Source organism: Hyla sarda, unplaced genomic scaffold, assembly GCF_029499605.1.
Source record: "Hyla sarda isolate aHylSar1 unplaced genomic scaffold, aHylSar1.hap1 scaffold_752, whole genome shotgun sequence".
NCBI classification, from domain to species: Eukaryota; Metazoa; Chordata; class Amphibia; order Anura; family Hylidae; genus Hyla; species Hyla sarda.
The window spans coordinates 46,710-172,155 of NW_026610776.1; the positions used below are offsets into that span (position 1 = coordinate 46,710).

Sequence of the window (125,446 nt, forward strand, 5' to 3'; positions counted from 1 at the left end):
TTGTTTACACCTAGTGATGTCAGTGGTATTGAGTGACATCACAGCACAGTGCTAAGGCTCCTGGGCCTGGACACAGCAGCGGCTGCAATATCTCAACGGAGAATACGTTTATATATATGTGTGTGTGTGCGCGTATATATATATATATATATATATATATATATATATATATATATATTTCTCCGCCGAAATCACTTTTAAAACCATTTCCACCTTTTTTTCCCTTCTCTTCCTCTTACTTTTTTTTTCACGTTTTTTTTACGTTTTTCTCCTTTTCGCCTCTTTTCTGGGCGTATTATTCTTCTTTTTTCTTCTTTTTTTTCGTCTAATGCATACCCCATCAGTGCAGCAATGCTTATTCAATACCGCCAGCAGATGGAGACACTGGGGATAATTTTCTAAGGATTTATACTGATTTTTCCTGTCTGAATTTGTCGCACAGAAAGTTGCAGGCCAAATATGTGTGACATTTCTGCGACTTTAGCTTCTAGAGCATTTTTACAACATTATACATAGGTGCTGAATACATAAAAAGCGACTGTTCAGCGACAGACAAGTCGCATCGGCTGAAAGTAGGCCAGAATGTCAGTCCATGTTGGAGCAGGTTTAGATACAGTCTAAAGTATAGATCTCAAAGTCTGTGCACAGAATTTAGCAAGGGCCTCGCACCTTCTGATGCATCAGGTAGGTGCACAATAGCATAGCCTAACCCTCTGTACTTTGGTCTATATTGATGCGGGACATAGACAGCCAGCTGATGACCAATCCATTAGTGCAATGGATGGCTGGAAGCATTTGTCTTTGCCTTTGCAATACCACAGAAGCAATGCATGGTCAATGTACAGCAATGACACACCTGTGTGAACAGCCAGGAGACCCCCCCCCCCCCCCCCCCATGTTATGTTACATAGTTACATAGTTAGTACGGTCGAAAAAAGACATATGTCCATCAAGTTCAACCAGGGAATTAAGGGGTAGGGGTGTGGCGCGATATTGGGGAAGGGATGAGATTTTTATATTTCTTCATAAGCATTAATCTTATTTTGTCAATTAGGAACATTCAGCACCCACCCGCTATCAAGGCAGCTGCCTATCATGTCATGCCCTACCTGCACAGGTGTGCTGGCTACTCAAATGATCCAATTAAGGAGGCCATTTAGTCAGCAGCAGCAGAAGTCCTGTGCCTGGACGCTCCAACAGCGGCCAGACACAAGCAGAAGCAGCAGAAGCAGCAGCAGCAGCACCACCTTTTGTTTTTTGGCTGCAGCAGCAAGGCCCACAGGGCTGGGCTAGCTGGCTAGCCAGCAAGCAGGTAGCAATGAAAGTAGGAATCTTTCTTTTTAACCCTGTAAGGGGGTGGTGCACTGTACCCCGAAGATACTGCCATATCGGGTCAATGCATAGGGCGACGGAAGCAAGCTTCGAAATCGGCCCCCGTTCTCAAAAATCCATTTAATATATGGTCCCCAGATAGGGGACGTATCAGATATTAAACTGATAAGAACAGATACTACACTTGATCTTAGCCAAAAGGCCGAGAAGCGATAACCGTGAAAGGGGCGGGCCCAACAAGGTCCCCTTCATGGGCACTATCACTGCTTGCTGTCAGGGAGGCTGCCAGACAATTTTCCATGCACACTCTGGGCTGGGGGGCAGTCAACCACCAGTACACACAGCAGAACCTAAACCCATACCATTATTGCTAAGCAGCAAGACAGGGGCCCATTGCACTCCCACGGGGCCTTTTTAAATGCAATCCATAACCCGGATTTGCCAGGAACCCTTCTTACTCCTCCTACTTGCATGTGACACTGGGCTTAGGATCTGCATAGGAAACACACACACAAGCACACACCTACCTTTGTTGCCTGCAGATGCCTCCTTGGCTGTCCCCAAACGGTATCAAACCAACACCCACGGGAAGCTGTAAGCATAGAGGACATGCCTGCACCCCATTGGACTTACCTGTGTGGGTTAAATCCGGGTTATTTGACAACCTATGGCGGTGATGGTTCTGCTCAGGCAGAGCAGTGCTGATGCTCCTCATAAAGCTGTCGCTGCTGTGAAGGTTCTAGGTGACATCACAAATCCCTATGGTTACATACACAACAAAGCTGGGTTGTTGTTGTTTACACTCTGCAAGGCCTGTGGAAGTGAGTGACATCATAGCACTGTAGTTCTGAGGGTTCTAGATGGATGCAACAATCTCCTGTTGCTTCTATGAAGGCCATAATAGACGACATCACCAAACAGCTCCATAGTCACATACACAGCAAAGGAGAGATGTTGTTTACACCTAGTGATGTCAGTGGTATTGAGTGACATCACAGCACAGTGCTAAGGCTCCTGGGCCTGGACACAGCAGCGGCTGCAATATCTCAACGGAGAATACGTTTATATATATGTGTGTGTGTGCGCGTATATATATATATATATATATATATATATATATATATATATATATATTTCTCCGCCGAAATCACTTTTAAACCCATTTCCACCTTTTTTTCCCTTCTCTTCCTCTTACTTTTTTTTCACGTTTTTTTACGTTTTTCTCCTTTTCGCCTCTTTTCTGGGCGTATTATTCTTCTTTTTCTTCTTTTTTTTCGTCTAATGCATACCCCATCAGTGCAGCAATGCTTATTCAATACCGCCAGCAGATGGAGACACTGGGGGATAATTTTCTAAGGATTTATACTGATTTTTCCTGTCTGAATTTGTCGCACAGAAAGTTGCAGGCCAAATATGTGTGACATTTCTGCGACTTTAGCTTCTAGAGCATTTTTACAACATTATACATAGGTGCTGAATACATAAAAAGCGACTGTTCAGCGACAGACAAGTCGCATCGGCTGAAAGTAGGCCAGAATGTCAGTCCATGTTGGAGCAGGTTTAGATACAGTCTAAAGTATAGATCTCAAAGTCTGTGCACAGAATTTAGCAAGGGCCTCGCACCTTCTGATGCATCAGGTAGGTGCACAATAGCATAGCCTAACCCTCTGTACTTTGGTCTATATTGATGCGGGACATAGACAGCCAGCTGATGACCAATCCATTAGTGCAATGGATGGCTGGAAGCATTTGTCTTTGCCTTTGCAATACCACAGAAGCAATGCATGGTCAATGTACAGCAATGACACACCTGTGTGAACAGCCAGGAGACCCCCCCCCCCCCCCCCCCCCCATGTTATGTTACATAGTTACATAGTTAGTACGGTCGAAAAAAGACATATGTCCATCAAGTTCAACCAGGGAATTAAGGGGTAGGGGTGTGGCGCGATATTGGGGAAGGGATGAGATTTTATATTTCTTCATAAGCATTAATCTTATTTTGTCAATTAGGAACATTCAGCACCCACCCGCTATCAAGGCAGCTGCCTATCATGTCATGCCCTACCTGCACAGGTGTGCTGGCTACTCAAATGATCCAATTAAGGAGGCCATTTAGTCAGCAGCAGCAGAAGTCCTGTGCCTGGACGCTCCAACAGCGGCCAGACACAAGCAGAAGCAGCAGAAGCAGCAGCAGCAGCACCACCTTTTGTTTTTTGGCTGCAGCAGCAAGGCCCACAGGGCTGGCTAGCTGGCTAGCCAGCAAGCAGGTAGCAATGAAAGTAGGAATCTTTCTTTTTAACCCTGTAAGGGGGTGGTGCACTGTACCCGAAGATACTGCCATATCGGGTCAATGCATAGGGCGACGGAAGCAAGCTTCGAAATCGGCCCCCGTTCTCAAAAATCCATTTAATATATGGTCCCCAGATAGGGGACGTATCAGATATTAAACTGATAAGAACAGATACTACACTTGATCTTAGCCAAAAGGCCGAGAAGCGATAACCGTGAAAGGGGCGGGCCCAACAAGGTCCCCTTCATGGGCACTATCACTGCTTGCTGTCAGGGAGGCTGCCAGACAATTTTCCATGCACACTCTGGGCTGGGGGGCAGTCGACCACCAGTACACACAGCAGAACCTAAACCCATACCATTATTGCTAAGCAGCAAGACAGGGGCCCATTGCACTCCCACGGGGCCTTTTTAAATGCAATCCATAACCCGGATTTGCCAGGAACCCTTCTTACTCCTCCTACTTGCATGTGACACTGGGCTTAGGATCTGCATAGGAAACACACACACAAGCACACACCTACCTTTGTTGCCTGCAGATGCCTCCTTGGCTGTCCCCAAACGGTATCAAACCAACACCCACGGGAAGCTGTAAGCATAGAGGACATGCCTGCACCCCATTGGACTTACCTGTGTGGGTTAAATCCGGGTTATTTGACAACCTATGGCGGTGATGGTTCTGCTCAGGCAGAGCAGTGCTGATGCTCCTCATAAAGCTGTCGCTGCTGTGAAGGTTCTAGGTGACATCACAAATCCCTATGGTTACATACACAACAAAGCTGGGTTGTTGTTGTTTACACTCTGCAAGGCCTGTGGAAGTGAGTGACATCATAGCACTGTAGTTCTGAGGGTTCTAGATGGATGCAACAATCTCCTGTTGCTTCTATGAAGGCCATAATAGACGACATCACCAAACAGCTCCATAGTCACATACACAGCAAAGGAGAGATGTTGTTTACACCTAGTGATGTCAGTGGTATTGAGTGACATCACAGCACAGTGCTAAGGCTCCTGGGCCTGGACACAGCAGCGGCTGCAATATCTCAACGGAGAATACGTTTATATATATGTGTGTGTGTGCGCGTATATATATATATATATATATATATATATATATATATATATATATTTCTCCGCCGAAATCACTTTTAAACCCATTTCCACCTTTTTTTCCCTTCTCTTCCTCTTACTTTTTTTTCACGTTTTTTTACGTTTTTCTCCTTTTCGCCTCTTTTCTGGGCGTATTATTCTTCTTTTTCTTCTTTTTTTTCGTCTAATGCATACCCCATCAGTGCAGCAATGCTTATTCAATACCGCCAGCAGATGGAGACACTGGGGGATAATTTTCTAAGGATTTATACTGATTTTTCCTGTCTGAATTTGTCGCACAGAAAGTTGCAGGCCAAATATGTGTGACATTTCTGCGACTTTAGCTTCTAGAGCATTTTTACAACATTATACATAGGTGCTGAATACATAAAAAGCGACTGTTCAGCGACAGACAAGTCGCATCGGCTGAAAGTAGGCCAGAATGTCAGTCCATGTTGGAGCAGGTTTAGATACAGTCTAAAGTATAGATCTCAAAGTCTGTGCACAGAATTTAGCAAGGGCCTCGCACCTTCTGATGCATCAGGTAGGTGCACAATAGCATAGCCTAACCCTCTGTACTTTGGTCTATATTGATGCGGGACATAGACAGCCAGCTGATGACCAATCCATTAGTGCAATGGATGGCTGGAAGCATTTGTCTTTGCCTTTGCAATACCACAGAAGCAATGCATGGTCAATGTACAGCAATGACACACCTGTGTGAACAGCCAGGAGACCCCCCCCCCCCCCCCCCCCCATGTTATGTTACATAGTTACATAGTTAGTACGGTCGAAAAAAGACATATGTCCATCAAGTTCAACCAGGGAATTAAGGGGTAGGGGTGTGGCGCGATATTGGGGAAGGGATGAGATTTTATATTTCTTCATAAGCATTAATCTTATTTTGTCAATTAGGAACATTCAGCACCCACCCGCTATCAAGGCAGCTGCCTATCATGTCATGCCCTACCTGCACAGGTGTGCTGGCTACTCAAATGATCCAATTAAGGAGGCCATTTAGTCAGCAGCAGCAGAAGTCCTGTGCCTGGACGCTCCAACAGCGGCCAGACACAAGCAGAAGCAGCAGCAGCAGCACCACCTTTTGTTTTTTGGCTGCAGCAGCAAGGCCCACAGGGCTGGCTAGCTGGCTAGCCAGCAAGCAGGTAGCAATGAAAGTAGGAATCTTTCTTTTTAACCCTGTAAGGGGGTGGTGCACTGTACCCGAAGATACTGCCATATCGGGTCAATGCATAGGGCGACGGAAGCAAGCTTCGAAATCGGCCCCCGTTCTCAAAAATCCATTTAATATATGGTCCCCAGATAGGGGACGTATCAGATATTAAACTGATAAGAACAGATACTACACTTGATCTTAGCCAAAAGGCCGAGAAGCGATAACCGTGAAAGGGGCGGGCCCAACAAGGTCCCCTTCATGGGCACTATCACTGCTTGCTGTCAGGGAGGCTGCCAGACAATTTTCCATGCACACTCTGGGCTGGGGGGCAGTCAACCACCAGTACACACAGCAGAACCTAAACCCATACCATTATTGCTAAGCAGCAAGACAGGGGCCCATTGCACTCCCACGGGGCCTTTTTAAATGCAATCCATAACCCGGATTTGCCAGGAACCCTTCTTACTCCTCCTACTTGCATGTGACACTGGGCTTAGGATCTGCATAGGAAACACACACACAAGCACACACCTACCTTTGTTGCCTGCAGATGCCTCCTTGGCTGTCCCCAAACGGTATCAAACCAACACCCACGGGAAGCTGTAAGCATAGAGGACATGCCTGCACCCCATTGGACTTACCTGTGTGGGTTAAATCCGGGTTATTTGACAACCTATGGCGGTGATGGTTCTGCTCAGGCAGAGCAGTGCTGATGCTCCTCATAAAGCTGTCGCTGCTGTGAAGGTTCTAGCTGACATCACAAATCCCTATGGTTACATACACAACAAAGCTGGGTTGTTGTTGTTTACACTCTGCAAGGCCTGTGGAAGTGAGTGACATCATAGCACTGTAGTTCTGAGGGTTCTAGATGGATGCAACAATCTCCTGTTGCTTCTATGAAGGCCATAATAGACGACATCACCAAACAGCTCCATAGTCACATACACAGCAAAGGAGAGATGTTGTTTACACCTAGTGATGTCAGTGGTATTGAGTGACATCACAGCACAGTGCTAAGGCTCCTGGGCCTGGACACAGCAGCGGCTGCAATATCTCAACGGAGAATACGTTTATATATATGTGTGTGTGTGCGCGTATATATATATATATATATATATATATATATATATATATATATATATTCTCCGCCGAAATCACTTTTAAACCCATTTCCACCTTTTTTTCCCTTCTCTTCCTCTTACTTTTTTTTCACGTTTTTTTACGTTTTTCTCCTTTTCGCCTCTTTTCTGGGCGTATTATTCTTCTTTTTCTTCTTTTTTTTCGTCTAATGCATACCCCATCAGTGCAGCAATGCTTATTCAATACCGCCAGCAGATGGAGACACTGGGGGATAATTTTCTAAGGATTTATACTGATTTTTCCTGTCTGAATTTGTCGCACAGAAAGTTGCAGGCCAAATATGTGTGACATTTCTGCGACTTTAGCTTCTAGAGCATTTTTACAACATTATACATAGGTGCTGAATACATAAAAAGCGACTGTTCAGCGACAGACAAGTCGCATCGGCTGAAAGTAGGCCAGAATGTCAGTCCATGTTGGAGCAGGTTTAGATACAGTCTAAAGTATAGATCTCAAAGTCTGTGCACAGAATTTAGCAAGGGCCTCGCACCTTCTGATGCATCAGGTAGGTGCACAATAGCATAGCCTAACCCTCTGTACTTTGGTCTATATTGATGCGGGACATAGACAGCCAGCTGATGACCAATCCATTAGTGCAATGGATGGCTGGAAGCATTTGTCTTTGCCTTTGCAATACCACAGAAGCAATGCATGGTCAATGTACAGCAATGACACACCTGTGTGAACAGCCAGGAGACCCCCCCCCCCCCCATGTTATGTTACATAGTTACATAGTTAGTACGGTCCAAAAAGACATATGTCCATCAAGTTCAACCAGGGAATTAAGGGGTAGGGGTGTGGCGCGATATTGGGGAAGGGATGAGATTTTATATTTCTTCATAAGCATTAATCTTATTTTGTCAATTAGGAACATTCAGCACCCACCCGCTATCAAGGCAGCTGCCTATCATGTCATGCCCTACCTGCACAGGTGTGCTGGCTACTCAAATGATCCAATTAAGGAGGCCATTTAGTCAGCAGCAGCAGAAGTCCTGTGCCTGGACGCTCCAACAGCGGCCAGACACAAGCAGAAGCAGCAGAAGCAGCAGCAGCAGCACCACCTTTTGTTTTTTGGCTGCAGCAGCAAGGCCCACAGGGCTGGCTAGCTGGCTAGCCAGCAAGCAGGTAGCAATGAAAGTAGGAATCTTTCTTTTTAACCCTGTAAGGGGGTGGTGCACTGTACCCGAAGATACTGCCATATCGGGTCAATGCATAGGGCGACGGAAGCAAGCTTCGAAATCGGCCCCCGTTCTCAAAAATCCATTTAATATATGGTCCCCAGATAGGGGACGTATCAGATATTAAACTGATAAGAACAGATACTACACTTGATCTTAGCCAAAAGGCCGAGAAGCGATAACCGTGAAAGGGGCGGGCCCAACAAGGTCCCCTTCATGGGCACTATCACTGCTTGCTGTCAGGGAGGCTGCCAGACAATTTTCCATGCACACTCTGGGCTGGGGGGCAGTCAACCACCAGTACACACAGCAGAACCTAAACCCATACCATTATTGCTAAGCAGCAAGACAGGGGCCCATTGCACTCCCACGGGGCCTTTTTAAATGCAATCCATAACCCGGATTTGCCAGGAACCCTTCTTACTCCTCCTACTTGCATGTGACACTGGGCTTAGGATCTGCATAGGAAACACACACACAAGCACACACCTACCTTTGTTGCCTGCAGATGCCTCCTTGGCTGTCCCCAAACGGTATCAAACCAACACCCACGGGAAGCTGTAAGCATAGAGGACATGCCTGCACCCCATTGGACTTACCTGTGTGGGTTAAATCCGGGTTATTTGACAACCTATGGCGGTGATGGTTCTGCTCAGGCAGAGCAGTGCTGATGCTCCTCATAAAGCTGTCGCTGCTGTGAAGGTTCTAGGTGACATCACAAATCCCTATGGTTACATACACAACAAAGCTGGGTTGTTGTTGTTTACACTCTGCAAGGCCTGTGGAAGTGAGTGACATCATAGCACTGTAGTTCTGAGGGTTCTAGATGGATGCAACAATCTCCTGTTGCTTCTATGAAGGCCATAATAGACGACATCACCAAACAGCTCCATAGTCACATACACAGCAAAGGAGAGATGTTGTTTACACCTAGTGATGTCAGTGGTATTGAGTGACATCACAGCACAGTGCTAAGGCTCCTGGGCCTGGACACAGCAGCGGCTGCAATATCTCAACGGAGAATACGTTTATATATATGTGTGTGTGTGCGCGTATATATATATATATATATATATATATATATATATATATTTCTCTGCCGAAATCACTTTTAAACCCATTTCCACCTTTTTTTCCCTTCTCTTCCTCTTACTTTTTTTTCACGTTTTTTTACGTTTTTCTCCTTTTCGCCTCTTTTCTGGGCGTATTATTCTTCTTTTTCTTCTTTTTTTTCGTCTAATGCATACCCCATCAGTGCAGCAATGCTTATTCAATACCGCCAGCAGATGGAGACACTGGGGGATAATTTTCTAAGGATTTATACTGATTTTTCCTGTCTGAATTTGTCGCACAGAAAGTTGCAGGCCAAATATGTGTGACATTTCTGCGACTTTAGCTTCTAGAGCATTTTTACAACATTATACATAGGTGCTGAATACATAAAAAGCGACTGTTCAGCGACAGACAAGTCGCATCGGCTGAAAGTAGGCCAGAATGTCAGTCCATGTTGGAGCAGGTTTAGATACAGTCTAAAGTATAGATCTCAAAGTCTGTGCACAGAATTTAGCAAGGGCCTCGCACCTTCTGATGCATCAGGTAGGTGCACAATAGCATAGCCTAACCCTCTGTACTTTGGTCTATATTGATGCGGGACATAGACAGCCAGCTGATGACCAATCCATTAGTGCAATGGATGGCTGGAAGCATTTGTCTTTGCCTTTGCAATACCACAGAAGCAATGCATGGTCAATGTACAGCAATGACACACCTGTGTGAACAGCCAGGAGACCCCCCCCCCCCCCATGTTATGTTACATAGTTACATAGTTAGTACGGTCGAAAAAAGACATATGTCCATCAAGTTCAACCAGGGAATTAAGGGGTAGGGGTGTGGCGCGATATTGGGGAAGGGATGAGATTTTATATTTCTTCATAAGCATTAATCTTATTTTGTCAATTAGGAACATTCAGCACCCACCCGCTATCAAGGCAGCTGCCTATCATGTCATGCCCTACCTGCACAGGTGTGCTGGCTACTCAAATGATCCAATTAAGGAGGCCATTTAGTCAGCAGCAGCAGAAGTCCTGTGCCTGGACGCTCCAACAGCGGCCAGACACAAGCAGAAGCAGCAGAAGCAGCAGCAGCAGCACCACCTTTTGTTTTTTGGCTGCAGCAGCAAGGCCCACAGGGCTGGCTAGCTGGCTAGCCAGCAAGCAGGTAGCAATGAAAGTAGGAATCTTTCTTTTTAACCCTGTAAGGGGGTGGTGCACTGTACCCGAAGATACTGCCATATCGGGTCAATGCATAGGGCGACGGAAGCAAGCTTCGAAATCGGCCCCCGTTTTCAAAAATCCATTTAATATATGGTCCCCAGATAGGGGACGTATCAGATATTAAACTGATAAGAACAGATACTACACTTGATCTTAGCCAAAAGGCCGAGAAGCGATAACCGTGAAAGGGGCGGGCCCAACAAGGTCCCCTTCATGGGCACTATCACTGCTTGCTGTCAGGGAGGCTGCCAGACAATTTTCCATGCACACTCTGGGCTGGGGGGCAGTCAACCACCAGTACACACAGCAGAACCTAAACCCATACCATTATTGCTAAGCAGCAAGACAGGGGCCCATTGCACTCCCACGGGGCCTTTTTAAATGCAATCCATAACCCGGATTTGCCAGGAACCCTTCTTACTCCTCCTACTTGCATGTGACACTGGGCTTAGGATCTGCATAGGAAACACACACACAAGCACACACCTACCTTTGTTGCCTGCAGATGCCTCCTTGGCTGTCCCCAAACGGTATCAAACCAACACCCACGGGAAGCTGTAAGCATAGAGGACATGCCTGCACCCCATTGGACTTACCTGTGTGGGTTAAATCCGGGTTATTTGACAACCTATGGCGGTGATGGTTCTGCTCAGGCAGAGCAGTGCTGATGCTCCTCATAAAGCTGTCGCTGCTGTGAAGGTTCTAGGTGACATCACAAATCCCTATGGTTACATACACAACAAAGCTGGGTTGTTGTTGTTTACACTCTGCAAGGCCTGTGGAAGTGAGTGACATCATAGCACTGTAGTTCTGAGGGTTCTAGATGGATGCAACAATCTCCTGTTGCTTCTATGAAGGCCATAATAGACGACATCACCAAACAGCTCCATAGTCACATACACAGCAAAGGAGAGATGTTGTTTACACCTAGTGATGTCAGTGGTATTGAGTGACATCACAGCACAGTGCTAAGGCTCCTGGGCCTGGACACAGCAGCGGCTGCAATATCTCAACGGAGAATACGTTTATATATATGTGTGTGTGTGCGCGTATATATATATATATATATATATATATATATATATATATATATATATATTCTCCACCGAAATCACTTTTAAACCCATTTCCACCTTTTTTTCCCTTCTCTTCCTCTTACTTTTTTTTCACGTTTTTTTACGTTTTTCTCCTTTTCGCCTCTTTTCTGGGCGTATTATTCTTCTTCTTTTTCTTCTTTTTTTTCGTCTAATGCATACCCCATCAGTGCAGCAATGCTTATTCAATACCGCCAGCAGATGGAGACACTGGGGGATAATTTTCTAAGGATTTATACTGATTTTTCCTGTCTGAATTTGTCGCACAGAAAGTTGCAGGCCAAATATGTGTGACATTTCTGCGACTTTAGCTTCTAGAGCATTTTTACAACATTATACATAGGTGCTGAATACATAAAAAGCGACTGTTCAGCGACAGACAAGTCGCATCGGCTGAAAGTAGGCCAGAATGTCAGTCCATGTTGGAGCAGGTTTAGATACAGTCTAAAGTATAGATCTCAAAGTCTGTGCACAGAATTTAGCAAGGGCCTCGCACCTTCTGATGCATCAGGTAGGTGCACAATAGCATAGCCTAACCCTCTGTACTTTGGTCTATATTGATGCGGGACATAGACAGCCAGCTGATGACCAATCCATTAGTGCAATGGATGGCTGGAAGCATTTGTCTTTGCCTTTGCAATACCACAGAAGCAATGCATGGTCAATGTACAGCAATGACACACCTGTGTGAACAGCCAGGAGACCCCCCCCCCCCCCCCCCCCATGTTATGTTACATAGTTACATAGTTAGTACGGTCGAAAAAAGACATATGTCCATCAAGTTCAACCAGGGAATTAAGGGGTAGGGGTGTGGCGCGATATTGGGGAAGGGATGAGATTTTATATTTCTTCATAAGCATTAATCTTATTTTGTCAATTAGGAACATTCAGCACCCACCCGCTATCAAGGCAGCTGCCTATCATGTCATGCCCTACCTGCACAGGTGTGCTGGCTACTCAAATGATCCAATTAAGGAGGCCATTTAGTCAGCAGCAGCAGAAGTCCTGTGCCTGGACGCTCCAACAGCGGCCAGACACAAGCAGAAGCAGCAGAAGCAGCAGCAGCAGCACCACCTTTTGTTTTTTGGCTGCAGCAGCAAGGCCCACAGGGCTGGCTAGCTGGCTAGCCAGCAAGCAGGTAGCAATGAAAGTAGGAATCTTTCTTTTTAACCCTGTAAGGGGGTGGTGCACTGTACCCGAAGATACTGCCATATCGGGTCAATGCATAGGGTGACGGAAGCAAGCTTCGAAATCGGCCCCCGTTCTCAAAAATCCATTTAATATATGGTCCCCAGATAGGGGACGTATCAGATATTAAACTGATAAGAACAGATACTACACTTGATCTTAGCCAAAAGGCCGAGAAGCGATAACCGTGAAAGGGGCGGGCCCAACAAGGTCCCCTTCATGGGCACTATCACTGCTTGCTGTCAGGGAGGCTGCCAGACAATTTTCCATGCACACTCTGGGCTGGGGGGCAGTCAACCACCAGTACACACAGCAGAACCTAAACCCATACCATTATTGCTAAGCAGCAAGACAGGGGCCCATTGCACTCCCACGGGGCCTTTTTAAATGCAATCCATAACCCGGATTTGCCAGGAACCCTTCTTACTCCTCCTACTTGCATGTGACACTGGGCTTAGGATCTGCATAGGAAACACACACACAAGCACACACCTACCTTTGTTGCCTGCAGATGCCTCCTTGGCTGTCCCCAAACGGTATCAAACCAACACCCACGGGAAGCTGTAAGCATAGAGGACATGCCTGCACCCCATTGGACTTACCTGTGTGGGTTAAATCCGGGTTATTTGACAACCTATGGCGGTGATGGTTCTGCTCAGGCAGAGCAGTGCTGATGCTCCTCATAAAGCTGTCGCTGCTGTGAAGGTTCTAGGTGACATCACAAATCCCTATGGTTACATACACAACAAAGCTGGGTTGTTGTTGTTTACACTCTGCAAGGCCTGTGGAAGTGAGTGACATCATAGCACTGTAGTTCTGAGGGTTCTAGATGGATGCAACAATCTCCTGTTGCTTCTATGAAGGCCATAATAGACGACATCACCAAACAGCTCCATAGTCACATACACAGCAAAGGAGAGATGTTGTTTACACCTAGTGATGTCAGTGGTATTGAGTGACATCACAGCACAGTGCTAAGGCTCCTGGGCCTGGACACAGCAGCGGCTGCAATATCTCAACGGAGAATACGTTTATATATATGTGTGTGTGTGCGCGTATATATATATATATATATATATATATATATATATATATATATATATATTCTCCGCCGAAATCACTTTTAAACCCATTTCCACCTTTTTTTCCCTTCTCTTCCTCTTACTTTTTTTTCACGTTTTTTTACGTTTTTCTCCTTTTCGCCTCTTTTCTGGGCGTATTATTCTTCTTTTTCTTCTTTTTTTTCGTCTAATGCATACCCCATCAGTGCAGCAATGCTTATTCAATACCGCCAGCAGATGGAGACACTGGGGGATAATTTTCTAAGGATTTATACTGATTTTTCCTGTCTGAATTTGTCGCACAGAAAGTTGCAGGCCAAATATGTGTGACATTTCTGCGACTTTAGCTTCTAGAGCATTTTTACAACATTATACATAGGTGCTGAATACATAAAAAGCGACTGTTCAGCGACAGACAAGTCGCATCGGCTGAAAGTAGGCCAGAATGTCAGTCCATGTTGGAGCAGGTTTAGATACAGTCTAAAGTATAGATCTCAAAGTCTGTGCACAGAATTTAGCAAGGGCCTCGCACCTTCTGATGCATCAGGTAGGTGCACAATAGCATAGCCTAACCCTCTGTACTTTGGTCTATATTGATGCGGGACATAGACAGCCAGCTGATGACCAATCCATTAGTGCAATGGATGGCTGGAAGCATTTGTCTTTGCCTTTGCAATACCACAGAAGCAATGCATGGTCAATGTACAGCAATGACACACCTGTGTGAACAGCCAGGAGACCCCCCCCCCCCCCCCCCCATGTTATGTTACATAGTTACATAGTTAGTACGGTCGAAAAAAGACATATGTCCATCAAGTTCAACCAGGGAATTAAGGGGTAGGGGTGTGGCGCGATATTGGGGAAGGGATGAGATTTTATATTTCTTCATAAGCATTAATCTTATTTTGTCAATTAGGAACATTCAGCACCCACCCGCTATCAAGGCAGCTGCCTATCATGTCATGCCCTACCTGCACAGGTGTGCTGGCTACTCAAATGATCCAATTAAGGAGGCCATTTAGTCAGCAGCAGCAGAAGTCCTGTGCCTGGACGCTCCAACAGCGGCCAGACACAAGCAGAAGCAGCAGAAGCAGCAGCAGCAGCACCACCTTTTGTTTTTTGGCTGCAGCAGCAAGGCCCACAGGGCTGGCTAGCTGGCTAGCCAGCAAGCAGGTAGCAATGAAAGTAGGAATCTTTCTTTTTAACCCTGTAAGGGGGTGGTGCACTGTACCCGAAGATACTGCCATATCGGGTCAATGCATAGGGCGACGGAAGCAAGCTTCGAAATCGGCCCCCGTTCTCAAAAATCCATTTAATATATGGTCCCCAGATAGGGGACGTATCAGATATTAAACTGATAAGAACAGATTTTTTTTTTTTTTTTTTTATCTAAAGCCGAGGAACGTGCTTTCGATTCACCCAAAGTGCAAGAAAAAGTGCAAACGTGTTACACTAAAAAAACGTGCACAAAGGATGCGGTCTATCGCAAGCCCTTCTCCGATAGGAGAGAGGCCCCCCAACAAACCTTACCCTTCGCCTCCGGACCAAAAGGTACCTGCGAGGTTCCAGGTTCGATGTCCCTTTTCGCCGAAGCTACTAGGGGACCACAAATGCTCCCGGCATCCCCCTTGGCGTTAGCCAAGGTATCTGCCCGCAGAGCCGATTACGGTAGGTACCCTGCCAAAGCAGGAGTACCCGGGGTGTTTGCAGGGAGGTGCGGAACCTAATGGCCACACACACCTCCCCTAGACCGCCAGGAGGGACACCCAGAAGGGCTACCGCATCCTGACCAATCCTGTGAACACACAACACGCAAAAAGTGACACAGTGAGACAAAAAAGAAATAAATAAGTGAATGTGTGCAGATATACTGCCCGGACATCCGGCCGGATCTATAAAAATTTCTCTGATCCTAGCCAGAAGGCCGGGAATCAAGAGGTGAGTGCCACAAGGTGAAGAGATTATGGTGCCCGTGCTTCAACTCAGTGAGTCTATTCTCCCAGTGAGTTTCGGCACCTCGGGGTCACCACTCCCCGAGGCACAAAAGTACCTCGGCTCTAGACCCTCTCAGCCTCATGGCGAGACCCGGAGGGAACAGGTCACATCGGGGCAGCCGTCGAGCTGATTCCTCAGAACCAGCCCCGGAAAGCCCTGGTACACCTGCATCCTCCATGCAGCACCCATCCCCACCAGCATGAAAACTGATAAGAACAGATACTACACTTGATCTTAGCCAAAAGGCCGAGAAGCGATAACCGTGAAAGGGGCGGGCCCAACAAGGTCCCCTTCATGGGCACTATCACTGCTTGCTGTCAGGGAGGCTGCCAGACAATTTTCCATGCACACTCTGGGCTGGGGGGCAGTCAACCACCAGTACACACAGCAGAACCTAAACCCATACCATTATTGCTAAGCAGCAAGACAGGGGCCCATTGCACTCCCACGGGGCCTTTTTAAATGCAATCCATAACCCGGATTTGCCAGGAACCCTTCTTACTCCTCCTACTTGCATGTGACACTGGGCTTAGGATCTGCATAGGAAACACACACACAAGCACACACCTACCTTTGTTGCCTGCAGATGCCTCCTTGGCTGTCCCCAAACGGTATCAAACCAACACCCACGGGAAGCTGTAAGCATAGAGGACATGCCTGCACCCCATTGGACTTACCTGTGTGGGTTAAATCCGGGTTATTTGACAACCTATGGCGGTGATGGTTCTGCTCAGGCAGAGCAGTGCTGATGCTCCTCATAAAGCTGTCGCTGCTGTGAAGGTTCTAGGTGACATCACAAATCCCTATGGTTACATACACAACAAAGCTGGGTTGTTGTTGTTTACACTCTGCAAGGCCTGTGGAAGTGAGTGACATCATAGCACTGTAGTTCTGAGGGTTCTAGATGGATGCAACAATCTCCTGTTGCTTCTATGAAGGCCATAATAGACGACATCACCAAACAGCTCCATAGTCACATACACAGCAAAGGAGAGATGTTGTTTACACCTAGTGATGTCAGTGGTATTGAGTGACATCACAGCACAGTGCTAAGGCTCCTGGGCCTGGACACAGCAGCGGCTGCAATATCTCAACGGAGAATACGTTTATATATATGTGTGTGTGTGCGCGTATATATATATATATATATATATATATATATATATATATATATATATATATTTCTCCGCCGAAATCACTTTTAAACCCATTTCCACCTTTTTTTCCCTTCTCTTCCTCTTACTTTTTTTTCACGTTTTTTTACGTTTTTCTCCTTTTCGCCTCTTTTCTGGGCGTATTATTCTTCTTTTTCTTCTTTTTTTTCGTCTAATGCATACCCCATCAGTGCAGCAATGCTTATTCAATACCGCCAGCAGATGGAGACACTGGGGGATAATTTTCTAAGGATTTATACTGATTTTTCCTGTCTGAATTTGTCGCACAGAAAGTTGCAGGCCAAATATGTGTGACATTTCTGCGACTTTAGCTTCTAGAGCATTTTTACAACATTATACATAGGTGCTGAATACATAAAAAGCGACTGTTCAGCGACAGACAAGTCGCATCGGCTGAAAGTAGGCCAGAATGTCAGTCCATGTTGGAGCAGGTTTAGATACAGTCTAAAGCATAGATCTCAAAGTCTGTGCACAGAATTTAGCAAGGGCCTCGCACCTTCTGATGCATCAGGTAGGTGCACAATAACATAGCCTAACCCTCTGTACTTTGGTCTATATTGATGCGGGACATAGACAGCCAGCTGATGACCAATCCATTAGTAGACATGTGCAATTCGGTTCGGCACGAATGTCTAAATTAACGAATTTTACCGTTTTCGTGCATTCGGACCGATCCGAATGCACGAAAACATATTTTGAACATTCCCGAATAGCCACGATAATACGAATAGCAAAGTAACGAATACATTCGTTATTGCTGTAAATAACGAATGCATTCGTTATCTGTAAACGAACGTGAAGAATTCATTCTGATAACAAATATAATAAAAAGGATATAGATAGTTTGATTTTTCGGATACATTCGGTATTCGGATACATTCGGTAAATCTTTTTATTCTTTTTTTGGACTTTAGCGATCCTAAAAAATTATGGAGATACCTTTTTTATAAAAATTTCGTAGGGTATCATAAAAAAATCATAATAAAAAAGATACAGTGGTGATGGAAAAAATTGTATCTAATGAAATGTATCATTTTTATTATGAAATGTTTATTCATTTTTAAACAGGGATCAATTTATGTGAGCGGGTAAAGCACTAAAAATGTAGCCGACAATATAGAAATTGTAGATACAGAAAATGTAGTGTGTGCGTGTTTTTCACTTTTTTTTAAAACATTTTTTAGGTAGTACTACTACTCCCAGCATGGAACACACTCTTCCATGATGGGAGTAGTAGTTACCTGTACTAATTGACAGATTGCAAGGGTCCATTGCGATCCTCTTGTATAATGTATAGATGCGCCGGCTGCTCTTCTATGGTCCCCTGCACTCACGTATATATACACATATTCATATTTCCCGCAGAGCTGTGATTGGCCAGATGGTTCCAGCCAATCACAGCTCTCTTTGAGAAATAGGAATATGTGTATATATACGGCCGTGCAGGGGACCATAGGAGAGCGGCTGCCGCATTCATACATTATACTGGAGGATCGCAGCGGGTGTCAGGAGTGATACCCGCAGTGATCTTCCCTTTACTACAAGTACTAATACTCCCAACATGGAGCACACTCTGCTCCATGCTGGGAACTGTAGTACCTGTATTAATAGACAGATCGCAGCGGGTGTCAGAAGTTACACTCGCTGCCATATGTCTATTAATGCAGGTACTACAGCTCCCAGCATGGAGCAGAGTGTGCACCATGTTGGGAGTATTAGTACCTGCAGTAAGGGACAGATCCCAGGGATGTCACTCCTCCTGACACCCGCTGCGATCGTCCTTATGTGAATGTCGGGATCAGCTGTTCTCAGGGCTACAGAGCCAGGAGAACAGCTGACGCTGAGCCGTAGGTATACATCGTATATCTACTGCCCAGCAAGAACTTACAGTGAGCTTGCAATGTGTATACAGTATACACATTGCTGGCTCACTTAACCCCTTGCTGAGCTGTGCGCTATGCGCAAGCCCAGCAAGGGAAGAGTTAACTTACACTGCTGGACAGTGTAGGTTAACCCTTTGGGCGGTATACACTATATACAGCTATCTATAGATAGCTGTATACAGTGTATACAGAAGACGAAGTCCAGCTTACTTCCCTCGAGTCCCGGGCGGGGTTCGTGTAGCTCCGCCCCCCCAATGACGTCATTAGGGGGCGGAGCTACAGAAGGGAACAAGGCTAATTAATCTGAAGCTCTGTTCACATTGTACGTTATGTATAATGTGAGCAGACCCTTCTGGCAGTGTCTACCCAGACAGGGAGACTCCAGCTGTTGCTAAACTACATCTCCCAGCATGCCCAGACAGCCAAAGGCTGTCTGGGCATGCTGGGAGTTATAGTTTTGCACCAATTGGTGGCTCCCTGTTTGGGTACACATTGCATCATGGGTGCTCTCCCCAGCGGACAGCGCCAAAAATGTCATAACCAATTTTTTGTGTTTTTTTCTTCTCGTTTCAGATCCGTGTATGCAGAGGATTACTGCGGATTCGATGGATTACGGCGGATTATTTATTTTTTCCTTTAATAAAATGGTTAACGAGGGCTGTGGGGGAGTGTTTTTTTAAATAAAATAATTTTTCCAATGTGTTGTGTTTTTTTTATTTTATTGAATTTTCAAGGTTAGTAGTGGACGCTGTCTTATTGACGGAATCCATTACTAGGCCAGGGCTTAGTGCTAGCCCCAAAAACAGCTAGCGCTAACCCCCAATTATTACCCCGGTACCCACCGCCACAGGGGTGCCGGGAAGAGCCGGTACCAACAGGCCCGGAGCGTCAAAATGGCGCTCCTGGGCCTAGGCGGTAACAGGCTGGCGTTATTTAGGCTGGGGAGGGCCAGTAACAATGGTCCTCGCCCACCCTGGTAACGTCAGGCTGTTGCTGTTTGGTTGGTATCTGGCTGAGAATGAAAATACGGGGAACCCTATGCGTTTTTTTTTTTTAATTTTCTTATTTAAATTAAAAAAAAAAACGCATAGGGTTCCCCGTATTTTCATTCTCAGCACAATACCAACCAAACAGCAACAGCCTGACGTTACCAGGGTGGGCGAGGACCATTGTTACTGGCCCTCCCCAGCCTAAATAACGCCAGCCTGTTACCGCCTAGGTCCAGGAGCGCCATTTTTGACGCTCCGGGCCTGTTGGTACCGGCTCTTCCCGGCACCCCTGTGGCGGTGGGTACCGGGGTAATAATTGGGGGTTAGCGCTAGCTGTTTTTGGGGCTAGCACTAAGCCCTGGCCTAGTAATGGATTCCGTCAATAAGACAGCTTCCGCTACTAACCCTGAAAATTCAATAAAAATTAAAAAAAAACACAACACATTGGAAAAATTATTTTATTTAAAAAAACACTCCCCCACAGCCCTCGTTAACCATTTTATTAAAGGGAAAAAAAATAATCCGCCGTAATCCATCGAATCCGCAGTAATCCTCTGCATACACGGATCTGAAACGAGAAGAAAAAAAAACACAAAAAATTGGTTATGACATTTTTGGCGCTGTCCGCTGGGGAGAGCACCCATGATGCAATGTCTACCCAAACAGGGAGCCACCAATTGGTGCAAAACTACAACTCCCAGCATGCTGTCTGGGCATGCTGGGAGTTGTAGTTTAGCAACAGCTGGAGTCTCCCTGTCTGGGTAGACACTGCCAGAAGGGTCTGTTCACATTATACAAAACGTACAATGTGAACAGAGCTTCAAATAAACTAGCCTTGTTCCCTTCTGTAGCTCCGCCCCTAATGACGTCACCACTAGGGGGCGGAGCTACACGAACCCGGCCCGGGACTCGAGGGAAGTAAGCTGGACTTCGTCTTCTGTATACACTGTATACAGCTATCTATAGATAGCTGTATATAGTGTATACCGCCCAAAGGGTTAACCTACACTGTCCAGCAGTGTAAGTTAACTCTTCCCTTGCTGGGCTTGCGCATAGCGCACAGCTCAGCAAGGGGTTAAGTGAGCCAGCAATGTGTATACTGTATACACATTGCAAGCTCACTGTAAGTTCTTGCTGGGCAGTAGATATACGATGTATACCTACGGCTCAGGGTCAGCTGTTCTCCTGGCTCTGTAGCCCTGAGAACAGCTGATCCCGACATTCACACAGGAGGATCGCAGCGGGTGTCAGGAGGAGTGACATCCCTGGGATCTGTCCCTTACTGCAGGTACTAATACTCCCAACATGGAGCACACTCTGCTCCATGCTGGGAGCTGTAGTACCTGCATTAATAGACATATGGCAGCCAGTGTAACTTCTGACACCCGCTGCGATCTGTCTATTAATACAGGTACTACAGCTCCCAGCATGGAGCAGAGTGTACTCCATGTTGGGAGTGGTAGTACTTGTAGTAAAGGGAAGATCACTGCGGGTATCACTCCTGACACCCGCTGCGATCCTCCAGTATAATGTATGAATGCGGCGGCCGCTCTCCTATGGTCCCCTGCACGGCCGTATATATACACATATTCCTATTTCTCACAGAGAGCTGTGATTGGCTGGAACCATCTGGCCAATCACAGCTCTGCGGGAAATATGAATATGTGTATATATACGTGAGTGCAGGGGACCATAGGAGAACAGCCGGCGCATCTATACATTATACAAGAGGATCGCAATGGACCCCAGCAATCTGTCAATTAGTACAGGTAACTACTACTCCCATCATGGAAGAGTGTGTTCCATGCTGGGAGTAGTAGTACTACCTAAAAAATGTTTAAAAAAAAAAGTGAAAAACACGCACACACTACATTTTCATTATTGTCGGCTACATTTTTAGTGCTTTACCCGCTCACATAAATTGATCCCTGTTTAAAAATGAATAAACATTTCATAATAAAAAAGATACATTTCATTAGATACAATTTTTTCCATCACCACTGTATCTTTTTTATTATGATTTTTTTATGATACCCTGCGAAATTTTAATAAAAAAGGTATCTCCATTATCTATTAGGATCGCTAAAGTCCAAAAAAACTAAAAAGATTTACCGAATGTACCCGAATACCGAATGTATCCGAAAAAAACAACACGAATACCCGAATACCGAATGTATCCGAAAAATCTAAACCGAAAATATTGCCGAACCGAAATTTTTTTCCAAAACGAAAAAACGAAACGAAATTAAACGAAAATTTTTCTAGTGCACAAGTCTATCCATTAGTGCAATGGATGGCTGGAAGCATTTGTCTTTGCCTTTGCAATACCACAGAAGCAATGCATGGTCAATGTACAGCAATGACACACCTGTGTGAACAGCCAGGAGACCCCCCCCCCCCCCCCCATGTTATGTTACATAGTTACATAGTTAGTACGGTCGAAAAAAGACATATGTCCATCAAGTTCAACCAGGGAATTAAGGGGTAGGGGTGTGGCGCGATATTGGGGAAGGGATGAGATTTTATATTTCTTCATAAGCATTAATCTTATTTTGTCAATTAGGAACATTCAGCACCCACCCGCTATCAAGGCAGCTGCCTATCATGTCATGCCCTACCTGCACAGGTGTGCTGGCTACTCAAATGATCCAATTAAGGAGGCCATTTAGTCAGCAGCAGCAGAAGTCCTGTGCCTGGACGCTCCAACAGCGGCCAGACACAAGCAGAAGCAGCAGAAGCAGCAGCAGCAGCACCACCTTTTGTTTTTTGGCTGCAGCAGCAAGGCCCACAGGGCTGGCTAGCTGGCTAGCCAGCAAGCAGGTAGCAATGAAAGTAGGAATCTTTCTTTTTAACCCTGTAAGGGGGTGGTGCACTGTACCCGAAGATACTGCCATATCGGGTCAATGCATAGGGCGACGGAAGCAAGCTTCGAAATCGGCCCCCGTTCTCAAAAATCCATTTAATATATGGTCCCCAGATAGGGGACGTATCAGATATTAAACTGATAAGAACAGATACTACACTTGATCTTAGCCAAAAGGCCGAGAAGCGATAACCGTGAAAGGGGCGGGCCCAACAAGGTCCCCTTCATGGGCACTATCACTGCTTGCTGTCAGGGAGGCTGCCAGACAATTTTCCATGCACACTCTGGGCTGGGGGGCAGTCAACCACCAGTACACACAGCAGAACCTAAACCCATACCATTATTGCTAAGCAGCAAGACAGGGGCCCATTGCACTCCCACGGGGCCTTTTTAAATGCAATCCATAACCCGGATTTGCCAGGAACCCTTCTTACTCCTCCTACTTGCATGTGACACTGGGCTTAGGATCTGCATAGGAAACACACACACAAGCACACACCTACCTTTGTTGCCTGCAGATGCCTCCTTGGCTGTCCCCAAACGGTATCAAACCAACACCCACGGGAAGCTGTAAGCATAGAGGACATGCCTGCACCCCATTGGACTTACCTGTGTGGGTTAAATCCGGGTTATTTGACAACCTATGGCGGTGATGGTTCTGCTCAGGCAGAGCAGTGCTGATGCTCCTCATAAAGCTGTCGCTGCTGTGAAGGTTCTAGGTGACATCACAAATCCCTATGGTTACATACACAACAAAGCTGGGTTGTTGTTGTTTACACTCTGCAAGGCCTGTGGAAGTGAGTGACATCATAGCACTGTAGTTCTGAGGGTTCTAGATGGATGCAACAATCTCCTGTTGCTTCTATGAAGGCCATAATAGACGACATCACCAAACAGCTCCATAGTCACATACACAGCAAAGGAGAGATGTTGTTTACACCTAGTGATGTCAGTGGTATTGAGTGACATCACAGCACAGTGCTAAGGCTCCTGGGCCTGGACACAGCAGCGGCTGCAATATCTCAACGGAGAATACGTTTATATATATGTGTGTGTGTGCGCGTATATATATATATATATATATATATATATATATATATATATATTTCTCCGCCGAAATCACTTTTAAACCCATTTCCACCTTTTTTTCCCTTCTCTTCCTCTTACTTTTTTTTCACGTTTTTTTACGTTTTTCTCCTTTTCGCCTCTTTTCTGGGCGTATTATTCTTCTTTTTCTTCTTTTTTTTCGTCTAATGCATACCCCATCAGTGCAGCAATGCTTATTCAATACCGCCAGCAGATGGAGACACTGGGGGATAATTTTCTAAGGATTTATACTGATTTTTCCTGTCTGAATTTGTCGCACAGAAAGTTGCAGGCCAAATATGTGTGACATTTCTGCGACTTTAGCTTCTAGAGCATTTTTACAACATTATACATAGGTGCTGAATACATAAAAAGCGACTGTTCAGCGACAGACAAGTCGCATCGGCTGAAAGTAGGCCAGAATGTCAGTCCATGTTGGAGCAGGTTTAGATACAGTCTAAAGCATAGATCTCAAAGTCTGTGCACAGAATTTAGCAAGGGCCTCGCACCTTCTGATGCATCAGGTAGGTGCACAATAGCATAGCCTAACCCTCTGTACTTTGGTCTATATTGATGCGGGACATAGACAGCCAGCTGATGACCAATCCATTAGTGCAATGGATGGCTGGAAGCATTTGTCTTTGCCTTTGCAATACCACAGAAGCAATGCATGGTCAATGTACAGCAATGACACACCTGTGTGAACAGCCAGGAGACCCCCCCCCCCCCCCATGTTATGTTACATAGTTACATAGTTAGTACGGTCGAAAAAAGACATATGTCCATCAAGTTCAACCAGGGAATTAAGGGGTAGGGGTGTGGCGCGATATTGGGGAAGGGATGAGATTTTATATTTCTTCATAAGCATTAATCTTATTTTGTCAATTAGGAACATTCAGCACCCACCCGCTATCAAGGCAGCTGCCTATCATGTCATGCCCTACCTGCACAGGTGTGCTGGCTACTCAAATGATCCAATTAACCCCTTAAGGACACATGACGTACTGGAACGTCATGTGTCCACTCCCGATCTATAACGCGGGGCCACGGCGTGGCCCCGCGTCATAGCGGGTCGGGCCCGGCCTCTAACAACGGCCGGGACCCGTGGCTAATAGCGCGCGGCATTGATCGCTGTGCCGCGCGCTATTAACCCTTTAGACGCGGCGTTCAAAGTTGAACGCCGCGTCTAAAGTGAAACCGAAAGCATCCCGGCTAGCTCAGTGGGCTGTTCGGGATAGCCGCGGTGAAATCGCGGCATCCCGAACAGCTGACAGGACAGCGGGAGGGCCCCTTCCTGCCTCCTCGCTGTCCGATCGCCGAATGACTGCTCAGTGCCTGAGATCCAGGCATGAGCAGTCATCCGGCAGAATCGTTGATCACTGGTTTCTTATGAGAAACCAGTGATCAACATAGAAGATCAGTGTGTGCAGTGTTATAGGTCCCTATGGGACCTATAACACTGCAAAAAAAAAGTGAAAAAAAAAAGTGAATAAAGATCATTTAACTCCTCCCCTATTAAAAGTTTGAATCACCCCCCTTTTCCAATAAAAAAAAAAACACAGTGTAAATAAAAATAAAAATAAACATATGTGGTATCACCGCGTGCGGAAATGTCCGAATTATAAAAATATATCATTAATTAAACCGCTCGGTCAATGGCGTGCGCGCAAAAAAATTCCAAAGTCCAAAATAGTGCATTTTTGGTCACTTTTTATATCATTTAAAAATGAATAAAAAGTGATCAATAAGTCCTATCAATGCAAAAATGGTACCGTTAAAAACTTCAGATCACGGCGCAAAAAATGAGCCCTCATACCGCCCCATACACGGAAAAATAAAAAAGTTATAGGGGTCAGAAGATGACAATTTTAAACGTATTAATTTTCCTGCATGTAGTTATGATTTTTTCCAGAAGTCCGACAAAATCAAACCTATATAAGTAGGGTATCATTTTAATCGTATGGACCTACAGAATACATATCAGGTGTCATTTTTACCGAAAAATGTACTACGTAGAAACGGAAGCCCCCAAAAGTTACAAAACAGCGTGTTTTTTTTCAATTTTGTCGCACAATGATTTTTTTTCCCGCTTCACCATAGATTTTTAGGCAAAATGACTGACGTCATTACAAAGTAGAATTGGTGGCGCAAAAAATAAGCCATCATATGGATTTTTAGGTGTAAATTTGAAAGAGTTATGATTTTTTAAAGGCAAGGAGCAAAAAACGAAAATGCAAAAACGGAAAAACCTCCGGTCCTTAAGGGGTTAAGGAGGCCATTTAGTCAGCAGCAGCAGAAGTCCTGTGCCTGGACGCTCCAACAGCGGCCAGACACAAGCAGAAGCAGCAGAAGCAGCAGCACCACCTTTTGTTTTTTGGCTGCAGCAGCAAGGCCCACAGGGCTGGCTAGCTGGCTAGCCAGCAAGCAGGTAGCAATGAAAGTAGGAATCTTTCTTTTTAACCCTGTAAGGGGGTGGTGCACTGTACCCGAAGATACTGCCATATCGGGTCAATGCATAGGGCGACGGAAGCAAGCTTCGAAATCGGCCCCCGTTCTCAAAAATCCATTTAATATATGGTCCCCAGATAGGGGACGTATCAGATATTAAACTGATAAGAACAGATTTTTTTTTTTTTTTTTTTTTTTTTAAACCCTCAGATAAGGGATGAAAGTACTCAAAACAATACTTTCAAAACTGGCATTACAAACTTTCTGTAACACACAACCCTCTCATCATCGGGAACTTTATTTATAATCAAAAACAGACAAAATTACAAGTACATGAAAAACATCAAGATAAATCAACAGAATGAATCCATTTTTTCGTTTTCCAAATACCCTCCGCATCAATCCCACCCCTCCTAGCATCCCACAAATAACACAAATAAAGCTTTCCTAACACCATCCTCACACTATTATTTACACTTATTTCCTTTCTCAAAAACAAATAAACATTCCGAACATCCCATAAGACTTCTTTAATACACGACAACAATAACCACAACACTCTTTCATTCTGACCACCACTCACACATAATCCAAACATCATCATTTCATAATACAAAAATTCCACACCTGTTAATTCCTTGCACAAAGGCCCAAGTTTTCTCACAACCTCACGAGCATACTTACAATTCCAAAAAAGATGAATAACACTTTCAAAACCATTACAATTCTCCCTAGGACACACATCACATCTCACCAAACCCCTTGCTTTCTGAAACTCTCTCACTGGCAACACCCCATGCAAACTTTGCCATACAATCTCCTTTTGCTTATTAGACATACCATCCATCCTCACTTTCTTCCAAACTTTTTCCACATCCGCTCCTCTCACAGAATTAATATTACATACAACCTCTTTACTCTCAATCATTTTCATCAACAAACGTTTATTCTTCAAAACACTCACCTCTTCTTCTATCAACTCAAATTTCTCCAAAAACCTCACAACCCACTCATACCATTTAGGAACCTCAAAAGCAATAGGCCTATTCAAATCCCTCTCACACCACTTCAACCTGACAAAAAATCTACCAGCCAGAAATCTTGTCATACAGGACACCTTTCTATCACTCCCAATAATAGCTAAAATAAAAACTAAAATATTCACTCCAAAGTACACCTCCAAATTTGGAAAACTCATACCACCCTTCTTCCAATTTTTCACCACTATTTCTCTCCTCAACCTCTCAACTTTAGAACCCCAAAAAAAGACAAACAGAACCCTGTTCAAGCTCCTCAAACCCATATAATGGGGAGGAAAAATCATAGCAACATACAGAAAAATTGGTAACACAACACTTTTAATAACTACAATCTTCCCAATGAAGGAAAGACTTCTCAAACTCCAATAATTTAGACGCAACTCCACCTTCTTTTTCGCCTCCTCCCAACTCTCTTTCCCATCCAAATCGTCACTAAACTTAATCCCCAACACTTTAATAGACCCCTCCACAACATTCACCCCAACATCTCTACTTAATCTACTCTCACCAAAACACTTACATTCACTCTTTAACCAATTAACCTTAAAAGCAGATGCACCACAAAAAATAGACACTAAAAGTTTCACCCTCCTCACAGCGGACTCAGAATCACACAGGACACATACATCATCCATATAAGCATTAACTTTAAACTCCCTTCCATCACTACCAGGAATGCGTACACCTCTCACTATCTTATCCCTCCTAATCATACATACCAGAGGCTCAATAGCACATATAAATGCCACTGGTGATAAAGGACACCCCTGCCTAACCCCTGAGAACACATTCACTCTTCTCCCCACACATCCATTAACAAGCATCCTACTATATATTTTGTCATACAAACTCCTAACTCTCCACACAAAGTCACTCGGAAAACCCATACGCAACAACACCCTGAACAAGAAACTATGAGACAGCCTATCATACGCTTTTTCAAAATCTAATGACAACAAACACACATCTTGCTTCCTACTCTTACAATCCCACAAACAATCTCTCAACAAACACAAACTCTCCTGTATACGACGTCCAGGCACAGCACAAAACTGATCATCACCCACCACGCTTTCAACAACATCTCTCATCCGATTGGCAATAATTTTCGCATAGATCTTATAATCACAATTAAGTAATGTAATTGGACGCCAATTCTTTAAACTTTTTAAATCCCCTTTTTTCGGAATCAGCACAACCACACCCCCACGCATACTCTCCGCAACCTCCATATTCTCCCACATAAACTGACACACTTCAACTACATCCTTCCCCACCACATTCCATAACAACCGATAAAATTCCACAGGCAAACCATCCTCACCTGGAGTCTTATTTGCTGACATTTTCTGCACTACATCCCAAACTTCCTCACTTGATATACCACGCATAACAAAAGCCTGCTCAGCCTCTCCAAGTTTCCTTTCCAACACACTCAATACCTCATTCTCCAAATTCTCATCCCTCCACTTCTCTCCATACAATTCTTCATAAAAAACTGCAACTTCCTCACTCACACCATCACCAGACACAACACTACCATCCTCTTTCACAATCACATCAATAACCGGCTTTTTTGAAAAAACTTTTTTGAAAAAATAACGTGAACATTTTTCATCATGTTCCCTCTTATCTAATTTAGCTCTATACATAATACTCCTCCCTTTCTCCAACACAAACTCATTAATGTCCCTTTTAACACTCACAATTTCATTCTGAACATCCACACCACAGTCTCTCAATCTATACAAAAAGGATAGACGGGCATTTAACTTAACATATTGTTCCCTCTTAATAGCAGCAATTTTATAACCAAAAGACCTAAAAAAGGATTTTGTTTTCTTTTTAACCCATTCCCACCACAAAATAATGTTATCAAACTCACTTTTCCTTTCACGCCATTTTTTATATATGCATTCATACTGGTCTCTCACATCCACACTATCTAAATGTTTAATATTCATCTTCCACAAACCTCTCCCATACACAGCATTCTGACCCACATCAATCTCACACAGCAAAGACTCATGGTCCGAATAACAAACAGACCTCTGTCTGTAACTTAATGCATTAACATTCTCAGACAAAAAACAATAATCTAACTTAGAGTGAACATTCCCCCTATCTGCATGATAAGTGCATAAATTAGGACTAACTTTGCATAAATCCTGAATATCTTTAAACCTAAAATCTGAAACTAACTCAAATAATTTTCTTCCTGATATATCAAATGCTTTCTTACATAAGTCCACATTCATATCTCCAACTAAAATAATAGGTATTTTACCTTGAACATAAAATTTTAATTTCTCAAACAAATTTTTTCTTTCATTTTTGCATGCAGAAGCATACACATTTATAACACGAAACATAATACCTTTATAACATAAATTAACAGAAATACACCTACCAGGCTCAATAACTAAATAACTTTCAACAGAAATTTCAGGTGATTTAATTAAAACACCCACACCATCATTCTTATTCACTGAACTCCCAGACCACACACACCGACTATACACCCATTCATCCTGACTTACTGCGAACTCAATACCACATTCCTGCAAACAGAAAATTGAAGCATTCTCTTGTGCTAAAAAACTTAAAATAGCAGCTCTCCTAGCCTTATTTTTAAATACTCTCACATTTTGAGAACAAATAATAATGCTCATAACTATATACAAACACAAAGCAGGTATAACATAACCATTAGAAAATAGGTGATTCACTACCTGATATCATTTGCATATCAAGTCCCGGCAAACCTATTGAGAACACATAGTAAAACACAAAGCAGGTATAACAAAGTCATTAGAAAACAGGTGCTTCACCACCTGATAACATTTCATATCAAGTCCCGGCATATCTATTCACCACTTTCAGCAGTCTCCATAATGTCCGTTTCCAGCACTTCAAATGTGTTCCTGGTTTCTGGCGCCAAATTCGTACTCTCCTCACCACGTCTTTTTTTGGCGGACTTCCCACCATGCACCAGCTTGAAGCCATCATTATTTTCATCCTGGACATTATGTTTCCCACCACCCTCCCTGTTACACAAACTAGTCTCTCCAGAGGACTGAAACTCCTCTATGTTAGCAGGATCAGAGGGATGAACAGATTCAGCTGTGTGAACAGGGCTCTGCACTCCCTCAATCACCTCCTCCAGCTTCCTAAAGGCATCAGCCACCGCAACTTGTACATCCACAGGTTTCTGAGGAATAACTTTCAGTTTTTGAGGGGCCAACTTCCTCACAATTTCCTCCCCTCTTGCAGCACTTGCATAGCTTGGTCTTTTTGTACCAGGACAGTCTTTATAAACATGCCCTTCCTCACGGCACAGGTCACATTTTTTTGTGTTGGGGCAACTCCCCGCATGGTGACCAGTACCATTACAGTTCCGGCACACCTGTCCCTTAAGGCAGCTCTCTTTCACGTGGCCAAAAGAAAAACAATTGCGGCAATAATAAGGCTGTCCAGCATAGGATAAATATCCCCTATGTCCAGCAACTGAAAAACTAGCTGGGGGATGTTTAAAGCCACCAACACAACTGGGATCCACTTTCAGTTTCACAACAAATTTATATTTGCAATTAAAGATTCCCAGTACATTGGTCTGTTTTTCACCTCCACGCACAGAGTCACAATATTGGCGCAGAAAACTTTCAATTATAGCCACATCCGTGAAAGGGTTATAAACATGCACAAGGACAGTTTTTTCTTGAAACCCAAACAAAGGAGTAATCTTCACTCCCTCCATCATGGGGTCCTTGCTGAAATTTCTCAAACGTTCATAAACATCAAGGCACCTACCTTCCTGCTCAAAGGTGACCTCATAAGAACCCTTGCGAGGAGCCTCATTAACGCTGAATATTTCTGACTTGTCCACTCCAAGCTTCAGCATGATGATGTCCCGAACCAGGTAAACAACATTGTTCTTCACAGCACTTCCGGGATCCACCTCCAAACGAATGGTATTCTTCAGACCAGCCATCTCTCCAGGCAGAACTGTCGGCACGAAACCACAGAAAGAGAATCCCTTCCAGCAAACTGGGTAAACCCAGAGATCGCACCCTCAGGCGAGACCAAGGCAACTGCACTTGATCTTAGCCAAAAGGCCGAGAAGCGATAACCGTGAAAGGGGCGGGCCCAACAAGGTCCCCTTCATGGGCACTATCACTGCTTGCTGTCAGGGAGGCTGCCAGACAATTTTCCATGCACACTCTGGGCTGGGGGGCAGTCAACCACCAGTACACACAGCAGAACCTAAACCCATACCATTATTGCTAAGCAGCAAGACAGGGGCCCATTGCACTCCCACGGGGCCTTTTTAAATGCAATCCATAACCCGGATTTGCCAGGAACCCTTCTTACTCCTCCTACTTGCATGTGACACTGGGCTTAGGATCTGCATAGGAAACACACACACAAGCACACACCTACCTTTGTTGCCTGCAGATGCCTCCTTGGCTGTCCCCAAACGGTATCAAACCAACACCCACGGGAAGCTGTAAGCATAGAGGACATGCCTGCACCCCATTGGACTTACCTGTGTGGGTTAAATCCGGGTTATTTGACAACCTATGGCGGTGATGGTTCTGCTCAGGCAGAGCAGTGCTGATGCTCCTCATAAAGCTGTCGCTGCTGTGAAGGTTCTAGGTGACATCACAAATCCCTATGGTTACATACACAACAAAGCTGGGTTGTTGTTGTTTACACTCTGCAAGGCCTGTGGAAGTGAGTGACATCATAGCACTGTAGTTCTGAGGGTTCAAGATGGATGCAACAATCTCCTGTTGCTTCTATGAAGGCCGTAATAGACGACATCACCAAACAGCTCCATAGTCACATACACAGCAAAGGAGAGATGTTGTTTACACCTAGTGATGTCAGTGGTATTGAGTGACATCACAGCACAGTGCTAAGGCTCCTGGGCCTGGACACAGCAGCGGCTGCAATATCTCAACGGAGAATACGTTTATATCTATGTGTGTGTGTGCGCATATATATATATATATATATATATATATATATATATATATTTCTCCGCCGAAATCACTTTTAAACCCATTTCCACCTTTTTTTCCCTTCTCTTCCTCTTACTTTTTTTTCACGTTTTTTTACGTTTTTCTCCTTTTCGCCTCTTTTCTGGGCGTATTATTCTTCTTTTTCTTCTTTTTTTTCGTCTAATGCATACCCCATCAGTGCAGCAATGCTTATTCAATACCGCCAGCAGATGGAGACACTGGGGGATAATTTTCTAAGGATTTATACTGATTTTTCCTGTCTGAATTTGTCGCACAGAAAGTTGCAGGCCAAATATGTTGTCACGATGCCGGCTGGCAGGAGGTGGATCCTCTGTGCCAGAGAGGGATGGCGTGGACCGCGCTAGTGGACCGGTTCTAAGCCACTACAGGTTTTCACCAGAGCCCGCCGCAAAGCGGGATGGTCTTGCTGCGGCGGTAGTGACCAGGTCGTATCCACTAGCAACGGCTTACCTCTCTGGCTGCTGAAGATGCTGAAGATAGGCGCGGTACAATGGAGTAGGCAGAAGCAAGGTCGGACGTAGCAGAAGGTCGGGGGCAGGCGGCAAGGATCGTAGTCAGGGGCAACGGCAGGAGGTCAGGAACACGGACTAGGAACAGACTAGGGAATGCTTTCACTAGGCACTAAGGCAACAAGATCCGGCAAGGGAGTGCAGGGGAAGTGAGGTAATATAGGGAAGTGCACAGGTGATTACCAATTAAGCTAATAGGGAAGATTGGGCCAGGCACCATCATTGGTGCACTGGCCCTTTAAATCGCAGAGACCCGGCGCGCGCGCGCCCTAGGGAGCGGGGCCGCGCGCGCCGGGACAGGACCGAGGGAGAGCGAGTCAGGTACGGGGACCGGGGTGCGCATCGCGAGCGGGCGCTATCCGCATCGCGAATCGCACCCCGGCTGAAGGCGGGACCGCAGCGCACCCGGTCAGTGGATCTGACCGGGGCGCTGCAACAACGAAGATGAGGCGAGCGCTCCGGGGAGGAACGGGGACCCGGAGCGCTCGGCGTAACAGTACCCCCCCCCTTGGGTCTCCCCCTCTTCTTGGGGCCAAAGAACCTGAAGAAAAAAAACTCAATTACTCCGAGATTAGGTCCAATGCAAATTAGGAGGGGTTCTGTGTGGAAATGTACGAGACAGTCCAATCTTTTATTGAAAAAACAATAGATGTAGAGGGGTCTGGCGAGACTGGTCACAGGAACGTAAAACCTGTTGATGAGAGAGGCCAAAAAACATTTTCCTGCAGATCCGGAATCCAAGAAGAGCATAGTAGAGAAGGAGAAGGTAGAGGCAGATATCCGCACAGGCACAGTAAGGCGTGGAGAAGCAGAGTTGACATCAAGAACTGTGTCACCTTCGTGCGGAGTCAGCGTGCGTCTTTCCAGGCGGGGAGGACGGATAAGACAATCCTTCAGGAAGTGTTCGGTACCGGCATAGTACAGGCAAAGATTCTCCATGCGGCGTCGTGTCCTCTCTCGAGGTGTCAAGCAAGACCGGTCAACATGCATAGCCTCCGCGGCGGGAAGCACAGGAACAGATTGCAGAGGACCAGAGGAGAGAGGAGCCGGAGAGAAAAAACGCTTCGTGCGAACAAAGTCCATATCCAGGCGGAGCTCCAGACGCCATCCGGAAGAACGCATGTCAATGCGAGTGGCTAGATGAATGAGTTCATGTAGGTCAGCAGGAGTCTCTCGTGCGGCCAGAACATCTTTAATGTTGCTGGATAGGCCTTTTTTAAAGGTCGCGCAGAGAGTCTCACTATTCCAGGACAACTCGTAAGCAAGAGCACGGAACTGAATGGCGTACTCGCCAACGGAAGAAACACCCTGGGCCAGGTTCAGCAGGGCAATCTCGGCTGAAGAAGCTCGGGCAGGTTCCTCAAAGACACTTCGAATTTCCGAGAAGAAGGAGTGTACAGAGGCAGTGACGGGGTCATTGCGGTCCCAGAGCGGTGCGGCCCATGACAGGGCTTTTCCAGACAGAAGGCAGAACACGAAAGCCACCTTAGACCTTTCAGTAGGAAACTGGTCCGACATCATCTCCAAGTGCTGGGAACATTGCGAAAGAAAGCCATGGCAATACTTAGAGTCCCCATTAAATTTGTCCGGCAAGGACAGGCGGAGGCTAGGAGTGGCCACTTGCTGCGGAAGGGGTGCAGGAGCTGGCGGAGGAGATGATTGCTGAAGAAGTTGCGAATGTTGGCGCACTTCCGACAGCTGGTGGGTTAGAAGGGCGACCTGTCGGGCGATATCAGAGGCAACTGGCAGGGGATGTTGGTGCAAAATGGTGGACACTTCCGACAGCTGGTGGGTTAGATGGGCGATCTGTCGGGCGATATCAGAGACAACTGGCAGGGGAACCTCAGCGGGATCCATGGCCGGATCTACTGTCACGATGCCGGCTGGCAGGAGGTGGATCCTCTGTGCCAGAGAGGGATGGCGTGGACCGCGCTAGTGGACCGGTTCTAAGCCACTACAGGTTTTCACCAGAGCCCGCCGCAAAGCGGGATGGTCTTGCTGCGGCGGTAGTGACCAGGTCGTATCCACTAGCAACGGCTTACCTCTCTGGCTGCTGAAGATGCTGAAGATAGGCGCGGTACAATGGAGTAGGCAGAAGCAAGGTCGGACGTAGCAGAAGGTCGGGGGCAGGCGGCAAGGATCGTAGTCAGGGGCAACGGCAGGAGGTCAGGAACACGGACTAGGAACAGACTAGGGAATGCTTTCACTAGGCACTAAGGCAACAAGATCCGGCAAGGGAGTGCAGGGGAAGTGAGGTAATATAGGGAAGTGCACAGGTGATTACCAATTAAGCTAATAGGGAAGATTGGGCCAGGCACCATCATTGGTGCACTGGCCCTTTAAATCGCAGAGACCCGGCGCGCGCGCGCCCTAGGGAGCGGGGCCGCGCGCGCCGGGACAGGACCGAGGGAGAGCGAGTCAGGTACGGGGACCGGGGTGCGCATCGCGAGCGGGCGCTATCCGCATCGCGAATCGCACCCCGGCTGAAGGCGGGACCGCAGCGCACCCGGTCAGTGGATCTGACCGGGGCGCTGCAACAACGAAGATGAGGCGAGCGCTCCGGGGAGGAACGGGGACCCGGAGCGCTCGGCGTAACATATGTGTGACATTTCTGCGACTTTAGCTTCTAGAGCATTTTTACAACATTATACATAGGTGCTGAATACATAAAAAGCGACTGTTCAGCGACAGACAAGTCGCATCGGCTGAAAGTAGGCCAGAATGTCAGTCCATGTTGGAGCAGGTTTAGATACAGTCTAAAGCATAGATCTCAAAGTCTGTGCACAGAATTTAGCAAGGGCCTCGCACCTTCTGATGCATCAGGTAGGTGCACAATAGCATAGCCTAACCCTCTGTACTTTGGTCTATATTGATGCGGGACATAGACAGCCAGCTGATGACCAATCCATTAGTGCAATGGATGGCTGGAAGCATTTGTCTTTGCCTTTGCAATACCACAGAAGCAATGCATGGTCAATGTACAGCAATGACACACCTGTGTGAACAGCCAGGAGACCCCCCCCCCCCCCCCCCATGTTATGTTACATAGTTACATAGTTAGTACGGTCGAAAAAAGACATATGTCCATCACGTTCAACCAGGGAATTAAGGGGTAGGGGTGTGGCGCGATATTGGGGAAGGGATGAGATTTTATATTTCTTCATAAGCATTAATCTTATTTTGTCAATTAGGAACATTCAGCACCCACCCGCTATCAAGGCAGCTGCCTATCATGTCATGCCCTACCTGCACAGGTGTGCTGGCTACTCAAATGATCCAATTAAGGAGGCCATTTAGTCAGCAGCAGCAGAAGTCCTGTGCCTGGACGCTCCAACAGGGGCCAGACACAAGCAGAAGCAGAAGCAGCAGAAGCAGCAGCAGCACCACCTTTTGTTTTTTGGCTGCAGCAGCAGCAGCAAGGCCCACAGGGCTGGCTAGCTGGCTAGCCAGCAAGCAGGTAGCAATGAAAGTAGGAATCTTTCTTTTTAACCCTGTAAGGGGGTGGTGCACTGTACCCGAAGATACTGCCATATCGGGTCAATGCATAGGGCGACGGAAGCAAGCTTCGAAATCGGCCCCCGTTCTCAAAAATCCATTTAATATATGGTCCCCAGATAGGGGACGTATCAGATATTAAACTGATAAGAACAGATACTACACTTGATCTTAGCCAAAAGGCCGAGAAGCGATAACCGTGAAAGGGGCGGGCCCAACAAGGTCCCCTTCATGGGCACTATCACTGCTTGCTGTCAGGGAGGCTGCCAGACAATTTTCCATGCACACTCTGGGCTGGGGGGCAGTCAACCACCAGTACACACAGCAGAACCTAAACCCATACCATTATTGCTAAGCAGCAAGACAGGGGCCCATTGCACTCCCACGGGGCCTTTTTAAATGCAATCCATAACCCGGATTTGCCAGGAACCCTTCTTACTCCTCCTACTTGCATGTGACACTGGGCTTAGGATCTGCATAGGAAACACACACACAAGCACACACCTACCTTTGTTGCCTGCAGATGCCTCCTTGGCTGTCCCCAAACGGTATCAAACCAACACCCACGGGAAGCTGTAAGCATAGAGGACATGCCTGCACCCCATTGGACTTACCTGTGTGGGTTAAATCCGGGTTATTTGACAACCTATGGCGGTGATGGTTCTGCTCAGGCAGAGCAGTGCTGATGCTCCTCATAAAGCTGTCGCTGCTGTGAAGGTTCTAGGTGACATCACAAATCCCTATGGTTACATACACAACAAAGCTGGGTTGTTGTTGTTTACACTCTGCAAGGCCTGTGGAAGTGAGTGACATCATAGCACTGTAGTTCTGAGGGTTCAAGATGGATGCAACAATCTCCTGTTGCTTCTATGAAGGCCGTAATAGACGACATCACCAAACAGCTCCATAGTCACATACACAGCAAAGGAGAGATGTTGTTTACACCTAGTGATGTCAGTGGTATTGAGTGACATCACAGCACAGTGCTAAGGCTCCTGGGCCTGGACACAGCAGCGGCTGCAATATCTCAACGGAGAATACGTTTATATCTATGTGTGTGTGTGCGCATATATATATATATATATATATATATATATATATTTCTCCGCCGAAATCACTTTTAAACCCATTTCCACCTTTTTTTCCCTTCTCTTCCTCTTACTTTTTTTTCACGTTTTTTTACGTTTTTCTCCTTTTCGCCTCTTTTCTGGGCGTATTATTCTTCTTTTTCTTCTTTTTTTTCGTCTAATGCATACCCCATCAGTGCAGCAATGCTTATTCAATACCGCCAGCAGATGGAGACACTGGGGGATAATTTTCTAAGGATTTATACTGATTTTTCCTGTCTGAATTTGTCGCACAGAAAGTTGCAGGCCAAATATGTGTGACATTTCTGCGACTTTAGCTTCTAGAGCATTTTTACAACATTATACATAGGTGCTGAATACATAAAAAGCGACTGTTCAGCGACAGACAAGTCGCATCGGCTGAAAGTAGGCCAGAATGTCAGTCCATGTTGGAGCAGGTTTAGATACAGTCTAAAGCATAGATCTCAAAGTCTGTGCACAGAATTTAGCAAGGGCCTCGCACCTTCTGATGCATCAGGTAGGTGCACAATAGCATAGCCTAACCCTCTGTACTTTGGTCTATATTGATGCGGGACATAGACAGCCAGCTGATGACCAATCCATTAGTGCAATGGATGGCTGGAAGCATTTGTCTTTGCCTTTGCAATACCACAGAAGCAATGCATGGTCAATGTACAGCAATGACACACCTGTGTGAACAGCCAGGAGACCCCCCCCCCCCCCCCCCCATGTTATGTTACATAGTTACATAGTTAGTACGGTCGAAAAAAGACATATGTCCATCACGTTCAACCAGGGAATTAAGGGGTAGGGGTGTGGCGCGATATTGGGGAAGGGATGAGATTTTATATTTCTTCATAAGCATTAATCTTATTTTGTCAATTAGGAACATTCAGCACCCACCCGCTATCAAGGCAGCTGCCTATCATGTCATGCCCTACCTGCACAGGTGTGCTGGCTACTCAAATGATCCAATTAAGGAGGCCATTTAGTCAGCAGCAGCAGAAGTCCTGTGCCTGGACGCTCCAACAGGGGCCAGACACAAGCAGAAGCAGAAGCAGCAGAAGCAGCAGCAGCACCACCTTTTGTTTTTTGGCTGCAGCAGCAGCAAGGCCCACAGGGCTGGCTAGCTGGCTAGCCAGCAAGCAGGTAGCAATGAAAGTAGGAATCTTTCTTTTTAACCCTGTAAGGGGGTGGTGCACTGTACCCGAAGATACTGCAATATCGGGTCAATGCATAGGGCGACGGAAGCAAGCTTTGAAATCGGCCCCCGTTCTCAAAAATCCATTTAATATATGGTCCCCAGATAGGGGACGTATCAGATATTAAACTGATAAGAACAGATACTACACTTGATCTTAGCCAAAAGGCCGAGAAGCGATAACCGTGAAAGGGGCGGGCCCAACAAGGTCCCCTTCATGGGCACTATCACTGCTTGCTGTCAGGGAGGCTGCCAGACAATTTTCCATGCACACTCTGGGCTGGGGGGCAGTCAACCACCAGTACACACAGCAGAACCTAAACCCATACCATTATTGCTAAGCAGCAAGACAGGGGCCCATTGCACTCCCACGGGGCCTTTTTAAATGCAATCCATAACCCGGATTTGCCAGGAACCCTTCTTACTCCTCCTACTTGCATGTGACACTGGGCTTAGGATCTGCATAGGAAACACACACACAAGCACACACCTACCTTTGTTGCCTGCAGATGCCTCCTTGGCTGTCCCCAAACGGTATCAAACCAACACCCACGGGAAGCTGTAAGCATAGAGGACATGCCTGCACCCCATTGGACTTACCTGTGTGGGTTAAATCCGGGTTATTTGACAACCTATGGCGGTGATGGTTCTGCTCAGGCAGAGCAGTGCTGATGCTCCTCATAAAGCTGTCGCTGCTGTGAAGGTTCTAGGTGACATCACAAATCCCTATGGTTACATACACAACAAAGCTGGGTTGTTGTTGTTTACACTCTGCAAGGCCTGTGGAAGTGAGTGACATCATAGCACTGTAGTTCTGAGGGTTCAAGATGGATGCAACAATCTCCTGTTGCTTCTATGAAGGCCGTAATAGACGACATCACCAAACAGCTCCATAGTCACATACACAGCAAAGGAGAGATGTTGTTTACACCTAGTGATGTCAGTGGTATTGAGTGACATCACAGCACAGTGCTAAGGCTCCTGGGCCTGGACACAGCAGCGGCTGCAATATCTCAACGGAGAATACGTTTATATCTATGTGTGTGTGTGCGCATATATATATATATATATATATATATATATATATATATATATATATATATATTTCTCCGCCGAAATCACTTTTAAACCCATTTCCACCTTTTTTTCCCTTCTCTTCCTCTTACTTTTTTTTCACGTTTTTTTACGTTTTTCTCCTTTTCGCCTCTTTTCTGGGCGTATTATTCTTCTTTTTCTTCTTTTTTTTCGTCTAATGCATACCCCATCAGTGCAGCAATGCTTATTCAATACCGCCAGCAGATGGAGACACTGGGGGATAATTTTCTAAGGATTTATACTGATTTTTCCTGTCTGAATTTGTCGCACAGAAAGTTGCAGGCCAAATATGTGTGACATTTCTGCGACTTTAGCTTCTAGAGCATTTTTACAACATTATACATAGGTGCTGAATACATAAAAAGCGACTGTTCAGCGACAGACAAGTCGCATCGGCTGAAAGTAGGCCAGAATGTCAGTCCATGTTGGAGCAGGTTTAGATACAGTCTAAAGCATAGATCTCAAAGTCTGTGCACAGAATTTAGCAAGGGCCTCGCACCTTCTGATGCATCAGGTAGGTGCACAATAGCATAGCCTAACCCTCTGTACTTTGGTCTATATTGATGCGGGACATAGACAGCCAGCTGATGACCAATCCATTAGTGCAATGGATGGCTGGAAGCATTTGTCTTTGCCTTTGCAATACCACAGAAGCAATGCATGGTCAATGTACAGCAATGACACACCTGTGTGAACAGCCAGGAGACCCCCCCCCCCATGTTATGTTACATAGTTACATAGTTAGTACGGTCGAAAAAAGACATATGTCCATCACGTTCAACCAGGGAATTAAGGGGTAGGGGTGTGGCGCGATATTGGGGAAGGGATGAGATTTTATATTTCTTCATAAGCATTAATCTTATTTTGTCAATTAGGAACATTCAGCACCCACCCGCTATCAAGGCAGCTGCCTATCATGTCATGCCCTACCTGCACAGGTGTGCTGGCTACTCAAATGATCCAATTAAGGAGGCCATTTAGTCAGCAGCAGCAGAAGTCCTGTGCCTGGACGCTCCAACAGGGGCCAGACACAAGCAGAAGCAGAAGCAGCAGAAGCACCACCTTTTGTTTTTTGGCTGCAGCAGCAGCAAGGCTCACAGGGCTGGCTAGCTGGCTAGCCAGCAAGCAGGTAGCAATGAAAGTAGGAATCTTTCTTTTTAACCCTGTAAGGGGGTGGTGCACTGTACCCGAAGATACTGCCATATCGGGTCAATGCATAGGGCGACGGAAGCAAGCTTCGAAATCGGCCCCCGTTCTCAAAAATCCATTTAATATATGGTCCCCAGATAGGGGACGTATCAGATATTAAACTGATAAGAACAGATACTACACTTGATCTTAGCCAAAAGGCCGAGAAGCGATAACCGTGAAAGGGGCGGGCCCAACAAGGTCCCCTTCATGGGCACTATCACTGCTTGCTGTCAGGGAGGCTGCCAGACAATTTTCCATGCACACTCTGGGCTGGGGGGCAGTCAACCACCAGTACACACAGCAGAACCTAAACCCATACCATTATTGCTAAGCAGCAAGACAGGGGCCCATTGCACTCCCACGGGGCCTTTTTAAATGCAATCCATAACCCGGATTTGCCAGGAACCCTTCTTACTCCTCCTACTTGCATGTGACACTGGGCTTAGGATCTGCATAGGAAACACACACACAAGCACACACCTACCTTTGTTGCCTGCAGATGCCTCCTTGGCTGTCCCCAAACGGTATCAAACCAACACCCACGGGAAGCTGTAAGCATAGAGGACATGCCTGCACCCCATTGGACTTACCTGTGTGGGTTAAATCCGGGTTATTTGACAACCTATGGCGGTGATGGTTCTGCTCAGGCAGAGCAGTGCTGATGCTCCTCATAAAGCTGTCGCTGCTGTGAAGGTTCTAGGTGACATCACAAATCCCTATGGTTACATACACAACAAAGCTGGGTTGTTGTTGTTTACACTCTGCAAGGCCTGTGGAAGTGAGTGACATCATAGCACTGTAGTTCTGAGGGTTCAAGATGGATGCAACAATCTCCTGTTGCTTCTATGAAGGCCGTAATAGACGACATCACCAAACAGCTCCATAGTCACATACACAGCAAAGGAGAGATGTTGTTTACACCTAGTGATGTCAGTGGTATTGAGTGACATCACAGCACAGTGCTAAGGCTCCTGGGCCTGGACACAGCAGCGGCTGCAATATCTCAACGGAGAATACGTTTATATCTATGTGTGTGTGTGCGCATATATATATATATATATATATATATATATATATATATATATATATTCTCCGCCGAAATCACTTTTAAACCCATTTCCACCTTTTTTTCCCTTCTCTTCCTCTTACTTTTTTTTCACGTTTTTTTACGTTTTTCTCCTTTTCGCCTCTTTTCTGGGCGTATTATTCTTCTTTTTCTTCTTTTTTTTCGTCTAATGCATACCCCATCAGTGCAGCAATGCTTATTCAATACCGCCAGCAGATGGAGACACTGGGGGATAATTTTCTAAGGATTTATACTGATTTTTCCTGTCTGAATTTGTCGCACAGAAAGTTGCAGGCCAAATATGTGTGACATTTCTGCGACTTTAGCTTCTAGAGCATTTTTACAACATTATACATAGGTGCTGAATACATAAAAAGCGACTGTTCAGCGACAGACAAGTCGCATCGGCTGAAAGTAGGCCAGAATGTCAGTCCATGTTGGAGCAGGTTTAGATACAGTCTAAAGCATAGATCTCAAAGTCTGTGCACAGAATTTAGCAAGGGCCTCGCACCTTCTGATGCATCAGGTAGGTGCACAATAGCATAGCCTAACCCTCTGTACTTTGGTCTATATTGATGCGGGACATAGACAGCCAGCTGATGACCAATCCATTAGTGCAATGGATGGCTGGAAGCATTTGTCTTTGCCTTTGCAATACCACAGAAGCAATGCATAGTCAATGTACAGCAATGACACACCTGTGTGAACAGCCAGGAGACCCCCCCCCCCCCCCCCCCCATGTTATGTTACATAGTTACATAGTTAGTACGGTCGAAAAAAGACATATGTCCATCACGTTCAACCAGGGAATTAAGGGGTAGGGGTGTGGCGCGATATTGGGGAAGGGATGAGATTTTATATTTCTTCATAAGCATTAATCTTATTTTGTCAATTAGGAACATTCAGCACCCACCCGCTATCAAGGCAGCTGCCTATCATGTCATGCCCTACCTGCACAGGTGTGCTGGCTACTCAAATGATCCAATTAAGGAGGCCATTTAGTCAGCAGCAGCAGAAGTCCTGTGCCTGGACGCTCCAACAGGGGCCAGACACAAGCAGAAGCAGAAGCAGAAGCAGCAGAAGCAGCAGCAGCACCACCTTTTGTTTTTTGGCTGCAGCAGCAGCAAGGCCCACAGGGCTGGCTAGCTGGCTAGCCAGCAAGCAGGTAGCAATGAAAGTAGGAATCTTTCTTTTTAACCCTGTAAGGGGGTGGTGCACTGTACCCGAAGATACTGCCATATCGGGTCAATGCATAGGGCGACGGAAGCAAGCTTCGAAATCGGCCCCCGTTCTCAAAAATCCATTTAATATATGGTCCCCAGATAGGGGACGTATCAGATATTAAACTGATAAGAACAGATACTACACTTGATCTTAGCCAAAAGGCCGAGAAGCGATAACCGTGAAAGGGGCGGGCCCAACAAGGTCCCCTTCATGGGCACTATCACTGCTTGCTGTCAGGGAGGCTGCCAGACAATTTTCCATGCACACTCTGGGCTGGGGGGCAGTCAACCACCAGTACACACAGCAGAACCTAAACCCATACCATTATTGCTAAGCAGCAAGACAGGGGCCCATTGCACTCCCACGGGGCCTTTTTAAATGCAATCCATAACCCGGATTTGCCAGGAACCCTTCTTACTCCTCCTACTTGCATGTGACACTGGGCTTAGGATCTGCATAGGAAACACACACACAAGCACACACCTACCTTTGTTGCCTGCAGATGCCTCCTTGGCTGTCCCCAAACGGTATCAAACCAACACCCACGGGAAGCTGTAAGCATAGAGGACATGCCTGCACCCCATTGGACTTACCTGTGTGGGTTAAATCCGGGTTATTTGACAACCTATGGCGGTGATGGTTCTGCTCAGGCAGAGCAGTGCTGATGCTCCTCATAAAGCTGTCGCTGCTGTGAAGGTTCTAGGTGACATCACAAATCCCTATGGTTACATACACAACAAAGCTGGGTTGTTGTTGTTTACACTCTGCAAGGCCTGTGGAAGTGAGTGACATCATAGCACTGTAGTTCTGAGGGTTCAAGATGGATGCAACAATCTCCTGTTGCTTCTATGAAGGCCGTAATAGACGACATCACCAAACAGCTCCATAGTCACATACACAGCAAAGGAGAGATGTTGTTTACACCTAGTGATGTCAGTGGTATTGAGTGACATCACAGCACAGTGCTAAGGCTCCTGGGCCTGGACACAGCAGCGGCTGCAATATCTCAACGGAGAATACGTTTATATCTATGTGTGTGTGTGCGCATATATATATATATATATATATATATATATATATATATATATATATATATATATATATATTTCTCCGCCGAAATCACTTTTAAACCCATTTCCACCTTTTTTTCCCTTCTCTTCCTCTTACTTTTTTTTCACGTTTTTTTACGTTTTTCTCCTTTTCGCCTCTTTTCTGGGCGTATTATTCTTCTTTTTCTTCTTTTTTTTCGTCTAATGCATACCCCATCAGTGCAGCAATGCTTATTCAATACCGCCAGCAGATGGAGACACTGGGGGATAATTTTCTAAGGATTTATACTGATTTTTCCTGTCTGAATTTGTCGCACAGAAAGTTGCAGGCCAAATATGTGTGACATTTCTGCGACTTTAGCTTCTAGAGCATTTTTACAACATTATACATAGGTGCTGAATACATAAAAAGCGACTGTTCAGCGACAGACAAGTCGCATCGGCTGAAAGTAGGCCAGAATGTCAGTCCATGTTGGAGCAGGTTTAGATACAGTCTAAAGCATAGATCTCAAAGTCTGTGCACAGAATTTAGCAAGGACCTCGCACCTTCTGATGCATCAGGTAGGTGCACAATAGCATAGCCTAACCCTCTGTACTTTGGTCTATATTGATGCGGGACATAGACAGCCAGCTGATGACCAATCCATTAGTGCAATGGATGGCTGGAAGCATTTGTCTTTGCCTTTGCAATACCACAGAAGCAATGCATGGTCAATGTACAGCAATGACACACCTGTGTGAACAGCCAGGAGACCCCCCCCCCCCCCCCCCCCCATGTTATGTTACATAGTTACATAGTTAGTACGGTCGAAAAAAGACATATGTCCATCACGTTCAACCAGGGAATTAAGGGGTAGGGGTGTGGCGCGATATTGGGGAAGGGATGAGATTTTATATTTCTTCATAAGCATTAATCTTATTTTGTCAATTAGGAACATTCAGCACCCACCCGCTATCAAGGCAGCTGCCTATCATGTCATGCCCTACCTGCACAGGTGTGCTGGCTACTCAAATGATCCAATTAAGGAGGCCATTTAGTCAGCAGCAGCAGAAGTCCTGTGCCTGGACGCTCCAACAGGGGCCAGACACAAGCAGAAGCAGAAGCAGCAGAAGCAGCAGCAGCACCACCTTTTGTTTTTTGGCTGCAGCAGCAGCAAGGCCCACAGGGCTGGCTAGCTGGCTAGCCAGCAAGCAGGTAGCAATGAAAGTAGGAATCTTTCTTTTTAACCCTGTAAGGGGGTGGTGCACTGTACCCGAAGATACTGCCATATCGGGTCAATGCATAGGGCGACGGAAGCAAGCTTCGAAATCGGCCCCCGTTCTCAAAAATCCATTTAATATATGGTCCCCAGATAGGGGACGTATCAGATATTAAACTGATAAGAACAGATACTACACTTGATCTTAGCCAAAAGGCCGAGAAGCGATAACCGTGAAAGGGGCGGGCCCAACAAGGTCCCCTTCATGGGCACTATCACTGCTTGCTGTCAGGGAGGCTGCCAGACAATTTTCCATGCACACTCTGGGCTGGGGGGCAGTCAACCACCAGTACACACAGCAGAACCTAAACCCATACCATTATTGCTAAGCAGCAAGACAGGGGCCCATTGCACTCCCACGGGGCCTTTTTAAATGCAATCCATAACCCGGATTTGCCAGGAACCCTTCTTACTCCTCCTACTTGCATGTGACACTGGGCTTAGGATCTGCATAGGAAACACACACACAAGCACACACCTACCTTTGTTGCCTGCAGATGCCTCCTTGGCTGTCCCCAAACGGTATCAAACCAACACCCACGGGAAGCTGTAAGCATAGAGGACATGCCTGCACCCCATTGGACTTACCTGTGTGGGTTAAATCCGGGTTATTTGACAACCTATGGCGGTGATGGTTCTGCTCAGGCAGAGCAGTGCTGATGCTCCTCATAAAGCTGTCGCTGCTGTGAAGGTTCTAGGTGACATCACAAATCCCTATGGTTACATACACAACAAAGCTGGGTTGTTGTTGTTTACACTCTGCAAGGCCTGTGGAAGTGAGTGACATCATAGCACTGTAGTTCTGAGGGTTCAAGATGGATGCAACAATCTCCTGTTGCTTCTATGAAGGCCGTAATAGACGACATCACCAAACAGCTCCATAGTCACATACACAGCAAAGGAGAGATGTTGTTTACACCTAGTGATGTCAGTGGTATTGAGTGACATCACAGCACAGTGCTAAGGCTCCTGGGCCTGGACACAGCAGCGGCTGCAATATCTCAACGGAGAATACGTTTATATCTATGTGTGTGTGTGCGCATATATATATATATATATATATATATATATATATATATATATATATATTTCTCCGCCGAAATCACTTTTAAACCCATTTCCACCTTTTTTTCCCTTCTCTTCCTCTTACTTTTTTTTCACGTTTTTTTACGTTTTTCTCCTTTTCGCCTCTTTTCTGGGCGTATTATTCTTCTTTTTCTTCTTTTTTTTCGTCTAATGCATACCCCATCAGTGCAGCAATGCTTATTCAATACCGCCAGCAGATGGAGACACTGGGGGATAATTTTCTAAGGATTTATACTGATTTTTCCTGTCTGAATTTGTCGCACAGAAAGTTGCAGGCCAAATATGTGTGACATTTCTGCGACTTTAGCTTCTAGAGCATTTTTACAACATTATACATAGGTGCTGAATACATAAAAAGCGACTGTTCAGCGACAGACAAGTCGCATCGGCTGAAAGTAGGCCAGAATGTCAGTCCATGTTGGAGCAGGTTTAGATACAGTCTAAAGCATAGATCTCAAAGTCTGTGCACAGAATTTAGCAAGGGCCTCGCACCTTCTGATGCATCAGGTAGGTGCACAATAGCATAGCCTAACCCTCTGTACTTTGGTCTATATTGATGCGGGACATAGACAGCCAGCTGATGACCAATCCATTAGTGCAATGGATGGCTGGAAGCATTTGTCTTTGCCTTTGCAATACCACAGAAGCAATGCATGGTCAATGTACAGCAATGACACACCTGTGTGAACAGCCAGGAGACCCCCCCCCCCCCCCATGTTATGTTACATAGTTACATAGTTAGTACGGTCGAAAAAAGACATATGTCCATCACGTTCAACCAGGGAATTAAGGGGTAGGGGTGTGGCGCGATATTGGGGAAGGGATGAGATTTTATATTTCTTCATAAGCATTAATCTTATTTTGTCAATTAGGAACATTCAGCACCCACCCGCTATCAAGGCAGCTGCCTATCATGTCATGCCCTACCTGCACAGGTGTGCTGGCTACTCAAATGATCCAATTAAGGAGGCCATTTAGTCAGCAACAGCAGAAGTCCTGTGCCTGGACGCTCCAACAGGGGCCAGACACAAGCAGAAGCAGAAGCAGCAGAAGCAGCAGCACCACCTTTTGTTTTTTGGCTGCAGCAGCAGCAAGGCCCACAGGGCTGGCTAGCTGGCTAGCCAGCAAGCAGGTAGCAATGAAAGTAGGAATCTTTCTTTTTAACCCTGTAAGGGGGTGGTGCACTGTACCCGAAGATACTGCCATATCGGGTCAATGCATAGGGCGACGGAAGCAAGCTTCGAAATCGGCCCCCGTTCTCAAAAATCCATTTAATATATGGTCCCCAGATAGGGGACGTATCAGATATTAAACTGATAAGAACAGATACTACACTTGATCTTAGCCAAAAGGCCGAGAAGCGATAACCGTGAAAGGGGCGGGCCCAACAAGGTCCCCTTCATGGGCACTATCACTGCTTGCTGTCAGGGAGGCTGCCAGACAATTTTCCATGCACACTCTGGGCTGGGGGGCAGTCAACCACCAGTACACACAGCAGAACCTAAACCCATACCATTATTGCTAAGCAGCAAGACAGGGGCCCATTGCACTCCCACGGGGCCTTTTTAAATGCAATCCATAACCCGGATTTGCCAGGAACCCTTCTTACTCCTCCTACTTGCATGTGACACTGGGCTTAGGATCTGCATAGGAAACACACACACAAGCACACACCTACCTTTGTTGCCTGCAGATGCCTCCTTGGCTGTCCCCAAACGGTATCAAACCAACACCCACGGGAAGCTGTAAGCATAGAGGACATGCCTGCACCCCATTGGACTTACCTGTGTGGGTTAAATCCGGGTTATTTGACAACCTATGGCGGTGATGGTTCTGCTCAGGCAGAGCAGTGCTGATGCTCCTCATAAAGCTGTCGCTGCTGTGAAGGTTCTAGGTGACATCACAAATCCCTATGGTTACATACACAACAAAGCTGGGTTGTTGTTGTTTACACTCTGCAAGGCCTGTGGAAGTGAGTGACATCATAGCACTGTAGTTCTGAGGGTTCAAGATGGATGCAACAATCTCCTGTTGCTTCTATGAAGGCCGTAATAGACGACATCACCAAACAGCTCCATAGTCACATACACAGCAAAGGAGAGATGTTGTTTACACCTAGTGATGTCAGTGGTATTGAGTGACATCACAGCACAGTGCTAAGGCTCCTGGGCCTGGACACAGCAGCGGCTGCAATATCTCAACGGAGAATACGTTTATATCTATGTGTGTGTGTGCGCATATATATATATTTCTCCGCCGAAATCACTTTTAAACCCATTTCCACCTTTTTTTCCCTTCTCTTCCTCTTACTTTTTTTTCACGTTTTTTTACGTTTTTCTCCTTTTCGCCTCTTTTCTGGGCGTATTATTCTTCTTTTTCTTCTTTTTTTTCGTCTAATGCATACCCCATCAGTGCAGCAATGCTTATTCAATACCGCCAGCAGATGGAGACACTGGGGGATAATTTTCTAAGGATTTATACTGATTTTTCCTGTCTGAATTTGTCGCACAGAAAGTTGCAGGCCAAATATGTGTGACATTTCTGCGACTTTAGCTTCTAGAGCATTTTTACAACATTATACATAGGTGCTGAATACATAAAAAGCGACTGTTCAGCGACAGACAAGTCGCATCGGCTGAAAGTAGGCCAGAATGTCAGTCCATGTTGGAGCAGGTTTAGATACAGTCTAAAGCATAGATCTCAAAGTCTGTGCACAGAATTTAGCAAGGGCCTCGCACCTTCTGATGCATCAGGTAGGTGCACAATAGCATAGCCTAACCCTCTGTACTTTGGTCTATATTGATGCGGGACATAGACAGCCAGCTGATGACCAATCCATTAGTGCAATGGATGGCTGGAAGCATTTGTCTTTGCCTTTGCAATACCACAGAAGCAATGCATGGTCAATGTACAGCAATGACACACCTGTGTGAACAGCCAGGAGACCCCCCCCCCCATGTTATGTTACATAGTTACATAGTTAGTACGGTCGAAAAAAGACATATGTCCATCACGTTCAACCAGGGAATTAAGGGGTAGGGGTGTGGCGCGATATTGGGGAAGGGATGAGATTTTATATTTTTTCATAAGCATTAATCTTATTTTGTCAATTAGGAACATTCAGCACCCACCCGCTATCAAGGCAGCTGCCTATCATGTCATGCCCTACCTGCACAGGTGTGCTGGCTACTCAAATGATCCAATTAAGGAGGCCATTTAGTCAGCAGCAGCAGAAGTCCTGTGCCTGGACGCTCCAACAGGGGCCAGACACAAGCAGAAGCAGAAGCAGCAGAAGCAGCAGCAGCACCACCTTTTGTTTTTTGGCTGCAGCAGCAGCAAGGCCCACAGGGCTGGCTAGCTGGCTAGCCAGCAAGCAGGTAGCAATGAAAGTAGGAATCTTTCTTTTTAACCCTGTAAGGGGGTGGTGCACTGTACCCGAAGATACTGCCATATCGGGTCAATGCATAGGGCGACGGAAGCAAGCTTCGAAATCGGCCCCCGTTCTCAAAAATCCATTTAATATATGGTCCCCAGATAGGGGACGTATCAGATATTAAACTGATAAGAACAGATACTACACTTGATCTTAGCCAAAAGGCCGAGAAGCGATAACCGTGAAAGGGGCGGGCCCAACAAGGTCCCCTTCATGGGCACTATCACTGCTTGCTGTCAGGGAGGCTGCCAGACAATTTTCCATGCACACTCTGGGCTGGGGGGCAGTCAACCACCAGTACACACAGCAGAACCTAAACCCATACCATTATTGCTAAGCAGCAAGACAGGGGCCCATTGCACTCCCACGGGGCCTTTTTAAATGCAATCCATAACCCGGATTTGCCAGGAACCCTTCTTACTCCTCCTACTTGCATGTGACACTGGGCTTAGGATCTGCATAGGAAACACACACACAAGCACACACCTACCTTTGTTGCCTGCAGATGCCTCCTTGGCTGTCCCCAAACGGTATCAAACCAACACCCACGGGAAGCTGTAAGCATAGAGGACATGCCTGCACCCCATTGGACTTACCTGTGTGGGTTAAATCCGGGTTATTTGACAACCTATGGCGGTGATGGTTCTGCTCAGGCAGAGCAGTGCTGATGCTCCTCATAAAGCTGTCGCTGCTGTGAAGGTTCTAGGTGACATCACAAATCCCTATGGTTACATACACAACAAAGCTGGGTTGTTGTTGTTTACACTCTGCAAGGCCTGTGGAAGTGAGTGACATCATAGCACTGTAGTTCTGAGGGTTCAAGATGGATGCAACAATCTCCTGTTGCTTCTATGAAGGCCGTAATAGACGGCATCACCAAACAGCTCCATAGTCACATACACAGCAAAGGAGAGATGTTGTTTACACCTAGTGATGTCAGTGGTATTGAGTGACATCACAGCACAGTGCTAAGGCTCCTGGGCCTGGACACAGCAGCGGCTGCAATATCTCAACGGAGAATACGTTTATATCTATGTGTGTGTGTGCGCATATATATATATATATATATATATATATATATATATATATATATATTTCTCCGCCGAAATCACTTTTAAACCCATTTCCACCTTTTTTTCCCTTCTCTTCCTCTTACTTTTTTTTCACGTTTTTTTACGTTTTTCTCCTTTTCGCCTCTTTTCTGGGCGTATTATTCTTCTTTTTCTTCTTTTTTTTCGTCTAATGCATACCCCATCAGTGCAGCAATGCTTATTCAATACCGCCAGCAGATGGAGACACTGGGGGATAATTTTCTAAGGATTTATACTGATTTTTCCTGTCTGAATTTGTCGCACAGAAAGTTGCAGGCCAAATATGTGTGACATTTCTGCGACTTTAGCTTCTAGAGCATTTTTACAACATTATACATAGGTGCTGAATACATAAAAAGCGACTGTTCAGCGACAGACAAGTCGCATCGGCTGAAAGTAGGCCAGAATGTCAGTCCATGTTGGAGCAGGTTTAGATACAGTCTAAAGCATAGATCTCAAAGTCTGTGCACAGAATTTAGCAAGGGCCTCGCACCTTCTGATGCATCAGGTAGGTGCACAATAGCATAGCCTAACCCTCTGTACTTTGGTCTATATTGATGCGGGACATAGACAGCCAGCTGATGACCAATCCATTAGTGCAATGGATGGCTGGAAGCATTTGTCTTTGCCTTTGCAATACCACAGAAGCAATGCATGGTCAATGTACAGCAATGACACACCTGTGTGAACAGCCAGGAGACCCCCCCCCCCCCATGTTATGTTACATAGTTACATAGTTAGTACGGTCGAAAAAAGACATATGTCCATCACGTTCAACCAGGGAATTAAGGGGTAGGGGTGTGGCGCGATATTGGGGAAGGGATGAGATTTTATATTTCTTCATAAGCATTAATCTTATTTTGTCAATTAGGAACATTCAGCACCCACCCGCTATCAAGGCAGCTGCCTATCATGTCATGCCCTACCTGCACAGGTGTGCTGGCTACTCAAATGATCCAATTAAGGAGGCCATTTAGTCAGCAGCAGCAGAAGTCCTGTGCCTGGACGCTCCAACAGGGGCCAGACACAAGCAGAAGCAGAAGCAGCAGAAGCAGCAGCAGCACCACCTTTTGTTTTTTGGCTGCAGCAGCAGCAGCAAGGCCCACAGGGCTGGCTAGCTGGCTAGCCAGCAAGCAGGTAGCAATGAAAGTAGGAATCTTTCTTTTTAACCCTGTAAGGGGGTGGTGCACTGTACCCGAAGATACTGCCATATCGGGTCAATGCATAGGGCGACGGAAGCAAGCTTCGAAATCGGCCCCCGTTCTCAAAAATCCATTTAATATATGGTCCCCAGATAGGGGACGTATCAGATATTAAACTGATAAGAACAGATACTACACTTGATCTTAGCCAAAAGGCCGAGAAGCGATAACCGTGAAAGGGGCGGGCCCAACAAGGTCCCCTTCACGGGCACTATCACTGCTTGCTGTCAGGGAGGCTGCCAGACAATTTTCCATGCACACTCTGGGCTGGGGGGCAGTCAACCACCAGTACACACAGCAGAACCTAAACCCATACCATTATTGCTAAGCAGCAAGACAGGGGCCCATTGCACTCCCACGGGGCCTTTTTAAATGCAATCCATAACCCGGATTTGCCAGGAACCCTTCTTACTCCTCCTACTTGCATGTGACACTGGGCTTAGGATCTGCATAGGAAACACACACACAAGCACACACCTACCTTTGTTGCCTGCAGATGCCTCCTTGGCTGTCCCCAAACGGTATCAAACCAACACCCACGGGAAGCTGTAAGCATAGAGGACATGCCTGCACCCCATTGGACTTACCTGTGTGGGTTAAATCCGGGTTATTTGACAACCTATGGCGGTGATGGTTCTGCTCAGGCAGAGCAGTGCTGATGCTCCTCATAAAGCTGTCGCTGCTGTGAAGGTTCTAGGTGACATCACAAATCCCTATGGTTACATACACAACAAAGCTGGGTTGTTGTTGTTTACACTCTGCAAGGCCTGTGGAAGTGAGTGACATCATAGCACTGTAGTTCTGAGGGTTCAAGATGGATGCAACAATCTCCTGTTGCTTCTATGAAGGCCGTAATAGACGACATCACCAAACAGCTCCATAGTCACATACACAGCAAAGGAGAGATGTTGTTTACACCTAGTGATGTCAGTGGTATTGAGTGACATCACAGCACAGTGCTAAGGCTCCTGGGCCTGGACACAGCAGCGGCTGCAATATCTCAACGGAGAATACGTTTATATCTATGTGTGTGTGTGCGCATATATATATATATATATATATATATATATATATATATATATATATATTTCTCCGCCGAAATCACTTTTAAACCCATTTCCACCTTTTTTTCCCTTCTCTTCCTCTTACTTTTTTTTCACGTTTTTTTACGTTTTTCTCCTTTTCGCCTCTTTTCTGGGCGTATTATTCTTCTTTTTCTTCTTTTTTTTCGTCTAATGCATACCCCATCAGTGCAGCAATGCTTATTCAATACCGCCAGCAGATGGAGACACTGGGGGATAATTTTCTAAGGATTTATACTGATTTTTCCTGTCTGAATTTGTCGCACAGAAAGTTGCAGGCCAAATATGTGTGACATTTCTGCGACTTTAGCTTCTAGAGCATTTTTACAACATTATACATAGGTGCTGAATACATAAAAAGCGACTGTTCAGCGACAGACAAGTCGCATCGGCTGAAAGTAGGCCAGAATGTCAGTCCATGTTGGAGCAGGTTTAGATACAGTCTAAAGCATAGATCTCAAAGTCTGTGCACAGAATTTAGCAAGGGCCTCGCACCTTCTGATGCATCAGGTAGGTGCACAATAGCATAGCCTAACCCTCTGTACTTTGGTCTATATTGATGCGGGACATAGACAGCCAGCTGATGACCAATCCATTAGTGCTATGGATGGCTGGAAGCATTTGTCTTTGCCTTTGCAATACCACAGAAGCAATGCATGGTCAATGTACAGCAATGACACACCTGTGTGAACAGCCAGGAGACCCCCCCCCCCCCCATGTTATGTTACATAGTTACATAGTTAGTACGGTCGAAAAAAGACATATGTCCATCACGTTCAACCAGGGAATTAAGGGGTAGGGGTGTGGCGCGATATTGGGGAAGGGATGAGATTTTATATTTCTTCATAAGCATTAATCTTATTTTGTCAATTAGGAACATTCAGCACCCACCCGCTATCAAGGCAGCTGCCTATCATGTCATGCCCTACCTGCACAGGTGTGCTGGCTACTCAAATGATCCAATTAAGGAGGCCATTTAGTCAGCAGCAGCAGAAGTCCTGTGCCTGGACGCTCCAACAGGGGCCAGACACAAGCAGAAGCAGAAGCAGCAGAAGCAGCAGCAGCACCACCTTTTGTTTTTTGGCTGCAGCAGCAGCAGCAAGGCCCACAGGGCTGGCTAGCTGGCTAGCCAGCAAGCAGGTAGCAATGAAAGTAGGAATCTTTCTTTTTAACCCTGTAAGGGGGTGGTGCACTGTACCCGAAGATACTGCCATATCGGGTCAATGCATAGGGCGACGGAAGCAAGCTTCGAAATCGGCCCCCGTTCTCAAAAATCCATTTAATATATGGTCCCCAGATAGGGGACGTATCAGATATTAAACTGATAAGAACAGATACTACACTTGATCTTAGCCAAAAGGCCGAGAAGCGATAACCGTGAAAGGGGCGGGCCCAACAAGGTCCCCTTCACGGGCACTATCACTGCTTGCTGTCAGGGAGGCTGCCAGACAATTTTCCATGCACACTCTGGGCTGGGGGGCAGTCAACCACCAGTACACACAGCAGAACCTAAACCCATACCATTATTGCTAAGCAGCAAGACAGGGGCCCATTGCACTCCCACGGGGCCTTTTTAAATGCAATCCATAACCCGGATTTGCCAGGAACCCTTCTTACTCCTCCTACTTGCATGTGACACTGGGCTTAGGATCTGCATAGGAAACACACACACAAGCACACACCTACCTTTGTTGCCTGCAGATGCCTCCTTGGCTGTCCCCAAACGGTATCAAACCAACACCCACGGGAAGCTGTAAGCATAGAGGACATGCCTGCACCCCATTGGACTTACCTGTGTGGGTTAAATCCGGGTTATTTGACAACCTATGGCGGTGATGGTTCTGCTCAGGCAGAGCAGTGCTGATGCTCCTCATAAAGCTGTCGCTGCTGTGAAGGTTCTAGGTGACATCACAAATCCCTATGGTTACATACACAACAAAGCTGGGTTGTTGTTGTTTACACTCTGCAAGGCCTGTGGAAGTGAGTGACATCATAGCACTGTAGTTCTGAGGGTTCAAGATGGATGCAACAATCTCCTGTTGCTTCTATGAAGGCCGTAATAGACGACATCACCAAACAGCTCCATAGTCACATACACAGCAAAGGAGAGATGTTGTTTACACCTAGTGATGTCAGTGGTATTGAGTGACATCACAGCACAGTGCTAAGGCTCCTGGGCCTGGACACAGCAGCGGCTGCAATATCTCAACGGAGAATACGTTTATATCTATGTGTGTGTGTGCGCATATATATATATATATATATATATATATATATATATATATATATTTCTCCGCCGAAATCACTTTTAAACCCATTTCCACCTTTTTTTCCCTTCTCTTCCTCTTACTTTTTTTTCACGTTTTTTTACGTTTTTCTCCTTTTCGCCTCTTTTCTGGGCGTATTATTCTTCTTTTTCTTCTTTTTTTTCGTCTAATGCATACCCCATCAGTGCAGCAATGCTTATTCAATACCGCCAGCAGATGGAGACACTGGGGGATAATTTTCTAAGGATTTATACTGATTTTTCCTGTCTGAATTTGTCGCACAGAAAGTTGCAGGCCAAATATGTGTGACATTTCTGCGACTTTAGCTTCTAGAGCATTTTTACAACATTATACATAGGTGCTGAATACATAAAAAGCGACTGTTCAGCGACAGACAAGTCGCATCGGCTGAAAGTAGGCCAGAATGTCAGTCCATGTTGGAGCAGGTTTAGATACAGTCTAAAGCATAGATCTCAAAGTCTGTGCACAGAATTTAGCAAGGGCCTCGCACCTTCTGATGCATCAGGTAGGTGCACAATAGCATAGCCTAACCCTCTGTACTTTGGTCTATATTGATGCGGGACATAGACAGCCAGCTGATGACCAATCCATTAGTGCAATGGATGGCTGGAAGCATTTGTCTTTGCCTTTGCAATACCACAGAAGCAATGCATGGTCAATGTACAGCAATGACACACCTGTGTGAACAGCCAGGAGACCCCCCCCCCCCCCCCCCCATGTTATGTTACATAGTTACATAGTTAGTACGGTCGAAAAAAGACATATGTCCATCACGTTCAACCAGGGAATTAAGGGGTAGGGGTGTGGCGCGATATTGGGGAAGGGATGAGATTTTATATTTCTTCATAAGCATTAATCTTATTTTGTCAATTAGGAACATTCAGCACCCACCCGCTATCAAGGCAGCTGCCTATCATGTCATGCCCTACCTGCACAGGTGTGCTGGCTACTCAAATGATCCAATTAAGGAGGCCATTTAGTCAGCAGCAGCAGAAGTCCTGTGCCTGGACGCTCCAACAGGGGCCAGACACAAGCAGAAGCAGAAGCAGCAGAAGCAGCAGCAGCACCACCTTTTGTTTTTTGGCTGCAGCAGCAGCAAGGCCCACAGGGCTGGCTAGCTGGCTAGCCAGCAAGCAGGTAGCAATGAAAGTAGGAATCTTTCTTTTTAACCCTGTAAGGGGGTGGTGCACTGTACCCGAAGATACTGCCATATCGGGTCAATGCATAGGGCGACGGAAGCAAGCTTCGAAATCGGCCCCCGTTCTCAAAAATCCATTTAATAAATGGTCCCCAGATAGGGGACGTATCAGATATTAAACTGATAAGAACAGATTTTTTTTTTTTTTTTTTTAAAGCCGAGGAACGTGCTTTCGATTCACCCAAAGTGCAAGAAAAAGTGCAAACGTGTTACACTAAAAAAACGTGCACAAAGGATGCGGTCTATCGCAAGCCCTTCTCCGATAGGAGAGAGGCCCCCCAACAAACCTTACCCTTCGCCTCCGGACCAAAAGGTACCTGCGAGGTTCCAGGTTCGATGTCCCTTTTCGCCGAAGCTACTAGGGGACCACAAATGCTCCCGGCATCCCCCTTGGCGTTAGCCAAGGTATCTGCCCGCAGAGCCGATTACGGTAGGTACCCTGCCAAACCAGGAGTACCCGGGGTGTTTGCAGGGAGGTGCGGAACCTAATGGCCACACACACCTCCCCTAGACCGCCAGGAGGGACACCCAGAAGGGCTACCGCATCCTGACCAATCCTGTGAACACACAACACGCAAAAAGTGACACAGTGAGACAAAAAAAGAAATAAATAAGTGAATGTGTGCAGATATACTGCCCGGACATCCGGCCGGATCTATAAAAATTTCTCTGATCCTAGCCAGAAGGCCGGGAATCAAGAGGTGAGTGCCACAAGGTGAAGAGATTATGGTGCCCGTGCTTCAACTCAGTGAGTCTATTCTCCCAGTGAGTTTCGGCACCTCGGGGTCACCACTCCCCGAGGCACAAAAGTACCTCGGCTCTAGACCCTCTCAGCCTCATGGCGAGACCCGGAGGGAACAGGTCACATCGGGGCAGCCGTCGAGCTGATCCCTCAGAACCAGCCCCGGAAAGCCCTGGTACACCTGCATCCTCCATGCAGCACCCATCCCCACCAGCATGAAAACTGATAAGAACAGATACTACACTTGATCTTAGCCAAAAGGCCGAGAAGCGATAACCGTGAAAGGGGCGGGCCCAACAAGGTCCCCTTCATGGGCACTATCACTGCTTGCTGTCAGGGAGGCTGCCAGACAATTTTCCATGCACACTCTGGGCTGGGGGGCAGTCAACCACCAGTACACACAGCAGAACCTAAACCCATACCATTATTGCTAAGCAGCAAGACAGGGGCCCATTGCACTCCCACGGGGCCTTTTTAAATGCAATCCATAACCCGGATTTGCCAGGAACCCTTCTTACTCCTCCTACTTGCATGTGACACTGGGCTTAGGATCTGCATAGGAAACACACACACAAGCACACACCTACCTTTGTTGCCTGCAGATGCCTCCTTGGCTGTCCCCAAACGGTATCAAACCAACACCCACGGGAAGCTGTAAGCATAGAGGACATGCCTGCACCCCATTGGACTTACCTGTGTGGGTTAAATCCGGGTTATTTGACAACCTATGGCGGTGATGGTTCTGCTCAGGCAGAGCAGTGCTGATGCTCCTCATAAAGCTGTCGCTGCTGTGAAGGTTCTAGGTGACATCACAAATCCCTATGGTTACATACACAACAAAGCTGGGTTGTTGTTGTTTACACTCTGCAAGGCCTGTGGAAGTGAGTGACATCATAGCACTGTAGTTCTGAGGGTTCAAGATGGATGCAACAATCTCCTGTTGCTTCTATGAAGGCCGTAATAGACGACATCACCAAACAGCTCCATAGTCACATACACAGCAAAGGAGAGATGTTGTTTACACCTAGTGATGTCAGTGGTATTGAGTGACATCACAGCACAGTGCTAAGGCTCCTGGGCCTGGACACAGCAGCGGCTGCAATATCTCAACGGAGAATACGTTTATATCTATGTGTGTGTGTGCGCATATATATATATATATATATATATATATATATATATATATATATATATATTTCTCCGCCGAAATCACTTTTAAACCCATTTCCACCTTTTTTTCCCTTCTCTTCCTCTTACTTTTTTTTCACGTTTTTTTACGTTTTTCTCCTTTTCGCCTCTTTTCTGGGCGTATTATTCTTCTTTTTCTTCTTTTTTTTCGTCTAATGCATACCCCATCAGTGCAGCAATGCTTATTCAATACCGCCAGCAGATGGAGACACTGGGGGATAATTTTCTAAGGATTTATACTGATTTTTCCTGTCTGAATTTGTCGCACAGAAAGTTGCAGGCCAAATATGTGTGACATTTCTGCGACTTTAGCTTCTAGAGCATTTTTACAACATTATACATAGGTGCTGAATACATAAAAAGCGACTGTTCAGCGACAGACAAGTCGCATCGGCTGAAAGTAGGCCAGAATGTCAGTCCATGTTGGAGCAGGTTTAGATACAGTCTAAAGCATAGATCTCAAAGTCTGTGCACAGAATTTAGCAAGGGCCTCGCACCTTCTGATGCATCAGGTAGGTGTACAATAGCATAGCCTAACCCTCTGTACTTTGGTCTATATTGATGCGGGACATAGACAGCCAGCTGATGACCAATCCATTAGTGCAATGGATGGCTGGAAGCATTTGTCTTTGCCTTTGCAATACCACAGAAGCAATGCATGGTCAATGTACAGCAATGACACACCTGTGTGAACAGCCAGGAGACCCCCCCCCCCCCCCCATGTTATGTTACATAGTTACATAGTTAGTACGGTCGAAAAAAGACATATGTCCATCACGTTCAACCAGGGAATTAAGGGGTAGGGGTGTGGCGCGATATTGGGCAAGGGATGAGATTTTATATTTCTTCATAAGCATTAATCTTATTTTGTCAATTAGGAACATTCAGCACCCACCCGCTATCAAGGCAGCTGCCTATCATGTCATGCCCTACCTGCACAGGTGTGCTGGCTACTCAAATGATCCAATTAAGGAGGCCATTTAGTCAGCAGCAGCAGAAGTCCTGTGCCTGGACGCTCCAACAGGGGCCAGACACAAGCAGAAGCAGAAGCAGCAGAAGCAGCAGCAGCACCACCTTTTGTTTTTTGGCTGCAGCAGCAGCAAGGCCCACAGGGCTGGCTAGCTGGCTAGCCAGCAAGCAGGTAGCAATGAAAGTAGGAATCTTTCTTTTTAACCCTGTAAGGGGGTGGTGCACTGTACCCGAAGATACTGCCATATCGGGTCAATGCATAGGGCGACGGAAGCAAGCTTCGAAATCGGCCCCCGTTCTCAAAAATCCATTTAATATATGGTCCCCAGATAGGGGACGTATCAGATATTAAACTGATAAGAACAGATACTACACTTGATCTTAGCCAAAAGGCCGAGAAGCGATAACCGTGAAAGGGGCGGGCCCAACAAGGTCCCCTTCATGGGCACTATCACTGCTTGCTGTCAGGGAGGCTGCCAGACAATTTTCCATGCACACTCTGGGCTGGGGGGCAGTCAACCACCAGTACACACAGCAGAACCTAAACCCATACCATTATTGCTAAGCAGCAAGACAGGGGCCCATTGCACTCCCACAGGGCCTTTTTAAATGCAATCCATAACCCGGATTTGCCAGGAACCCTTCTTACTCCTCCTACTTGCATGTGACACTGGGCTTAGGATCTGCATAGGAAACACACACACAAGCACACACCTACCTTTGTTGCCTGCAGATGCCTCCTTGGCTGTCCCCAAACGGTATCAAACCAACACCCACGGGAAGCTGTAAGCATAGAGGACATGCCTGCACCCCATTGGACTTACCTGTGTGGGTTAAATCCGGGTTATTTGACAACCTATGGCGGTGATGGTTCTGCTCAGGCAGAGCAGTGCTGATGCTCCTCATAAAGCTGTCGCTGCTGTGAAGGTTCTAGGTGACATCACAAATCCCTATGGTTACATACACAACAAAGCTGGGTTGTTGTTGTTTACACTCTGCAAGGCCTGTGGAAGTGAGTGACATCATAGCACTGTAGTTCTGAGGGTTCAAGATGGATGCAACAATCTCCTGTTGCTTCTATGAAGGCCGTAATAGACGACATCACCAAACAGCTCCATAGTCACATACACAGCAAAGGAGAGATGTTGTTTACACCTAGTGATGTCAGTGGTATTGAGTGACATCACAGCACAGTGCTAAGGCTCCTGGGCCTGGACACAGCAGCGGCTGCAATATCTCAACGGAGAATACGTTTATATCTATGTGTGTGTGTGCGCATATATATATATATATATATATATATATATATATATATATTTCTCCGCCGAAATCACTTTTAAACCCATTTCCACCTTTTTTTCCCTTCTCTTCCTCTTACTTTTTTTTCACGTTTTTTTACGTTTTTCTCCTTTTCGCCTCTTTTCTGGGCGTATTATTCTTCTTTTTCTTCTTTTTTTTCGTCTAATGCATACCCCATCAGTGCAGCAATGCTTATTCAATACCGCCAGCAGATGGAGACACTGGGGGATAATTTTCTAAGGATTTATACTGATTTTTCCTGTCTGAATTTGTCGCACAGAAAGTTGCAGGCCAAATATGTGTGACATTTCTGCGACTTTAGCTTCTAGAGCATTTTTACAACATTATACATAGGTGCTGAATACATAAAAAGCGACTGTTCAGCGACAGACAAGTCGCATCGGCTGAAAGTAGGCCAGAATGTCAGTCCATGTTGGAGCAGGTTTAGATACAGTCTAAAGCATAGATCTCAAAGTCTGTGCACAGAATTTAGCAAGGGCCTCGCACCTTCTGATGCATCAGGTAGGTGCACAATAGCATAGCCTAACCCTCTGTACTTTGGTCTATATTGATGCGGGACATAGACAGCCAGCTGATGACCAATCCATTAGTGCAATGGATGGCTGGAAGCATTTGTCTTTGCCTTTGCAATACCACAGAAGCAATGCATGGTCAATGTACAGCAATGACACACCTGTGTGAACAGCCAGGAGACCCCCCCCCCCCCCATGTTATGTTACATAGTTACATAGTTAGTACGGTCGAAAAAAGACATATGTCCATCACGTTCAACCAGGGAATTAAGGGGTAGGGGTGTGGCGCGATATTGGGGAAGGGATGAGATTTTATATTTCTTCATAAGCATTAATCTTATTTTGTCAATTAGGAACATTCAGCACCCACCCGCTATCAAGGCAGCTGCCTATCATGTCATGCCCTACCTGCACAGGTGTGCTGGCTACTCAAATGATCCAATTAAGGAGGCCATTTAGTCAGCAGCAGCAGAAGTCCTGTGCCTGGACGCTCCAACAGGGGCCAGACACAAGCAGAAGCAGAAGCAGCAGAAGCAGCAGCAGCACCACCTTTTGTTTTTTGGCTGCAGCAGCAGCAAGGCCCACAGGGCTGGCTAGCTGGCTAGCCAGCAAGCAGGTAGCAATGAAAGTAGGAATCTTTCTTTTTAACCCTGTAAGGGGGTGGTGCACTGTACCCGAAGATACTGCCATATCGGGTCAATGCATAGGGCGACGGAAGCAAGCTTCGAAATCGGCCCCCGTTCTCAAAAATCCATTTAATATATGGTCCCCAGATAGGGGACGTATCAGATATTAAACTGATAAGAACAGATACTACACTTGATCTTAGCCAAAAGGCCGAGAAGCGATAACCGTGAAAGGGGCGGGCCCAACAAGGTCCCCTTCATGGGCACTATCACTGCTTGCTGTCAGGGAGGCTGCCAGACAATTTTCCATGCACACTCTGGGCTGGGGGGCAGTCAACCACCAGTACACACAGCAGAACCTAAACCCATACCATTATTGCTAAGCAGCAAGACAGGGGCCCATTGCACTCCCACGGGGCCTTTTTAAATGCAATCCATAACCCGGATTTGCCAGGAACCCTTCTTACTCCTCCTACTTGCATGTGACACTGGGCTTAGGATCTGCATAGGAAACACACACACAAGCACACACCTACCTTTGTTGCCTGCAGATGCCTCCTTGGCTGTCCCCAAACGGTATCAAACCAACACCCACGGGAAGCTGTAAGCATAGAGGACATGCCTGCACCCCATTGGACTTACCTGTGTGGGTTAAATCCGGGTTATTTGACAACCTATGGCGGTGATGGTTCTGCTCAGGCAGAGCAGTGCTGATGCTCCTCATAAAGCTGTCGCTGCTGTGAAGGTTCTAGGTGACATCACAAATCCCTATGGTTACATACACAACAAAGCTGGGTTGTTGTTGTTTACACTCTGCAAGGCCTGTGGAAGTGAGTGACATCATAGCACTGTAGTTCTGAGGGTTCAAGATGGATGCAACAATCTCCTGTTGCTTCTATGAAGGCCGTAATAGACGACATCACCAAACAGCTCCATAGTCACATACACAGCAAAGGAGAGATGTTGTTTACACCTAGTGATGTCAGTGGTATTGAGTGACATCACAGCACAGTGCTAAGGCTCCTGGGCCTGGACACAGCAGCGGCTGCAATATCTCAACGGAGAATACGTTTATATCTATGTGTGTGTGTGCGCATATATATATATATATATATATATATATATATATATATATATATATATTTCTCCGCCGAAATCACTTTTAAACCCATTTCCACCTTTTTTTCCCTTCTCTTCCTCTTACTTTTTTTTCACGTTTTTTTACGTTTTTCTCCTTTTCGCCTCTTTTCTGGGCGTATTATTCTTCTTTTTCTTCTTTTTTTTCGTCTAATGCATACCCCATCAGTGCAGCAATGCTTATTCAATACCGCCAGCAGATGGAGACACTGGGGGATAATTTTCTAAGGATTTATACTGATTTTTCCTGTCTGAATTTGTCGCACAGAAAGTTGCAGGCCAAATATGTGTGACATTTCTGCGACTTTAGCTTCTAGAGCATTTTTACAACATTATACATAGGTGCTGAATACATAAAAAGCGACTGTTCAGCGACAGACAAGTCGCATCGGCTGAAAGTAGGCCAGAATGTCAGTCCATGTTGGAGCAGGTTTAGATACAGTCTAAAGCATAGATCTCAAAGTCTGTGCACAGAATTTAGCAAGGGCCTCGCACCTTCTGATGCATCAGGTAGGTGCACAATAGCATAGCCTAACCCTCTGTACTTTGGTCTATATTGATGCGGGACATAGACAGCCAGCTGATGACCAATCCATTAGTGCAATGGATGGCTGGAAGCATTTGTCTTTGCCTTTGCAATACCACAGAAGCAATGCATGGTCAATGTACAGCAATGACACACCTGTGTGAACAGCCAGGAGACCCCCCCCCCATGTTATGTTACATAGTTACATAGTTAGTACGGTCGAAAAAAGACATATGTCCATCACGTTCAACCAGGGAATTAAGGGGTAGGGGTGTGGCGCGATATTGGGGAAGGGATGAGATTTTATATTTCTTCATAAGCATTAATCTTATTTTGTCAATTAGGAACATTCAGCACCCACCCGCTATCAAGGCAGCTGCCTATCATGTCATGCCCTACCTGCACAGGTGTGCTGGCTACTCAAATGATCCAATTAAGGAGGCCATTTAGTCAGCAGCAGCAGAAGTCCTGTGCCTGGACGCTCCAACAGGGGCCAGACACAAGCAGAAGCAGAAGCAGCAGAAGCAGCAGCACCACCTTTTGTTTTTTGGCTGCAGCAGCAGCAAGGCCCACAGGGCTGGCTAGCTGGCTAGCCAGCAAGCAGGTAGCAATGAAAGTAGGAATCTTTCTTTTTAACCCTGTAAGGGGGTGGTGCACTGTACCCGAAGATACTGCCATATCGGGTCAATGCATAGGGCGACGGAAGCAAGCTTCGAAATCGGCCCCCGTTCTCAAAAATCCATTTAATATATGGTCCCCAGATAGGGGACGTATCAGATATTAAACTGATAAGAACAGATACTACACTTGATCTTAGCCAAAAGGCCGAGAAGCGATAACCGTGAAAGGGGCGGGCCCAACAAGGTCCCCTTCATGGGCACTATCACTGCTTGCTGTCAGGGAGGCTGCCAGACAATTTTCCATGCACACTCTGGGCTGGGGGGCAGTCAACCACCAGTACACACAGCAGAACCTAAACCCATACCATTATTGCTAAGCAGCAAGACAGGGGCCCATTGCACTCTCACGGGGCCTTTTTAAATGCAATCCATAACCCGGATTTGCCAGGAACCCTTCTTACTCCTCCTACTTGCATGTGACACTGGGCTTAGGATCTGCATAGGAAACACACACACAAGCACACACCTACCTTTGTTGCCTGCAGATGCCTCCTTGGCTGTCCCCAAACGGTATCAAACCAACACCCACGGGAAGCTGTAAGCATAGAGGACATGCCTGCACCCCATTGGACTTACCTGTGTGGGTTAAATCCGGGTTATTTGACAACCTATGGCGGTGATGGTTCTGCTCAGGCAGAGCAGTGCTGATGCTCCTCATAAAGCTGTCGCTGCTGTGAAGGTTCTAGGTGACATCACAAATCCCTATGGTTACATACACAACAAAGCTGGGTTGTTGTTGTTTACACTCTGCAAGGCCTGTGGAAGTGAGTGACATCATAGCACTGTAGTTCTGAGGGTTCAAGATGGATGCAACAATCTCCTGTTGCTTCTATGAAGGCCGTAATAGACGACATCACCAAACAGCTCCATAGTCACATACACAGCAAAGGAGAGATGTTGTTTACACCTAGTGATGTCAGTGGTATTGAGTGACATCACAGCACAGTGCTAAGGCTCCTGGGCCTGGACACAGCAGCGGCTGCAATATCTCAACGGAGAATACGTTTATATCTATGTGTGTGTGTGCGCATATATATATATATATATATATATATATATATATATATATATATATATTTCTCCGCCGAAATCACTTTTAAACCCATTTCCACCTTTTTTTCCCTTCTCTTCCTCTTACTTTTTTTTCACGTTTTTTTACGTTTTTCTCCTTTTCGCCTCTTTTCTGGGCGTATTATTCTTCTTTTTCTTCTTTTTTTTCGTCTAATGCATACCCCATCAGTGCAGCAATGCTTATTCAATACCGCCAGCAGATGGAGACACTGGGGGATAATTTTCTAAGGATTTATACTGATTTTTCCTGTCTGAATTTGTCGCACAGAAAGTTGCAGGCCAAATATGTGTGACATTTCTGCGACTTTAGCTTCTAGAGCATTTTTACAACATTATACATAGGTGCTGAATACATAAAAAGCGACTGTTCAGCGACAGACAAGTCGCATCGGCTGAAAGTAGGCCAGAATGTCAGTCCATGTTGGAGCAGGTTTAGATACAGTCTAAAGCATAGATCTCAAAGTCTGTGCACAGAATTTAGCAAGGGCCTCGCACCTTCTGATGCATCAGGTAGGTGTACAATAGCATAGCCTAACCCTCTGTACTTTGGTCTATATTGATGCGGGACATAGACAGCCAGCTGATGACCAATCCATTAGTGCAATGGATGGCTGGAAGCATTTGTCTTTGCCTTTGCAATACCACAGAAGCAATGCATGGTCAATGTACAGCAATGACACACCTGTGTGAACAGCCAGGAGACCCCCCCCCCCCCCCATGTTATGTTACATAGTTACATAGTTAGTACGGTCGAAAAAAGACATATGTCCATCACGTTCAACCAGGGAATTAAGGGGTAGGGGTGTGGCGCGATATTGGGCAAGGGATGAGATTTTATATTTCTTCATAAGCATTAATCTTATTTTGTCAATTAGGAACATTCAGCACCCACCCGCTATCAAGGCAGCTGCCTATCATGTCATGCCCTACCTGCACAGGTGTGCTGGCTACTCAAATGATCCAATTAAGGAGGCCATTTAGTCAGCAGCAGCAGAAGTCCTGTGCCTGGACGCTCCAACAGGGGCCAGACACAAGCAGAAGCAGAAGCAGCAGAAGCAGCAGCAGCACCACCTTTTGTTTTTTGGCTGCAGCAGCAGCAAGGCCCACAGGGCTGGCTAGCTGGCTAGCCAGCAAGCAGGTAGCAATGAAAGTAGGAATCTTTCTTTTTAACCCTGTAAGGGGGTGGTGCACTGTACCCGAAGATACTGCCATATCGGGTCAATGCATAGGGCGACGGAAGCAAGCTTCGAAATCGGCCCCCGTTCTCAAAAATCCATTTAATATATGGTCCCCAGATAGGGGACGTATCAGATATTAAACTGATAAGAACAGATTTTTTTTTTTTTTACATTTTTATTGAAAAAACTCAAAAACTTAAATACATCACAAAAAATGTTTACAATACATCAAATACTGTTTTCCATAAATGTAAATTCCACATAGCTAATGCTTTTTTCTGCCCATATCTCTTTTTATCAATTAAATAGTACAAGTAAACTTCACTGTATATCATCTTCAAACATTCTTTTTCACAAATAAAATCTCTTTTGAAGACAAGGATATTACGAACTTTCCATAATACATTTTTTGTACAGTTGATAAAAATCCACAAAATTCTCTCTTTTTCTTTTGTAACTCCATCACTTTTGCCATATAAAACAACTTCATGATTTAAAACTTTTAGACCTGTTAGGAATTTCAATAAAGAACCAATTAGTCTAAAAACCTTTTGTGCAAAATAACAATTCCAGAAAAGGTGCAAAACAGTTTCATCTATATTGCAATTATCCCGGGGACAGACACATACAGCATTTAGACCTCTTCTATATTGGAAAAATCTTACCGGAAGACACTCATGGATAATCATCCATGCTAAATCCTTGTGCTCATTAAAAAGATATGGCTCGTTTACCTTTTTCCATATTTGTACACACCTATTATAAGAAAAATTAGAGACCATACATATTTCTTCTTGCAAATTTAACTGTACTTCTATCTTGCGAGCATCCCTCAAGGTTAACAAGTCAAAGTCTTTAAGGTTATACATACGTATAATTTTTTCTAAGATGGCATAATGTTTAGGCGGAGTTAAAAGTACAGGAGAAGATAATGATAAAAACACCCATTCTCTTTTTCTAAAAATATGTCCCGCAGAGTACTTTAAAAAACAGGACCATACACTTTTCATAAAAAGTCCCCTAAAACACCAACTAAAAAACCTTAAGTATAAAAATTTTCTAATACAGGGAACCTGTTTTCCTCCATTTTTTTGTGACTTATACATAGTATCTCTTTTTAATTTTTCTGCTTTAGAACTCCATAGAAACTCAAAGAGAATCCTCTGAAGTTGCCTAGACATAAGTTCATTAGGAGGATAAATCATATTTAAATAGAGCATAATGGGTATTAGCATAGCCTTAATCACCAAAATTTTACCTTCTAAGGATAATTTCCTAAGGGACCAAAAGTCTACCTTTTTCTTTACCTTTTCTTTTACCATTAGCCAACTTTCCTCACCATTGTTATTTTTATCAAAGATGACTCCAAGGATTTTTATTTTTTCTGACTGTAATTTTAGGTTTGGTATTTGCACGTTTTCCCATTTACCTATATAAAAACAGTCACATTTAGATAAATTAAGTTTAAAAGCAGAAGCTTTACAAAAGAAATCAGTAACATCAACAACTCTTTGTAAAGAGAAGGCACTTTCACAAAAAACATTAATATCATCCATATAGCCACACACTTTAAGGGTGGCATTATTACCTCCAGGAACTGGCACTCCTTTTATTATTTTATCATTCCTTATTAAGTTTAACAGAGGTTCTATTGCACATATAAACAGTATAGGAGACAGAGGGCAGCCTTGCTTTACCCCTGATGATAAATTAATAAAATCTGTAAGGAAACCATTTATTAAAATCCTGCTAAAAGAACCTTTATATAAGAGAGCAATTTGCTTAATAAATATGTTAGGAAAACCCATGCGTTGTAAAACCATCCATAAAAAACAATGTGATACTCTATCGAACGCTTTATGAAAATCTAGAGATAGAATGGCTAGATTTTGATTCCGCTCTTGCTGATACCATATGACGTCCCTAATAGCATTTAAAGGTTCAGCTACACTCCTTCCTGGGACACCACATACCTGATCCACATGGATGACCTTGTACAAAAACGGCTTCATTCTGTTAACAAAAATTTTTGACATAATCTTATAATCAACATTAAGAAGCGTAATTGGTCTCCAATTTTCTAAGCTGTTCCTATCCCCCTTTTTGGGGATCAGAGACACTATACCACTCCTCCAAGATAAAGGTAGAACATCAGAATTAAAAGCCTCCTTAAAAATATTAAGCAAATCATCTTTAAAAATCTCCCAAAAGGTTTTATAAAACTCTACAGGAAGTCCATCAGAACCTGGTGTTTTACCTGTGGATAAACTTTTAGCAGCAATTTCTAATTCTTGGCATCTTACTTCTGTGCAAAGTGCATCTTGGTCCTCCTTACTTAAACCACAATCTAAAGTGCTTAGGAGAAAATTAGCAGCAGATATATCAATGGGTTTCTCATTAAACAGATCTTGATAAAAGGATTTAGCTTTGGATAACATTCCTACATTAGTAGTTTCATCCTCAATGTTAATCATTAACTTTTTTGTTTCCATTACCTTTTTAAAAAAGAATCTTGTACACTTTTCATCCTTCTCTTTACATTCAACTTTGGAGTTAAAAATTATTTCTTTCCCTTTGTTAGTTATAGCCTTCTGAATATCACTTTTAACACTTAAAATCAGATCGTCTACATATACACCCAGCTCTTTGAGTTGATAATAGGTTTGTAGTTTTGTGTTAAGATCTCTATACCATTTCAATTTCTCTTTTGTTTTTTTAACACCCATCTTAATAAAATACTCTTTAAATTTTACCTTGCAGAATTCCCACCATGCTAAAAGAGAATTAAAATTAGTCCTTGAGTTCTGCAATTTTTTAAAAAGATAGATAAAATTACATTTAATTTCTTCATCTTCAAGCAAAGAGACATTCAGACGCCAGACTCCTTTGGCTCTGCAAACCCCATCAAACTTACATGTAGCAGATAGAATCTTATGATCTGAAAAAAAGGTAGAAGTCAATTGCATATTCCCATAAAATGCAAATCCAGAAGCAAAAATATAATCAATCCTTGACATATAAAGGCTATTCCCCCAGGTATACCCAGGGTCATTAGGGAAAGAGGTTCTCCACAAATCTTTTAAATTAAAATCAACTATAAAATCCTTTAGTTGTTTTTCAGTCTTATCTTTCCTTTGTTCAGATCCTCCAGCCCGCTCCTCTCCTGCCATTATACAATTAAAATCACCAGCGATGATAAGCGGGGATGAACCCGGTAAATAAAACTGAATTTTCTCTAATAAATCAGATCTTTCATCCTTATCTGGAGAGGCATATACATTTAAAAGTCTCATATTCATGTCATTATAAATAATATGAACGAGCAGGGCTCTACCGGGTACAATGTCTGTGAAGGAGGTAACTTTATACTCACTGCTCTTGAACAGTATGCCAACACCAGTCACTTTCCTCTCATTATCCCCTGACCACACAGACGGGCCAAGAGTCCATTCAGATCTCAAAGATGAATAATTGATATCATAATCAATGGCACATTCCTGTAAAAATAAAATGTCTGTAGGCAAAGAAGACAAGAAAGAAAATAAAGCAGCCCTCCTCTCTGGGCTCTTCAAACTCCTCACATTGAAGGAGGAGATATTAACACTTGGTAGCTCCTGGGTCATTCATTATCCTCAGACAAAGAACCCCAATCTGTAGGTGGTGACACAAATTCCTCAATATTAACAGGGTCGGATGCTGTTATAACCTTTTGGCAGACAATCTCCACGTTCCCCTCGTCCGCACTAACTCGACCACTCCTTTTGATGTTAAGGCCCTTTTCCTCTTTCCGGTCTCTGCTTTTCCTCTTTCGCCGTTCTTCTACATCCATCTCCTCTGTATCCCTTCTGGGCGGTCCAGGACCTTCAACTTCCATGAGAGGAGAACCCCTCACTTCTGTCTCAGGTCCCACGACCTTCCCCGGGGACACAATGCTTTTGGAGACATGAGCCACAGCAGGTATCACAGGAATTCCGGTAGCAGAAGACTCAGGCATCACTTTCAGGGTGTGGGTCTTAGGCACAGGCACAGCATCCATGGAGCTCTTCCTCATCGAGGGACCAGCCGACGTAGCCACAATATTGGCCCAGGAGCGTTGAGGACAATCCTTAAAAGCGTGTCCTTTCCGCTTACACACATTACACAGAATCTCATTTTGACAGTCCAAAGTGGTGTGGCCTTTTTGGCCACATCTTTTGCAAATAACCACTTCCTCTTTGCAAGATTCTTGTGTATGACCATATTCATGGCATTTCCTGCAATAATACGGCATCCCAGGGTAGAATAAATAGCCACGTTTACGCCCAATTAAAAAATTTGCAGGTGGGCGACACAGACCTCCAATTCCTCTCACATCTTCTCTGAACTTAACAGCAAACTTATGCTTTCCAGTCCAAAAGTCCATTGCATTCATTATTTTATGAGAGTATTTGACTTCCGCACAATATTGGTTTAAAAATAAGACAATGTCTCTTATATCCACGTATGGATCGTGCATAGTAACCACCAGTGGAACATCGCCATTAGAATATAGAGCAATGAAAACAAGTCCTTTCATATCCTCCTCATTGGCAAGCTCCCGAACTTTCTCAAACATATGGTCACATGCAGATACGGAAGTCAAGGTAAGAATGAAAAGTCCTTTACCTGGGTCTTTTAGGCAAAACACATCTTCTCTCTGAATGTGCAATAAATCCAGCATAATTCTCTTGACAAAAAATTCCAAAGTCATCTTCTCCTTTTTCTCCTCATCCACTTCAATACGGAAGGTGTTCTTAATCCGAGTTTCAGTATGCGCAGCAAACCTAAGCGTCGCCATGGGGGATCGCCTTCCCGTTCTTTGTAAGTCCTCCTCCTATAGCAGCATGAGGCTTAAGACGGCTAAAAAACCGCCGATGCCTCAAGGCCGAAGGTTCGACGAACTCAGAGCCCCTTGACAAGATACAAGATCTTAGCCAAAAGGCCGAGAAGCGATAACCGTGAAAGGGGCGGGCCCAACAAGGTCCCCTTCATGGGCACTATCACTGCTTGCTGTCAGGGAGGCTGCCAGACAATTTTCCATGCACACTCTGGGCTGGGGGGCAGTCAACCACCAGTACACACAGCAGAACCTAAACCCATACCATTATTGCTAAGCAGCAAGACAGGGGCCCATTGCACTCCCACGGGGCCTTTTTAAATGCAATCCATAACCCGGATTTGCCAGGAACCCTTCTTACTCCTCCTACTTGCATGTGACACTGGGCTTAGGATCTGCATAGGAAACACACACACAAGCACACACCTACCTTTGTTGCCTGCAGATGCCTCCTTGGCTGTCCCCAAACGGTATCAAACCAACACCCACGGGAAGCTGTAAGCATAGAGGACATGCCTGCACCCCATTGGACTTACCTGTGTGGGTTAAATCCGGGTTATTTGACAACCTATGGCGGTGATGGTTCTGCTCAGGCAGAGCAGTGCTGATGCTCCTCATAAAGCTGTCGCTGCTGTGAAGGTTCTAGGTGACATCACAAATCCCTATGGTTACATACACAACAAAGCTGGGTTGTTGTTGTTTACACTCTGCAAGGCCTGTGGAAGTGAGTGACATCATAGCACTGTAGTTCTGAGGGTTCAAGATGGATGCAACAATCTCCTGTTGCTTCTATGAAGGCCGTAATAGACGACATCACCAAACAGCTCCATAGTCACATACACAGCAAAGGAGAGATGTTGTTTACACCTAGTGATGTCAGTGGTATTGAGTGACATCACAGCACAGTGCTAAGGCTCCTGGGCCTGGACACAGCAGCGGCTGCAATATCTCAACGGAGAATACGTTTATATCTATGTGTGTGTGTGCGCATATATATATATATATATATATATATATATATATATATATATATATTTCTCCGCCGAAATCACTTTTAAACCCATTTCCACCTTTTTTTCCCTTCTCTTCCTCTTACTTTTTTTTCACGTTTTTTTACGTTTTTCTCCTTTTCGCCTCTTTTCTGGGCGTATTATTCTTCTTTTTCTTCTTTTTTTTCGTCTAATGCATACCCCATCAGTGCAGCAATGCTTATTCAATACCGCCAGCAGATGGAGACACTGGGGGATAATTTTCTAAGGATTTATACTGATTTTTCCTGTCTGAATTTGTCGCACAGAAAGTTGCAGGCCAAATATGTGTGACATTTCTGCGACTTTAGCTTCTAGAGCATTTTTACAACATTATACATAGGTGCTGAATACATAAAAAGCGACTGTTCAGCGACAGACAAGTCGCATCGGCTGAAAGTAGGCCAGAATGTCAGTCCATGTTGGAGCAGGTTTAGATACAGTCTAAAGCATAGATCTCAAAGTCTGTGCACAGAATTTAGCAAGGGCCTCGCACCTTCTGATGCATCAGGTAGGTGCACAATAGCATAGCCTAACCCTCTGTACTTTGGTCTATATTGATGCGGGACATAGACAGCCAGCTGATGACCAATCCATTAGTGCAATGGATGGCTGGAAGCATTTGTCTTTGCCTTTGCAATACCACAGAAGCAATGCATGGTCAATGTACAGCAATGACACACCTGTGTGAACAGCCAGGAGACCCCCCCATGTTATGTTACATAGTTACATAGTTAGTACGGTCGAAAAAAGACATATGTCCATCACGTTCAACCAGGGAATTAAGGGGTAGGGGTGTGGCGCGATATTGGGGAAGGGATGAGATTTTATATTTCTTCATAAGCATTAATCTTATTTTGTCAATTAGGAACATTCAGCACCCACCCGCTATCAAGGCAGCTGCCTATCATGTCATGCCCTACCTGCACAGGTGTGCTGGCTACTCAAATGATCCAATTAAGGAGGCCATTTAGTCAGCAGCAGCAGAAGTCCTGTGCCTGGACGCTCCAACAGGGGCCAGACACAAGCAGAAGCAGAAGCAGCAGAAGCAGCAGCAGCACCACCTTTTGTTTTTTGGCTGCAACAGCAGCAAGGCCCACAGGGCTGGCTAGCCAGCAAGCAGGTAGCAATGAAAGTAGGAATCTTTCTTTTTAACCCTGTAAGGGGGTGGTGCACTGTACCCGAAGATACTGCCATATCGGGTCAATGCATAGGGCGACGGAAGCAAGCTTCGAAATCGGCCCCCGTTCTCAAAAATCCATTTAATATATGGTCCCCAGATAGGGGACGTATCAGATATTAAACTGATAAGAACAGATACTACACTTGATCTTAGCCAAAAGGCCAAGAAGCGATAACCGTGAAAGGGGCGGGCCCAACAAGGTCCCCTTCATGGGCACTATCACTGCTTGCTGTCAGGGAGGCTGCCAGACAATTTTCCATGCACACTCTGGGCTGGGGGGCAGTCAACCACCAGTACACACAGCAGAACCTAAACCCATACCATTATTGCTAAGCAGCAAGACAGGGGCCCATTGCACTCCCACGGGGCCTTTTTAAATGCAATCCATAACCCGGATTTGCCAGGAACCCTTCTTACTCCTCCTACTTGCATGTGACACTGGGCTTAGGATCTGCATAGGAAACACACACACAAGCACACACCTACCTTTGTTGCCTGCAGATGCCTCCTTGGCTGTCCCCAAACGGTATCAAACCAACACCCACGGGAAGCTGTAAGCATAGAGGACATGCCTGCACCCCATTGGACTTACCTGTGTGGGTTAAATCCGGGTTATTTGACAACCTATGGCGGTGATGGTTCTGCTCAGGCAGAGCAGTGCTGATGCTCCTCATAAAGCTGTCGCTGCTGTGAAGGTTCTAGGTGACATCACAAATCCCTTTGGTTACATACACAACAAAGCTGGGTTGTTGTTGTTTACACTCTGCAAGGCCTGTGGAAGTGAGTGACATCATAGCACTGTAGTTCTGAGGGTTCAAGATGGATGCAACAATCTCCTGTTGCTTCTATGAAGGCCGTAATAGACGACATCACCAAACAGCTCCATAGTCACATACACAGCAAAGGAGAGATGTTGTTTACACCTAGTGATGTCAGTGGTATTGAGTGACATCACAGCACAGTGCTAAGGCTCCTGGGCCTGGACACAGCAGCGGCTGCAATATCTCAACGGAGAATACGTTTATATCTATGTGTGTGTGTGCGCATATATATATATATATATATATATATATATATATATATATATATATATATATATTTCTCCGCCGAAATCACTTTTAAACCCATTTCCACCTTTTTTTCCCTTCTCTTCCTCTTACTTTTTTTTCACGTTTTTTTACGTTTTTCTCCTTTTCGCCTCTTTTCTGGGCGTATTATTCTTCTTTTTCTTCTTTTTTTTCGTCTAATGCATACCCCATCAGTGCAGCAATGCTTATTCAATACCGCCAGCAGATGGAGACACTGGGGGATAATTTTCTAAGGATTTATACTGATTTTTCCTGTCTGAATTTGTCGCACAGAAAGTTGCAGGCCAAATATGTGTGACATTTCTGCGACTTTAGCTTCTAGAGCATTTTTACAACATTATACATAGGTGCTGAATACATAAAAAGCGACTGTTCAGCGACAGACAAGTCGCATCGGCTGAAAGTAGGCCAGAATGTCAGTCCATGTTGGAGCAGGTTTAGATACAGTCTAAAGCATAGATCTCAAAGTCTGTGCACAGAATTTAGCAAGGGCCTCGCACCTTCTGATGCATCAGGTAGGTGCACAATAGCATAGCCTAACCCTCTGTACTTTGGTCTATATTGATGCGGGACATAGACAGCCAGCTGATGACCAATCCATTAGTGCAATGGATGGCTGGAAGCATTTGTCTTTGCCTTTGCAATACCACAGAAGCAATGCATGGTCAATGTACAGCAATGACACACCTGTGTGAACAGCCAGGAGACCCCCCCCATGTTATGTTACATAGTTACATAGTTAGTACGGTCGAAAAAAGACATATGTCCATCACGTTCAACCAGGGAATTAAGGGGTAGGGGTGTGGCGCGATATTGGGGAAGGGATGAGATTTTATATTTCTTCATAAGCATTAATCTTATTTTGTCAATTAGGAACATTCAGCACCCACCCGCTATCAAGGCAGCTGCCTATCATGTCATGCCCTACCTGCACAGGTGTGCTGGCTACTCAAATGATCCAATTAAGGAGGCCATTTAGTCAGCAGCAGCAGAAGTCCTGTGCCTGGACGCTCCAACAGGGGCCAGACACAAGCAGAAGCAGAAGCAGCAGAAGCAGCAGCAGCACCACCTTTTGTTTTTTGGCTGCAGCAGCAGCAAGGCCCACAGGGCTGGCTAGCTGGCTAGCCAGCAAGCAGGTAGCAATGAAAGTAGGAATCTTTCTTTTTAACCCTGTAAGGGGGTGGTGCACTGTACCCGAAGATACTGCCATATCGGGTCAATGCATAGGGCGACGGAAGCAAGCTTCGAAATCGGCCCCCGTTCTCAAAAATCCATTTAATATATGGTCCCCAGATAGGGGACGTATCAGATATTAAACTGATAAGAACAGATTTTTTTTTTTTTTTTTTTTTTTTTTTTTAAACCTTCAGGTTTAGACTAAACACCACTTAGATAACGCATCATTTTTGACTCATGGTGATGTCTAACTCATCATTAGGTCATTCTTTATTTGTTCAAAGCAAATTCAAAACAAATTCAAATACCATCACCATTACACCCTTACAACATGTCTCCACTTCAAAAATTTCCATATCCCCTCTGCATCTATTTCACCTAATTTCTTTTTATCACGTAAATAAACGGTGTACAACCTATCCAGAATCATTCTTAAACTTCCTTCCACAGTCACATCTTTTCTCTTAAACACATATAAATTTCTAACATCCCACAAGACTTCCTTCACAATCGCCAACAACACAAACAACACCCTTTCATTCTTTCTTCCAATCATACTAAGACCAAACATCACAACCTCATATGACAACCTATTTATCCCAGTCAACTCCTTACACAACGGACCTATCCCTCTCCATACATTCTGAGCCATGTCACAATTCCAAATCACATGCATCACACTTTCAACCCCACTACAATCTTCCCTCGGACATATTTCACTCCTTCCTATACCTCTATTCCTTTGGAACTCTCTTACTGGTAAGGCTCCATGCAAACACTGCCATTCTATCTCTCTCTGTCTATTTGATATTCCATCTGTCATTAAACTCTTCCACACCTTAGACACATCCTGGCCTCTTACCATATTAATCGGACACTCCACCTCACTTGCGGCGACATACCCAAACACATTCTTCTTACTTTCAAACAACTCTTTTCTCACACCAATCAACCTGTAACTCTCCAAAAACTTTTCCACATACAAATACCAACTCGGGCACACAAACGCATAAGGCACTCTCAGATCTCTCTCCAGCCAACCTAATTTGCATAACACACGCCCACCTAAATATCTCAACATACATGCAAAATTCTTTTCTCCTCTCATCATCCTTCTAACCGCAAACACCACATTCACTCCCAAATACACATCTAGATTTGGAAATCCCATTCCACCCTTACTACCATCCTTCATCACAACTTCTCTCCTCACTCTTTCCACTTTTGTACCCCAAAAAAACACAAACAAAATTCTTTTTAACTTCCTTAAAACCATATAACTTGGCGGAAACACTATTGCCACATACAATAAAATAGGCAATATTACACTTTTCACAACCAGCACTTTCCCAACCATAGACAAATCTCTCAACCTCCAAAGACTCAATTTTTTGGACACTCTCTTCTCTACATCATCCCAACTTTCTCTCCCATCCAATCTTTCATCCATTTTAACACCTAAAACCTGAATACCACCTTCAATATTCTTCATACCCACATCCTCACTTCCTTGCATACTACCAAAACATTTATACTCACTTTTGTCCCAATTCACCTTAAACCCAGACGCTCCACAAAACAATCCAACTAGTAACTTTGCCCTTCTCATAACAGCCACAGACTCTCCCAAAATACACACATCATCCATGTAGGCCAAAACTTTGACTTCTCTCCCACCACTCCCTGGAATTTTTAAACCTCTAACACACTTATCCCGCCGCAACATCTCTAATAATGGCTCCATAGCACATATAAAAGCCATAGGGGACAACGGACAACCCTGCCTTACACCAGAACATACTTTCACCTTCTCAGACATCCAACCATTTATCAAAACCTTACTATATACTCCATCATACAGCATCCTTACAACATTTACAAAATCACCCGGGAATCCCATTCTCACTAATACTCTAAACAAAAACCTATGTGACAGACGATCAAACGCCTTTTCAAAATCTATCGACATCACTCTAACCTCCTGTTTCCTACTCATACTATCCCATAACAAATCTCTCAACAAACACAAATTTTCATTTATTCTTCTCCCAGGCACTCCACACACTTGTTCTTCTCCAATCACCTGCTCAACCACATCTCTCATCCTATTTGTAATTATTTTAGCAAACACCTTATAATCTACATTCAACAAAGTTATCGGCCTCCAATTCCTCACATCATTCACATCACCTTTCTTATAAATCAACACAACCACTCCACTCTTCATACTTTCCACCATTCTCTCATTCCTCCACATATACCTATACACTTCCACCAAATCATCCTTCACAACATCCCAAATCCAAGCATAAAATTCAACAGGCAACCCATCCTCTCCAGGCGTTTTATTTCTTGACATACTATCCACAGTCCTCTTCACTTCCTCCTCTCCAATCTCTCTCATCAGAGTCCCATATTCACTACCATCCACCCTCTTATCAAGCACTCTCAACACTTCATCCTGCAAGTCCTCTTCACAATCTTTTACCGCATACAACTCTTCATAAAAATTTTTAACCACTCCCAACACAGCTTTACCTTTAACCAGACAGCCATCATCATCATACACTCTTACCATATCCTCTCTCTTCCCAATAACTTTTTTAAAGAAATATCTCGAACATTTCTCATCTTTCTCTAACTTATCAAGTTTTGCTTGATACATCAACTCTTTACCTTTCTCATTCAACCAATTTTTTAGATCACTCTTCACAACCTCAATCTGCTCACCCACACTCCAGCCATACTTCTTTAACTTATTGAGAAACACCAATCTTTTATTCAACCATTCATACTTCTTCTTCCTCCCAGCATTCCGCTTATATCCCTCTCTTTTAAAGAAAACTTTTGTTTGACCCTTAACCCATTCCCACCAACACAATATATCAGGAAAATCATTCTTTTTCTTACACCAACCCCTATACTTATTAACATATCTATCATACACTCCTTCCACTTCCAACAATTTAACATTTAATTTCCATACACCCCTCCCACTCACACAATCTGCATCCAATACTAACTCACAACACACATACTCATGATCTGAATATCCTACTTTTTCTTGCATATAATTCTTACATAACACACCCTTAGACACAAAACACATATCAAGTCTGGAACTATGACTTCCACTATCAGAATAATATGTATCTAACAAAGGACACACTCCACACGCTTCAGCCACATCCTTTAACTTAAAGTCACACACCATACTTTTAAGAATATTCCCAGATACATCCACATTCCCCTCAATTTCACAATTGAAATCCCCCACCCACACCAAAGGTATTTTACCCGGCAGAAACCTCTTAATTACCTCCAACAACCCCACCCGCTCCTCCCTCCTTACCGGCGCATACACATTTATCAACCTAAATTTAACCCCCTGCACCTTAACCTCCACCATGATACACCTCCCCTCCTCTATTACCACATAACTACAAACTTCAAACTTAAAGCTCTTAAAAAGCACCCCTACCCCATCATTCCTATTATGCCCAGACACCGACCAAACAGCAGGACCATAAGCCCATTCTCCCTTCCCCGGAATATCATTTAGCCCACATTCCTGCAAACAAATAATGTCCGCTTTTTTCCCTGCCAAGTCCTCCAAAATTACTGTCCTTCTGACTTTACTTCTAAAGACTCTAACGTTTATAGAACCGACTAAAAAAGACATACCACCATCTTAACAACCCTAAGGAAGAATTTGACAGAAAAGAAGAAAGTTATTTAGGTAGCTTTCCTCAGCGGTGTGGGAGAAGCTTCTCCCGCAGAGCACGCATCCATGTCGCTCTCAGATAGCGGTTGATACCGATTGTCCGTAGCCACCAGCGTCGACTCCATCTGTCCACCAGAAAGCTTCCTGGCCGTCTTCTTGGGGGGACGAAAAAGATCAAAGTCATCCTCTCTCTCTCTCTATGTCTCTCCTCACGGTCTTCACCCTCAGAAGAAGACCACTCTTCAATTTGCGGCGACTCCTCAGCCGGGGGACTGGGAGCATCCTCAATCTCCCCTTCTTCCACTTGCACCGCCATTTGCTCCTCCTCCACCACCACTTGCTCCTCCACCACCTTCACTTGCTCCTCTACCACCACAGGACTCTGTACCTCTCCAATAATAACGCTCTCTCTTGCAGGAACCACTGCAGCCGCAGCTGCAGCTGCCCTCCTCCTCTCCACCATTTCCTCTTCCATTCTCCTCTCCTCCTCCCTCCTCTTCAACACTGGACAGTTCTTGTACACATGGCCAGCTTCCCCACATAGGTCACAGGTCCTCGGGTGTGGACATGCACCCGCCTCATGCCCCGGTTGCTTACAGTTCCTGCATTTCTTACTGCCAGGGCAGGCCTCCTTCACATGTCCAAACAATAGACAATTTCTACAGAAAGATGGCTGTCCGTAGTAATAGAGATAACCTCTGAAACCAGCAATGGTAAAGTTCGCCGGAGGGTGCTTAACGCCTCCAATGCAATCTCCATCAAGCCGCAACTTCACAAAGAACTTATACGTGCCATTAAATACACCAATGCTGCTTGTCTGCTTAGTACCACCAGCAATAGACTCACAATAGATGCTCAAGAAGTTCTTAATCATAGAGACATCAACAAACGGATTGTACATGTGGATAAACAAAGTCTTTGTCCCCATTTCAAAAAGGGGATAAAAGGACACATCCCGCAAAACCTCACTTCCACTGTTCCGTTTTAAGCACTCATAAAAGTTCTGGCAGTCAGCATCATATAAGAAGGACACGTCATAAATACCTTGGCGCTTGTTCTCCTGGACACAAAAGAGGTCGCTCAAGGAAAATCCTGCCAGTCGCTCCACAATGGTATGGCCGATGTATTCAATGCTGTTTCTTAGACGATCCGTGGTTAGCACCTTGATGCGTACGGTCTTCTCCACTGCAGACATGTTGGATCCAGCCATCTTTCCAAATCTGTCGGTAACGAGTACCACAGTCTTGATCACCTACGCAGCTAGTCGCGGCGCAGTTCACTCGCACCCTCAGCGCCGACCGAGGCAATAAACCCCGATCTTAGCCAAAAGGCCGAGAAGCGATAACCGTGAAAGGGGCGGGCCCAACAAGGTCCCCTTCATGGGCACTATCACTGCTTGCTGTCAGGGAGGCTGCCAGACAATTTTCCATGCACACTCTGGGCTGGGGGGCAGTCAACCACCAGTACACACAGCAGAACCTAAACCCATACCATTATTGCTAAGCAGCAAGACAGGGGCCCATTGCACTCCCACGGGGCCTTTTTAAATGCAATCCATAACCCGGATTTGCCAGGAACCCTTCTTACTCCTCCTACTTGCATGTGACACTGGGCTTAGGATCTGCATAGGAAACACACACACAAGCACACACCTACCTTTGTTGCCTGCAGATGCCTCCTTGGCTGTCCCCAAACGGTATCAAACCAACACCCACGGGAAGCTGTAAGCATAGAGGACATGCCTGCACCCCATTGGACTTACCTGTGTGGGTTAAATCCGGGTTATTTGACAACCTATGGCGGTGATGGTTCTGCTCAGGCAGAGCAGTGCTGATGCTCCTCATAAAGCTGTCGCTGCTGTGAAGGTTCTAGGTGACATCACAAATCCCTATGGTTACATACACAACAAAGCTGGGTTGTTGTTGTTTACACTCTGCAAGGCCTGTGGAAGTGAGTGACATCATAGCACTGTAGTTCTGAGGGTTCAAGATGGATGCAACAATCTCCTGTTGCTTCTATGAAGGCCGTAATAGACGACATCACCAAACAGCTCCATAGTCACATACACAGCAAAGGAGAGATGTTGTTTACACCTAGTGATGTCAGTGGTATTGAGTGACATCACAGCACAGTGCTAAGGCTCCTGGGCCTGGACACAGCAGCGGCTGCAATATCTCAACGGAGAATACGTTTATATCTATGTGTGTGTGTGCGCATATATATATATATATATATATATATATATATATATATATATATATTTCTCCGCCGAAATCACTTTTAAACCCATTTCCACCTTTTTTTCCCTTCTCTTCCTCTTACTTTTTTTTCACGTTTTTTTACGTTTTTCTCCTTTTCGCCTCTTTTCTGGGCGTATTATTCTTCTTTTTCTTCTTTTTTTTCGTCTAATGCATACCCCATCAGTGCAGCAATGCTTATTCAATACCGCCAGCAGATGGAGACACTGGGGGATAATTTTCTAAGGATTTATACTGATTTTTCCTGTCTGAATTTGTCGCACAGAAAGTTGCAGGCCAAATATGTGTGACATTTCTGCGACTTTAGCTTCTAGAGCATTTTTACAACATTATACATAGGTGCTGAATACATAAAAAGCGACTGTTCAGCGACAGACAAGTCGCATCGGCTGAAAGTAGGCCAGAATGTCAGTCCATGTTGGAGCAGGTTTAGATACAGTCTAAAGCATAGATCTCAAAGTCTGTGCACAGAATTTAGCAAGGGCCTCGCACCTTCTGATGCATCAGGTAGGTGCACAATAGCATAGCCTAACCCTCTGTACTTTGGTCTATATTGATGCGGGACATAGACAGCCAGCTGATGACCAATCCATTAGTGCAATGGATGGCTGGAAGCATTTGTCTTTGCCTTTGCAATACCACAGAAGCAATGCATGGTCAATGTACAGCAATGACACACCTGTGTGAACAGCCAGGAGACCCCCCCCCCCCCCCCCCCATGTTATGTTACATAGTTACATAGTTAGTACGGTCGAAAAAAGACATATGTCCATCACGTTCAACCAGGGAATTAAGGGGTAGGGGTGTGGCGCGATATTGGGGAAGGGATGAGATTTTATATTTCTTCATAAGCATTAATCTTATTTTGTCAATTAGGAACATTCAGCACCCACCCGCTATCAAGGCAGCTGCCTATCATGTCATGCCCTACCTGCACAGGTGTGCTGGCTACTCAAATGATCCAATTAAGGAGGCCATTTAGTCAGCAGCAGCAGAAGTCCTGTGCCTGGACGCTCCAACAGGGGCCAGACACAAGCAGAAGCAGAAGCAGCAGAAGCAGCAGCAGCACCACCTTTTGTTTTTTGGCTGCAGCAGCAGCAAGGCCCACAGGGCTGGCTAGCTGGCTAGCCAGCAAGCAGGTAGCAATGAAAGTAGGAATCTTTCTTTTTAACCCTGTAAGGGGGTGGTGCACTGTACCCGAAGATACTGCCATATCGGGTCAATGCATAGGGCGACGGAAGCAAGCTTCGAAATCGGCCCCCGTTCTCAAAAATCCATTTAATATATGGTCCCCAGATAGGGGACGTATCAGATATTAAACTGATAAGAACAGATACTACACTTGATCTTAGCCAAAAGGCCGAGAAGCGATAACCGTGAAAGGGGCGGGCCCAACAAGGTCCCCTTCATGGGCACTATCACTGCTTGCTGTCAGGGAGGCTGCCAGACAATTTTCCATGCACACTCTGGGCTGGGGGGCAGTCAACCACCAGTACACACAGCAGAACCTAAACCCATACCATTATTGCTAAGCAGCAAGACAGGGGCCCATTGCACTCCCACGGGGCCTTTTTAAATGCAATCCATAACCCGGATTTGCCAGGAACCCTTCTTACTCCTCCTACTTGCATGTGACACTGGGCTTAGGATCTGCATAGGAAACACACACACAAGCACACACCTACCTTTGTTGCCTGCAGATGCCTCCTTGGCTGTCCCCAAACGGTATCAAACCAACACCCACGGGAAGCTGTAAGCATAGAGGACATGCCTGCACCCCATTGGACTTACCTGTGTGGGTTAAATCCGGGTTATTTGACAACCTATGGCGGTGATGGTTCTGCTCAGGCAGAGCAGTGCTGATGCTCCTCATAAAGCTGTCGCTGCTGTGAAGGTTCTAGGTGACATCACAAATCCCTTTGGTTACATACACAACAAAGCTGGGTTGTTGTTGTTTACACTCTGCAAGGCCTGTGGAAGTGAGTGACATCATAGCACTGTAGTTCTGAGGGTTCAAGATGGATGCAACAATCTCCTGTTGCTTCTATGAAGGCCGTAATAGACGACATCACCAAACAGCTCCATAGTCACATACACAGCAAAGGAGAGATGTTGTTTACACCTAGTGATGTCAGTGGTATTGAGTGACATCACAGCACAGTGCTAAGGCTCCTGGGCCTGGACACAGCAGCGGCTGCAATATCTCAACGGAGAATACGTTTATATCTATGTGTGTGTGTGCGCATATATATATATATATATATATATATATATATATATATATATATATATATATATATTTCTCCGCCGAAATCACTTTTAAACCCATTTCCACCTTTTTTTCCCTTCTCTTCCTCTTACTTTTTTTTCACGTTTTTTTACGTTTTTCTCCTTTTCGCCTCTTTTCTGGGCGTATTATTCTTCTTTTTCTTCTTTTTTTTCGTCTAATGCATACCCCATCAGTGCAGCAATGCTTATTCAATACCGCCAGCAGATGGAGACACTGGGGGATAATTTTCTAAGGATTTATACTGATTTTTCCTGTCTGAATTTGTCGCACAGAAAGTTGCAGGCCAAATATGTGTGACATTTCTGCGACTTTAGCTTCTAGAGCATTTTTACAACATTATACATAGGTGCTGAATACATAAAAAGCGACTGTTCAGCGACAGACAAGTCGCATCGGCTGAAAGTAGGCCAGAATGTCAGTCCATGTTGGAGCAGGTTTAGATACAGTCTAAAGCATAGATCTCAAAGTCTGTGCACAGAATTTAGCAAGGGCCTCGCACCTTCTGATGCATCAGGTAGGTGCACAATAGCATAGCCTAACCCTCTGTACTTTGGTCTATATTGATGCGGGACATAGGCAGCCAGCTGATGACCAATCCATTAGTGCAATGGATGGCTGGAAGCATTTGTCTTTGCCTTTGCAATACCACAGAAGCAATGCATGGTCAATGTACAGCAATGACACACCTGTGTGAACAGCCAGGAGACCCCCCCCCCCCCCATGTTATGTTACATAGTTACATAGTTAGTACGGTCGAAAAAAGACATATGTCCATCACGTTCAACCAGGGAATTAAGGGGTAGGGGTGTGGCGCGATATTGGGGAAGGGATGAGATTTTATATTTCTTCATAAGCATTAATCTTATTTTGTCAATTAGGAACATTCAGCACCCACCCGCTATCAAGGCAGCTGCCTATCATGTCATGCCCTACCTGCACAGGTGTGCTGGCTACTCAAATGATCCAATTAAGGAGGCCATTTAGTCAGCAGCAGCAGAAGTCCTGTGCCTGGACGCTCCAACAGGGGCCAGACACAAGCAGAAGCAGAAGCAGCAGAAGCAGCAGCAGCACCACCTTTTGTTTTTTGGCTGCAGCAGCAGCAAGGCCCACAGGGCTGGCTAGCTGGCTAGCCAGCAAGCAGGTAGCAATGAAAGTAGGAATCTTTCTTTTTAACCCTGTAAGGGGGTGGTGCACTGTACCCGAAGATACTGCCATATCGGGTCAATGCATAGGGCGACGGAAGCAAGCTTCGAAATCGGCCCCCGTTCTCAAAAATCCATTTAATATATGGTCCCCAGATAGGGGACGTATCAGATATTAAACTGATAAGAACAGATTTTTTTTTTTTTTTTTTTTTTTATCTAAAGCCGAGGAACGTGCTTTCGATTCACCCAAAGTGCAAGAAAAAGTGCAAACGTGTTACACTAAAAAAACGTGCACAAAGGATGCGGTCTATCGCAAGCCCTTCTCCGATAGGAGAGAGGCCCCCCAACAAACCTTACCCTTCGCCTCCGGACCAAAAGGTACCTGCGAGGTTCCAGGTTCGATGTCCCTTTTCGCCGAAGCTACTAGGGGACCACAAATGCTCCCGGCATCCCCCTTGGCGTTGGCCAAGGTATCTGCCCGCAGAGCCGATTACGGTAGGTACCCTGCCAAAGCAGGAGTACCTGGGGTGTTTGCAGGGAGGTGCGGAACCTAATGGCCACACACACCTCCCCTAGACCGCCAGGAGGGACACCCAGAAGGGCTACCGCATCCTGACAAATCCTGTGAACACACAACACGCAAAAAGTGACACAGTGAGACAAAAAAAGAAATAAATAAGTGAATGTGTGCAGATATACTGCCCGGACATCCGGCCGGATCTATAAAAATTTCTCTGATCCTAGCCAGAAGGCCGGGAATCAAGAGGTGAGTGCCACAAGGTGAAGAGATTATGGTGCCCGTGCTTCAACTCAGTGAGCCTATTCTCCCAGTGAGTTTCGGCACCTCGGGGTCACCACTCCCCGAGGCACAAAAGTACCTCGGCTCTAGACCCTCTCAGCCTCATGGCGAGACCCGGAGGGAACAGGTCACATCGGGGCAGCCGTCGAGCTGATTCCTCAGAACCAGCCCCGGAAAGCCCTGGTACACCTGCATCCTCCATGCAGCACCCATCCCCACCAGCATGAAAACTGATAAGAACAGATTTTTTACTTTTAGATATAATATTCTTAGACTAAAAGACCTTACGCAGTCCAGATTATACTTAGTCTGCTAAAAGCATATTCCACAGATGTAGATTCCAAAGACTTTTAGCCACTTTGTGACCTAATCTTTTTTTATCCAATAAATAGAAAACATACATCTCACTAAGAGCTAGGCGAACACAATCTTTAGAGGTAATAGTGTCTCTTTTAAAAAGAAGAATATTCCTCGTCTTCCATAGTGCAATTTTAATACAATTTATACTAATCCACAAAACCCGAGACTTTTCCACAGATAAAACATTATAAAATCCATATAAAATAACTTCATGATTTAAAAAATTAAGATCAGAAATGAATTTTAGTAAGGGTCCTATCAAATGCCATATCTCTTGGGCGTAAAAACAGTTCCAAAAAAGGTGTAAAACTGTTTCCTCACTAGGACACCCCATTCTCGGGCACTTTGCACTACGACACAATCCTCTTCTGTGTTGGAATTCTCTGGTAGGCAAACATTGATGTGCTATCTGCCAGGCCAGATCTTTTAAGTCATTAGATAAGAATCCCATATTCACCATCCTCCAAACTCTTAGAGATTTCTCAGTGGAATAATTAGATATTAAGCAAATCTGTTCTATCTTCCTGATTTCAGGAACTAATTTTCGTGCATTACTACAAATTTCTTGACTAAAATTAGCAATGCCATAAATACGAATAATCTTTTCTAAAACCACATAGTGCGCTGGGGGAATAAATAAGATTGGGGACGTTAAAGGTAAGGTTATCCACTTTCTTTTTCTAAAAATGTGACCTGCAGCATATTTTAAAAAATAAGACCAATAACAGTTTCTTTGCAAGCCATTAAAACACATAGAAAAAAAGTGAATATATAAAAACCTTTTTAAATCAGGCACATCCTTACCCCCCAATTTCTTTGTCTTCATCATTACATCTCTCCTGAGTTTATCCATTTTAGACCCCCATAAAAAATGAAAGCAAATCTTGTTTAAAAACTTTAAGGTGCGTTCACTCGGTGGGAAAACCAAGCTTAAATATAGCATGATAGGTAGCAACAAAGCTTTCATTATCAGTACTTTTCCTTCTATTGTTAATTTCCTCATTTTCCAAAAACTTATTTTCTTTTGCACTTTCTCTTTGACGATGGACCAGCTTTCCTCTCCATTATTTTCATTGTCAAAGATGACACCCAAGATTTTGATTTTATCATATTGCACATTCACCTCCGTATTGCCCCAATTCCCTATTGCAAAGCAATCACATTTATTTTTATTTAATTTGAAGCCAGAGCCCTCACAAAAAAATTCTGTCTGTCTGATAGCACGTTTCAGGGATGGTTCATCTGGACATAGAATATTAACATCATCCATGTATGCTATCGTCTTTACGCTCTGTCCTCCACTTCCAGGGATTGGCACTCCTCTAATGAGCTTATCTTTTCTCAAAACATTCAACAGAGGTTCTATTGCACATATGAAAAGAATGGGTGATAGGGGGCACCCCTGTTTCACCCCAGACTGTAAACATACCTCTTGGGATAAAAAACCGTTAATTAAAATACGACTAAAACAGTTTTTATATAAAAGTGCAATTTTTCCAACAATAAAATCAGGAAAATTCATTTTCTTTAAAACCAACCATAAAAAATCATGAGAAACACGGTCATAAGCCTTTTGAAAATCCAAGGATAAAATTGCCAATTTCTGATCACATTGTTTCTGATACCATAAAACATCTTTTACAAGGTTTAGATGATCACTTATTTTCCTCCCAGGTACTCCGCATACTTGGTCACTGTGTATAACCTTAGAAATTACCTGCTTGAGCCTATTTGCTAAAATTTTTGCTAAAACCTTATAGTCTGTATTTAGCAGGGTAATAGGCCTCCAATTTTCTAATTTAGAGATGTCTCCTTTTTTAAAAATCAGAGTAACAACACCATCTCTCCAGGACGCAGGTAAAATCTCAGATTTAAAAGCACAGTTAAAAATACCTAAAAGATCATCTTTTAAAATGGACCAAAAACACAGATAAAATTCAACTGGCAACCCATCCGAACCAGGTGTTTTACCATTTAAAAAACTCTTAAAAGTGCTTAAAAGTTCAGGTAAAAAGATTTCATCACAAAGGCTCTCTTGGTCAGTTTTGTCAAGTTTTGAATCCAAGGTATCTAAAACATCATTAGTAAAGGAAATATCAATATCTTTTTTATTAAAAAGCTCCTGATAAAATACTTGTGCTTCTCGCAACATCTCTTCATTAGTTATCTTCCCTTCTATTACAGATATCATTTCTTTCTTTCCCACCACCTTCTTAAAAAAGAATCTCGAACACTTTTCATCATTCTCCAGACATTGCACCTTGCTGTTAAAAATCATTTCTTTTCCTTTTTGAGTAATGGCATTTTTTATTTCATTCTTTGTCTGAGCAATAACATCATCCATCTCAAGCCCGGCTTGCTTTAGTTTATAATATGTTTGGATTTTAGTGTTTAACATTTTAAACCATAACTTTTTCTCCTTAGCCTTTTGGATGCCCACACGGATAAAAAACAGTTTAGTCCACTTTTTAACATCCTCCCACCAATCCAAAATATTTTTATATTGGGATTGACGCAATCTCCATTTGTTATAAGCAGCAATAAAATCATTTTTTGTTTTCATGTCCTCTAATAAAGTAGTGTTGAGCTTCCAAACGCCTCTGCCTTTCTCTAGGCCAGGTAAAGTGACATGTGCATGTAATAACTTATGATCAGAGAAAATATTCGATAAAAGAGAAACCTCAACTAGATTAAAACTTTCCGATAAAAAAATAAAATCAATCCTGGATTTGCAGACATTATTTTCCCATGTGTAACCAGGGTCGTCTGGGTATTTTCTCCTCCAGACATCGGTAAAGTTAAAATCCTCAGTCATACTCTTAATCTGTTTCTCTGTTTTATCCACTCTGACATGCACACTTCCACTCTCACGATGATCACCACTCATACAACAATTAAAATCTCCAGCCATTAAAATAGGTGTTGAACCTGGGATAAAAGCCTGAATATCATTAATCAAGTCGGCTCTCTCATTTTTTTCAGGAGAAGCATAGATGTTAAAAAGCTTAATCTCTGAGCCATTGTACTTAATATTAACTAATAGCGCTCTACCAGGTATAATTTCTAAGAAGGACAAAACTTGTACATCTGAACCTCTAAACAAGATCCCAACACCTGAAGATCTGTTCAGATTGTCACCCGACCAGACCGATGGTCCCAAAGTCCAGCTACGACAAAGGTCCTCATAATTTGGACTATGTTCAATTCCACATTCTTGTAAAAAGAACAGAGAACAGTCCAAGGTCTCTAAAAAACTAAACAAAGCAGCCCTTCTCGTAGGGCTCTTTAGACCTCTCACATTAAGAGAGGAGCACTTTAAGGAAGCTATTCGCTACTGGAGTTTGAGTCCGATATGAAACCCACAGGTGACTCCGGGCTTTCGAACTCTTTGATATTTTTTGGATCGGACGCTGATCTTATAGAAGGCCTCCATGCATGTTGACTGTCCTCACATTCGTCTGAGCTTTTTTTGACAGGCCGTTTAATGCCAAGTTGTGGCTCATCTCCAAGTTCCTTCTTCCGCTTGATCTCCTTCACGCCAACCTCCATGGCTTCACTGCTCACTAGTGACCCTCCACCACCAGAACCCTCCACAGAAGGTCTCCCCTCTGTCTCAGGCACAGCAGAAAGGTCCATAAGCTCCGCCACGACATGAGAAGTTACAGCCGGCTTTTCTGAAGGCGCCTCAGACCGCTGGGGTGCTTTCGCAGGTGGTACTTCAGCTTGCACTACACCCACTCTCCCCGCTACACGGTCAGCCCACGATCTAGCTACACTGGAACGGAGACTGCAATCTTTAAAGGCATGGCCTTCTTCACCACAAATGTTGCAGACGATTTTAGCACAGTCCTTAGAAACATGGCCTTCTTGATTGCACCGACCACAGCGAACTGTAGTGTCCGTGCAAACTTCCATAGTATGTCCGAATTTCTTACATTTCCTACAAAAAGTAGGCATCTCGGGATAAAACAAATAGCCCTTATCCCGACCGATAGAAAAGTTGGAGGGTGGATGACACAACCCTCCAATGCCAGTAGCATCCTCCTTCATTTTCACAAAAAACTTATGTTTCCCCGTCCATAGGTCTTCTGAATTCATCACCTTATGGGAATACTTAACAGAACTGCAGTATTTCCCCAAAAAGAGCTCAATATGGGACACAGTCACAAAGGGATTGTGCATACACACAACTAGAGGAATATCGCCTCCAGTATACAACACTGTGACCGTGATCCCATCAAGCTCAGCAAGGTCTTGATTGCTTTTCAGCTTCTCAAAAAGATTCTGGCATGCATAAGCAGAGTCCAGAGTTAGGATGAAGCTGCCCTTCCGAGGATCTCTGAGACAGACGATGTTCTCTTTCTTCACCCCAAGAAGCTTGTAGAGAGTTTCTTTCACAAAATAAGAAAGTTGGACGAGTTCTTGCTTGTCTTCATCAACATCAAAGCGAAAGGAAAAACGAATCCGCGTTTCACCGGATGTAAGGTAACAGATGCGAACACCCATCTTGTCGATCGCCTTTTCGGTTCCTCGTAGCAGCCCCCCTTGGAAAAGGTAGGACAAACTCCCAGGATCCTCCTGACCAGACACTTGATCTAGCCAAAAGGCCGAGAAGCGATAACCGTGAAAGGGGCGGGCCCAACAAGGTCCCCTTCATGGGCACTATCACTGCTTGCTGTCAGGGAGGCTGCCAGACAATTTTCCATGCACACTCTGGGCTGGGGGGCAGTCAACCACCAGTACACACAGCAGAACCTAAACCCATACCATTATTGCTAAGCAGCAAGACAGGGGCCCATTGCACTCCCACGGGGCCTTTTTAAATGCAATCCATAACCCGGATTTGCCAGGAACCCTTCTTACTCCTCCTACTTGCATGTGACACTGGGCTTAGGATCTGCATAGGAAACACACACACAAGCACACACCTACCTTTGTTGCCTGCAGATGCCTCCTTGGCTGTCCCCAAACGGTATCAAACCAACACCCACGGGAAGCTGTAAGCATAGAGGACATGCCTGCACCCCATTGGACTTACCTGTGTGGGTTAAATCCGGGTTATTTGACAACCTATGGCGGTGATGGTTCTGCTCAGGCAGAGCAGTGCTGATGCTCCTCATAAAGCTGTCGCTGCTGTGAAGGTTCTAGGTGACATCACAAATCCCTATGGTTACATACACAACAAAGCTGGGTTGTTGTTGTTTACACTCTGCAAGGCCTGTGGAAGTGAGTGACATCATAGCACTGTAGTTCTGAGGGTTCAAGATGGATGCAACAATCTCCTGTTGCTTCTATGAAGGCCGTAATAGACGACATCACCAAACAGCTCCATAGTCACATACACAGCAAAGGAGAGATGTTGTTTACACCTAGTGATGTCAGTGGTATTGAGTGACATCACAGCACAGTGCTAAGGCTCCTGGGCCTGGACACAGCAGCGGCTGCAATATCTCAACGGAGAATACGTTTATATCTATGTGTGTGTGTGCGCATATATATATATATATATATATATATATATATATATATATATATTTCTCCGCCGAAATCACTTTTAAACCCATTTCCACCTTTTTTTCCCTTCTCTTCCTCTTACTTTTTTTTCACGTTTTTTTACGTTTTTCTCCTTTTCGCCTCTTTTCTGGGCGTATTATTCTTCTTTTTCTTCTTTTTTTTCGTCTAATGCATACCCCATCAGTGCAGCAATGCTTATTCAATACCGCCAGCAGATGGAGACACTGGGGGATAATTTTCTAAGGATTTATACTGATTTTTCCTGTCTGAATTTGTCGCACAGAAAGTTGCAGGCCAAATATGTGTGACATTTCTGCGACTTTAGCTTCTAGAGCATTTTTACAACATTATACATAGGTGCTGAATACATAAAAAGCGACTGTTCAGCGACAGACAAGTCGCATCGGCTGAAAGTAGGCCAGAATGTCAGTCCATGTTGGAGCAGGTTTAGATACAGTCTAAAGCATAGATCTCAAAGTCTGTGCACAGAATTTAGCAAGGGCCTCGCACCTTCTGATGCATCAGGTAGGTGCACAATAGCATAGCCTAACCCTCTGTACTTTGGTCTATATTGATGCGGGACATAGACAGCCAGCTGATGACCAATCCATTAGTGCAATGGATGGCTGGAAGCATTTGTCTTTGCCTTTGCAATACCACAGAAGCAATGCATGGTCAATGTACAGCAATGACACACCTGTGTGAACAGCCAGGAGACCCCCCCCCCCCCCCCCCCATGTTATGTTACATAGTTACATAGTTAGTACGGTCGAAAAAAGACATATGTCCATCACGTTCAACCAGGGAATTAAGGGGTAGGGGTGTGGCGCGATATTGGGGAAGGGATGAGATTTTATATTTCTTCATAAGCATTAATCTTATTTTGTCAATTAGGAACATTCAGCACCCACCCGCTATCAAGGCAGCTGCCTATCATGTCATGCCCTACCTGCACAGGTGTGCTGGCTACTCAAATGATCCAATTAAGGAGGCCATTTAGTCAGCAGCAGCAGAAGTCCTGTGCCTGGACGCTCCAACAGGGGCCAGACACAAGCAGAAGCAGAAGCAGCAGAAGCAGCAGCAGCACCACCTTTTGTTTTTTGGCTGCAGCAGCAGCAAGGCCCACAGGGCTGGCTAGCTGGCTAGCCAGCAAGCAGGTAGCAATGAAAGTAGGAATCTTTCTTTTTAACCCTGTAAGGGGGTGGTGCACTGTACCCGAAGATACTGCCATATCGGGTCAATGCATAGGGCGACGGAAGCAAGCTTCGAAATCGGCCCCCGTTCTCAAAAATCCATTTAATATATGGTCCCCAGATAGGGGACGTATCAGATATTAAACTGATAAGAACAGATTTTTTTTTTTTTTTTTTTTCCTCAGTTACAGACTTGTTCAAGCGATCATCAGGTCACCTACCAAAACTCATCACTTCTAAACAAAGTCTGAAAAAACATCATGCGGAAAAATATCTCAATAAGAAAACTATAAGAGAAGCACAAATTCAAAACCTTGATCAGGATACTTACAACTTTCTCCATTCCTTGTATCTCCAAATCTTTTCAGCCTCTTCCTCTCCCATTCTCTTCTTGTCAAATAGAAAAATAATAAACAACCTTCCAAAAAAAAGTCTCTTCAACTCCCTTGGAGAAATACACACATTTTTAAAAACAAGCAGGTTTCTAGAATCCCATAAAACTTCTTTAAAAACAGAAAATACAATCCAGCTTTCACGAGTGTCCTCTCTCCTGCTAAAATCCTGACCAATAAAAATCTTCTCAAAATTAAAATCAACATATCCCGTGATTGCAGAAAAAAACCTCTGTAGAAGCATAAAAAATTCTCTTGCATAAAAACAGTTCCAAAATAAGTGCACTGTATCCTCCCTGCCTCCACAACCCTCTCTTGGACATTTCTCACTCACTCTTATTCCTCGTCCATTCAGGAAAGCTCTGGTTGGGAGGCAGCCATGAAAAGTCATCCAGTTTACATCTCTCTGTCTATTCGATAATCCTCTAACATTAAAAAGATTCCAGATCTTCACAGACTGAGCAGTAGTGCAGAATGGTACTTCATATAATCTCTCATTTTTTCTTATTTCATTTTCAATTTTCTTTTTCTCAGGTTTTCCCAGGGAACTCAAACCAAATTGATCACTGAAAGACCTGAGAACCACATAGAAGGTAGGTATAACTTGCGCTATTGGTCTCCTCAGATCCTTCTCACACCAGCCCCATTTGGAAAACAACCATCCTGCCAAATACCTGCTCATGTCTGCCACCCAATTATTGCACTGAGACACTTTATAAATTAAAAGAAAGTAATGAGTCTTTAAAAACAGATTAATATCCGGGAAATTATATCCGCCTTTCTTCACGCTCTTCATCACTTCCTCCCTCTTCATCTTTTCCATCTTTGAACCCCAGAAAAAAATAAACAACTTCCTTGTCATCCTTCTGGTCCATAATTTGCCGGGTGGGAAAACCATTGCAGTATATAATAGTAGTGGCAAAATGACTGCCTTTAAAATCAGAACTTTACCTTTAAGAGACAAGTTTCTCAATTTCCAAAAAGATAATTTCTTCTCTATCTTCTCCTCCAACTTCTCATAACTTTTCCCTCCTTTTAGATTTTTTTCAAAAACAACCCCTAACACTTCAATATCTTCCTTCTCATCCACGCCATCCACCACCACTTTTCCTTGCTTTCCAAAATTACTCAATTGGCACTTCCCCCAATTGACTTTCATACCAGCAATACAACAAAAAATCTTTACATGCAAATTCACTCTGTTAAGATCAGCTTGGGAAGTGCAAGTAAAAACCACATCATCCATGTAACTTAAAACCTTCAAATTCCTTCCATTACTTCCCGGGATAAAAACACCACTCACACATTTGTCCTTCTGTACATTTTTGAGCAAGGCCTCAATGACACAAATGAATAAAATTGGGGAGAGTGGGCATCCCTGTCGTACTCCTGATAAAATATTAAAACCCGGCCCCACATGTCCATTGACTAAAATCTGACTTGTTGCCCCATAATAAAAACTTTTAATCACAAACAGTAGCTTCTCAGGAATACCCATATGCTTTAAAACCATAAACATAAAATCATGAGCAACTCTGTCATAAGCTTTTTCAAAATCAATGGATTCCACAAAAAGTGCATTCTTATTAAAATTACTATAATAAATAGAGTCTCTTAAAACTAATAAATTATCAGTTATTCTCCTATTTGGCACTGCACAAACTTGGTATTCTCCAACAAGGTGCTCAACTATGTCACTCATCCTGTTCGCCACAATCTTTGCAATGATCTTATAATCTGTATTCAATAATGTGATCGGCCTCCAGTTTTTCAAATCTCTTTCATCACCTTTCTTATGTATCAAGGTAATAACTCCTTTCTTCATAGACTCCGCTAAAATACCTGAGTTAAAAACATATTGCACCACCCGTGTAAAATCTTGCTTTAAAATATGCCAAAAAACTGAATAAAACTCAAAGGGGAGGCCATCACAGCCCGGTGTCTTCCCTTTCGCTGTCATGTCCAGAGCCTGCTTGATCTCCCCTTCACAAACTTCCTCAATTAAAAATGCACTTTTTCCTTCAGGGACATTATTCTCTAAAATATTACAATAATTATTCATCTCCGTCTCACTGGCTCTGCTCTTATTACTAAAAAGTGTTTCATAAAATCTGCCAATCTCCTTCACCATCTCATCACCAACAACTTCCCCTGTAGGAGTTAAAACAGACTTAAAAACACCCCTAGCATTAAAACATTTTTTAAAGAAATATCTTGTACATTGTTCATTTTCCTCCAAATGTTGAACTTTGGATTTAAAAACAATATTTCTACCTCTTTCCAACAACCTGTTCTTCATCTCAATTTTCACCTTCTCAATTTCCTCCTCCACCTCCACACCAACATGTTTAAACTTAAAGAGAGTTTCTAAACGTGAGATAAGCCTTTCATAACCCCTCCTCTTTTCTTGTGCCCTCCTTATGCAAATGAACTTAAAATACTTAGCAAACTCACTTTTTGCCCAATCCCACCAAGCTAAAACATTACTAAAAACAGATTGTTTAGAAGTACAAGATAAAAAAAAATCTTTAAAACCGGCCATTACTTCTTCATCTTCTAATAGACTTACATTTAATTTCCAGAGCCCTCTACCAAAATGAAAGGACTCTGCAATACTTATTTCTGCCGACACCATCTTATGATCTGAGAAAGTTGACATCATTTGATTGCACCGGACCACCTTAATCCCCTCAGAGACAAGAATGTAATCAATCCGGGATTTACAGCGGCCACTATCTGATATATAGGTGTATCTTTCATCAGTGCTAACCATCAGTCCCACATCAGAATAATGTAAGTCTTGAATAATTTGGTTTAAAACATTTGAAGTAATATCAGTTCTAACCTTAGCAGAGCTCTCACGATCATTGACGGATCTAATGCAGTTAAAATCACCAACAATAATAGTACCATCACGACCAGGAATAAAAAGTTTAAGAGACTCTAAAAATAACACACGTGCCTGTTTTTCTGCTGGCGCATATACATTAAAAACTCTCATTCTCTGGCCTAAAAACTCAAAATTTAAAACCATACAACGACCTGGTACTAAAACTTGGCAATTTAAAACTTTAATGTCCCTGTTACACAATAAAATCCCCACACCTTCATTTTTATTCTCTGTGCATGTAGACCAAAAAGACTGCCATCTCTTCCATTCATCTACACAAGGTGCAGACTTAATTGCACACTCCTGTAAACAAAATATATCTCCCTTCACATTCTCCAAAAAATCAAAAACTGCTGCTCTTCTGATGGTTGTTCCTATACTCCGAACATTAAGAGTAGCCACAACCAATGCCATTAAAAAGGAAAGAAGGCAATCCATTTTCTTAACATCCATTTTAACTAGAAGTTAGTATTCTGACCTTCAACCTTCCTTAGCAGCATCCCATAGCAATCAGGCGACCCCACTTGAGAGTCCCTGTCCATCATTTCCTCACCTCCATACACAGGATCCGTCTGATCCCCTGACCAACTCCCTTTCTTACACCTTTTACTTTTACCTTGAAAGCCTCCATTTGCATCTTCATCTTCATCTTCCCCCTCCTCCTCCTCCTTCTCCTCCTCTTCAGATGTTACATTCTCCTCCCCACTAATCACCCTCTGCCCAGGTGTTAGGGATCTCCCACTCTCATTCTCCTGAAACTCCATCCCCTCCTCTTCCCCCACCACTGGGTTTGGGCATTCAAAATCCTCAATTGTTTCTTCACATGGGGGAACCTCCCTACACACAGTCTCCACACTCTCCACCACTTTCTCTTTTTTCCCTTTACGTGCTTTCTTCTTACTGACCTCAGTAAACTCTTCACCAACACCAGTCTCCTCACAATGCACACCAGTGGAGTCACCCTCCTCCCCTTTTCCCGATTTTTCCTGAGTATTCATGTGCTGCACTGTCACACCTGCTGCACTCCCTTTTACAGAGTTCTCGTCAATCACCTGAGTCACCTCAGCATTCACACCAAAAACACGTGGAAATGGCCTTTCTCCTCTTTCCTCTCTTCTATTTCCTGCTGCGTCAGCATAGCTCATTTTCTTTCTATACCATAAACTGCATCCTCTAGCCAAATGCTCCTCACTACCACAGATATCACACGTTTTCTTCTCAGTACATTCACCCGAGTTGTGACCTGATTTCCCACAATTCCTGCAGCATACTCCTTGCTCAGGGCAAGACTCCTGTACATGTCCATAAGCGTGACAACGTCTACAGTACTGCAACTGTCCTTCATAAAAACAAAAACCTCTTTCTCCTCCAATAGAAAATACCTGTGGTATACTCTTCCTTCCCTCTTCCATTCCTTCGTCCTTTTTAAATTTTACAACAAATTTCCTTTTACAATTAAAGTACCCATGTCTGTTCTTGAGTCTTCCAAGAAATTTAACTTCATCACAATATCGGTACAAAAAATTGGTCACCATCTCATCCGAAACCTTCGGGTTGTACATATGGACTATAACAACCTTAGACATATTCATGAATAATGGTTCCACTTTCACCTTACTCATTATAGCTGGCTCATTCCTCCTCTTCATCACTTCTAAGTCCATGTAGACCCTCTGGCAAACCTCAGAATCATAAAAGGTTATATCGTAAATCCCTTGCCTAGGGAAATCTTGCATAGCGATTACATGCCATACCTGAAGGTACTGGAGCTTGCGAAGAATCTCCAGCACAACTTGATCCAATCCAATCGTCCCCCGGTGTTCGCCAGGAACGTAAATCCGCATCGTATCCTCGAGTCCTCGAGTCCTCTCTCCGCTCATTTTTGCAGGTTAAGATACCCACTATCGCAACCCAGTAACAATCCAGGGCCCCCCGCAAAAGAGGGCCCCGATCACCACCCCTTCCGACTCCTACCCTGCCCGGTAAACCGCACAGGATCGAAGCCAAAAGGCCGAGAAGCGATAACCGTGAAAGGGGCGGGCCCAACAAGGTCCCCTTCATGGGCACTATCACTGCTTGCTGTCAGGGAGGCTGCCAGACAATTTTCCATGCACACTCTGGGCTGGGGGGCAGTCAACCACCAGTACACACAGCAGAACCTAAACCCATACCATTATTGCTAAGCAGCAAGACAGGGGCCCATTGCACTCCCACGGGGCCTTTTTAAATGCAATCCATAACCCGGATTTGCCAGGAACCCTTCTTACTCCTCCTACTTGCATGTGACACTGGGCTTAGGATCTGCATAGGAAACACACACACAAGCACACACCTACCTTTGTTGCCTGCAGATGCCTCCTTGGCTGTCCCCAAACGGTATCAAACCAACACCCACGGGAAGCTGTAAGCATAGAGGACATGCCTGCACCCCATTGGACTTACCTGTGTGGGTTAAATCCGGGTTATTTGACAACCTATGGCGGTGATGGTTCTGCTCAGGCAGAGCAGTGCTGATGCTCCTCATAAAGCTGTCGCTGCTGTGAAGGTTCTAGGTGACATCACAAATCCCTATGGTTACATACACAACAAAGCTGGGTTGTTGTTGTTTACACTCTGCAAGGCCTGTGGAAGTGAGTGACATCATAGCACTGTAGTTCTGAGGGTTCAAGATGGATGCAACAATCTCCTGTTGCTTCTATGAAGGCCGTAATAGACGACATCACCAAACAGCTCCATAGTCACATACACAGCAAAGGAGAGATGTTGTTTACACCTAGTGATGTCAGTGGTATTGAGTGACATCACAGCACAGTGCTAAGGCTCCTGGGCCTGGACACAGCAGCGGCTGCAATATCTCAACGGAGAATACGTTTATATCTATGTGTGTGTGTGCGCATATATATATATATATATATATATATATATATATTTCTCCGCCGAAATCACTTTTAAACCCATTTCCACCTTTTTTTCCCTTCTCTTCCTCTTACTTTTTTTTCACGTTTTTTTACGTTTTTCTCCTTTTCGCCTCTTTTCTGGGCGTATTATTCTTCTTTTTCTTCTTTTTTTTCGTCTAATGCATACCCCATCAGTGCAGCAATGCTTATTCAATACCGCCAGCAGATGGAGACACTGGGGGATAATTTTCTAAGGATTTATACTGATTTTTCCTGTCTGAATTTGTCGCACAGAAAGTTGCAGGCCAAATATGTGTGACATTTCTGCGACTTTAGCTTCTAGAGCATTTTTACAACATTATACATAGGTGCTGAATACATAAAAAGCGACTGTTCAGCGACAGACAAGTCGCATCGGCTGAAAGTAGGCCAGAATGTCAGTCCATGTTGGAGCAGGTTTAGATACAGTCTAAAGCATAGATCTCAAAGTCTGTGCACAGAATTTAGCAAGGGCCTCGCACCTTCTGATGCATCAGGTAGGTGCACAATAGCATAGCCTAACCCTCTGTACTTTGGTCTATATTGATGCGGGACATAGGCAGCCAGCTGATGACCAATCCATTAGTGCAATGGATGGCTGGAAGCATTTGTCTTTGCCTTTGCAATACCACAGAAGCAATGCATGGTCAATGTACAGCAATGACACACCTGTGTGAACAGCCAGGAGACCCCCCCCCCCCCCCCCATGTTATGTTACATAGTTACATAGTTAGTACGGTCGAAAAAAGACATATGTCCATCACGTTCAACCAGGGAATTAAGGGGTAGGGGTGTGGCGCGATATTGGGGAAGGGATGAGATTTTATATTTCTTCATAAGCATTAATCTTATTTTGTCAATTAGGAACATTCAGCACCCACCCGCTATCAAGGCAGCTGCCTATCATGTCATGCCCTACCTGCACAGGTGTGCTGGCTACTCAAATGATCCAATTAAGGAGGCCATTTAGTCAGCAGCAGCAGAAGTCCTGTGCCTGGACGCTCCAACAGGGGCCAGACACAAGCAGAAGCAGAAGCAGCAGAAGCAGCAGCAGCACCACCTTTTGTTTTTTGGCTGCAGCAGCAGCAAGGCCCACAGGGCTGGCTAGCTGGCTAGCCAGCAAGCAGGTAGCAATGAAAGTAGGAATCTTTCTTTTTAACCCTGTAAGGGGGTGGTGCACTGTACCCGAAGATACTGCCATATCGGGTCAATGCATAGGGCGACGGAAGCAAGCTTCGAAATCGGCCCCCGTTCTCAAAAATCCATTTAATATATGGTCCCCAGATAGGGGACGTATCAGATATTAAACTGATAAGAACAGATACTACACTTGATCTTAGCCAAAAGGCCGAGAAGCGATAACCGTGAAAGGGGCGGGCCCAACAAGGTCCCCTTCATGGGCACTATCACTGCTTGCTGTCAGGGAGGCTGCCAGACAATTTTCCATGCACACTCTGGGCTGGGGGGCAGTCAACCACCAGTACACACAGCAGAACCTAAACCCATACCATTATTGCTAAGCAGCAAGACAGGGGCCCATTGCACTCCCACGGGGCCTTTTTAAATGCAATCCATAACCCGGATTTGCCAGGAACCCTTCTTACTCCTCCTACTTGCATGTGACACTGGGCTTAGGATCTGCATAGGAAACACACACACAAGCACACACCTACCTTTGTTGCCTGCAGATGCCTCCTTGGCTGTCCCCAAACGGTATCAAACCAACACCCACGGGAAGCTGTAAGCATAGAGGACATGCCTGCACCCCATTGGACTTACCTGTGTGGGTTAAATCCGGGTTATTTGACAACCTATGGCGGTGATGGTTCTGCTCAGGCAGAGCAGTGCTGATGCTCCTCATAAAGCTGTCGCTGCTGTGAAGGTTCTAGGTGACATCACAAATCCCTATGGTTACATACACAACAAAGCTGGGTTGTTGTTGTTTACACTCTGCAAGGCCTGTGGAAGTGAGTGACATCATAGCACTGTAGTTCTGAGGGTTCAAGATGGATGCAACAATCTCCTGTTGCTTCTATGAAGGCCGTAATAGACGACATCACCAAACAGCTCCATAGTCACATACACAGCAAAGGAGAGATGTTGTTTACACCTAGTGATGTCAGTGGTATTGAGTGACATCACAGCACAGTGCTAAGGCTCCTGGGCCTGGACACAGCAGCGGCTGCAATATCTCAACGGAGAATACGTTTATATCTATGTGTGTGTGTGCGCATATATATATATATATATATATATATATATATATATATATTTCTCCGCCGAAATCACTTTTAAACCCATTTCCACCTTTTTTTCCCTTCTCTTCCTCTTACTTTTTTTTCACGTTTTTTTACGTTTTTCTCCTTTTCGCCTCTTTTCTGGGCGTATTATTCTTCTTTTTCTTCTTTTTTTTCGTCTAATGCATACCCCATCAGTGCAGCAATGCTTATTCAATACCGCCAGCAGATGGAGACACTGGGGGATAATTTTCTAAGGATTTATACTGATTTTTCCTGTCTGAATTTGTCGCACAGAAAGTTGCAGGCCAAATATGTGTGACATTTCTGCGACTTTAGCTTCTAGAGCATTTTTACAACATTATACATAGGTGCTGAATACATAAAAAGCGACTGTTCAGCGACAGACAAGTCGCATCGGCTGAAAGTAGGCCAGAATGTCAGTCCATGTTGGAGCAGGTTTAGATACAGTCTAAAGCATAGATCTCAAAGTCTGTGCACAGAATTTAGCAAGGGCCTCGCACCTTCTGATGCATCAGGTAGGTGCACAATAGCATAGCCTAACCCTCTGTACTTTGGTCTATATTGATGCGGGACATAGACAGCCAGCTGATGACCAATCCATTAGTGCAATGGATGGCTGGAAGCATTTGTCTTTGCCTTTGCAATACCACAGAAGCAATGCATGGTCAATGTACAGCAATGACACACCTGTGTGAACAGCCAGGAGACCCCCCCCCCCCCCCCCCCATGTTATGTTACATAGTTACATAGTTAGTACGGTCGAAAAAAGACATATGTCCATCACGTTCAACCAGGGAATTAAGGGGTAGGGGTGTGGCGCGATATTGGGGAAGGGATGAGATTTTATATTTCTTCATAAGCATTAATCTTATTTTGTCAATTAGGAACATTCAGCACCCACCCGCTATCAAGGCAGCTGCCTATCATGTCATGCCCTACCTGCACAGGTGTGCTGGCTACTCAAATGATCCAATTAAGGAGGCCATTTAGTCAGCAGCAGCAGAAGTCCTGTGCCTGGACGCTCCAACAGGGGCCAGACACAAGCAGAAGCAGAAGCAGCAGAAGCAGCAGCAGCACCACCTTTTGTTTTTTGGCTGCAGCAGCAGCAAGGCCCACAGGGCTGGCTAGCTGGCTAGCCAGCAAGCAGGTAGCAATGAAAGTAGGAATCTTTCTTTTTAACCCTGTAAGGGGGTGGTGCACTGTACCCGAAGATACTGCCATATCGGGTCAATGCATAGGGCGACGGAAGCAAGCTTCGAAATCGGCCCCCGTTCTCAAAAATCCATTTAATATATGGTCCCCAGATAGGGGACGTATCAGGTATTAAACTGATAAGAACAGATTTCTTTTTTTTTTTTTTTTCCTCAGTTACAGACTTGTTCAAGCGATCATCAGGTCACCTACCAAAACTCATCACTTCTAAACAAAGTCTGAAAAAACATCATGCGGAAAAATATCTCAATAAGAAAACTATAAGAGAAGCACAAATTCAAAACCTTGATCAGGATACTTACAACTTTCTCCATTCCTTGTATCTCCAAATCTTTTCAGCCTCTTCCTCTCCCATTCTCTTCTTGTCAAATAGAAAAATAATAAACAACCTTCCAAAAAAAAGTCTCTTCAACTCCCTTGGAGAAATACACACATTTTTAAAAACAAGCAGGTTTCTAGAATCCCATAAAACTTCTTTAAAAACAGAAAATACAATCCAGCTTTCACGAGTGTCCTCTCTCCTGCTAAAATCCTGACCAATAAAAATCTTCTCAAAATTAAAATCAACATATCCCGTGATTGCAGAAAAAAACCTCTGTAGAAGCATAAAAAATTCTCTTGCATAAAAACAGTTCCAAAATAAGTGCACTGTATCCTCCCTGCCTCCACAACCCTCTCTTGGACATTTCTCACTCACTCTTATTCCTCGTCCATTCAGGAAAGCTCTGGTTGGGAGGCAGCCATGAAAAGTCATCCAGTTTACATCTCTCTGTCTATTCGATAATCCTCTAACATTAAAAAGATTCCAGATCTTCACAGACTGAGCAGTAGTGCAGAATGGTACTTCATATAATCTCTCATTTTTTCTTATTTCATTTTCAATTTTCTTTTTCTCAGGTTTTCCCAGGGAACTCAAACCAAATTGATCACTGAAAGACCTGAGAACCACATAGAAGGTAGGTATAACTTGCGCTATTGGTCTCCTCAGATCCTTCTCACACCAGCCCCATTTGGAAAACAACCATCCTGCCAAATACCTGCTCATGTCTGCCACCCAATTATTGCACTGAGACACTTTATAAATTAAAAGAAAGTAATGAGTCTTTAAAAACAGATTAATATCCTGGAAATTATATCCGCCTTTCTTCACGCTCTTCATCACTTCCTCCCTCTTCATCTTTTCCATCTTTGAACCCCAGAAAAAAATAAACAACTTCCTTGTCATCCTTCTGGTCCATAATTTGCCGGGTGGGAAAACCATTGCAGTATATAATAGTAGTGGCAAAATGACTGCCTTTAAAATCAGAACTTTACCTTTAAGAGACAAGTTTCTCAATTTCCAAAAAGATAATTTCTTCTCTATCTTCTCCTCCAACTTCTCATAACTTTTCCCTCCTTTTAGATTTTTTTCAAAAACAACCCCTAACACTTCAATATCTTCCTTCTCATCCACGCCATCCACCACCACTTTTCCTTGCTTTCCAAAATTACTCAATTGGCACTTCCCCCAATTGACTTTCATACCAGCAATACAACAAAAAATCTTTACATGCAAATTCACTCTGTTAAGATCAGCTTGGGAAGTGCAAGTAAAAACCACATCATCCATGTAACTTAAAACCTTCAAATTCCTTCCATTACTTCCCGGGATAAAAACACCACTCACACATTTGTCCTTCTGTACATTTTTGAGCAAGGCCTCAATGACACAAATGAATAAAATTGGGGAGAGTGGGCATCCCTGTCGTACTCCTGATAAAATATTAAAACCCGGCCCCACATGTCCATTGACTAAAATCTGACTTGTTGCCCCATAATAAAAACTTTTAATCACAAACAGTAGCTTCTCAGGAATACCCATATGCTTTAAAACCATAAACATAAAATCATGAGCAACTCTGTCATAAGCTTTTTCAAAATCAATGGATTCCACAAAAAGTGCATTCTTATTAAAATTACTATAATAAATAGAGTCTCTTAAAACTAATAAATTATCAGTTATTCTCCTATTTGGCACTGCACAAACTTGGTATTCTCCAACAAGGTGCTCAACTATGTCACTCATCCTGTTCGCCACAATCTTTGCAATGATCTTATAATCTGTATTCAATAATGTGATCGGCCTCCAGTTTTTCAAATCTCTTTCATCACCTTTCTTATGTATCAAGGTAATAACTCCTTTCTTCATAGACTCCGCTAAAATACCTGAGTTAAAAACATATTGCACCACCCGTGTAAAATCTTGCTTTAAAATATGCCAAAAAACTGAATAAAACTCAAAGGGGAGGCCATCACAGCCCGGTGTCTTCCCTTTCGCTGTCATGTCCAGAGCCTGCTTGATCTCCCCTTCACAAACTTCCTCAATTAAAAATGCACTTTTTCCTTCAGGGACATTATTCTCTAAAATATTACAATAATTATTCATCTCCGTCTCACTGGCTCTGCTCTTATTACTAAAAAGTGTTTCATAAAATCTGCCAATCTCCTTCACCATCTCATCACCAACAACTTCCCCTGTAGGAGTTAAAACAGACTTAAAAACACCCCTAGCATTAAAACATTTTTTAAAGAAATATCTTGTACATTGTTCATTTTCCTCCAAATGTTGAACTTTGGATTTAAAAACAATATTTCTACCTCTTTCCAACAACCTGTTCTTCATCTCAATTTTCACCTTCTCAATTTCCTCCTCCACCTCCACACCAACATGTTTAAACTTAAAGAGAGTTTCTAAACGTGAGATAAGCCTTTCATAACCCCTCCTCTTTTCTTGTGCCCTCCTTATGCAAATGAACTTAAAATACTTAGCAAACTCACTTTTTGCCCAATCCCACCAAGCTAAAACATTACTAAAAACAGATTGTTTAGAAGTACAAGATAAAAAAAAATCTTTAAAACCGGCCATTACTTCTTCATCTTCTAATAGACTTACATTTAATTTCCAGAGCCCTCTACCAAAATGAAAGGACTCTGCAATACTTATTTCTGCCGACACCATCTTATGATCTGAGAAAGTTGACATCATTTGATTGCACCGGACCACCTTAATCCCCTCAGAGACAAGAATGTAATCAATCCGGGATTTACAGCGGCCACTATCTGATATATAGGTGTATCTTTCATCAGTGCTAACCATCAGTCCCACATCAGAATAATGTAAGTCTTGAATAATTTGGTTTAAAACATTTGAAGTAATATCAGTTCTAACCTTAGCAGAGCTCTCACGATCATTGACGGATCTAATGCAGTTAAAATCACCAACAATAATAGTACCATCACGACCAGGAATAAAAAGTTTAAGAGACTCTAAAAATAACACACGTGCCTGTTTTTCTGCTGGCGCATATACATTAAAAACTCTCATTCTCTGGCCTAAAAACTCAAAATTTAAAACCATACAACGACCTGGTACTAAAACTTGGCAATTTAAAACTTTAATGTCCCTGTTACACAATAAAATCCCCACACCTTCATTTTTATTCTCTGTGCATGTAGACCAAAAAGACTGCCATCTCTTCCATTCATCTACACAAGGTGCAGACTTAATTGCACACTCCTGTAAACAAAATATATCTCCCTTCACATTCTCCAAAAAATCAAAAACTGCTGCTCTTCTGATGGTTGTTCCTATACTCCGAACATTAAGAGTAGCCACAACCAATGCCATTAAAAAGGAAAGAAGGCAATCCATTTTCTTAACATCCATTTTAACTAGAAGTTAGTATTCTGACCTTCAACCTTCCTTAGCAGCATCCCATAGCAATCAGGCGACCCCACTTGAGAGTCCCTGTCCATCATTTCCTCACCTCCATACACAGGATCCGTCTGATCCCCTGACCAACTCCCTTTCTTACACCTTTTACTTTTACCTTGAAAGCCTCCATTTGCATCTTCATCTTCATCTTCCCCCTCCTCCTCCTCCTTCTCCTCCTCTTCAGATGTTACATTCTCCTCCCCACTAATCACCCTCTGCCCAGGTGTTAGGGATCTCCCACTCTCATTCTCCTGAAACTCCATCCCCTCCTCTTCCCCCACCACTGGGTTTGGGCATTCAAAATCCTCAATTGTTTCTTCACATGGGGGAACCTCCCTACACACAGTCTCCACACTCTCCACCACTTTCTCTTTTTTCCCTTTACGTGCTTTCTTCTTACTGACCTCAGTAAACTCTTCACCAACACCAGTCTCCTCACAATGCACACCAGTGGAGTCACCCTCCTCCCCTTTTCCCGATTTTTCCTGAGTATTCATGTGCTGCACTGTCACACCTGCTGCACTCCCTTTTACAGAGTTCTCGTCAATCACCTGAGTCACCTCAGCATTCACACCAAAAACACGTGGAAATGGCCTTTCTCCTCTTTCCTCTCTTCTATTTCCTGCTGCGTCAGCATAGCTCATTTTCTTTCTATACCATAAACTGCATCCTCTAGCCAAATGCTCCTCACTACCACAGATATCACACGTTTTCTTCTCAGTACATTCACCCGAGTTGTGACCTGATTTCCCACAATTCCTGCAGCATACTCCTTGCTCAGGGCAAGACTCCTGTACATGTCCATAAGCGTGACAACGTCTACAGTACTGCAACTGTCCTTCATAAAAACAAAAACCTCTTTCTCCTCCAATAGAAAATACCTGTGGTATACTCTTCCTTCCCTCTTCCATTCCTTCGTCCTTTTTAAATTTTACAACAAATTTCCTTTTACAATTAAAGTACCCATGTCTGTTCTTGAGTCTTCCAAGAAATTTAACTTCATCACAATATCGGTACAAAAAATTGGTCACCATCTCATCCGAAACCTTCGGGTTGTACATATGGACTATAACAACCTTAGACATATTCATGAATAATGGTTCCACTTTCACCTTACTCATTATAGCTGGCTCATTCCTCCTCTTCATCACTTCTAAGTCCATGTAGACCCTCTGGCAAACCTCAGAATCATAAAAGGTTATATCGTAAATCCCTTGCCTAGGGAAATCTTGCATAGCGATTACATGCCATACCTGAAGGTACTGGAGCTTGCGAAGAATCTCCAGCACAACTTGATCCAATCCAATCGTCCCCCGGTGTTCGCCAGGAACGTAAATCCGCATCGTATCCTCGAGTCCTCGAGTCCTCTCTCCGCTCATTTTTGCAGGTTAAGATACCCACTATCGCAACCCAGTAACAATCCAGGGCCCCCCGCAAAAGAGGGCCCCGATCACCACCCCTTCCGACTCCTACCCTGCCCGGTAAACCGCACAGGATCGAAGCCAAAAGGCCGAGAAGCGATAACCGTGAAAGGGGCGGGCCCAACAAGGTCCCCTTCATGGGCACTATCACTGCTTGCTGTCAGGGAGGCTGCCAGACAATTTTCCATGCACACTCTGGGCTGGGGGGCAGTCAACCACCAGTACACACAGCAGAACCTAAACCCATACCATTATTGCTAAGCAGCAAGACAGGGGCCCATTGCACTCCCACGGGGCCTTTTTAAATGCAATCCATAACCCGGATTTGCCAGGAACCCTTCTTACTCCTCCTACTTGCATGTGACACTGGGCTTAGGATCTGCATAGGAAACACACACACAAGCACACACCTACCTTTGTTGCCTGCAGATGCCTCCTTGGCTGTCCCCAAACGGTATCAAACCAACACCCACGGGAAGCTGTAAGCATAGAGGACATGCCTGCACCCCATTGGACTTACCTGTGTGGGTTAAATCCGGGTTATTTGACAACCTATGGCGGTGATGGTTCTGCTCAGGCAGAGCAGTGCTGATGCTCCTCATAAAGCTGTCGCTGCTGTGAAGGTTCTAGGTGACATCACAAATCCCTATGGTTACATACACAACAAAGCTGGGTTGTTGTTGTTTACACTCTGCAAGGCCTGTGGAAGTGAGTGACATCATAGCACTGTAGTTCTGAGGGTTCAAGATGGATGCAACAATCTCCTGTTGCTTCTATGAAGGCCGTAATAGACGACATCACCAAACAGCTCCATAGTCACATACACAGCAAAGGAGAGATGTTGTTTACACCTAGTGATGTCAGTGGTATTGAGTGACATCACAGCACAGTGCTAAGGCTCCTGGGCCTGGACACAGCAGCGGCTGCAATATCTCAACGGAGAATACGTTTATATCTATGTGTGTGTGTGCGCATATATATATATATATATATATATATATATTTCTCCGCCGAAATCACTTTTAAACCCATTTCCACCTTTTTTTCCCTTCTCTTCCTCTTACTTTTTTTTCACGTTTTTTTACGTTTTTCTCCTTTTCGCCTCTTTTCTGGGCGTATTATTCTTCTTTTTCTTCTTTTTTTTCGTCTAATGCATACCCCATCAGTGCAGCAATGCTTATTCAATACCGCCAGCAGATGGAGACACTGGGGGATAATTTTCTAAGGATTTATACTGATTTTTCCTGTCTGAATTTGTCGCACAGAAAGTTGCAGGCCAAATATGTGTGACATTTCTGCGACTTTAGCTTCTAGAGCATTTTTACAACATTATACATAGGTGCTGAATACATAAAAAGCGACTGTTCAGCGACAGACAAGTCGCATCGGCTGAAAGTAGGCCAGAATGTCAGTCCATGTTGGAGCAGGTTTAGATACAGTCTAAAGCATAGATCTCAAAGTCTGTGCACAGAATTTAGCAAGGGCCTCGCACCTTCTGATGCATCAGGTAGGTGCACAATAGCATAGCCTAACCCTCTGTACTTTGGTCTATATTGATGCGGGACATAGACAGCCAGCTGATGACCAATCCATTAGTGCAATGGATGGCTGGAAGCATTTGTCTTTGCCTTTGCAATACCACAGAAGCAATGCATGGTCAATGTACAGCAATGACACACCTGTGTGAACAGCCAGGAGACCCCCCCCCCCCCCCCCATGTTATGTTACATAGTTACATAGTTAGTACGGTCGAAAAAAGACATATGTCCATCACGTTCAACCAGGGAATTAAGGGGTAGGGGTGTGGCGCGATATTGGGGAAGGGATGAGATTTTATATTTCTTCATAAGCATTAATCTTATTTTGTCAATTAGGAACATTCAGCACCCACCCGCTATCAAGGCAGCTGCCTATCATGTCATGCCCTACCTGCACAGGTGTGCTGGCTACTCAAATGATCCAATTAAGGAGGCCATTTAGTCAGCAGCAGCAGAAGTCCTGTGCCTGGACGCTCCAACAGGGGCCAGACACAAGCAGAAGCAGAAGCAGCAGAAGCAGCAGCAGCACCACCTTTTGTTTTTTGGCTGCAGCAGCAGCAAGGCCCACAGGGCTGGCTAGCTGGCTAGCCAGCAAGCAGGTAGCAATGAAAGTAGGAATCTTTCTTTTTAACCCTGTAAGGGGGTGGTGCACTGTACCCGAAGATACTGCCATATCGGGTCAATGCATAGGGCGACGGAAGCAAGCTTCGAAATCGGCCCCCGTTCTCAAAAATCCATTTAATATATGGTCCCCAGATAGGGGACGTATCAGATATTAAACTGATAAGAACAGATTTTTTTTTTTTTTTTTTTTTAAGCCGAGGAACGTGCTTTCGATTCACCCAAAGTGCAAGAAAAAGTGCAAACGTGTTACACTAAAAAAAAAACGTGCACAAAGGATGCGGTCTATCGCAAGCCCTTCTCCGATAGGAGAGAGGCCCCCCAACAAACCTTACCCTTCGCCTCCGGACCAAAAGGTACCTGCGAGGTTCCAGGTTCGATGTCCCTTTTCGCCGAAGCTACTAGGGGACCACAAATGCTCCCGGCATCCCCCTTGGCGTTAGCCAAGGTATCTGCCCGCAGAGCCGATTACGGTAGGTACCCTGCCAAAGCAGGAGTACCCGGGGTGTTTGCAGGGAGGTGCGGAACCTAATGGCCACATACACCTCCCCTAGACCGCCAGGAGGGACACCCAGAAGGGCTACCGCATCCTGACAAATCCTGTGAACACACAACACGCAAAAAGTGACACAGTGAGACAAAAAAAGAAATAAATAAGTGAATGTGTGCAGATATACTGCCCGGACATCCGGCCGGATCTATAAAAATTTCTCTGATCCTAGCCAGAAGGCCGGGAATCAAGAGGTGAGTGCCACAAGGTGAAGAGATTATGGTGCCCGTGCTTCAACTCAGTGAGTCTATTCTCCCAGTGAGTTTCGGCACCTCGGGGTCACCACTCCCCGAGGCACAAAAGTACCTCGGCTCTAGACCCTCTCAGCCTCATGGCGAGACCCGGAGGGAACAGGTCACATCGGGGCAGCCGTCGAGCTGATTCCTCAGAACCAGCCCCGGAAAGCCCTGGTACACCTGCATCCTCCATGCAGCACCCATCCCCACCAGCATGAAAACTGATAAGAACAGATACTACACTTGATCTTAGCCAAAAGGCCGAGAAGCGATAACCGTGAAAGGGGCGGGCCCAACAAGGTCCCCTTCATGGGCACTATCACTGCTTGCTGTCAGGGAGGCTGCCAGACAATTTTCCATGCACACTCTGGGCTGGGGGGCAGTCAACCACCAGTACACACAGCAGAACCTAAACCCATACCATTATTGCTAAGCAGCAAGACAGGGGCCCATTGCACTCCCACGGGGCCTTTTTAAATGCAATCCATAACCCGGATTTGCCAGGAACCCTTCTTACTCCTCCTACTTGCATGTGACACTGGGCTTAGGATCTGCATAGGAAACACACACACAAGCACACACCTACCTTTGTTGCCTGCAGATGCCTCCTTGGCTGTCCCCAAACGGTATCAAACCAACACCCACGGGAAGCTGTAAGCATAGAGGACATGCCTGCACCCCATTGGACTTACCTGTGTGGGTTAAATCCGGGTTATTTGACAACCTATGGCGGTGATGGTTCTGCTCAGGCAGAGCAGTGCTGATGCTCCTCATAAAGCTGTCGCTGCTGTGAAGGTTCTAGGTGACATCACAAATCCCTATGGTTACATACACAACAAAGCTGGGTTGTTGTTGTTTACACTCTGCAAGGCCTGTGGAAGTGAGTGACATCATAGCACTGTAGTTCTGAGGGTTCAAGATGGATGCAACAATCTCCTGTTGCTTCTATGAAGGCCGTAATAGACGACATCACCAAACAGCTCCATAGTCACATACACAGCAAAGGAGAGATGTTGTTTACACCTAGTGATGTCAGTGGTATTGAGTGACATCACAGCACAGTGCTAAGGCTCCTGGGCCTGGACACAGCAGCGGCTGCAATATCTCAACGGAGAATACGTTTATATCTATGTGTGTGTGTGCGCATATATATATATATATATATATATATATATATATATATATATATATTTCTCCGCCGAAATCACTTTTAAACCCATTTCCACCTTTTTTTCCCTTCTCTTCCTCTTACTTTTTTTTCACGTTTTTTTACGTTTTTCTCCTTTTCGCCTCTTTTCTGGGCGTATTATTCTTCTTTTTCTTCTTTTTTTTCGTCTAATGCATACCCCATCAGTGCAGCAATGCTTATTCAATACCGCCAGCAGATGGAGACACTGGGGGATAATTTTCTAAGGATTTATACTGATTTTTCCTGTCTGAATTTGTCGCACAGAAAGTTGCAGGCCAAATATGTGTGACATTTCTGCGACTTTAGCTTCTAGAGCATTTTTACAACATTATACATAGGTGCTGAATACATAAAAAGCGACTGTTCAGCGACAGACAAGTCGCATCGGCTGAAAGTAGGCCAGAATGTCAGTCCATGTTGGAGCAGGTTTAGATACAGTCTAAAGCATAGATCTCAAAGTCTGTGCACAGAATTTAGCAAGGGCCTCGCACCTTCTGATGCATCAGGTAGGTGCACAATAGCATAGCCTAACCCTCTGTACTTTGGTCTATATTGATGCGGGACATAGACAGCCAGCTGATGACCAATCCATTAGTGCAATGGATGGCTGGAAGCATTTGTCTTTGCCTTTGCAATACCACAGAAGCAATGCATGGTCAATGTACAGCAATGACACACCTGTGTGAACAGCCAGGAGACCCCCCCCCCCCCATGTTATGTTACATAGTTACATAGTTAGTACGGTCGAAAAAAGACATATGTCCATCACGTTCAACCAGGGAATTAAGGGGTAGGGGTGTGGCGCGATATTGGGGAAGGGATGAGATTTTATATTTCTTCATAAGCATTAATCTTATTTTGTCAATTAGGAACATTCAGCACCCACCCGCTATCAAGGCAGCTGCCTATCATGTCATGCCCTACCTGCACAGGTGTGCTGGCTACTCAAATGATCCAATTAAGGAGGCCATTTAGTCAGCAGCAGCAGAAGTCCTGTGCCTGGACGCTCCAACAGGGGCCAGACACAAGCAGAAGCAGCAGAAGCAGCAGCAGCACCACCTTTTGTTTTTTGGCTGCAGCAGCAGCAAGGCCCACAGGGCTGGCTAGCTGGCTAGCCAGCAAGCAGGTAGCAATGAAAGTAGGAATCTTTCTTTTTAACCCTGTAAGGGGGTGGTGCACTGTACCCGAAGATACTGCCATATCGGGTCAATGCATAGGGCGACGGAAGCAAGCTTCGAAATCGGCCCCCGTTCTCAAAAATCCATTTAATATATGGTCCCCAGATAGGGGACGTATCAGATATTAAACTGATAAGAACAGATACTACACTTGATCTTAGCCAAAAGGCCGAGAAGCGATAACCGTGAAAGGGGCGGGCCCAACAAGGTCCCCTTCATGGGCACTATCACTGCTTGCTGTCAGGGAGGCTGCCAGACAATTTTCCATGCACACTCTGGGCTGGGGGGCAGTCAACCACCAGTACACACAGCAGAACCTAAACCCATACCATTATTGCTAAGCAGCAAGACAGGGGCCCATTGCACTCCCACGGGGCCTTTTTAAATGCAATCCATAACCCGGATTTGCCAGGAACCCTTCTTACTCCTCCTACTTGCATGTGACACTGGGCTTAGGATCTGCATAGGAAACACACACACAAGCACACACCTACCTTTGTTGCCTGCAGATGCCTCCTTGGCTGTCCCCAAACGGTATCAAACCAACACCCACGGGAAGCTGTAAGCATAGAGGACATGCCTGCACCCCATTGGACTTACCTGTGTGGGTTAAATCCGGGTTATTTGACAACCTATGGCGGTGATGGTTCTGCTCAGGCAGAGCAGTGCTGATGCTCCTCATAAAGCTGTCGCTGCTGTGAAGGTTCTAGGTGACATCACAAATCCCTATGGTTACATACACAACAAAGCTGGGTTGTTGTTGTTTACACTCTGCAAGGCCTGTGGAAGTGAGTGACATCATAGCACTGTAGTTCTGAGGGTTCAAGATGGATGCAACAATCTCCTGTTGCTTCTATGAAGGCCGTAATAGACGACATCACCAAACAGCTCCATAGTCACATACACAGCAAAGGAGAGATGTTGTTTACACCTAGTGATGTCAGTGGTATTGAGTGACATCACAGCACAGTGCTAAGGCTCCTGGGCCTGGACACAGCAGCGGCTGCAATATCTCAACGGAGAATACGTTTATATCTATGTGTGTGTGTGCGCATATATATATATATATATATATATATATATATATATATATATATTTCTCCGCCGAAATCACTTTTAAACCCATTTCCACCTTTTTTTCCCTTCTCTTCCTCTTACTTTTTTTTCACGTTTTTTTACGTTTTTCTCCTTTTCGCCTCTTTTCTGGGCGTATTATTCTTCTTTTTCTTCTTTTTTTTCGTCTAATGCATACCCCATCAGTGCAGCAATGCTTATTCAATACCGCCAGCAGATGGAGACACTGGGGGATAATTTTCTAAGGATTTATACTGATTTTTCCTGTCTGAATTTGTCGCACAGAAAGTTGCAGGCCAAATATGTGTGACATTTCTGCGACTTTAGCTTCTAGAGCATTTTTACAACATTATACATAGGTGCTGAATACATAAAAAGCGACTGTTCAGCGACAGACAAGTCGCATCGGCTGAAAGTAGGCCAGAATGTCAGTCCATGTTGGAGCAGGTTTAGATACAGTCTAAAGCATAGATCTCAAAGTCTGTGCACAGAATTTAGCAAGGGCCTCGCACCTTCTGATGCATCAGGTAGGTGCACAATAGCATAGCCTAACCCTCTGTACTTTGGTCTATATTGATGCGGGACATAGACAGCCAGCTGATGACCAATCCATTAGTGCAATGGATGGCTGGAAGCATTTGTCTTTGCCTTTGCAATACCACAGAAGCAATGCATGGTCAATGTACAGCAATGACACACCTGTGTGAACAGCCAGGAGACCCCCCCCCCCCCCCCCCCATGTTATGTTACATAGTTACATAGTTAGTACGGTCGAAAAAAGACATATGTCCATCACGTTCAACCAGGGAATTAAGGGGTAGGGGTGTGGCGCGATATTGGGGAAGGGATGAGATTTTATATTTCTTCATAAGCATTAATCTTATTTTGTCAATTAGGAACATTCAGCACCCACCCGCTATCAAGGCAGCTGCCTATCATGTCATGCCCTACCTGCACAGGTGTGCTGGCTACTCAAATGATCCAATTAAGGAGGCCATTTAGTCAGCAGCAGCAGAAGTCCTGTGCCTGGACGCTCCAACAGGGGCCAGACACAAGCAGAAGCAGAAGCAGCAGAAGCAGCAGCAGCACCACCTTTTGTTTTTTGGCTGCAGCAGCAGCAAGGCCCACAGGGCTGGCTAGCTGGCTAGCCAGAAGCAGGTAGCAATGAAAGTAGGAATCTTTCTTTTTAACCCTGTAAGGGGGTGGTGCACTGTACCCGAAGATACTGCCATATCGGGTCAATGCATAGGGCGACGGAAGCAAGCTTCGAAATCGGCCCCCGTTCTCAAAAATCCATTTAATATATGGTCCCCAGATAGGGGACGTATCAGATATTAAACTGATAAGAACAGATACTACACTTGATCTTAGCCAAAAGGCCGAGAAGCGATAACCGTGAAAGGGGCGGGCCCAACAAGGTCCCCTTCATGGGCACTATCACTGCTTGCTGTCAGGGAGGCTGCCAGACAATTTTCCATGCACACTCTGGGCTGGGGGGCAGTCAACCACCAGTACACACAGCAGAACCTAAACCCATACCATTATTGCTAAGCAGCAAGACAGGGGCCCATTGCACTCCCACGGGGCCTTTTTAAATGCAATCCATAACCCGGATTTGCCAGGAACCCTTCTTACTCCTCCTACTTGCATGTGACACTGGGCTTAGGATCTGCATAGGAAACACACACACAAGCACACACCTACCTTTGTTGCCTGCAGATGCCTCCTTGGCTGTCCCCAAACGGTATCAAACCAACACCCACGGGAAGCTGTAAGCATAGAGGACATGCCTGCACCCCATTGGACTTACCTGTGTGGGTTAAATCCGGGTTATTTGACAACCTATGGCGGTGATGGTTCTGCTCAGGCAGAGCAGTGCTGATGCTCCTCATAAAGCTGTCGCTGCTGTGAAGGTTCTAGGTGACATCACAAATCCCTATGGTTACATACACAACAAAGCTGGGTTGTTGTTGTTTACACTCTGCAAGGCCTGTGGAAGTGAGTGACATCATAGCACTGTAGTTCTGAGGGTTCAAGATGGATGCAACAATCTCCTGTTGCTTCTATGAAGGCCGTAATAGACGACATCACCAAACAGCTCCATAGTCACATACACAGCAAAGGAGAGATGTTGTTTACACCTAGTGATGTCAGTGGTATTGAGTGACATCACAGCACAGTGCTAAGGCTCCTGGGCCTGGACACAGCAGCGGCTGCAATATCTCAACGGAGAATACGTTTATATCTATGTGTGTGTGTGCGCATATATATATATATATATATATATATATATATATATATATATGTATATATATATATATATTTCTCCGCCGAAATCACTTTTAAACCCATTTCCACCTTTTTTTCCCTTCTCTTCCTCTTACTTTTTTTTCACGTTTTTTTACGTTTTTCTCCTTTTCGCCTCTTTTCTGGGCGTATTATTCTTCTTTTTCTTCTTTTTTTTCGTCTAATGCATACCCCATCAGTGCAGCAATGCTTATTCAATACCGCCAGCAGATGGAGACACTGGGGGATAATTTTCTAAGGATTTATACTGATTTTTCCTGTCTGAATTTGTCGCACAGAAAGTTGCAGGCCAAATATGTGTGACATTTCTGCGACTTTAGCTTCTAGAGCATTTTTACAACATTATACATAGGTGCTGAATACATAAAAAGCGACTGTTCAGCGACAGACAAGTCGCATCGGCTGAAAGTAGGCCAGAATGTCAGTCCATGTTGGAGCAGGTTTAGATACAGTCTAAAGCATAGATCTCAAAGTCTGTGCACAGAATTTAGCAAGGGCCTCGCACCTTCTGATGCATCAGGTAGGTGCACAATAGCATAGCCTAACCCTCTGTACTTTGGTCTATATTGATGCGGGACATAGACAGCCAGCTGATGACCAATCCATTAGTGCAATGGATGGCTGGAAGCATTTGTCTTTGCCTTTGCAATACCACAGAAGCAATGCATGGTCAATGTACAGCAATGACACACCTGTGTGAACAGCCAGGAGACCCCCCCCCCCCCCCATGTTATGTTACATAGTTACATAGTTAGTACGGTCGAAAAAAGACATATGTCCATCACGTTCAACCAGGGAATTAAGGGGTAGGGGTGTGGCGCGATATTGGGGAAGGGATGAGATTTTATATTTCTTCATAAGCATTAATCTTATTTTGTCAATTAGGAACATTCAGCACCCACCCGCTATCAAGGCAGCTGCCTATCATGTCATGCCCTACCTGCACAGGTGTGCTGGCTACTCAAATGATCCAATTAAGGAGGCCATTTAGTCAGCAGCAGCAGAAGTCCTGTGCCTGGACGCTCCAACAGGGGCCAGACACAAGCAGAAGCAGAAGCAGCAGAAGCACCACCTTTTGTTTTTTGGCTGCAGCAGCAGCAAGGCCCACAGGGCTGGCTAGCTGGCTAGCCAGCAAGCAGGTAGCAATGAAAGTAGGAATCTTTCTTTTTAACCCTGTAAGGGGGTGGTGCACTGTACCCGAAGATACTGCCATATCGGGTCAATGCATAGGGCGACGGAAGCAAGCTTCGAAATCGGCCCCCGTTCTCAAAAATCCATTTAATATATGGTCCCCAGATAGGGGACGTATCAGATATTAAACTGATAAGAACAGATACTACACTTGATCTTAGCCAAAAGGCCGAGAAGCGATAACCGTGAAAGGGGCGGGCCCAACAAGGTCCCCTTCATGGGCACTATCACTGCTTGCTGTCAGGGAGGCTGCCAGACAATTTTCCATGCACACTCTGGGCTGGGGGGCAGTCAACCACCAGTACACACAGCAGAACCTAAACCCATACCATTATTGCTAAGCAGCAAGACAGGGGCCCATTGCACTCCCACGGGGCCTTTTTAAATGCAATCCATAACCCGGATTTGCCAGGAACCCTTCTTACTCCTCCTACTTGCATGTGACACTGGGCTTAGGATCTGCATAGGAAACACACACACAAGCACACACCTACCTTTGTTGCCTGCAGATGCCTCCTTGGCTGTCCCCAAACGGTATCAAACCAACACCCACGGGAAGCTGTAAGCATAGAGGACATGCCTGCACCCCATTGGACTTACCTGTGTGGGTTAAATCCGGGTTATTTGACAACCTATGGCGGTGATGGTTCTGCTCAGGCAGAGCAGTGCTGATGCTCCTCATAAAGCTGTCGCTGCTGTGAAGGTTCTAGGTGACATCACAAATCCCTATGGTTACATACACAACAAAGCTGGGTTGTTGTTGTTTACACTCTGCAAGGCCTGTGGAAGTGAGTGACATCATAGCACTGTAGTTCTGAGGGTTCAAGATGGATGCAACAATCTCCTGTTGCTTCTATGAAGGCCGTAATAGACGACATCACCAAACAGCTCCATAGTCACATACACAGCAAAGGAGAGATGTTGTTTACACCTAGTGATGTCAGTGGTATTGAGTGACATCACAGCACAGTGCTAAGGCTCCTGGGCCTGGACACAGCAGCGGCTGCAATATCTCAACGGAGAATACGTTTATATCTATGTGTGTGTGTGCGCATATATATATATATATATATATATATATATATATATATATATATATATATATGTATATATATATATATATTTCTCCGCCGAAATCACTTTTAAACCCATTTCCACCTTTTTTTCCCTTCTCTTCCTCTTACTTTTTTTTCACGTTTTTTTACGTTTTTCTCCTTTTCGCCTCTTTTCTGGGCGTATTATTCTTCTTTTTCTTCTTTTTTTTCGTCTAATGCATACCCCATCAGTGCAGCAATGCTTATTCAATACCGCCAGCAGATGGAGACACTGGGGGATAATTTTCTAAGGATTTATACTGATTTTTCCTGTCTGAATTTGTCGCACAGAAAGTTGCAGGCCAAATATGTGTGACATTTCTGCGACTTTAGCTTCTAGAGCATTTTTACAACATTATACATAGGTGCTGAATACATAAAAAGCGACTGTTCAGCGACAGACAAGTCGCATCGGCTGAAAGTAGGCCAGAATGTCAGTCCATGTTGGAGCAGGTTTAGATACAGTCTAAAGCATAGATCTCAAAGTCTGTGCACAGAATTTAGCAAGGGCCTCGCACCTTCTGATGCATCAGGTAGGTGCACAATAGCATAGCCTAACCCTCTGTACTTTGGTCTATATTGATGCGGGACATAGACAGCCAGCTGATGACCAATCCATTAGTGCAATGGATGGCTGGAAGCATTTGTCTTTGCCTTTGCAATACCACAGAAGCAATGCATGGTCAATGTACAGCAATGACACACCTGTGTGAACAGCCAGGAGACCCCCCCCCCCCCCCATGTTATGTTACATAGTTACATAGTTAGTACGGTCGAAAAAAGACATATGTCCATCACGTTCAACCAGGGAATTAAGGGGTAGGGGTGTGGCGCGATATTGGGGAAGGGATGAGATTTTATATTTCTTCATAAGCATTAATCTTATTTTGTCAATTAGGAACATTCAGCACCCACCCGCTATCAAGGCAGCTGCCTATCATGTCATGCCCTACCTGCACAGGTGTGCTGGCTACTCAAATGATCCAATTAAGGAGGCCATTTAGTCAGCAGCAGCAGAAGTCCTGTGCCTGGACGCTCCAACAGGGGCCAGACACAAGCAGAAGCAGAAGCAGCAGAAGCACCACCTTTTGTTTTTTGGCTGCAGCAGCAGCAAGGCCCACAGGGCTGGCTAGCTGGCTAGCCAGCAAGCAGGTAGCAATGAAAGTAGGAATCTTTCTTTTTAACCCTGTAAGGGGGTGGTGCACTGTACCCGAAGATACTGCCATATCGGGTCAATGCATAGGGCGACGGAAGCAAGCTTCGAAATCGGCCCCCGTTCTCAAAAATCCATTTAATATATGGTCCCCAGATAGGGGACGTATCAGATATTAAACTGATAAGAACAGATTTTTTTTTTTTTTTTTTTTTTTTTTTTTTAATAAACCTTCAGGTTTAGACTAAACACCACTTAGATAACGCGTCATTTTTGACTCATGGTGAAGTCTAACTCATCATTAGGTCATTCTTTATTTGTTCAAAGCAAATTCAAAACAAATTCAAATACCATCACCATTACACCCTTACAACATGTCTCCACTTCAAAAATTTCCATATCCCCTCTGCATCTATTTCACCTAATTTCTTTTTATCATGTAAATAAACGGTGTACAACCTATCCAGAATCATTCTTAAACTTCCTTCCACAGTCACATCTTTTCTCTTAAACACATATAAATTTCTAACATCCCACAAGACTTCCTTCACAATCGCCAACAACACAAACAACACTCTTTCATTCTTTCTTCCAATCATACTAAGACCAAACATCACAACCTCATATGACAACCTATTTATCCCAGTCAACTCCTTACACAACGGACCTATCCCTCTCCATACATTCTGAGCCATGTCACAATTCCAAATCACATGCATCACACTTTCAACCCCACTACAATCTTCCCTCGGACATATTTCACTCCTTCCAATACCTCTATTCCTTTGGAACTCTCTTACTGGTAAGGCTCCATGCAAACACTGCCATCCTATCTCTCTCTGTCTATTTGATATTCCATCTGTCATTAAACTCTTCCACACCTTAGACACATCCTGGCCTCTTACCATATTAATCGGACACTCCACCTCACTTGCGGCGACATACCCAAACACATTCTTCTTACTTTCAAACAACTCCTTTCTCACACCAATCAACCTATAACTCTCCAAAAACTTTTCCACATACAAATACCAACTCGGGCACACAAAAGCATAAGGCACTCTCAAATCTCTCTCCAGCCAACCTAATTTGCATAACACACGCCCACCTAAATATCTCAACATACATGCAAAATTCTTTTCTCCTCTCATCATCCTTCTAACCGCAAACACCACATTCACCCCCAAATACACATCTAGATTTGGAAATCCCATTCCACCCTTACTACCATCCTTCATCACAACTTCTCTCCTCACTCTTTCCACTTTTGTACCCCAAAAAAACACAAACAAAATTCTTTTTAACTTCCTTAAAACCATATAACTTGGCGGAAACACTATTGCCACATACAATAAAATAGGCAATATTACACTTTTCACAACCAGCACTTTCCCAACCATAGACAAATCTCTCAACCTCCAAAGACTCAATTTTTTGGACACTCTCTTCTCTACATCATCCCAACTTTCTCTCCCATCCAATCTTTCATCCATTTTAACACCTAAAACCTGAATACCACCTTCAATATTCTTCATACCCACATCCTCACTTCCTTGCATACTACCAAAACATTTATACTCACTTTTGTCCCAATTCACCTTAAACCCAGACGCTCCACAAAACAATCCAACTAGTAACTTTGCCCTTCTCATAACAGCCACAGACTCTCCCAAAATACACACATCATCCATGTAGGCCAAAACTTTGACTTCTCTCCCACCACTCCCTGGAATTTTTAACCCTCTAACACACTTATCCCGCCGCAACATCTCTAATAATGGCTCCATAGCACATATAAAAGCCATAGGGGACAACGGACAACCCTGCCTTACACCAGAACATACTTTCACCTTCTCAGACATCCAACCATTTATCAAAACCTTACTATATACTCCATCATACAGCATCCTTACAACATTTACAAAATCACCCGGGAATCCCATTCTCACTAATACTCTAAACAAAAACCTATGTGACAGACGATCAAACGCCTTTTCAAAATCTATCGACATCACTCTAACCTCCTGTTTCCTACTCATACTATCCCATAACAAATCTCTCAACAAACACAAATTTTCATTTATTCTTCTCCCAGGCACTCCACACACTTGTTCTTCTCCAATCACCTGCTCAACCACATCTCTCATCCTATTTGTAATTATTTTAGCAAACACCTTATAATCTACATTCAACAAAGTTATCGGCCTCCAATTCCTCACATCATTCACATCACCTTTCTTATAAATCAACACAACCACTCCACTCTTCATACTTTCCACCATTCTCTCATTCCTCCACATATACCTATACACTTCCACCAAATCATCCTTCACAACATCCCAAATCCAAGCATAAAATTCAACAGGCAACCCATCCTCTCCAGGCGTTTTATTTCTTGACATACTATCCACAGTCCTCTTCACTTCCTCCTCTCCAATCTCTCTCATCAGAGTCCCATATTCACTACCATCCACCCTCTTATCAAGCACTCTCAACACTTCATCCTGCAAGTCCTCTTCACAATCTTTTACCGCATACAACTCTTCATAAAAATTTTTAACCACTCCCAATACAGCTTTACCTTTAACCAGACAGCCATCATCATCATACACTCTTACCATATCCTCTCTCTTCCCAATAGCTTTTTTAAAGAAATATCTCGAACATTTCTCATCTTTCTCTAACTTATCAAGTTTTGCTTGATACATCAACTCTTTACCTTTCTCATTCAACCAATTTTTTAGATCACTCTTCACAACCTCAATCTGCTCACCCACACTCCAGCCATACTTCTTTAACTTATTGAGAAACACCAATCTTTTATTCAGCCATTCATACTTCTTCTTCCTCCCAGCATTCCGCTTATATCCCTCTCTTTTAAAGAAAACTTTTGTTTGACCCTTAACCCATTCCCACCAACACAATATATCAGGAAAATCATTCTTTTTCTTACACCAACCCCTATACTTATTAACATATCTATCATACACTCCTTCCACTTCCAACAATTTAACATTTAATTTCCATACACCCCTCCCACTCACACAATCTGCATCCAATACTAACTCACAACACACATACTCATGATCTGAATATCCTACTTTTTCTTGCATATAATTCTTACATAACACACCCTTAGACACAAAACACATATCAAGTCTGGAACTATGACTTCCACTATCAGAATAATATGTATCTAACAAAGGACACACTCCACACGCTTCAGCCACATCCTTTAACTTAAAGTCACACACCATACTTTTAAGAATATTCCCAGATACATCCACATTCCCCTTAATTTCACAGTTGAAATCCCCCACCCACACCAAAGGTATTTTACCCGGCAGAAACCTCTTAATTACCTCCAACAACCCCACCCGCTCCTCCCTCCTTACCGGCGCATACACATTTATCAACCTAAATTTAACCCCCTGCACCTTAACCTCCACCATGATACACCTCCCCTCCTCTATTACCGCATAACTACAAACTTCAAACTTAAAGCTCTTAAAAAGCACCCCTACCCCATCATTCCTATTATGCCCAGACACCGACCAAACAGCAGGACCATAAGCCCATTCTCCCTTCCCCGGAATATCATTTAGCCCACATTCCTGCAAACAAATAATGTCCGCTTTTTTCCCTGCCAAGTCCTCCAAAATTACTGTCCTTCTGACTTTACTTCTAAAGACTCTAACGTTTATAGAACCGACTAAAAAAGACATACCACCATCTTAACAACCCTAAGGAAGAATTTGACAGAAAAGAAGAAAGTTATTTAGGTAGCTTTCCTCAGCGGTGTGGGAGAAGCTTCTCCCGCAGAGCACGCATCCATGTCGCTCTCAGATAGCGGTTGATACCGATTGTCCGTAGCCACCAGCGTCGACTCCATCTGTCCACCAGAAAGCTTCCTGGCCGTCTTCTTGGGGGGACGAAAAAGATCAAAGTCATCCTCTCTCTCTCTATGTCTCTCCTCACGGTCTTCACCCTCAGAAGAAGACCACTCTTCAATTTGCGGCGACTCCTCAGCCGGGGGACTGGGAGCATCCTCAATCTCCCCTTCTTCCACTTGCACCGCCATTTGCTCCTCCTCCACCACCACTTGCTCCTCCACCACCTTCACTTGCTCCTCTACCACCACAGGACTCTGTACCTCTCCAATAATAACGCTCTCTCTTGCAGGAACCACTGCAGCCGCAGCTGCAGCTGCCCTCCTCCTCTCCACCATTTCCTCTTCCATTCTCCTCTCCTCCTCCCTCCTCTTCAACACTGGACAGTTCTTGTACACATGGCCAGCTTCCCCACATAGGTCACAGGTCCTCGGGTGTGGACATGCACCCGCCTCATGCCCCGGTTGCTTACAGTTCCTGCATTTCTTACTGCCAGGGCAGGCCTCCTTCACATGTCCAAACAATAGACAATTTCTACAGAAAGATGGCTGTCCGTAGTAATAGAGATAACCTCTGAAACCAGCAATGGTAAAGTTCGCCGGAGGGTGCTTAACGCCTCCAATGCAATCTCCATCAAGCCGCAACTTCACAAAGAACTTATACGTGCCATTAAATACACCAATGCTGCTTGTCTGCTTAGTACCACCAGCAATAGACTCACAATAGATGCTCAAGAAGTTCTTAATCATAGAGACATCAACAAACGGATTGTACATGTGGATAAACAAAGTCTTTGTCCCCATTTCAAAAAGGGGATAAAAGGACACATCCCGCAAAACCTCACTTCCACTGTTCCGTTTTAAGCACTCATAAAAGTTCTGGCAGTCAGCATCATATAAGAAGGACACGTCATAAATACCTTGGCGCTTGTTCTCCTGGACACAAAAGAGGTCGCTCAAGGAAAATCCTGCCAGTCGCTCCACAATGGTATGGCCGATGTATTCAATGCTGTTTCTTAGACGATCCGTGGTTAGCACCTTGATGCGTACGGTCTTCTCCACTGCAGACATGTTGGATCCAGCCATCTTTCCAAATCTG

The 125,446-nt window shown here is 44.6% G+C and overlaps 33 non-coding genes and 5 pseudogenes across 33 annotated transcripts; all 38 read right to left on the reverse strand.

Annotated features, from left to right (window-relative positions):
* Window positions 1-1,354: 1,354 nt before the first annotated feature.
* Window positions 1,355-1,546, reverse strand: LOC130345536 (U2 spliceosomal RNA). The gene has a single exon (XR_008884247.1). It is a non-coding gene; the product is annotated as a U2 spliceosomal RNA (small nuclear RNA).
* A 2,095-nt stretch (window positions 1,547-3,641) lies between these two features.
* LOC130345508 (U2 spliceosomal RNA) lies at window positions 3,642-3,832 on the reverse strand. The gene has a single exon (XR_008884220.1). It is a non-coding gene; the product is annotated as a U2 spliceosomal RNA (small nuclear RNA).
* A 2,083-nt stretch (window positions 3,833-5,915) lies between these two features.
* Window positions 5,916-6,106, reverse strand: LOC130345509 (U2 spliceosomal RNA). The gene has a single exon (XR_008884221.1). It is a non-coding gene; the product is annotated as a U2 spliceosomal RNA (small nuclear RNA).
* Window positions 6,107-8,191: 2,085 nt separating this feature from the next.
* LOC130345510 (U2 spliceosomal RNA) lies at window positions 8,192-8,382 on the reverse strand. Its single transcript, XR_008884222.1, has one exon. It is a non-coding gene; the product is annotated as a U2 spliceosomal RNA (small nuclear RNA).
* A 2,079-nt stretch (window positions 8,383-10,461) lies between these two features.
* Window positions 10,462-10,652, reverse strand: LOC130345485 (U2 spliceosomal RNA). Its single transcript, XR_008884201.1, has one exon. It is a non-coding gene; the product is annotated as a U2 spliceosomal RNA (small nuclear RNA).
* Window positions 10,653-12,749: 2,097 nt separating this feature from the next.
* Window positions 12,750-12,940, reverse strand: LOC130345535 (U2 spliceosomal RNA). The gene has a single exon (XR_008884246.1). It is a non-coding gene; the product is annotated as a U2 spliceosomal RNA (small nuclear RNA).
* Window positions 12,941-15,033: 2,093 nt separating this feature from the next.
* Window positions 15,034-15,218, reverse strand: LOC130345546 (U2 spliceosomal RNA). Its single transcript, XR_008884255.1, has one exon. It is a non-coding gene; the product is annotated as a U2 spliceosomal RNA (small nuclear RNA).
* A 693-nt stretch (window positions 15,219-15,911) lies between these two features.
* On the reverse strand, window positions 15,912-16,071 carry LOC130345491 (U2 spliceosomal RNA; annotated as a pseudogene).
* A 6,651-nt stretch (window positions 16,072-22,722) lies between these two features.
* LOC130345512 (U2 spliceosomal RNA) lies at window positions 22,723-22,913 on the reverse strand. Its single transcript, XR_008884223.1, has one exon. It is a non-coding gene; the product is annotated as a U2 spliceosomal RNA (small nuclear RNA).
* Window positions 22,914-26,279: 3,366 nt separating this feature from the next.
* LOC130345540 (U2 spliceosomal RNA) lies at window positions 26,280-26,476 on the reverse strand. Its single transcript, XR_008884251.1, has one exon. It is a non-coding gene; the product is annotated as a U2 spliceosomal RNA (small nuclear RNA).
* A 9,874-nt stretch (window positions 26,477-36,350) lies between these two features.
* On the reverse strand, window positions 36,351-36,541 carry LOC130345513 (U2 spliceosomal RNA). The gene has a single exon (XR_008884224.1). It is a non-coding gene; the product is annotated as a U2 spliceosomal RNA (small nuclear RNA).
* Window positions 36,542-38,625: 2,084 nt separating this feature from the next.
* LOC130345532 (U2 spliceosomal RNA) lies at window positions 38,626-38,816 on the reverse strand. The gene has a single exon (XR_008884244.1). It is a non-coding gene; the product is annotated as a U2 spliceosomal RNA (small nuclear RNA).
* A 2,085-nt stretch (window positions 38,817-40,901) lies between these two features.
* Window positions 40,902-41,092, reverse strand: LOC130345514 (U2 spliceosomal RNA). Its single transcript, XR_008884225.1, has one exon. It is a non-coding gene; the product is annotated as a U2 spliceosomal RNA (small nuclear RNA).
* A 2,102-nt stretch (window positions 41,093-43,194) lies between these two features.
* Window positions 43,195-43,385, reverse strand: LOC130345515 (U2 spliceosomal RNA). Its single transcript, XR_008884226.1, has one exon. It is a non-coding gene; the product is annotated as a U2 spliceosomal RNA (small nuclear RNA).
* A 2,112-nt stretch (window positions 43,386-45,497) lies between these two features.
* On the reverse strand, window positions 45,498-45,688 carry LOC130345516 (U2 spliceosomal RNA). Its single transcript, XR_008884228.1, has one exon. It is a non-coding gene; the product is annotated as a U2 spliceosomal RNA (small nuclear RNA).
* A 2,091-nt stretch (window positions 45,689-47,779) lies between these two features.
* Window positions 47,780-47,970, reverse strand: LOC130345518 (U2 spliceosomal RNA). Its single transcript, XR_008884230.1, has one exon. It is a non-coding gene; the product is annotated as a U2 spliceosomal RNA (small nuclear RNA).
* Window positions 47,971-50,024: 2,054 nt separating this feature from the next.
* Window positions 50,025-50,215, reverse strand: LOC130345519 (U2 spliceosomal RNA). The gene has a single exon (XR_008884231.1). It is a non-coding gene; the product is annotated as a U2 spliceosomal RNA (small nuclear RNA).
* Window positions 50,216-52,308: 2,093 nt separating this feature from the next.
* Window positions 52,309-52,499, reverse strand: LOC130345520 (U2 spliceosomal RNA). Its single transcript, XR_008884232.1, has one exon. It is a non-coding gene; the product is annotated as a U2 spliceosomal RNA (small nuclear RNA).
* Window positions 52,500-54,595: 2,096 nt separating this feature from the next.
* Window positions 54,596-54,786, reverse strand: LOC130345521 (U2 spliceosomal RNA). The gene has a single exon (XR_008884233.1). It is a non-coding gene; the product is annotated as a U2 spliceosomal RNA (small nuclear RNA).
* Window positions 54,787-56,880: 2,094 nt separating this feature from the next.
* Window positions 56,881-57,061, reverse strand: LOC130345547 (U2 spliceosomal RNA; annotated as a pseudogene).
* Window positions 57,062-57,755: 694 nt separating this feature from the next.
* LOC130345494 (U2 spliceosomal RNA) lies at window positions 57,756-57,915 on the reverse strand (annotated as a pseudogene).
* Window positions 57,916-60,012: 2,097 nt separating this feature from the next.
* On the reverse strand, window positions 60,013-60,203 carry LOC130345523 (U2 spliceosomal RNA). Its single transcript, XR_008884234.1, has one exon. It is a non-coding gene; the product is annotated as a U2 spliceosomal RNA (small nuclear RNA).
* A 2,085-nt stretch (window positions 60,204-62,288) lies between these two features.
* Window positions 62,289-62,479, reverse strand: LOC130345524 (U2 spliceosomal RNA). Its single transcript, XR_008884235.1, has one exon. It is a non-coding gene; the product is annotated as a U2 spliceosomal RNA (small nuclear RNA).
* A 2,086-nt stretch (window positions 62,480-64,565) lies between these two features.
* LOC130345525 (U2 spliceosomal RNA) lies at window positions 64,566-64,756 on the reverse strand. Its single transcript, XR_008884236.1, has one exon. It is a non-coding gene; the product is annotated as a U2 spliceosomal RNA (small nuclear RNA).
* A 2,094-nt stretch (window positions 64,757-66,850) lies between these two features.
* LOC130345543 (U2 spliceosomal RNA) lies at window positions 66,851-67,039 on the reverse strand. The gene has a single exon (XR_008884253.1). It is a non-coding gene; the product is annotated as a U2 spliceosomal RNA (small nuclear RNA).
* A 6,857-nt stretch (window positions 67,040-73,896) lies between these two features.
* On the reverse strand, window positions 73,897-74,087 carry LOC130345534 (U2 spliceosomal RNA). Its single transcript, XR_008884245.1, has one exon. It is a non-coding gene; the product is annotated as a U2 spliceosomal RNA (small nuclear RNA).
* Window positions 74,088-76,180: 2,093 nt separating this feature from the next.
* On the reverse strand, window positions 76,181-76,369 carry LOC130345490 (U2 spliceosomal RNA). The gene has a single exon (XR_008884204.1). It is a non-coding gene; the product is annotated as a U2 spliceosomal RNA (small nuclear RNA).
* A 6,972-nt stretch (window positions 76,370-83,341) lies between these two features.
* Window positions 83,342-83,532, reverse strand: LOC130345526 (U2 spliceosomal RNA). Its single transcript, XR_008884237.1, has one exon. It is a non-coding gene; the product is annotated as a U2 spliceosomal RNA (small nuclear RNA).
* Window positions 83,533-85,633: 2,101 nt separating this feature from the next.
* On the reverse strand, window positions 85,634-85,822 carry LOC130345548 (U2 spliceosomal RNA). Its single transcript, XR_008884256.1, has one exon. It is a non-coding gene; the product is annotated as a U2 spliceosomal RNA (small nuclear RNA).
* Window positions 85,823-93,467: 7,645 nt separating this feature from the next.
* Window positions 93,468-93,667, reverse strand: LOC130345544 (U2 spliceosomal RNA). Its single transcript, XR_008884254.1, has one exon. It is a non-coding gene; the product is annotated as a U2 spliceosomal RNA (small nuclear RNA).
* Window positions 93,668-100,848: 7,181 nt separating this feature from the next.
* LOC130345527 (U2 spliceosomal RNA) lies at window positions 100,849-101,039 on the reverse strand. Its single transcript, XR_008884239.1, has one exon. It is a non-coding gene; the product is annotated as a U2 spliceosomal RNA (small nuclear RNA).
* Window positions 101,040-103,129: 2,090 nt separating this feature from the next.
* LOC130345486 (U2 spliceosomal RNA) lies at window positions 103,130-103,329 on the reverse strand. Its single transcript, XR_008884202.1, has one exon. It is a non-coding gene; the product is annotated as a U2 spliceosomal RNA (small nuclear RNA).
* Window positions 103,330-110,506: 7,177 nt separating this feature from the next.
* Window positions 110,507-110,726, reverse strand: LOC130345487 (U2 spliceosomal RNA; annotated as a pseudogene).
* A 659-nt stretch (window positions 110,727-111,385) lies between these two features.
* Window positions 111,386-111,545, reverse strand: LOC130345493 (U2 spliceosomal RNA; annotated as a pseudogene).
* Window positions 111,546-113,629: 2,084 nt separating this feature from the next.
* LOC130345528 (U2 spliceosomal RNA) lies at window positions 113,630-113,820 on the reverse strand. Its single transcript, XR_008884240.1, has one exon. It is a non-coding gene; the product is annotated as a U2 spliceosomal RNA (small nuclear RNA).
* Window positions 113,821-115,913: 2,093 nt separating this feature from the next.
* LOC130345530 (U2 spliceosomal RNA) lies at window positions 115,914-116,104 on the reverse strand. The gene has a single exon (XR_008884242.1). It is a non-coding gene; the product is annotated as a U2 spliceosomal RNA (small nuclear RNA).
* Window positions 116,105-118,201: 2,097 nt separating this feature from the next.
* On the reverse strand, window positions 118,202-118,392 carry LOC130345531 (U2 spliceosomal RNA). The gene has a single exon (XR_008884243.1). It is a non-coding gene; the product is annotated as a U2 spliceosomal RNA (small nuclear RNA).
* Window positions 118,393-120,499: 2,107 nt separating this feature from the next.
* Window positions 120,500-120,692, reverse strand: LOC130345488 (U2 spliceosomal RNA). The gene has a single exon (XR_008884203.1). It is a non-coding gene; the product is annotated as a U2 spliceosomal RNA (small nuclear RNA).
* Window positions 120,693-125,446: the final 4,754 nt, after the last annotated feature.